The sequence below is a fragment of the Solea solea genome, chromosome 3 (genome assembly GCF_958295425.1).
Source record: "Solea solea chromosome 3, fSolSol10.1, whole genome shotgun sequence".
NCBI lineage: Eukaryota > Metazoa > Chordata > Actinopteri > Pleuronectiformes > Soleidae > Solea > Solea solea.
Window position 1 is genome coordinate 22,640,303 of NC_081136.1, and position 144,179 is coordinate 22,784,481.

Genomic DNA, 144,179 nt, shown 5'->3' on the forward strand with positions numbered 1-144,179 from the left:
TTGTTCTGGGCGCATCCACCTCTGATTGCCATGACACTGGCAGTGGGAGAAACCAGGGCAACAAACAAACAGAAATCCACAGATCTCTGTCACTAACTGGGGGAAAGAGTGAATCCACCCCCCCCCCCCCCCACAAACACACACACACACACACAACCACCTCCACCCTCCTCCCCTTGAAGCAGCATGACCAGATTGGATGTTTGATTTGTGGCTGGATCAGTAAACACACTACAGCTTCAGCTGCTTCTTTTTGATTCAACATAAATCATATCTGAACAAACAAACCCGAGTTCTCGGTGTTTGAGATACGGGTGGTATTGACATCAGCGGTGCCATCTGAAAAGAGCATTAATATTTCTCTTAGCACTACAAGGGCCTGACTTTTACAACTTGGACACTTAAAATAGCGTTGCAGTGCGCGGCCTTTGTTGGTCAGCTGTGGTGTGTGTGTGTGTGTGTGTGGGAGGTGGATTGCAGTAATTTTCCTTGCATGGTTGAGATGCTAGACTGAGGCCTGAAAGGGCATCTGCTAGAGGTTAACCATCAAAAGACAGATTTCTGAGACCCCGGGAAACTGGATGGCTACAGAATACCGACTGCATCGAGTCTTAATGGCAAGCAGATTACTCCGTGGCGATAACTCGCCTAATGCGTTCTCTGAATAGAATATCAGTAGCGACGGGGTCAGATTAGTGCGCGAACATGTGTTTCGAGATACAACTACACGATCAATGGGGAGCTAATGGTTTGTCTCAGAGACACAGTTTGCTATCAGGAATGCCAGCAATCAGCGAGGTGGCTTTTTCTTTAGAAACAGCATGGCACCACGAAGTATGTGATTCTACAAAGCCCAACAATAAAGATGGGCGTGATAAATCCACAACTCTGTGAGATGTAGAGTTGAGAAGCTGAAGTTTATATGTTACATGATACTTTCCTGTAAAGTGGGACAACTTTTTTTTTTTGGAAGTGGCTTGAAAAAGGATTATGGCTCACAGGTTGTTTGGACCACCAGCTTTGTTGTTTTCATATGTGTCATACATAGACAGAGGCAGTGCCCCCAGTGGCTGAAAGATATAACTATATTAAGTCCAAACATAGGTCCAATGAAAACATTTCTTGTTAATGTATAATAAATATTTTAAGTAATGGCGAGACAAAATCTGAATTTTTGAGCAGGCATGTGACATGGTGCATTGTTGTGTCGCACTTTCACTAAATACTGTTGCTGATCGCTTTCCCTTTTGTCCTCTCTACTTTCTTAACAGAATAACCAAAGACCAGTTGTTAAGCTGCTGGTTAGAAAACATGTTTCTATTTGACCGTTTATCTCCTTTATTTAAATGATAAGCATTTCAATGAAAACTGCATTATTTGTGATTAAATAATGGTGGTTCCTATTTTCACATGAGCTCTGCTCCTATGGAACTCAGTCCCATCTTATGTGTAATTAAATTGGTCAGAAACTAATTAAGCCTTTATCGCAAGCTTGGCGCTATTGTCTTCTATTGCTTTATGAGGTCGGCAGTCTCTGTATATCACACCACAGTAGTTGCACTGTGTACAGTCGGTCACACAGTAAATCATTGGCATTTGGATTGGAATGATGTGACAGAAAGTTAGTCTTGAACATTGGCTAACTGTCAATGAGTTCAACTCATATGATGTGCGTGTAATGTTCAAGCATGTCTTCAATAAACAGCAGATATTTGTCGACATGAAATAGTAACACAGGATTTCATGGTGGCCTGAGACTTTTAAACGGTACTGTAGCTGCTTGCCATCATTTTCCCATTGTTGTTGTTGGTAACAGAAAGGGTTTGAAAACATGTGTCTGCAGCAGTGGTGAATTATCACATGATAAGAGGAGAGATGATTGAGTGACAATGATGAACTGTAGAAACATCCATCCATTAATCTTCTACCACTTTATCCTCCACATGAGGGTCGCGGAGGGGGGCTGTGCCAATCTCAGCTGACATAGGGGCACACCTTCGCCGGTCCATCACAGGGCCAACAACCGCCTACTCACACTCTCACACCTATGGTCAATTTAGAGTGTCCAATTTACCTAATCCCCATATTGCATGTTTTTGGACTGTGGGAGGAAGCTGGAGAACCCCGGAGAGACCCCACACACATGGGGAGAACATGCAAACTCCATGCAGGAAGGCCCCTGTACTGACCAGGTTGTGAACCCGGGTCTTCTTAATGCTAAGGCAAGAGTACTAACCACCACACCAACCGTGTGGCCCCTGTAGAAACATTATGTTAAATATCCACGGAAAGAGAGAGAGGGAGGCCGTGACAGAAGCTCAGTGTCCAGGAGAAAGTCATTCTTCAACGTCCTCTCTGCTTCCAGATGACTCTCCTCTGCAGATTCTTGTTGTTTTTCTCCTCCGTCCAAGTCATTGTTCAGAGGGATGGGGAGGCTTTTTAGATAGTAGTGACATTCAGCATTTATGACTAATAATCTGCAGCCTGTGGTGTTCTACCGTCTCTTCTGGCAACTCTGGCAACAGACTGTGTAATTGGGTGGGTGGTCGAACCGACCAAACCAAAACTACTTCCCTCACAGGGAGTAATATGTACAGCAGAGAAATAAAGTTCTAATAGTAAGATAATGAGGGGGGAAAAATAATGGTCTCTGAGATTTAAGTGGTTAAAAAACACAAATATTTATCAGAAATCAAACAAATTATCTGTTTTTGTCTATTTACATGCATATTTTCCAGATATGTTTGCTATTTATGGTTGTTCTGAGCAATATGTTATTCCCAATACTAAGCACTCCTGTCCTTTTCTCCTTTTTTATTTTATTTTAACCTTTATAATCAAATTATGTTAATATTGGCCTTGTTCTTGAAGCTGTGACGCTTATTCAACCTGATAGAATTGGCAAGATTCGGTCTACCACCAGTGGGCAATTTGAACAAATTTGAAAACTCTCAAATTTGCTCTCTGTTTATTATAACCTACTAGATGCACATGTGTGACACAGTGAATTATATTCAGATTGTGCTACTCTCAGAGTTCTGACATGCCTCGCGTCTTTTGCAGAGTTCAACACTGGTGAACTCGGATGTGGATTTGCATCATTCACCAACTGCAGGCTGAGACGTGGAGGAACATATCTCATTAGTGGTGCTGCACCATGAAATTTGACATAGCCTTTAATGCAAATAATATGTAATATTATTATCCAGTTGGCAACGAGGAGCACAATTTGTAAAAGACTACCTTACTTTGCAAGAACAAGTAGGTTTTGGCTGTGCTGGGACATTAACAGCGCTGATAGTGAGACTGTAGAGTACTGCAGGTTATCTCTCTATGCAGATAGTGTTCAGGCATCACTTACCAGAAAAGCTTGCTCCCAGATGGATTGATTTTATTAGGGCGGATTTGCCAGATACTAATAATGAGAAGTTATCTGGACATTGGGCACGAGCAGACCTGTTCAATAACGACCCTTAAAATAACACGTTTTTCTTTTTCTTTTTTTTCTCAGTCAAAATCTTAAAATCACTAGTTTTGTGTTTGTGTCCTCCATGTGTAATGTGCGGCCCAGGAGGTTCAAAGGTTTTGTTCGGTAACACTTTATATTAGGGAACACATACGTATTAACACATTATTCTACGTAACCTTATTCTACCTCTATTACAAAATTAATGAAGATTTTCCCTAAATAAGGTGTTAATATGTGCTTAACATTTACTAATAAAGGGCTAGTATGCCACCTAGTTGATTATTAGTTAAATATGTATTCCATAATACAAAGTATTGCCTTTTGTTCTATTTAAAACATGAACTGCGACATAAGGACACATGGTCTGTATTTATATAGAGCTTTTCTAGTCTCCATGACCACTCAAAGCCGCTTTCCACTACAGTTTTACCATTCACCCATTCACACCCAATCACTCACACTTTCATACGGCGCATCTATGTGCAGCACATTTTCTATCACTCGTCTTTCATACCCATTCCCACGCTGCCAGCACAGCCGTCAGGAGCCACATGCCGTCACCCCCAATGTTAAATATGGTGCCATCTCTTTCTTGTCATTTGACAATTTTGTACATCCTCTCAATGTTAACTGAACCTTTATTAAAACAACAAATAAATAATAAAAAAAATATCTCAACAAACAACAGGGGGTTGAAGGAGAAAGGAGCTGATGGAGATATGATATGAATATATGATTATATGATTATATGATTATATGATTTAATAGGATCTATTTATTGAATCCAGCTTTGGTGTCTCTGACGAGGATGCTAAAGAAGCTATGTTGACTTTGACGGCTGATGGAGTGCGGCTGCTTTGACAGCCATGACTGAGGTGTATCAGCAGCTGCATTACCAATACTGCAAGTATTGCTCATAACATTAAAGAACATTGTTCGGAATTTGTTTTGTGGGCACGGTTTTAATGGCCTACACAGATTACCCGCACAGATGGAACATCTACATAAGTACTGATGAGCTAGCTCTTCAACAATACCTGAGCCACAATCAGTGAGCCATAGCTTTGGCACAAACAATCATTATTCAGACAATAATATATTCATTATTACACAATGTCTTTTCTTAAATGTAATTTGTTTTGTTTGGTCAGTTGGTAACGTTGACCTAAGGTTTGACCCTTCATACTGAGAACTGACTTTCGCAGGGTTCTGCGCAGTTGGGTAGTTCCCTCAAATCAGACCAGAACTACAAAAGTCCATTATCCTTGCAATAAAGAGTTAATGACCCAACAGAGGGAATATATTTGCCAGGGCGCCCATCTCCTTGAAAGGGCCAAAGGATAAGGAGTCATTAAAGCAGTGTTATCTGGTTCAGATAGCATTGGCATGTCTGTGAAGATCATTATTTTTGCCCCTGGAGCCGTTTTGGCAAAGGAGAGCAGGCCTAACTGCACTCCCAACGCTTACTCCAGGGTCAGCTGTGACACAGGGATGAAGACGCTAACGATACACAGCCTGGCAGTTAATGCATTTTCTAAATGCTCTTAATGACTGTGGATTCTAATGTGGGAGCGCTCCGGCTTTGTTTTTCGTTGTGCTTTGTCAGCTCACTGTAGCTGCCAGAGACACAGCCGAGTTGTTGCTTTCTTGTTCGTTCTTTATTTTTCTTTCTACTTTGATGTATTTTTCTCCTCTTCTGTAAGAAGGGAGGAGTACGTGTCTCATGGCCTCTCACGGCTCATGGACCCTCTGAGCTGTGAGGGGTTTATATTGTAATAACAACTGCAGTGTTTTACCTCCCAAGTGCAGTCCCCCCCCCCTTTGTTAAGCGGAGTGTTTACATGAAGCAGTAACCCCATGGGATCATGAAGAAGTTTAGCTCAGACGCTCTTTGTAGGCGATTATATGCCAAATGCAATGTCTCAACACATCTGAAGTTATAGAGCCATCTTTAGGTCAACAACATGCCGCCATTATGTAGACATAGACATGCATATTGGAACAGGGCCGCAATAAAAGTCATAGATGGACAAGAGGCATAACAAACACATTTGGTAGGAAAGACCTCATACAGGGCTTTAAGTTTTCCTTGCAAACTGTGCATTATTGGTGGACGTGCCATCGTAAACTGTGGACAGGAGGAAGGACATGTCAACTGTCATGTTTACTTCGACTTCCGTTGAGCATTAAAGGCGACATAGACCGGAAGCTCCAATTAACGCTGCGTTTGTGTGTGTGCATCATTACCTTGTTTATGAAACCTATAGGTTTACATCTAATGAAGCCATAGCTTGACGCTCTATCATCCCTCTCGTCCTCTTCCGAATTCACAAAAGTCCAGGAGACCACTTGTAATTAATGAACAAGTTAAATTCTTTACTTTACATCAAAAAAGGTGATACAAAACAAAATCTTTTCCACTTTCAAAATAATAAAATCAATATACAGAAAAGGAGAGATAGAGAAAAGAGAGTGAGAGAAAGAGAGAGAGGTAAAAAAACTGTGTGGCTCTACTCTCTCTGCTTGTCCGAATGCCTTAATTACCTCTCGGTAACGCCCCTAAAACTCCCTTTGTGTTGGATCGTTAAAAGGTCTAAACAAGTTCTAATACAGTCCAAACAATTACAAATGAAATTTTACATATTTTAAATCTAAATAATCATATATTTACCCTTTTAATTATTGTAAATATTTTAATTACTTAATAATCAATGAACTGTGTAATTTAACAACTTAAACATCAACAACATGCTTTTAGGCTCCTACAAAACCCTAAAGTTTCAGAGCAAACAGTTCAGCCACTGCTGAGAAAATAGGGTTTTATTGTTTTCCTGGGCTCTGCGAAGCGGATCGGCACTTCCGTAGTTTGATGTCGTCATCAGAAATCCTCACCACTCCTCTCACCACCGTAGCGCCTCCCGGTGCGGGCACTAATCCGGGCACATCCGGTTGCGTACATTCAACCGCAGAAGAAGAAGAACTACTCTCGTTGTAGCTGCTGAGATGCAGAGCATCCACCGTGCCAGAGGGGGAGCTGTGTATCTGAGAGCTGGCCTATCAATTACGTCACTTCCAGGTACCTGGCCAATCACAGGACAGTGGGAAAGCTCTCGTTGGCTGGCCAATCACAACACAGTCCATGTTCTGGGGGTGTGGTTTTGGTCTGAAACAGCGCGGCTGACGAGAGCGTCAGTGAGGAGATATTTTGATCGGCTCGTTTGCAGCGATTAGGAGGTTTTTAACCATGAAAACAAGTTAATATATGTAAGTAGACCTCCATAACTAACATATATGTGTGATACAAGCATTCGATGTCACCTTTAAAGCCCCTCCTGCCCGTCAGTGATGATAAAAGTTTGGTGGAACTTAAGCTTAGTTGTGCTTAAGTGATGTGAACACATGCTGGTTCGTTGAGAGCACCAAGGTTCTGGAACTAAAGCCATACCCATGGTACCCGTGTTGGTGCATGCTGCTGGGAAAGGGCTAATAGTGCATTCCAGATGCTTCACAAGTCAGATATAGCCTTGGGTACAATTTAGCATTATAAGTGGGTTCATTCACTGGTCAGCTAATCTGGACTGATAAACACATTACATGGTATTTCAAACATAAAAACACCATGGCAATATGTCTAAACACTACACTACCGCTGCTAGAAAAAACATACTAGTACATATTTCCTCCAGGGCAGCTGGACAGTACTATGATCTATTAAACTACTAGACACACACACACAAAAACATAACAAAACGAAAAATCTCCAGCTTTGTGCTTTGAATTGCCATCTTGAATTGTAAAGTCTATTTATTACAGGAAAACTGTGACATGCTGAGCATGACCCCAGGAATAATAATAATAAAAAACTATTAAAAAAGAGCAATGTGTTTAAACAGCCCTATGGTGAGAGTAAAATCTAGATTAGAAGCCCAGTGCAAAGTAGGATTTGTATTTATAGTGATAACTTTGGGTTTAGCCCATAATTTTGATCGTATGGGGCTTGTTCACACTTAGTTGGTAACAACAGCCAAATTACTAAACAATCAGATCACTGGAAATCCTTCCAAAAGGAACCTGACAGGGTCAAATGAGTATACAGTAAAGTGACAAATAATAAACAGCAATAAATACTTGTCATGTTTATTTATTGATGATAAACATTGTAGCTTCTGAATCATCATTTTGTAATCACAAATATTTGACTAATTACTTCACGTTCTAATTATTCCAAGGGTAATATGTGAGGCGGTCCAATGAATGTACAGTATGTCTTTGGCTGGGAAAAATTGAGAATCTGTGCTTGGGTGTGATTTCATATATCGTATATTGCCTGTGGATAATTGCTGTGGCTCTTATTTAGGATCACACACCATGTCAGGTTTGACGGAAGAATTAAAGGTACCTGAGCTCATTCCTGCACTTTGCTACAAAAGCACAACCAGGAATCCCAATTCACATACCAGCAATGTTGAAAACCAGCTTCAGTGAGCGGAACACGGTTCAAACTTGCCATCAGCTTCAGCACAGACACTTCAAAGTCTTCCCAGGGCTGTTTATTCTGTGATCGTGCAAGTCAAAGATCAGTGGAAGTGGAAAAAAAACAAAACATGTTTTGTATGTGAGGCAATGGCATGATGCCACATTCTATACAAGTCAGGTGTTTCATGTAGTGTGAGTGGGATAAGGGTGAAGAAACTGAAATTGTGATCATAGCAAGTCGTACCAAAGTGAGCTCTACTGTAATGCAGGTAACTGGAAAATAAATTCGGCAGAAGCTACGGGAAAAAAAAAAGGAGCTGCCTTCCACAGATGTTTCATGCAACAGTGATGATGAACAGTAGCTGTCAGCAGTGATGAGTGCTTCCTACTATTGGAAAAGAGAGTCAGGTGAAGTAGAGCGATTGTCAGAATCTGTTGAAGAGACCACCCAGATATCAAATCGGCTGTGCGAAATCTGGGAACTAGAGTTCTTCTCAATGTTCTCTGTGAGATTCAGCTTGCATCCAGTTGTGTTTATGGCAGACGTCACAAAGACTTCAGATACTGCCTTGAGTTTCCTGTGGTTCACAAGAGACGCCGATGCTGACATCAGCACTTGTGAATTTGATTAGAATAGATTGGAATGATAAACCATGTTTACAGCTGTGACAGCTATACAAATTAGACTTAGTTAGTTTTGCACACACACTAACTACTAACCTTTTACACATCAGGAGTAAACACACACTATTCACACGCAGGAGCATTGGGCAGCACTTATCTGCACCAGGGGAGCAATGGGGATTGGGTGCCTTGCTCAGGGGCACCCCAGGCCCTTGACCCAGCCTGGGATTTGAACTGGCATCCCTCCGTTTACGAGCCCAATTACTTTTCTCTTGGCTGTGGGGCTGCCTTAAAGCTCAGTGGCCCATACGGGGAATAAACCTTGGCCTTATTAGCGCCCAGTCTTTTCAACTGAGCTAACCAGCCGTGGCTATGTAAGTAGCATGACATCACATCAACACAACACTTTACACCTAGCACTAGAATGCCTCTTCTGTGGTCAGATTGTGATTGGATGGCGCTTCACCACATGCATTTACACGTGGTATTAACATGGTGTCCACATCAAGGTCTGATCGCTATCTGATCACGATAATCCCTCTGCTTCATCATCTCCCCCTCTTCCTCTCCAAAGATTTCCAACAGCAGACTATGGCATCACATCTTGTGAGCTGCCATATCATCAACAACAACAACAACAATGTTAGCCGCACGTGAAGTTGCAATATTATATGGACGAACTGAACCAAACTGTACTACTTGAAGAAAATCTGGGTTTTTATGTACGTTGGGCAAGGGCCCTACTTTAAGGAGGTTGTCATCTTGCAGCAGCCTGGACAGACCAGCCAGAAACCAGCCAGATTCAAGCAAAACATTTAAAACACGAGTAAAGAACGTCATCCATACTGATAAGCAAAGGGAGGTGTTAGTGGAGGAGTTCTCCATTTGTTACACTCTGCAATCTTGCCATCACATTTCACTGTTTCTTACACACTGGACCTTAAAAACTGTGGTGTAGACAAAAAAAAACTCAAAACAACAAATAATTGCATAACTTACATAACATGGTGCAAAAAATCCCTTAAAACATGAGGCCATACACAACGCAACAGTCAAATGCTGTGTTGTGACTACAGTATATCGGATGTCCATGCGCTACAATACTAAGTGCAGTGTATGTTATACACTAAGTGTACCAATAAAAGAGTCTAATCCTGTTGTACAGTAAATTAAACGAGGACTTTAGCACAAGAGAGATGTAATCAATGCAGTGGCGGTGCAGTTTATTCAATTAACAATGTGATGTGGTTCAGGAGAAGAATTGAACACCAGTCACAGGTCTGACTTGCACTAGTATCACACTAAGAAGGGGGAAAGGAGAGAGGTGGAGGAAAAACAAAACATCATCTCAGTATTAGCTGCAGTTGCATGGCTAGTGACACTGACAGAGAAAACTACATCATGTCAGAACTGGTACCTGGATCTCCTTCACCAAGATACGACAAGCTTGAAAACCATGTCAGCTCTTCTATGGAGACATTTATACTCACTTGGGAAAGTCCACGGCAGTTATTCTGTTTTCTTCAGGTCATTATTACACTGAAAAAAAAGAAAATGGTTGACAAACTTAAAAAAGGACTTCATTTCAATTAAAGAAATCAAGTTTATTTAAATGAAAGTAAGCAAGTTGTCTTCAAATAACTGAACTGTGTCCACATTTTACTGTTGGTTTTCCCTATAGTTAATAACACTAGCACATAGGAGACAGTTTGTAGCAATATAATTCTTGGAATATGGACATAGAGTATATATATACACCATAGATAACTTTTCTAAGAAAGTTTAAAGAAATAATTCAACACAATTATGGTTATTGTTATCTCACTAAAAATGTGCATATTTCATTGTTGAGCTGCCATCATCAGCACCAGTCCCATTGCGATAAACCAGCAATGATACCGTCATTACACCATCTGTTCTATACTGCTAAATAGTTACAGTGAAGCCCTAGACCGGAGGCATTCATTGTACCAACACCTCCTCCTCATTAATCCGTGTGTGTTGTAATGATGCCATCGCATCGCGTTGCATCATCCCCGTGACCGCAGACAAACATGGCGGTAATGATGTCACGCGCTCACCGGCAGAACTCCGGGACAGCTGAAGCCATAATGACACACGACACACGTCTGCCGTTAGTGGGGATTCGTCTCATGCTTGCCACGCTTTCTTTTAATTTGACGAGGCTGTAATCTCCCATCTACTAAAGGACTTTCAACAGCTTGCGCCTAATCAAAGATTTTCCCTCCGCTTTGTGTGTGCGGATAAGGAAATTCAATTAGCTTAATTGGCCCTGGATATTATGCTCTGTAATGTGGTGTCGACAAACTTCACAGGGCACTTTGGAAGCACCTCGCTAATGAGAGCAATAACTTTAATCCAAATGTTTTACCTCGACATTCCAGATGATTCTAAATTGAAATCCAGGTAATTAGCTGAAATAACCCACAAGGAGATAGATGGGGCTCCTCCTTGAAGCTTGCTAATGGCAAAGTATAAATGAAGGGTTGCGTTTCCTCTCGCTCCATGTGTGACACATGACGAAATGCAAACGAAAATCCACTTTTAACTCTGACAAGATGAAAGCCAATTGTGCTTTTTTTTTATAGCTGAACACAAGGTGGAATTGAAAGAAATTAGCCGCCTCATTCGAATGAGTACTTTTAACCCTGAAAGTGTGGCTCTTCACTGCTGTGTTTTGTGCGCTTCCTATCATTTCACACGACTAACGAAAAGGGCCTTTATAAAGCAGCAGCAGCAGCAGCAGCAGCAGCAGCAGCAGCAGCAGGGAGAGCAGAGGAAATGATTGCACTTGAGATCAATCCTGTATCACAGGCTGCAACATGCTCTGCTGGTTAGGGTAATGAACAGGGAACAGGCTCTTTCCAGCGGGCTGGTTCATATGAAATGATGGATATTTAACCCCAGCTGCTTCAGTAAACATTGCAACTGATCAATTAAAGCTGGGGTAGGTGGGGTAGTTTTGGCCTTATTGAACAATGATTCCATAATAACCTTTCAGCATAATGAATATCAAGTGGCCTGCGTGAGAACTCGACCTCCAGCCTTGAGGAAATCTGGCCTATAACAGGAGAAACTGACCAATCACAGGGGCAGGTCACGGAGGAAAGGGTGTTCCTTTATGCTGTTCCACTAAGAACAACCACTTTTTGGATGTGATACTAATATCACAACAATGAATTCCCACCAATATCAGTAACAGTTCAATCTACAGTCTTTTACATCTTTTTAAAACACTTGCATTTACCACCGAGCATAAAAGTCTCTGCCAAATCAAAGATGCAGATCATCCGCTGTGACCCCTAGAAGCCAAAAGAAAAATAAAGCTGGCGCTAGACATCCCTCTTTACAGCATGTCACCTGTTCTAATGAAGCATTTACACCATTGTTAGAGTTTAAGGATCATATAAATATTTTAGCCAGGGTGAACCCAGACGACTCCAAAAAAGTCAGAGTCGGTTGTCCATTTTAAGCAACCTTGCAAAAATGTTTAATTCCCTTGGCAGAGATAATTAAACCAGTGTCAACATTGGGTCACGTGTTGCATATCAACTGTGTCCATCTGTGGTCATCCAGTGGCTGGGGCGCAAAGAGTCAAGAGTCTGAAAACGGACTCTTTTAAAATCTCGAGATCCTGCCCACTGTAGCAGCAAAGTGCCGTTTGTTTCCAGTTATAAATGTCAGGCGGACAAATGTGGCAATGAGACTGGGGAAAGAACAGACACCACACTCACTGGTAACACAATAAAACTGTATTACATTTGTGCTTAAAATTATTACAATTACAGTATTTACAAGCGTTGTCCTAAAAAATAAACATCTCATGCTGGATGACACATAAAAAGAAATCATTGTACAATAGCAAGCAAAAATGAATATTTCTTTTATGTACACCCATAATTTACAAATTGGAGAAAGGATCTCTTGTTTTCCAGCTGGGAGATGGTGCCGAGTGCTGTTGCACATGCTCTGATGCTGATGTGTCATGTTTAAAAAAATATGAATGGTCGTTGGAGAAGAACGTAGCTCCTCTGCAGCAGGGAGCCATCGCGGCATAGATGGCCGCGCCTTTCATCCTCAACGTGAGCAAGTGATGGAGAAAACGTAACCTGGATTGGAGTACCAGCAGGGGAAACAATGCTAAATCTTGGACAACTGGTGAAGCGTTGAACGTTTATCAAATAAATTAGTGTACAAAAAGTTACCAACCCGCCCACCATCCCGTTACGATCCCGTACACCCCCCTTACAGCCGCTACGACAACCTGCCTCCGTGAGAATTCCCTCATATTTCGGTTTAAAACAGTGTGAAAGCGAAGGTTTATAATAAATAAGAAAGACTCTTTAAAGCAAACAAAAGACATTACACAGCCTTCCAGAGCCTGGTGTTACAGTCCGAACCCAAGTCATACTGCTGAAAGCGGCTCTGATGGAATGCATTTGAGGAAGGAAACTGACTCTCATGACCCCACTAAAGATAGTCTCACACAGTTGGGAAGTTCATCTACAGGCATTTTGTCTGATCCATACCATTAAAAGCTGCTTTCTACACACACATTAAGTGGACACCTGGGGACTCCTTTTTGGGCTCCACCACCTGCAGTAAAAGTGTCTGCCTCTTTTTGGTCACCGTCTTCAGACATGAATGTCTGGACGATTGGGTCCAAACATTCTATGGCGTTGGTTGTTCACATTGGATGAATGCAGCAGGAGATTGTCTGGGTCAGATGTTTTCACAACAGCAGGTGAATGGGCTCAGTAAGAACAGAGGTCTCAAACACACGGCCCACCATTTAAATGTCTTTTGATATTTATAGACTTGTTTTGGATCATAAATAAACACTTCCTGACCTGACTTGAAGTTCATCAGGTCATTTGAGTTTGAGACCCTTGTTCTACAAATTGTCCGGAGCCACTTTTACGGACGTTTACAATTTCCCTGTGGACAATTTACGGAATATGTGAGGACTTTGTGCATGTATGAAAGCAGCTTAAGTGTGAAATGAGCTCGTTGCTGGGCAGATTTGACGAGATACAGGTGTTTTCATTGACATTGAAAACATCCAATGACGTTTACTGGTCAAATCCGGACTGGTTCAAATATAAAAACATGTGATACTAGTCATTAGGGTTGAACAATCAGGTGTTTCATGTGTTTACTGTAAGCTTCTGATATGGACCAGGCCAAGCCTTGTTAGACTGCACTGCAGAGAAGTCCTCAACCGGAAGACACACACACACACAAACACACAATAAACCAGTCATCCAAGGGTTACATTTTTGCCGCTCTTCAGTTTACATTCACTGTGTATTTCATCAGATATCAATACAGTAAAAAGGTCTTCATCGGAAAAATTACATTGATTGATAATACCTCAGTGTGTTCTTCGATTCAAGTAGAAGATGTTGTACTGTGCAGTCAGGTGGGACTCTGTCCTTGTCAGATTAAATGAGACAAGTCTGGTTTTAGGTGGGTTAGTTATTCTTTTTTTTTTTTTTTTTTCTTCCCCCAACTGGGAACACATGGTTGGTGAGAAATTGCTCTGAGACCAGTGTATGTTGGCCAGAGGAACAGAGGCAGCATTGATCAGTCACAAACAAAGAAAATGAGCAAATATTTTTCTTGTAGTTGTAGTTTGTTGTATGCTTCCAGGGCCCGTCTTTGCCATGCCGGCATCTCTATGGCTATTTTGTACAGCAGAATGTGTCCACACTCCCATGCAGGGAGGCTTGCTTGCTCAGTTATGTACATGTGGGGGACAGGAGATGGACAGGAGGCTATAGTGCTTTTTGTTGTGTGATTGCAAGCTCTCCTTCAGTCTCTCTCGTTCTCCCACTCCTCCTCCTCTTCTCTTCTTCCTCCGCGTCAGCCTGCGAGGGTCAGCGGACCTGGGGAGCGTAGCCCTCCTTCATCAGCCCCTCCTCGTAGTCTGTCTGGCACAGGATCATGTTGTTCTTCAGGAAAAACTTGTCTCCCACACAAAACCTGCGCCACACAAAGAGAAAGGAAAAAAAAAAGGGTGGGGGGGGGGAGGGTTTACATAAGCATCAAAGTGAGAATCTGATCATTAGTACTGAGCTGTAGGCTAACAGGCCCAGCTGGCTCTCTGACTATTGTGCTAAACCTCTACCTTAGCTACCAAATACACCCCCCCCCCCCGCATTCAGCTGCAGCGGCGGGCATGTGCAGACGAGGAGTGCTCCTCTAGGACATAGTCAACTCAATTACAAGGGGGGAAATGCAGGGCGTAGAGGGGATGCTTGTCAGTTTGGGTAGAGGGGTGGGGGCCGTGGTGCATATACGAATGGCATTATCTCCGTTTACAGCCAAGGTTCCTCTGCACCTGCAGCTACTACAGAAACATCCCCACCTACCACACCATGGCAATCCTGTCCTGGTTTCTGTAAAGACACAAGGGGGTGGGGTTGGGGGGGGGTTGTGGGCACTGATACGCTTGACCTTTTGGCACAGCACCAAGCGGAGATTATGTCGAACACATAAGAGCGCTAACTCTCACTGTATTGTCCTGAGGGCTGCTTATCTCCCTCTGCGTGCAGGTTGGACAAGGTCGGGAGAGCAGTGGTGCTGGTGTTTACCGGCAGGGAAGAGGTGTAGAGCTGGTGTGTGTATGTGTTTGGGGGGGGGGGGTGCACGCTGCCGTTTGACTTCCCCTGGATGTCGAGACTGCCGCGCATTCGTACGCAGTCCCAGGTACACACCTGACAAGTCCGGGCTTTTTGTAGCATTTATTCAGTGCTGCAGGGCAGATTGAGCATTGTGAATTGTGTGGTCCATTTGGGACCAATTAGCAGGATTCAGGTACACAATAGGTACTGGCATAAAATGCTAAAAAAGTGTGTGAGTGGTATGTGTTTCTTGAAATGAAGCCAAATGTTCCAGGAGGAGGAGGAGGTGACATTTATTTAGACAGAACTATGATTTAAAGCTGCAGGCTCCATGGCGCTAAAGTTTTTTTTTTTCTTTTCTTTTGTTTTCATTCATGAATGGCTAAAATGAGGACAAAGTTGATGATGGTATCTAACTCCAACTGAATTTGTGGGTGTTTATTCTGCCAAACCATCCCATTACTATACAAAATGACTGAAGTGGTTTGTCTTTTTAGAAGTGTTTGTCCCAGGAAGCTAAAGAGCGTCCTATTAGGAAGACCTTTGCATTGTAAAGCATGAATTATCTCCACCATGGGTGACACTAGAATCTGACATGATCACTCCAAAAGAACTAAGAGAGAGAGAACTAAGGAGATGACATTTACAGCCTGAATCCAATTTTAGCCTACAAACCCCATTGGAGCACAACAGATTTATTTTTACCCCAGGCAGATGCTTGAATATATTTTTATTAAAAATGTTATTATTTTTATTTTTTTTTAAATCGTACAATATTAGGAAAAGATCATGTCAAATATTTGTTAAAAACAAGCTAAACGCACAAGAGTTAATGCTCCAATGTCTAACGTTTGGGGGGATTTATTGGCAGAAATCGAATATAGAAATAATAATGTTTGTATAAATGCATATTTTTTTTAATATTTTTTGAGTATAAGCCTTTTTGTATGTACTTATTGTAAGATTTGTTTTAAGGAAGCTAACATCTTTAGCCGCCATGTTTCCCCAGCAGCCTAAACGGATGTAGATTTGCATTTCTCCAGTCTTTTGGGAAACTACGGTGGCCTTCATATACCCAAAAGAATGTGCGTCTTCTTTGTGTATTAAGCATCCACTTCAAAAAGTAAAATGTAAGATGACAACATGTAAAAGGCTTATTCTAAGGCTTCTAAGTTTTATTTTAAGGTGACCCATGTGCATGTTGGTATTACACTAATACCAACGTGGGTAGTTTATTAAATATCAACCATAAAACCCCTCCATAATGTTACACACTGGAACTTTAATGCCAGAATAACTGTTAGTAGCCGACTAAACAGGCAACTCATCCTTCCATTAATCTGGACTGTTTGACACATTTGTCATTCACCCCCTTTAAAACATCAGTCGCCTGCTTTAAATGACATGTGCTCTCCCACAATCTGTCAGTGTCTGTCTTCACTGACATTGGGCCCAAATCCAGTTCATATCACTTTATTTATTTATTCTCCCTCTCGCTCCCCCTCCCCTTTCCCCTTTGTCATCTGCGCTTATTTCACACGGCGAAATTGTTTCTGCTCACTGAAATGTCAGCAGCGTGTGTGACATATGTGCACCAATTATGATGTGGATATTACACTGGGCCCATCACAGGCATATCTAATAAAAGACCTTGTGATGCCCTATCGTAGTCCCAATTTCTTTACAAAAAAAAATTCAGCTGCAGGAAACATCCTTTCCAGAACTCTCCAGCAGATTGTGCTGATATATTAGATTTCTGATTTCAGTAAATAAAAAAAACAGCTATTTTATGTTGCACACTGTTGATATAATATGTTACTGGAGTGTGGTTAGCGCCGTTGCCTTTCCAGCAAAAAGACCTGGGTTGGTGAACCAGGGCCTTTCTGCTCGGAGTATTATACTCCCCGTGTGTGCGTGGGTTTTCCCTGGGTTCTCCTGCTTCCTCCCACAGTCCAGAATGACGCAGAGGTTAATTGGACACTCTAAACTGACCGTAGGTGTGAGTGTGAGAGTGAATGGCTATTTGTCTCTGTGTGGCCCTGCAAAGGACTGGCGACCTGTCCAGGGTGTACCGCGCCCTTCGCCTTATGTCAGTTGGGATTTGCACCGCGTTCCTCATGTAGAGGATAAAGCGGTAGACCATGAATGTATGAATGAAGCCCAATAACAAAACACGCCTACAACACACGCAAACATGACGTTATTTGCCCAATACTAGCCATCTCTGATGTCTCTTATGCCCCTCCACTCGGGTGAAGCTAATGGCTAAGCTAACAGTTGTGTCCGCAGATTTGTTGGACACTTTGCTGTCTACAACTGGTGCACAATTTGAGATATTACTTTCAGCACAAATCTCGAGTTTGCCCACTTCAAATCAATGCATGGGCAAATTATGCAGGGGCCACGGGTGGGGTCACCATGGAAACCATGGACAAACCCACTTCGGACCTATGTTGGCAGCCCAAATATAACCCTTTAATGGGGCCCACATAGACATGCTGGGTGGGGATGTAAGGCAAAAACTGCACTCAGAGCGCCCTCTGCTATACTGTGAAGTAGTTACTTCTGGACTGGTGTGCTTCTAGGCTGTATATGTTTAACTCAAAATGTTTTTCGGGTTCAGATTTGACCTTTAAAGTTATTTAACATATGTGTGTTGCAGCAATGCTATACTTTAAAGGTCTTCCTTCCATCCATAATCACAAACACCACATATTATTGTGTGAGATGATGTGTTTTCTGACTTCAGCTTAGACTAGGCCAGCTTCAGATGATGCCACCCTCCCTCTCCACCTGGGCTGCCATCATTTTCTCCCCTCCATCTTCCTTCCTGTACTTAGAGCTGACTGTGACTAATGAGTCTTTGGAGACCTATTGTTGTAGGAGGAAGAGAAAGAATGGCTTCCACAGGCACACACTTAAAAGATGTATTGCAATGCCAGCCATTTGCCTCCGGGGCTCGTGTTAACTAGAGTATTCATTTTCCACTCAAATGAAGAAACAGGGAGATTGTCAAAGAGAGGAAATGGTCTCGACTGCACCAAATCTAATTACTGTTAGGATGCATACAGGTTCAGAAACACTTGGCCCTATGACACTGATGCTTAATTGTAACTGTGTGTTATAAATCTTCTCTGGCATATCGCTGCCGGGCAACCACGAGGAGCAGAACAAGGACGCGCTGAGGATGAGTTTCTCTTTGGGGAACGTAACTTAGAACATATGATTTTACAGTTGGAAAGGAGGAGATTGTCATTATCTATTTATTTCGTCCCAGTCTTTGGTGGCAAAACTCTGCCTCGGTTGTGTTTTCAGGTTTTTGAAACCATTGTTTTAAAGCCCATGCTATTTTTTTTTATTTCAATACTGCCAATACTGCAACTTTTACATTTTTAGAACAAGACTGATTTATGTCCAATTGAACAGGTACATATAATATAACGTTGTTAATGTGACATTCAAAATATTGGAGTAGTGGTTCCTCACTTTCACTAATAGATTGGCTGCCAACAGGGACAGAAAAAAAATCTATTTTAGCCAATTGACAAAAGGCTCAGCATGCAAAATCTACACTTTTGTATGTCTATGATATCTTTTTCTTGGTGTTAGACCAAAGTCTTCAGACAAAAATGAATGATTTTACATCACAGCACACAGGAGTTATTGATCCACTGCTGCCTCCATTAATGAGTTCAAATGCGACTCTTGCGACTTTGGTGTTTTTAATTCCCTTTGTTCACTTTTACTTCAGTGGCACAAACTTACCAAATGAGAGAGCAGTCGACCAACTTTGATTTTCTCCATGGATTTTGGTGTGGTCATAAATTAAATACAAGTGATGTTGTTAAAATCATGTTTTCCTAATGGTTCGGCTGGCAGCAAAGTTATCAGGTAGGTCCAAGAAGTCAAGTCCTCGTTCAACCATAGTTCCAAAAAACATAGCTGTCCCTTTAATGTGAATCATATTGTGCATTAAAATGGGCCTCCAAATTACTTGCAATATCATGCCCTTTAAGGTCCTTTAGCCTGATCTGGTTTAACTTTGTAATTTGTGTAAAATATAAGGAAATAGAGAAAGGGTGCTTTTAAAAAAACAAGTCTCTAAGTGCCTTTTGAGGCAGCTAGACTGATTAAAAAAGGGGGGGGCGTATCCATTCCGTCAAATGCACGTGAGACTGATGAATTGGTTGGAAACGCCTTCTGTGTGGACACGCCTTGACATATCTTAAGCCAGTGGAGCAAACACAAATGTGAGACCTCAGTATTCACCACGATAATTTGCACTCCATAGTGTCCTTGCATTCATATCCAAAGGCTCTTCCATGAAGAGAAATCTAGCCCCAACCTAATATGGTCACCACTAGGCAATGCATTATGGGTATTATGAACATTTTGGGTGATTTACACTTTTTTTATTTGAAGGATATGTAGAACAATTAAGAACTGTAATATGGTATAAGTATAGCCTTGTGATTTGGATTGTTTGTGACCGCAATTTTAATTTGATAAGTATTAATTGTTCAAACCTAATCCAAATAATTTTAAAAAGTGAAGAAATGGAAGTGTCCACCACTGCTTAACAGTAGGACCTGGATGTGGAAAATATATGAACTCACCCCACGACTGGTGGGAAACTGACATGTATTTTATTTATAACATTTGTCTTTTTTACTTTAAATTGTGATTTTTTTTTTTTACTCCACAGTGTGGTATTGTGGAGTTGGAATTGTGTGTCTCTAGTATGCTGGCTGCACAGCCTCTCCAAGTCCTCACTACCAATCATACACAAAGTGACAACTGTGTCCCTTATTGCCTATTAGGCTGCTGTCTAACAAGGCGAACTCATGACATACAAGGCACCAGTGGTTGAGCTTAGCTGTGCTGAATCCAATTGGTGTCAGTTTCCCATCTCTCTGAAAGCTCCAGTAGGGAGCCTCCTCCCTGTATTCGCACTGACCTTCCCCTGCACTGTCACCCATCCTACTCCCGACTACACTAACCTTCCTTGCAGCCTCCCTAGACTGCGGCCTCCAGCTCATCAGGGGGAAATTGGGCCAGCACTGGCTAGATGATGAGGCTGGACGACAGCCCCATCGATTAGCTGTCCCCCAGGGCTGATCTGTGGCTAACTGCTTGCTGGATGGAGTCTCATATCACTTTCCTTATTCCCAACACCCCCGCCCTCACTAGCACCCTCTCCTCAGAACCAGATACCTCCCTCACCCCCTTTTGGTTCTAAGACCTCACTGGTGTGCTCTCTCTTTCCAGAGCTGCAGGTGTAGGGGAAAATAACAGGTCTGACTAGTGGGAAGGTCACGGCGATGGATTTATGTCCAGTTTAACAGAGTGAGGCCACAGTGGGTGCAGACATGAGCAATCAGAGCCTATGTAGGACCCTATATTTTCACTGATAGACCAGGGACAGGAGCTATTCACTCCCCCTGGCTTGATACAATTTCAAAGTCATGCACAGAGTGGAGAAAGAGGGAAAAAGAGTGGGGTATTGCTCTCTGGCAGACACACAAGTAAGATAAGTGGTCAGGCCCTTCCATTTATCTTCTTCTCAATTCCTCTTTCATGGCAAGGGAGAGATTGGTGGCAACTGTGATGGTGATGATGACAAAGAGCAAGAAAGCAGCTGCAGGTCATGATCGCAGTGACACGTCCACCGTCAGCTACCGAGACAGTCTTTTTCCACCTCTGCCCTGCTGCACTAATTAGTCTGTCATTTAAGCGCTCCGCCGTTTTAATAACTGCAGCAAGTCATTTGGTTAAAGTTAAATCGAGCTACTGTGTCCGAAGGCCACACTGTTGGCCTTTCTGTATGGAGTTTGCATGTTCTCCCTGTGTGTGCATGGGTTTTCTCTGGGTTCTCCAGTTTACGGTCCAAAAACGTGGTTAACTGGACGCCCTAAAATGACTGTGAATGTGACAGTAATTGGTTGTTCACTTCTACAAGGCCCCGTGTGGAGGATAAAGCAGTAGACGATGTGTTTGACTCATTAACTATTTAAAAATGAACATCATTTTCCGGTTACAAAACAAACTTCTGTTTTCGAAGCCTTAAGCGTCACGATTTTCTGAGGCCGCAAGTTCACAGACGTCACCTGCAACCTATTGTCCAATAGGTGCCACTTCAATAATTTAAAAAAATTGGCATTATGTTCTGTTGAAGAAGATCTGAACATTTAAATTGAGACCATTAACACCTCAGGAAAATGTTTACTGATGTTATAAATCAAGTGAGAAGTAGACTTATTATCTCTTTGCAACCGGGGAAGTCACCCCCTGATGGCTAACTGGAACTTCCATCTTACTTCTTGGGCTTGTCTATTTTTATATAATGATCTATAGTCCGATTGTATTATGCTAGCTCGAGATAGGCCACCCCTGCAGCGTGTTCGTGTTAGACGTTTTCCAGTTGACCTATGACGTCATGGACCAAAACAACTTTAGCTGACGGCTAGTTGTTAGCATGTCGAGCACCTCCATCAACTTCAAAATATGCATCTTTTTAAACTGATGGAGCATAAACTCAGTGTCCTGGTCAGTCTAAAACTGTAGCATTGTAGCTTCGCCATGCTTTTCAGAGATTTTAAGTCATTTAAGACTGAGTTTCAGTTGGACTTATTTACATGTATTTATAAGTGGTGATTTTAGTCAGATTAACAGAGAAATAAAAACATTTCTGAGGTCAAATAAAGAATGATGAAATGTTTAAAATCATTTATGCTGGGTTCACTATAGTGAGGTGGTCATACAAGCAAATATATGTGTATATATATATGTATATATAGATATATATATACACACACAGTGGTGGGGGCTGTATGTTCATACTTGATTGCTTGATTGTAGCAATTCCACCTTCAAAAACAACAACACGGGCTGCAGCTGACCCACAGGAGCAGCGGATAATTACGCGGCGCGACCCCCAGTGACCTCGTGATTGCCTGCTCTGTTTATCAGATTTCACATTTTATGACAACGTTCCGCGGAGAAATCTCCAGGCCATTTGTGAGATGGATTAGATTGCTTTATCGAGAGGGCCCTTGGGGGGGCAGCGGCGGGCGGCGACGGCAGTGCCGTGGAGGGGGGGGGGGGCAGAGTCCGGGGTTTTCATGTTTGTACGAGGCTCGGGAAACAAGAGAAAGGGCAGCGCTGGCATCGATGAACAAGGCTGTAGATCGGCGTGCCAGACAAACGGAAGCGGGTTTTTCCAGCAGCAAGGCTGCGACAAGATGTTGAGACACTCGTCTGGGAATCTTAAGTGAGACCACATCTCTTGATACATTATATGCTAAAGCTGAGAGCGTTCGTTTGGAAGTACCCTGAGAAAACTCCTAATCAAGATACAAATGCCCAGTTAACCCACTATTCTTTAGAATTGTATAGTGTCTTAATGCTGTGTCACAGCCTTTTGGAAACTACGGCGACATCCTGGTGGGTTTCATTCCTGCAACATGTCATTATTGGCCAGGATATAAACACTCTGAGGCATTACTGACCCATTAACCAGGAGCCCTTTGTCTCTAAACCTAACCACTGGTTAGTCACTGTGCTTAAATCCTACCTACCGCACCAGAAGCAGCTAATGCTGACCTGCATATGTGTAGACGTGTAGATAAATAATGTCATTTTGGTTAAGAAACATGAGCTCACACACATCTGTAGTTTGCAGAAAATCCAAGCCCTGGTTCCCCCCAACACATGTGGCATCATCTTTTTTTTAATTCTAAGGCTATAACTACAAGAAAACCCTATGTAGTTTATAATTATATGAGGCGGATGGCAGATTGAGTCAACAAAAATCATGTGAGCTTTTAAAGTCATGAAAATAACCCTAAAATAATATAACATATAACCAGCGAAGACACACATCGTGCCAGAAAGTCAGCCTGACATTGGGCTGATTTGGCTGTTGTTTTTATTTCAGCGACTTTACGTGGGCACCATCGTTCCTCTTGGACCTCTCAGCCAAACATGAGTAATCCTCTAAACATATACCCACACAGCTGCGCAGATGTGCAGAAACAAAACAGAAAACTAAAGTCAGAAGCGAGGAACGGCTCCAATTAAAGGCGGTGCCACACCATAAATCTTGGCCAGGTCCTGGTGAAATTGTGATGGGCATCTGAAAGGTGCTCGCAGAGCCAGAACGGCCCTCGTGGAACACTTTAACGTCGATTTTATTCAACAGTTCAGCAGCTGCCCTAATGTAAAAAGAAAGATTTGCTCGCGCCTAAATGGGTTTTAATGTGAGAGAGCAGAGTTGGCCTGCCTGGGCCTGGCTGATGAAGATTAGCTGACTTCTTCCATTAGGAGAGGCTGTCTGGTGCAGCCGCCTGAAGTGGCAAGACAATAACCGAGTGCTAATTGTGCGTAACCAGGTCCTTTGCCTTGAGCATGCACAATGTGTCTGGTTTGTGTGCATGGCTGCTTGTGTCTGCGTGGCGGTAACAAACTCAGGGTTGGAGGGAGAAAAAAAAAAAAAAAAAAAGATGAGAGAAACACAGGAACGGAGCCAACACATAACCTTCCCGATGTGTTCCCCTAAGGTTTTCTGATGGATAGTGTTTCTTGTAACCTTCAAAAAAAAAGAAGAAAACTTTGATAACATTCTGGCTTTGCTCATTAGCTCCAGGACTGTTCCCAGAAAATGTTTGCAGCGATTCAGTCATGCTAATGTGGAACCTGTGAGGGGACTTTCCAGAATGCTATACAGTATAAGATCGTGTTTGATGTACCAATGGAATAGTTTAAGGTTTTTGAAGTGTGGTCACCTCTTGACCGTTCAGTGTATGTCCCCTGCGCCTACAACCCAGCAGGCAAGCCCTCAGTGCCAAGAGTTCTTGGACAGAAACACAGCCTAGATCCAGATTAATGGCACATTCACACTACTAAATCTTAAACACAAAGCATCTGCGATCGCTTTGTCTGCCATCCGCGCTAACAAGGAGGTTTTGAGCACCTGAAATGGAGTGTTAGGTGTTCAGAAGTTCAGAAATGCTGCCGGCTCTGTCTTAGTTTTAAAACTCGGCGGCTGCTTCTTAATGACATTCAGACATTTGGAGTTTGATTGGCTTTTATCAGTCGCAACGCTGAATTAAGCTCAACTGACATTTAATACAAATGTACAAGTGTTGAGATTAACTTTGGTTGTTTGCTCTGTCTTGTCCCACTCGCAGTAGATTGTCTCCAGTAACTTTTTCAACCAACTTTCAGATCTGCAAGATTAAACATGCTTTTGTTTAGGCTATATTTTGTGTTAATGACGCATTATATGTGTGTTTATATCAAAGTATCCTCCTCCTCCTCTACTGAAAACCACTCGTGATTTAACTTTAATGTTGTTTCTGCAAAAATGTCCATATTTTGGCATAGTTACAGACACTTGTGTAGACGAATGATCCTATTTTTAAATAAAAAGTGCTGGTGTACTCTATACCAGCACTCTTGAAATACCTCGTTCAATCAGTTAATGGTTTCTATCTTTTGTTCTACCTAGTAGAAATGAGCTCTTTACGCCAGCGAGAAGCTACAATCTATACATTGGTTGATCAGTGATTCTACTAGTGGAGGCCATTGAGATTGTGAAGTGTCACACCGAGCCACTCCATGACCACTGAGACTGGACAACGTTGGAGGACTTCTCTTTTGGGTTGTTCTCAATTCTTCCAACTATGCATTATAAAGTGAATGTTGTGAAGGTGATACTGGAGTTTCTTTAAAAAAAAGCTTTTTCTCTATCAAAACCTCCAAACTGCTCCCTCTTTGGTGCTGTGGTCAGGAAGCAGCGTCCCAAAATCTCTGACCACATCCTGATGCAGTCACAAGCCCAAGTAATGAAGACTTATGGGAAGCATATGTATGGCCATGAAACTGCACCTGTAGCTCAAGGCTGACACTGCGCTGCAGTAAGTAGAGGCTCATAATCACTGCGTTGGGCCCAGCAGGGGTCCTTAAGCCCTCAGATGTGTCCGCTCGCTCACTGGTTAGTGTGATAAATCTCTGGTGTGGGATATTTCTTTAACTACGAGCAGCACTATGGGCCGCAATCTGGGCTTCCCCGACCGGCCATCTGCCTGCACACGGGTGCGAGAGAGGCACAGGGGTGTGGTCCGATCACTCACCTCTGATTGCAGAGTTGACACGCGAAGCAGTCCAGGTGGTAGACGTTCTCTTTGGCCCTCATGACCATCTCGAAGGCTGGGATTAGCTTGCTGCAGGCTGCACAGTTCCCCGTTACGCCAAACAACCTGAGAGATCATCCACACACACACACACAAACAAACAAAAAAAGGTACAGAATATAAGTCACGGGTGCTATTGTAGTTTCCTACTGCTTTCCGTCTTCACACTCAGACTTAAAGGTGCGTTAAATTTCTCATCTGACATTGGTTAAGAAAGTAATCAACACTAACCCTTGTAAAGTGCGGGCCAGTGATTTTTAATTATCTCACACCACCCAACCTATTACAAAAGAAATCTGCATTAATATGCCTCGTGCCAAGGTCCAATTTACACCATCCCGTAGCTTTATGACACAAGTTGCTATATGTGCTGCGACGAGCAGGAGAGAGCGTGGCAAATGGTCACCAGAAGAAGTCGATGACGACAGCGGCTCAGTCTCGGGCTGGCGTGATGCCCGGCGGCACAAAAACACTCAAAAGTCTCATCTCTTAGTCTGACTTTAAGAAATGTATTTTACTCAATAATTCGAATTGTTTAACCTCATGTAAACATACTAGGGTTCGCCACAGCAAAGATTTTAGTGTAGGTAGACTGGAGTACCCAATTAACAATTAGCAATGGGTACCTTGCTCAGGGGCACCCCAGCCTTTGAGCTGGCCGGTCCAACCCTCCGATTCTCAAGCCCAATTCCCTTCCGCATGGCCACGGGCTGCCCCCAGCCTGTGCCTCTTATTTCATACGCCAAAAAAAAGTACAAAAATAACAGGTGCAGATGCTGCTTCCACCGTTTCGTGGTGACTCTGAGCACCAAGTGACAGCTGTCAAAGAGATCGTGATCGGCGCACTAACACGCGGCGCAGACACGCTCACTGTCTCTGGATCGGTTACAAAAATAGGACGGACAGAGGAGCACAGTACAAGAAAAGAATAAAAGAGAAAAAAAAATAAAAAATGACAGGGCCGCAGCTTGTGCCATTGAAATAAATGGGACATGGCTACAACTACTGCCCAAGGAGGGACCCTATTATTTCTCCGCCTGCTCCCGGGACATTAATGTGAGTATTCATTAGGGATTCAGGGCCGTTACTACGCAGGGACCTGGGCCAGGCTGTAACAAGGGAAGGAAATATCTGATAACGAAATCATATAACAAAATAACCTATTAGGCAGACTTCTTGAGGCACTTTTAGCCGTCGTTGTTAAAATGATAAAACGGCATGCCACTCTCTGAGTCTGTAAGAGATCGCAATCTGATAAATGATCTCGGGGCTCGGGATATGCAGGGTTGTTTATTAACCTTCAGAAAGCATGTTTCCCAGAGGCAAAGGAAGCAGATAGATTGTGCCCTCATAAATACCTACAGAATTAAGGAGCACTGTCAACACACCTTGGGACAATGAAGGATATCTATTGGAACATGTAAGGTTGGGTAAAAAAAACCCACAGAGGGCCAATTGGATTGGATTAGTGCTGGCTTAATTAAAAGAATTATGCTTATTTCCCTCTGAGCTATCTAAATTTAGATACATTTGTGCCGCTGCTTGTCTTTTCTCTTTGCCACACAAATGTGCGCAGCCTTGAGGGCTTCACATAAAATGGATGAACGGATGTTTTCGCTCATTTCAAAGGCGAATAATTGATCTAAAAATACGAGAATAAAGACCAAAAAGGGACGAAATGATACATTTAGTGCGAGCTAATGAGTGTCTGAGGCTGACTGTGCAGGGGGGGGGGGGCAGTGAGCGTCCTTGTCTTCCAGTAACCTGAATCATTCTCAAATAAGCGGCGTACACTCAAGGCTCTGGATTATAAATGATGGAGGGCATTTGTGTAGAAAAACCAAAAAAAAAAGAAAGATATGTTTTAAGCTCAGTGCCTGTCAGCTTGAATCAAAAGGCCGTTCTGTTTCACTGTTCGCGATGTCTGTCCACGCTCCTCTCTCATCTCTTCCAAATTTGAGCCAGCTTGTGCTGCTGAAAAGGACTGTCACACTAGTTGGATCCGAAAAACATTCTGGGTGAAAAGTCCTTGTGTGTGTGTGTGTGTTCAAGCCCCAAAAAATGTTTTGATTTGGACAAATTTAAAAACAAAAAAAAGAAGACACAACTAATCAATGAGAAGACAGAACATTAACAATTTGCATGTGGATCCATCACAGAAAAACATATCTATGCTCAACTTTGAACCTTTTAATTGACTAATTTAATGTTTTTTTTTTATATAATTGTATTGTTTTATTACTACCGTTATTATTATTATCATTATTATGATAATAAAACTTGTGAACATGACACGCTCTATCGCTCCTTTATAATCCAATCTTTAAACTTGATATCGTATCTGTATATGCAGGCTGTGCACTACCCACTGAATCCTCCAACTACTTCTTAAAATTCAAAAAGGTTTTTTTAATGTAATATTTAGATTGTCACATCTGTCCGTTGTCGCGTATAAATTCCCCCCAAATCAAATCAACATATTCTAGATCTAGAGTCTTGTGTTATTCCTGCTCTGCTGACGGAATTGAAAGATTTAATTTTAAACTCCTGTTTCACAACTTTGTGTATATATATATATGTATATATATATATATATATATATATATATATATATAGATATATATACATACATATAACGTGTTACATTAAACCTACAAATGAAAACCATCTGGCAAATTTAAATCAAATTTAAATGTTATTAAATTATACTGCATTACAGGGACAGGTGTTTCCATTATCGTGTCCAATCCATTCATATCAATCAGGCTGAAGGCCAAGTCTTCCATATACACACTAATAATTCTTCCATAATCGTGATGTAGTTGATTAATAGTGTGACACGAGGGCAACACAATCCATGTAGAAATATGTTTGCTGCATACTCGATCGCATGCTTTCCTACACTAGTTTAAATGTTTAAACCTCCCAGCCTGTGGCGGCTTATGGGCATACGTATATCGCCTCCTTTTTAAATCAAACAATTTCTCCGGTGTCTCTGACAAGCTAAGCCTAAATATTAAAAAAAAAAAAAAGGAGTGCTGATAACAGTCTTGCGAGGTTTACCAAAACTTAATCTGTGGCAGCAAAAAGCACGGAGCCGGCTCAGCTTCTGCTGAGCTCTTGTGTGGCAAACACTCGTCAAACCGCCCCAGCTCACAGTGTGTGTGTGTGTGTGTGTGTGGGGGGGGGTGGAGATAGATGGAGCGTACCTGCCACTCGTCTTTCATCGTTCCGCCAGTTTGATGCCACAGACGCTAATGGCTCTCGAGGGAGGAGGTAAAATTAAGCACGGTTGGGTTCTAATGAATTCAAAGGCACCGGCTTAAAGACCCCATATGAAGATGGTGGTTTTTAGAGACCTGGGTGCAGAATCACCCAGAGCCTGTGACTCAAAGCTTTTAGCACTGGATTCTAATTTGTAATAAATGTCAAATGTGTCTCTCTCAGGCTGACAGTGCTGCAGCTGTCTGCCATGTCTTGAAGGCAGCAAACTGTGGGTCTGCTGGATTAAAAAAAAACCCCACACAGAATAACATATGTAGAATAGCAGGCTTGACATCCACTTCATATCCATTGCTGACAAGACGGCATGTATATTTAAAGAGGCTCAAGATACAACACGGAATTAAAATTCATGCTTTGCTCCAATCTGAATTTGAAAGAGAATGGAGGCAGTGGAGGCCGCAGCACCTTGTCTCTCAGTCAGAGAGGCGTTCACTGTGCAGTGCAGCCCAGTACAGCTCAGTGGTACCTACTTGATGAAAAAAAAAAAAAACAGATACCAATTAAATTATTCCACCAGGCTTTAGCCCAGTGGACCCAAAACCCCGTCTGAGAGTCCTCCTCCAATCACCCACCACCAGACACCCAGTCTGCCTTAGGAGAAAGCAGTGGCATTGTGCCAGAGCTTTTTCCCCCCATCTTTGTCAATGTAATTCAAATATACAATATCCCATCCCCTTCCCACAATGGTGATTACTGGGGTGTGGGAAATAAAATGAATTATCGCTGACTTTATACATGAAGCCACGGATGCTGTTCACACGCGCTGGAGTCATTTCACAGCTCTATATACAGCTGTGGAGGATCTCACTGAATGAACTCTTTTATTTGTTTTGTGACTTTTGATTGCTTTTTTTTTTGTCATGTAGTCATAATAATAACGGCCATTAACAGAAGACGGCGCAGCACACACACACACACACACAAACACACGTGTCAACAATATTAGAGGCATGAAAAAGAGCAGAAACGGCAGATTGAATGAATGAAGTCAAATGTCAAACACTCACTGCCTCTAACTTTAAGCAGAGCCTTAAGAAAATTAGCTTCTGCCTCATTAGGACCAGGTTTTTAGTTCTGATTCAAAAATGACATGTTGAGGTGATAAGTGACGATTTCTCTTATGAAACAGGGACCGAAAGAGACGGAGCTTTACCTCTGTACAGCTGTGACTTGGATCAGTCTACAGGAAAGGTCTATTCAGTTAAAACCCACCACAACTGTCTTTATATGGTAACACACGATCTCTGTACATGACTATGTCAACTTTCTACAGGACATATAATAGTTTTGCAGACATTTTTGGGGGCGTCTGAACCTCTGAAGTTTGAAAAGTACATAAAACAAACTGTAGCGTGGGTGAACTGACCCTCAAAAACGAATTGTTTGAATGGTGCCTTTTGAATAAACCTTGGTCAAACTCCAGCGTGTACCCATTCACACCGCTACACCACTCTCGTCGCCTCCTCCTCTCCTTTACCCCCCCCCCTCCCCCCTCCGTCTCTTCAGCCACCTCAATTGCTCCAAACCCTGGCGTGCATTTATCAGCCGCTGGATTAGAATTTGTTTCCTCATAAACCATTGATCATCGGCCTATTACTAGGCAAATGACAGTTAATTACCCACTACATTAACCACAGGGACCTGGGGAGCGACTCCCCGTGCCATCAGTCAACATGATGAATGTGGCAAGTTCAGTAATGCACGGCCGTTCCCTCGTCTGCCTGCCACGCGGAGAACAACACCTGAATCTCACATGCAGGCACCCAGGGAAAATCTATGGCAATCTGCATAATTACAGGCTCGGGGTTAATAACGGACAAATGATTTGCTGCATGTCAACGTTGGCTTTTTTTTTTTTTTTTTTTTTTTTTTTTTCCTCCTGTTTTTTTTTAAATGGGACAGCACTTTGTCCTTATGATGATCCTCCCTGACTGGAGCTGTGTCGCATTGGTGTCTCACTTAGAACTTGTGGCATCAGAGATTAAGGGAACATGTTAAACTGAAATTGTAGTTCGTTTATTCCCAATTTATATTTTAATTTATGGGCTACAAATACAATAGTCTGTATCAACGCACTTTGTTACACTTTGAAAACGGGGTTGCCAGTGAGGTTATTCAAACAGAAATGCCGCTCTGGTATCAAACCTCAAAAGTACGGATGAGCCGATACGATACTCAGTATCGGTATCAGATACTGTCACTGGATCGGATATCGGACAGATACAATCTGATACAATCCAAATCATCCTGTACGGAAATAAAATCAACAGCAGAATTTTAGCTGAGTCATGTTATGAGCTGTTTATTTCTTCTTAACGGGAGAATGGATATTTGTTACACAGTTGGAGAATTTTATCTTTGTTCTAAGGATGAAAATGACTGCATTGGACCGATATCATTTTCCGTAGATACCCGAGTTTGTGAAACCATGAAAAAGCGGTATTGTGCCATAACTACTAAAAAGCCTTGGTGCCACGCTCAAAAACGTCTCGACCAGAGGAAAAGAAAAAGGAGATGAATTCCCTTTGTCGAATAAAATAAGTTTGATGTTTATAAAAAATAAAGCACTTATATTACGTGTTTTTAATTGTCAGCACAACAGCTCTTTTTAATGCTAAAGGTCATTGTTGTACAGGTTTTTTACGCAGTGCACCTTTAGTCACATGAAAAGTGATGATTAAATGTTAAGGTTTTGTCTATGAAAAGGGCCAAAAAAACCAGAAAGAGTTTATTTAATTTGGCCAGTGACGCTTCATTAGATAGAAACAGAAGGATGGACACGAGGGAACACACACTGCAATGTGTGCTAGTCAGAAGTGGGGGTGAGGAGATGGTTAAGGGTGGCAGATGTAATCAGACTCATGCGTTGCTCAATTTGGTCCTCCCCTACATGTGTGATTGTCAGTGATTAAACAACTCTGGGGGCAAAATTATTTCAATTACCGTGGGCATGACCTGGGAATTGTCTCTGGGATAAGATTTTCCTCCTTGAGTGCCCTGACTTGCCTGGCTGCCGGCTCTATCAGTTCTCATCTGCACCTGGACTCTGATATCCTAATGATGAATTATGGCCTGCTTTTTGAGAGACTGCCGACCATACAGAGGAACATTCCTCTTGACTGTCAGCCCCGGGAGCAGCCACGGAGCGCTGCCTAATTAGCTCCTCCAGAAACTCCTTGAAACACATCACACACATCGCTGCCTCTCTGAGGCTGCTGGTGGCAGTGATGTCCTGTGTTGCTGTAATCAAATACCAAAACAAATCATTTCCTTTAAGAGAATATCCTTTATCAAGGTCAAAATGGATAAAAACTTCTTCCTGTCCACAGATAAGAAACAAGTCTTTGGAAAAAACAGTTCTCTTGAAGTGCCGATGTTTGGAATCCACTTTTATTAATATTAGCTTTACCCAGCTTTTAGCTCTTGGTTTAATGCTTTTGTATTACCAAAGTGGGTGCATTGGAAAATCCTTTAAGACATTATCTCTCATATTTAACCTTTAAAGGGGTAGTTTTTTTTGTAAGTGTGGTTGTATGAGTTATTAAACTACTATCAACACTAACTGGGGACAGAAGACACCACATACAGTCTATGTCCGCAATATCCTTAGATAAAATTGACCACTTTTTCTCTTTGTAAACCAATGAAATGTATTGTTCTGATGTACGTACAATTTGTGACCTACAATTTCTAAAATGTTCCTTTGTCCCTGAACCTAAAAATGTTGATTTTCTCAATGGACCTTAGTACAGATAAATCAGCACTTTGTGCTGTGTAACAGTGTGAAAAAGCACCAAATATATTCTTGACCAGGTGAATTTTATTCGTTGAGCTTTTGTTAGTTGGCTAAAAGTTTCCCTTTTGCCAATGCTGAGTGTTTTTAATGTGAAAGAAAGTCCGGATTACAGGCTGTTTCAAAGTCAGACAATCACACTTCAAAACACCCAAACTATCCCTTAAACTCCCTTTCCTGAGCCGCACATGAAGCATAGTGAAAATGTAACCAAATTCTCTTGTCCTCAAATGAGAAACTCTTAAAAAAAAAGTGGACTCCAAACAAAGTAACACAAAAAAAGGCTTTCAGCAGAATATTTGGCAGTGCCTGTGTTTGCGTCCATTTTGGAAAAAGGGCATGATGGAAAATTTTGACCCTTACAGGTCCAGATGTGCAGTTTGGATTGGCACTTCCCCGCGCCAGCCCACCTGCAAACACCGAGCCGGGTGCCAGGGTGTAGCACACTAGCCCCCGCAATTATCTGCACCAAACACACACACGGTCCCACGAGTCATTGCTCTTCACAGTTAATTTAGCAAATCTCGACTGGAGGGGACGGTCCAAAAAAATAATATGTCCAGCTGACTGAGCTGAAGCATTGCAATGAAAGTAGCAGGCAGCAGCAGCAGCGTGTCCCGAGTGGAGACAAAAATGGTAGAAAGGAAAGCAGAGTGCAGAAAATGTTGCTGTCCCCCCCCCCCCCCCCCGATATGTAAATATTTCAAAAGAACAGGAGCATTGGGGCGATGTAGTTTTTGTTCTACATACAGTAGTGAAATGAGACAAAAACATCACAACCAAGCAAGTCTTAGTGTAATTCAGTGATTCCTGAAGTTTGTGCTGCAACACCCTGCGGCTGGGCTGTGAGGGTTGTTTAAAACACAAACAAACTTTTCACTAATTAAGTTTCAAGTACATTTGTTTTCCAAATTCATTTCAATTTGCTGCTTTCTGTGGACGGCATGGACATTTTTGTTTGTACCCCAGAGATGCAAAAGGACGGTTCTTGAAATAAATAATACATATGGTAATACTTATGTCACTGTATGTGAGTTGCATGTATCTTTTATTTGAACAAACAATTCTAAAGAACCTCATCCTAAGATGAAATGGGATCATAGATCAACCTCCCACATAAACCAGAGTGCATTTACTCTCAGAGCTTTCATTTTATGTAAATAGCTCGGGTTGCCGAGTCAACGTTGACCTAATTTGAGTGACATTATTCCGAGGCAGCTGCATTTGACAGAGCAGCTTTACAAGAGCGTCACAGTCGCGTTTCCATCGTGTTTCCATCGTCGCTCAACTTCTCATTGATTCAGCAGATGTTTCCAATCATGTTTCTAGCTAAGACAGCGGGGTGTGCCGTTCTATGGATCCCACTGATCTCCCACTACATGCCCGTGCTGTTACAGATTTATAATGTATGACAACAGAGGTCAAAACCTGTTGCTCAGATGGACCCATTTTAACTTTTAAAGCAAGGTTCTACACATTGAAATCCTCTTCAACCATCAATAAATGACGTCAGGGATAAAAAGCGCTCTCATTTCCTTCAGCCCACACGGAGTGATTGGGTAGTGCACTTATCAAAAATCACACTTGACCAGATCTTACAATCCTAACTGGAAAAAAACTGCAACACATGGGCGACTCATTTCAGCAAACTATGGTGGCCTTCACATACCAGAAAGGATGTAAAACCCCTCCCAAATGTGACATACTGGACCTTTAAAATTGTCAATTTCGGGATTTTATGACTCAGTATCAAATCATCAAACTGGAGATAGATTTTAATCAGAAAATTAACATTTTGAACCCCAGCCTAACAAATTTGAAGAGCTTTTTTTTTTTTTTTTTTTTTTAAATTAGCTGGCCACGTTCATTACCTTGAGAGGGTTCTTATTCATCCATTAATCGCACAGCTGCTTTACTCGGATATTGAAAATGACAAAGGGCTACTGAGCTTTTGTTAAGAGCTTTCTCCTTAAATCATAAAGGCGACACTTCAAATGCAGGCTAAATGATATTTATACTGTGGGCCTATAATTTCCTTCCATTAATTCGCATTCCTCCTGTGCTCATGAGACACAAAACAAAGGCTCCCCACTCTTAACCTCTCCTTATTAAGGAAACGTGACCCCCTTCCTCTCGTCGGGACAATTAAGTGCTGAGGAAAACAGTCTCCTCCAGTCGGCGCGACCCTCCTTCAGACTCAATCACTCGTGATTACTGACCCCTTAGCATTTTCAGATCACATGTGAAAAGCCCAATTTAATTACAGATCTTCAGAACACACGCATTCACAAGGCCGGGCATTATTGGTGAGGTAATTGCTGGATGAGTGAAGAGAATGGTGGTGTTGGGAGGTTAATGGCAGCCAAGCTTTCCCGAGCACAACATAACAATTATAGTGTGCTTTCAGAGCTTTTAACATCTATGTGCCATCTCATTAAACTGCAAACTGAGATGGAAGCTGCGCGCGCACACACACACACACGCACACACACACACACGCACACACACGCACACGCGCTCCTTTGTGTTCTATTTTCTGCCATTAAAACCTTTAAGAGAGACATCACAATTGACAGCAAATTTAGAGACGAGTGATACAAAAAAGGCAACTTCCTGTTTCTGTTTTGTAATTCGATGAACAAAATATCTTTAAAGGAAAAGTCCAGGTTTTTTTTAAAGTAGGGGTGTAGGGTGGGTTAGTGTGACTGAAATTGTACTAGATCGAATTTCTAAAATTCGGACTGACACACCCAAATAATGCAGTTAGGCGTTGAATCCTTATTGCATGTTGCAAAGCTGCTACACAGAAGACAACAGCGAGAAATACTTGGTGAAATCCAGACCTGTGTATTTTTGGGCTGATGAGAAGACTTCTATTGTGAATTGATTAATCGTTTGGTCCATAAAATATCAGAAAACCTTAAAAAATGTTCATTGGTGTTCGTCAAACCTGGAAATGATGATGTTCTCAAATGTCTTGTTTTGTCCACAAACCAAAATTATTGACTATTGACTATCCAGAGCAAAGAAACGGAGAAAATATTCACATTTAAGAAGCTTAAACAATCAGAAATCTTGTTTTAATCATGAAAAAAGCTTCAAACCGATTAATCGATTATCAAAAATAGTTGTCGATTAATTTAGTAATCGATTAATAATCGATTAATCGTTTCAGCTCTAGTATGAATGGTGCTTGATATGCTAACACCTAGCTGCAAGCTAAAGCTGTTTTGGTCTGTAACATCATAGGTCATAATACTGACGAGCAGAAAGGGGCATATTGCTACCTAGCCGCCAAAAACGACCAAAAAGTGACATGCAAAGTTTTGTAACTGGGAGGCTACGTCCATTTTTACATACAGTCTATGAGTTTTGGGTCTGCGCCGTAAAAAGTAAACTGAAATTCAGCATTATCGCCACCTAGCGTATAGAAATTCCAAGCTAGCACTTGTATACTGGATGGTGAATGATATTATGGGCTGGTAGTCCAATTAAATGGTGTAGTCAAGCTACAACTAGCCTATTTTTCCATTTTTGTTTGCATATATAAACCTCCTCCTTCAAAAAAAAAAAAAGCCTAAATTATCCCTTTAAGAGAAAAAGGAATGTATCGCCGCTGACAATCACTGGTAAACACCCAAAGCTGAACCTTGTTATTACGGCTCCAAATCAGCATCCAGAAGATGCCGACATGACACATGAGCCCATCAGGTGAAATAAAGTTGACTGACATGTTGTTGAAACACTGACATGGATGAGAATATTATAAATATTCCCATCGCTGCTTCCACAAGCTGTCAGCGGCAACAGCTTTTCATATTCATACCGTTCTCTTGTTACGCTACCTGACAATGAGAAACCCTTCTTTTATTCATCCAATGATTTATTAGTGACCCCTCGCTTAGGCCTGTCATGATAATTACTATATTGAGATATCGTAAGATATATATGAACTCGATAGGTTTACCGGCTTTGTTTGCATAAGTCATTCAAGGTGCATCAAAGGCGTGCCCTCCATCTCCATTAATGGTGAGAGACCAAGACGATTTGAATATGTCAAACTTAAACAGTTAAGTCAATGACAGTGAATAAATAATCACATGAAAATAAGATGCTCACGTGAAAAACTGCTCTTAAGATTAAAAAAAAAAGGTAATAAAAGTAAATTGAGTGCCATAATGACACAACAATATTACAAAAGGATCTTGTTGAAGTGTAAGAAAATGGACAGCCATCTTATAAAATTGCAAGTGGCAACCAGAGCTGAGAGGGTACGTTCATTTCAGGTGCAGTTTCTGACAAGAATCAGACAAAAAAAAAAAAAAGTAGTGAATATTAACACTGCTAACTATCAAGTATTGTACATACAGGTACATGGCGGAGTCATTATGGTCAGGAACACCTACATTCCCTGTGGCGTAAATGGCTCTTTATTGTCTGCGAAAACGGGCGAAAAACGGGAGCCAGGCGGAGGAGATTGTGATAATGAATGGACTGAGTGCAGCCAATTACATTAATGAGAGCCCACAAAGCAGCGCAGCCAAACCCCCCAAAAATTGGAAGACCATTAAAGTCTACGCAGCTTTGTGTGGCAGCTGTTATGAAGGCAACGTGCAACTGTTTTGTACATGGAGGAGAAAGAGGAGAGCTGCGACACCATGAGCGATTAAAAAGCACGAGTGTGTGAGTGAAGCCTCTTTGAAACTGGACAATGTGAACGAAAAAGTTACCGTCCTTTGATTGACTGTTTCATTGTCTCAACTGGGGAAACGAACCAGCAACCTTCTTGCTGCGAGGCAACAGTGCTAGCCACGTGTCCCACTGTGGCCCTTAAATATTTCCGAAATTATAATTAGCTGAAGAAAACCTGTACAAGCCAGATGTTTATGAGTTGTTGAGTAATATGGGTAATTCAACAGGCTTGCTGATGGGTGCATATTGTTTGATCCGTCATCTGCCTTCAATCTGCCATCAGAATTCATGTCATGTAGGACATTTTTCATCCCTATTACTCAAAATGCTATTACACACCATTTCCAGTCAAACCATGTGGTTTGAGGGGGTTGTCTCAAACCTGCAGGGTGAGTTTTGTACCCAACTTCTGAACAAACAAGGCGGATGCAGATAATTGTAGTCATATCTTCCTCCGAGTAGTCGATGTAGTTGTTTTCCGAATCAAAACGCAAAATGGTATTAGGTGTTACAGATATAGCCGCAAATGAGTCATGTTGTACTCTTTTATTACTCATGTATCCCTCGTTGTACTCATTTATTGTGTTTTGGGTCATCTTTAAAAAGTGGCTCCCCAGAGGGTTTGGTCAACTAAGGTTTAGACGAGCCCACTTGAAAACTCCGCCGACATATTCACGAGCTGCTCTGTCGGGGGGAAGGAAGCGGTTTGAAGCTTTCAGCTGAAGGTGACTCTCAGGATTCACTTCCAAAGAGAGCCCAGTCCGGACACGGAGAGAGGGAACACCGGGCTTAACGTCTGGTCCGGCCCTTTTCGTCATGGAGAGCAATAACACCAACAAAGTGTCGACACTTTTGTCTTCATTGACACAAACTTGTTTGTGGATTCTAAAGTCTGACCTCATTACCGAAGCATGCACAGATCCTGAGATAATGGAACGAGGCAGAGCTGTGATCCCCACAGCCCGCCACCTCCGTCCGTGTGCGCCGCCTCCCCCCCTCGTACCCACCCGCTGATCGGCCTTTCTAAATGCGATGCAGGTGGCTGAGGAATCACCTGGACACTGCTTTGACAACCTCCCGCTCTGATTGCCTCTTTAGCATTTCCCAGATTAAAAGCGGACGGGAGGGAAAAGTGGTTGGAAGGGGGCGCAATCAATGCCGCAGCAGAAAGCAACAGTTGCCCCTTGGCCGCCACCATCGCCACCGTGCGCTCTCAGGTACGCGTCAGATAAACGAGACACAGACGTGACCTCGGCAACACATTGATTCTTCTGTGGACCCCCCCCACCACCCCACCCAAAACCAATTATAGATTGTATGTCTTCTCGATGATGAGTATGGATTTACCCACAACAATTCCTCGCAGCGCCTTGGCTCGGACAAACATTGTGACGCGACGCTTTTAAAAACAGTCATTTACTAACGTTGTTCTTCCATATAAAGAATGAGAGATTAGTCTCCTTGCTCCATTCCGTGACCGAATAGTCTTGCATCAGCCACGCAGGCTTAGATGCTGTCCGGTAACTTAATGAAGCTGTTAATTCCTCTGCTGAGTGACTTGTTTGTCGATGTGTTCTGGCCAAGGGCAAAGCATTGTGTGTAAAGAATTAGCATTCTCCTCTTTCTTTTCTTTTTTTTTTTTTGCCTCCCCCCCCCATGAATAAATCAGGCTTTTAAAATTGCCGCATTTACATCTCATTTTACGCGAGCGAACCAGCGGGCGCGTCCGGTTTTGCTCGCGCCGCGGTGGCGCGCGTGTTATCGCCGAGCTTCAGGTTTGACCTGTCACAAAGCATCAAAACGGCCTCGGTTTTTATCACGGGGGACGAGAAGAACATCAAAACCTGCGTCTGCAGATGCTTCAGTGCAGTAAAAACAACACTGCCTTTCAGCGACTTCAATTTCCCAATGCTTACACCAGATTGCTGGAGATATCTGGTTGCCGTGCAGCCTGTGAGGCAGCAGTGGCGGCTGGATCACGGCCGGGTGGGGGGGGGTGCACAATGGTGTCTGGCAGTTCCGCTAGGCCGCCCACTAATTGAGAAGTCGCTCAGGGGTTCAGCGAAGGCCTCACCGCTCTGCCCGTGTCGTCCAAATAAGGCCTGTAAGTGGGGCTGACACCAACCAATCAGCTTTCTGAGATCCCCTTTACCACAGTGCTGCGCCGGCTCCTCCCCTCACTGTTCTATAACAGCTGCAGCCCAGCTCCAGTTCCCCCATATCCCTGCGCTCCTGCACCCTCCCATCTTCATCTCCATAAAGGCCTCATTAACCATGGGTGGCACAGAAGTACTGGCTGAAGCCCCTGCACACACTCGCACGCTCACACCTGTCAGCTCAACTGACTGACTGCCGCTCACATTCAGTGAACAACAACAAACGCGAGGCGCGCCGCGTTCATTTCTCTCCCGTCATGAAGTTTGACTCCTTCACTACAAGGTGCTCTTCTAAGGCCCCCGTCCACACGTGGGCGGGCATTTCTAAAAGCGGATATTTTCCGCTGTCATTTGTCAAAAAAAAAAAAACTTCATCCACACGGGTTCATTTTTAGCCACGCGAGCCAATCAGAGGCCCGCGGAGGAACGCTGCGGAAGAGGTGTCTTCTGTCAATAAAAGTGTCTGCTTGTGGAAGTCTTGTGTGGACTGACAATAAAAGAGGGAAATGCCGCCTCATACATAAGTGCATCGATCCAGCCCTGACAGCCAATTGTTGATGCGCCGGCATTTCACTGTACACTTTTGGAATGAAGAAGCATTAGTGATGCGAAGGTGAGGGGCAGGAAATAATCTGTTGCACTTTTCAAGACTTCGGATAACTTGAGTAGTCATTCATACACAGTATATGCAGCCACCTCAGAATGCATGCTCTGGGTGGTTCGTTTCGGTCGCTGTAGAAACATGGTGGTACAAAAGTACCACCATGGTACTTTTGCAATTATATTAAAACACGTATGAGGTCTGTGAGGTCATCTGATGATCTCTTTACATGGTAACAAGGTTTGATCAACCTTTCTGTTGCGCACTTGCAGATTTCTCCACAGTGCTGCAGGCACGGGTCTGACTCATTGTTGCAGACTCACTTCTCCGCTAGGAACTTGTTCAGGGTTCAAACTAATCCAGGACCGACTGAAGCCTCAGCCCACAGCTCTCACTGAGAACATGTTGTGTGGACTGCGTGGCGGCTGAGCTCTAGACAGAGAGGATGGAGGGATGGAGAGAGAGTTCTCAGCAGCCTCAGCTGATCCCAGACCAGAGCCCCTGTCCCCCCCCCCCCCCCGGTCTCATAGCTGCTCTTGGCTACTTGTGTCTGAATTGTGCGCAAAAACACATGCAGAGGTTGAAGGTCACACACAAAGGGTGTGTGACCTTCACCAGGTGCTCTTTCTCCTCTTCATCTTCCTCATCGTGTCTCTTGAATGAGGTCATTGGCCGGCACAGAGCCAGACCATACATACATCCCTCCCTCCATCTTTGCTGCCCAGTGCCCACCTGTCTGCTGGAAACACACCTGCATGTGTCCTTTACAACAATTTAGTGAAAGAGAAAAAGAGAAAGCCAAAAATAGGTGAGGTGTGGAACAGGTTCCGCCTTCACTGTGTTCAACTCTCTAGAGAATATTTGATTAATAAAGAAGTGACACCATTTACGGTAGTTCTTGAATGCATCCTACAGGGTCTGACACCAAAACTGAATACTAGAAATATCGTATCAGTACCAGTTGTATGAGACTGCGATTATACAGTACATACAAGTTGAACCTCCCCCCAGAATGCAACAGAACCAATCTGTGCCAAAGCTAGTTACAGCCTGGTAGAAGGGGGAGTTGTGTGTGTGTGTGTGTGTGTGTGTGTGTGTGTGTGTGTGTGTGTGCTGTGTCAAACAACTCAGGTCTTATCATGCACTCACATGCCTGCAGAGGAGGGTGGCAGCCAAATATGTGGTGGCGCTGCAGCCAGCAGTGTGTTCCAGGACCAGGCACCGGGCCCGCGCTGCAGAGGCAGTGCACTTTACCCACATTTGCACATGCACACAATGACAAAATCGCAGCACACTGCAGGGCCTGCTGCTGCGTTCAGAAGTCAGCAGTGCTCCAACTTTTTTTTTTTTTTTTTTTTTAAATAAAAAAAAAACACCTTTTTTGTCATCGTAAACTGACGTTCAGGTGTCCAAGATTACATCCACACTACTCTGTTTTCTTTTAAACAGACATACATTTCGATGGGCCGGTGTTTTCCAGCCCACTCCTTGCTCTGTTTTCTTTTTTTTTTTTTTTGGTACGAAAATATGCTTCCCTGATTCTTACTAATGCTAATGTACCGACGCGGCTAATTCCAGCAGGTCATCAACCAAAAATATAAAACCTAATGTTTGCATGAAATGACTTATAGGTCCAGCTGCTTTGTAGTGCTCTCCATCACGGAAATGGCAGGTTATAATAGTCCTGGTCTTATATCTCTCCTTGTCTGAAGCCTTATTTAACCAAAGAAAGATCTTCGGAGGTTAATCCGAAGCTGGAATTACTCTTTTACTGTTTACTACTACTCAACTGCTTGCCATGCATAGCTCTTAAATAGAACTTGGGATAGGGGGGGAGCGTTCAAAAGCACAACCTCATTTAAATGCAGCATATTTATATATAAAGTGTCTTGCATTTGTGACAGTTCTCTAATGTGACTGTCAAACTGGCTGCCAAAGACAAATGCTCAATAACGACACACAGAACATGACACTTTGCTCGACATTAGCGGTGTTCTCTGACATGGTGTGGGGCAGAATATTGCATATCGCACCTTTAATCGTGTGCTTTTAATGTGCATTACTACTTCCTTTTGTTAAAACACAAACGCCCGCCAGAAACGTGACACGGAATTGTGTAGGCAAGCGTAGCTTTAACATTTGTCAAAAGGTACGGATAAGTTAAGGGAATAAATCGTGGTTCAGGGCGTTAACCATGTGTCCAATAAAAAAAAAATAAATCACAACCGCTCGAAATACACCTCCCCTCAATCATTTTTTTTTTTTTTGCCTTTTCTCTATCAAAGAACTTCCCACGTAACAGATTAAAAACAGGGTAATACTCGAGACCCAAACCTCTCCTTAATCTGTAAAGCCTAAAGGATCATTGGCTGAGAGGGAGAGGAGTCATTAATATATGCATGGAAATGACCTACAATGCCCCCCGTCAAGAGGGGGCACCACAGGTCAAATAGCCTCCAAACTGCACTGGAGTTTAATTAAAAAGACAAAGACGGGCATAATTTAGAAGTGGACAGCCACGATTACTGTTAGGTGAGGAAAGGGGGGGGGGGGGGGGGGGGGGGGAAGCTGAAGCTTGGGCTCCGTGTTTTTCCCATAAGGCACTGCAGCGGTGCCATCTTCCCATCCCTTTGATGTCAATACGGAGCATTTATTAGGGGCATGAAGGTTAATCTGGAAGGAGAGAGGATATCAAATAGTGGAGATGAGGAGCGAAATCCACACTGTGGAGGGAAGTTAAATTTAGCGCCGGAGTCCAGTCAGCAGGTAATGCAGGTCCCAACATCAGACTCTGTACTTTTTCTTTTTTTTCTGCAAAAATTAAACGGAAACCTTGAGAGAGATTTAACGCTGACACTCGGGTTCCCGTGACCAGGGTGGGGACACGCGGACATTTAAAAAAAAAAAAGGCTTGATTTGCTTGAATGAATTCAACGCAATACGAGTCAATATTCATTATACGGAGGTGTGCCTGGTTGTTGGGGAGGGAGGGAGGGGGGGAGGGGGTGGTGGTTGTGATTCGCACCCAGCGCGGGGGCATGTGATTTACAATATTGCAAAGTATCGGGGGGGGATGATGGATGTGTTCAATTGCACAAAGTAACTGACACAATGAATTTTTCATTACCCTGGTGGATATGTTTGGGACGAGCCGCTGCGTGAGATAAGGCCACTGATGAAACACAGAGCCGAGGATGTATATCAGCTGCTCCTCAGGGCCGTATCAAGCCCAGTCCACATGTTGGGCGGGTATTTTTGAAAACTTGAAAGGTGTTTGAAGGTTGCTCGCTGTGTTTTTTGGCCTTTTATACACATGCAAACTCTGGATTATGTATCTGGAAATTCTATTTTTTTGCCTTAAAATATGGAAAACATGTATATGGATCAAAAAGAATCTATTGGAAAAAAGAGGGGCCCTCGTACTTAAAATACATTTGGACAAAAAAATAGTTCAACTGCTTACACTAGCAGCGTAGTCTTCTTTATATACTAATGCACTGATTACCAAAGACTGGGTCGAGACCCACAGATGAGTCGCAGGAGATTATTTTTGGGTCCCGAAAAACACATTTGCACACTTTGTCCAGCCTTCGCACGGAGATTGACGTGTATTTTTTAAATAACATGTGACAAATGAGCATCTCTGGGAAATTATGCATTTTCAAATGCCCTAAATAGCTCCCAGAAAAAGACTGATCACACATCACCACGTATCTGAATGACACATACACTGACACTGTGGCCTTCAGTATGTAGCCCAAGGACTGAAGGAGGAGGAGCTCCACGTCTTCACACCAACAGTTTTTTTTTTTTTTTGAGAAAAAACACCATATACTGGAGGTGAAAGTGAGAGTGAGCACACCTGAAGTGTCACCACTGATTTGTCATGTCACAGGGAGAATGTACACACACTGTACTCTACTGTAAGTACAACAGGTCAAGGTTAAAGCAGGGAGTGGTTGTGTAAACTGGGCTGCAGATGACAAGGACAAAGGTTGTTCTTCACTATAACTCCCTGTACTCATAATTTTAAGATGAAATAGACAACTTCTTGTCATTATGATTTTAAAGCTGATTCCACACAGTCTAATGGCAATATCTAGCACAGCCAACTGACTACCACCTCCTCACTCGGCATGAAAAAGCAAACCTTTATTTTTATTCGTAGAGCAGCTTCAAATTGAGATAACAAAGCAAAGTCAAACGATGACCACGTTTAAGAGCAAATGAGAGGAAACTGAAGGTCAAGTTAAGTAAGAAAAGGATCAGAGGGACCATTTCAATTCAAATTCAAGTACAATTGGGGGCGGAAATCAATTCAGAAATATAATTTCAGGAAAAATAGAAAGGATTATTAACACATCAAAATCAAAGTCATCATATAAGGTGGGTCAGATCCAAAAAAATGGAAATTTAAGATCAAAAGTGGGTGGGTTGTGAGAGAGTGAGATAATGCACAATTAATAATGACAACATTAATCAGTGCTTAAATTATATAAAAAGAGAAGAGGAGTAAAATGTCAGCGCTGTAGTCTAAATGCACGTTTCCTCCGTCTGAAAACTGCCTTCATTTCCACTATCATAGACTTCCAGAGATGTATATTAAAGCTAAATCACATATACAGTAATAGAATAAAACAACGCGTCGCTTGTACTCAGGACGGCTCCATTTATCAGCTGCAGCACATGGTTACATCACCGCTCTGGTTACGTGCCGAGCTGTTTTACCAGCAGCGGAAGATACAAGTCCAAATACGTATCTGACAGAGGATCAGCTTTCTTTCACTGGCATCTCTGGAGGTAAGAGAATCTTAATAAAGAAAGACACCATCCTCTCACTGGCTGTGTGTGTGTGGGAGAAATCATTCGAGCAGAGCATCAAATTCCCATCAAATCCTCCCAAAAGCAAACAGCGAACGAAAGTGCAGATGAATTTTGTCAGGCCTTTTCATTGAGGCATGAAAATAACAGAGGTATAGGTGTGATAACTGCACAGGGAGGATCCTCCTCCCCGTCCGGTTTCTCAACTGTGCAGTTGTAGGTTAAAGGTCCAATATGTGACACTCAGGCTGACTTATGTACATTTAAAGTAGAGCGTTATTTTTGGTTTGAAAAAGCCCAGGAAGTAGCCACCAGGGGGCGGCTCTGCTGGTTGCAAGAAGAATGGAATTGAGTTTGAATGGAATATGAGCCAATATCTCCACTTCGAAGCAGCACACCGACGTGCAGCCCGTTTTCTACCGTACATTTTCACACACATGTCATCCGGAGCAACGCGTGTGCTGCCTCAGGACAGATCAGCGCGTAGACGAGCGGAGACGGGAATCAAAAGATGACTCGCTCTCAAACCGCTGTCCACACCATGTCAGTGAACATCCTCCTGAGGCGTTAATGGTCTCAATCACTAGTGTTAGTATAGTATATGAGGATTTACTTTCAATTTTATTTGTTTTATTTTTTTGTATTATGTATTTAATTATATTTTTTTATTTTTAATTTATAAACATTTTTTGAAATATTTTCACTTTATTTCTTGGGCAGATTCAAAGCATTTACAATGACTATAGGAACGAAACATTCACACAATGAGCTCGCACTTGGCAACAGTGGAGAGAATAATAGGAAGTGGGTGAAAAGAAGAATGGAGATCAGGAGCATTTAAAAAATCTCAATAACATTATATTAATGTTATTGAGATTTTTTAAATGACATTCACATTCACAGTAGGACAAAGTATGTCGAATTACATTTGTTTTGTCCAGCGTTCTTTTTCATTTGTGTGTTCCTGTGGCAAAGTTGACTTGGAGCTGCTGTTTCTCACTCACTCACTCACTCACTCACTCACTCACTCCCTCCCTCAGAAACATGTTGGATTCAGCGCCAGAATTTCAATCTTCCGCGGTACCTTCAGGTCCGTATTGCTAAGTGTGCAGCCAGCTGCACTTATCTCCACTTCCTACCTGCACAGCCAAAAAGGTTCTATAAAACCTCACCGACTCATAGAGATGTCCCATAATTTGACTGGCGATTAGCATACACACACACACACACACACACACACACACACATGCACCCACCGGCTCTGGACTCACCAGCCATTTGAATTTAATGCTGCCATCACATGTTTAACGACAACGCAGGGGTGCAGAGAAAGAGTGGGGGGTGGGGGGGGGTGAAAATCATAGCCCTGACCTGCTCATAATCTAAGTTAGGTGGTAAAGGTGTGCTCAAAAGCACCAGGTGGTGACATCTTAATTTTTCACCTCCTTAGTATGTCTCTCTCTCTCTGTCTCTCTCTTTCCTCCCATACATTATTCTTGCTTTAAGCAGCAGCATGTCTGCTCAAAGGGAAAAGAAGAAGGGAAAAAAAAGAAGGCGGGGCTGAGGGGCTGAGGGGTGGTATTGTTTTACAACTCAGACCGTCGCAGCCTACTTGCCTTGCCCGGGGTTCTTTTCAAGGAGCAGTCTTAGGTGACCCCTCTCTCTGGCAGTTATTAATAATAACATGTGCCGGGGAATAGTTCACCTTGTAGCGCTGAGGCCGCCTCGCCGCTCTGTGCACCTGTACATCTGGCCTCATACAGAGGAGTCTCCGGGGGGATAGAGAAGAGGAGTGAGCTGGGTAAAGACGAAGGATATGTGTGTGTGTGTGTGTGTGTGTGTTTTAACTAGGTTGTGAGATTATCACACCTTGCAATGGCTTTTTGTATATTTAGGGTCACCAAAATAAATGTTCAGTATATTTTAAACGTCTTTTTCCGAATAACTGCGAGTGCTATGATAGCAGTTTTTTTGGATGCTGACGTTTTTTGCACTAATTAAGAGAGACGGCTGAAAAGCGTCCATGAAAAGTTTTTAAAAGTGAATTTTACTGCACAGAAATAATATAGATTTAAATATAAACACAACTGTCGAAAGAGAAGTATGTGTATAATTAGATTTGTTACCTCTTTAGCACCTTTTCTGGCATAAACAGTGAAACACTAGTCCTCATGAAGACCAAAACCTGGTCCTAATGAGGCAAAACCTAATTTCTGAGGAAGTGGTTAAGATTAGTTTTAGTTAGTTTAAGGTTAGGGGTGGCCATTAACTGGTTATGGTTACATTTTGGGATCAGGCTTTGTTTCGGCTGTTTTGAACTCAATGCACAGACCTAAGTAATTGCGTGTGTGTGTGTGTGTCACGGTGAAAGCTATAGACACACAAAAGACATCAAAGTTTCCCCTCCTATGAGCTGTGTGTAATTAGCATGAGGTAATCACCTATGTGCTTTCTAAAGTGAAGGAGAGTCTGATTAGCGGCCTCATAGAAGGCCAATAGGGCTTGAGAGGGAGATGGAGAGGCACTGTGTGTGTGTGTGTGTGTGTGTGTCAAGATGAAGGCATAAGAAGGTAAAGTGGCAAGGCTGACAAACTGAGTGCCGCATTCTCCACCTCGAGGTCCCATTAAAAGCGCGCGCAGGAGAGGGCCCTTTGTGAATGCTGAGTGCTCCATTGTAATAACAAACAGCGGAGACAGGATTCAATCTGGTGCCTGAATGAACCAATGCGATCCAGGCAAATTCCAACCCCCCGCCCCCCCCCCTGAAACCTCCACCTTCCACCCTCCTCGAGTGCTCCGGGGATTCAAATAAATTAATGGCTGCTTCTTGTCGAGGCCTCGGAAAACATTTTGTCCTCAGAGGAGTCTTTTGAGCTGAGGATGAGGATACACACTCGATACATCACGCACACATCACACAACTTAACCTCCAGCGGCAGATGTGCCACGCCGCATAATTAACGGCGCTGATATTAACAAACGGGGAACGCACTCGTTGTGAGGAATCGCACAAGTGGATTAGTTGAGGCACTTCTTCTTTCTTTTTTCTTTTTTTTCTCTCAGCATGTGAGAGACTTTTCTTTTTTTTGTTGTTTTTTTTTGTTAGATTTATCCAGCGCACTTCTGTGCCCAAACAAAGAACAAAACTGTGGCACGGCACAAGGACAGAGTAAGTAATGATGGTGGCATTCACTGGCACAGTTGGCACTGTAACCTTTTTGGAGAGCCGCATCCTTCAACACAAAATACTCCTCCTCCTCCTCCTCCCTCAGAGAGAGAAAAAGACACAATTAGAGCCAGGTGCAGTCGGAGGAGACGCGGAGAGAGAAACCTTTCTTTGACGCCATGCGCTCGCTGGAGTCGACCTAGTATCCGTTAAACAGGCAAGTGAAGAGCTAAACAGGTCCTTCAGCCAACTAAATTAAAGGTGTCCTTGATTCACACAGCAGCTTTCATGACACTGCTGCTGCTGCTGCTGCTGCTGCTGCTGGTCCATTCTTCTTTTCCCCCGGCGATACTTTATGTTTTTTGATTGTTAATATTACTGGTCTTTGTGAAGAGAAATGATGGAATAGACAATGAATGAATGTAAAGATTTAAAAGTGACAAACGACAAATTTGAAGTAAAGATAAGAACTGGAATAGACACATTTTTTTGGCCTTCACCGAACAATCCCGTGTGAGCTGAGCTTTCGCTGCTTTTCTTTTTTGTCTGTGACACCGATTTTCAACTTGATTTATGTCACAAAGGAAGACATTTTTCGATCGTCGAAATACTGAAGACAGCAGCATTCCAGCCGAGGGCTATCGCTCAAGTTTTTCACGCTGCGGTGTTCATTAGCATCTCTGAGGTACAGCACCTGTGTCCATGCCGGCTTCTTGCTACTGCCACGCCAAATATGGACACAGACGTTGTATGTTGCCCTTTTAAAACAAAACCCGTGTTGAGTTTTGGGATAACCGTGAAGAAGGCCCTGGAGTCTGGGATGAGTTACGCTGAAAGAATTTATTTGAAAAATACGTGGCCAAGGAAAACAGAGGCAACATCGCCTGACATCACCATCCAAAGTTTTCAAGATGACACATAATCATCTGTCTTATGACCTTTCACATATTTACTTTGAATCGGAAAGACGCAAACTCTCTCTGGAATAATCCGCTCTTGTCTCCCTGGCATTATCGGTGTTTTGGTTTGCACGAGGCTCTGACTGGATCTTTACTTGGCAAAAAAAGGAAACACAATCGCTTCCTCTCGGAGCAACCTTGGAGCTGGGTCAGTCTGTACAATAACATGTTCTGCTCACTGCTAGATGTTCAACTCGCAGTGGTTCAGTGGAGGAAGTCAGGCTACAAAGTCAGCCTCAGAAAGAGCTAATAGTGACAGGGTTGGTTAAAGCTTGACCCTTGTACATACAGTAATAAAATACTCATTTTAAGGCTACACGGACCAGCTTCATTTTACTTAAATCAATCATACACTTGCACAAATATACGGATGGCGAGTATATTCTCCTACACTGCAATTATAACGTAGTCAAGCAGAAGTGAAGTAAACTCTGGTGCCACTGACCAGTGTTTTGGCTGACGATGTCCTCACACCCTTCAGTGTTAGTTGGGAAGAGAACAGAACATCTGCGTATAGTCATTAGCGAGAGAGAGAGAGAGAGGCTGCCCTGAATCTTTCAGCCTGCAGAGAATCTGGGAGGAGGAAGAGCTATGACAAACTACACCCAGCTTCCCTCAAGTCTCCCTGGAGCTCAGCTACCATCAAGTGGGTGGAATCTTTGCAGTGGAGCTATGTTATTATCACAATTGGCGCGTTGCCTCAATATCAACGTAATGTGAGACTTTGATGGCGTGATATCCTTAATAACAAGTGTAAGAGCAGAACATGAATGTATTATTATTTGATGGTGTTGGGTCTCACCGGTAATTAGCAGTCATTTATAGATGGGTAGGAAACTGTCTTGTCTGGTCAGGTGTTTCTCCCAGAGGTGGAAAACCATTTTTGACTCGAATTATAGAGGCTAACTCTGCGCTTTGAGCCGATGAGGTGTTACGCATTAATAATTAACGTGTCTGATGAATCAAAATCTCAGACTCAGACTTGCACTTTAACAATATGCATCCGTTTATTTCATTCACAAAGCTTCGTCGTGTCCTGTAACCACCTGACCAGCCCACTTACCTACCTATATAAAAAGTATGCTGAGCAACTACAGTAAAAAAATGAAAAGGTTTGATGGATTCACTTAACGGACTAACTGAATTTAGCCTGGCTAACACAAGATCATCTCAATCTCATTTGAATCTGGAGAGGGTTTAGTCACCTCCCAGGTGCCCTTTGGTGGCCGCCAGGTTGGATGGATACAAAATCTGCTAGACGTTGTTTCTCTGAGGTCATCGGAGGTTAAGCCCAAGGGCAACAACACACTTGTGATTGGAGATTCTGCAGTTGGCCAAATCCAAGTGTCCTTGCCAGACGTGGCAGATTCGGCTCGGTGCACCCAAGTTACTATGAATTAACATGGATGTTCATGGATGGACAGATGGATGAATAGATAGGTACGAAGGTAGATAGTTAGACAACATGGAGAACCATGGCTGCCCATTGTAGATAGTAATTGGGCTTTTAACCAGAGGATTGCTCCTTCGACTGCCTGCCAGAACCCAAGGGCTGGGTACCCCTCAGCAAGGTACCCAATCCCCAGTGCTCATTGTTAATTGGACACTTAGCCAGTGGGGGCCACATCCGATGTACTTTTAGTGCCGGTCCCAAGCCCACATAAACGAAAGGGTTGTGTCAGGAAGGGCATCTGGCATAAGATTTCTGCCCGATCAAAATATGCAGATCATCCCGAGAGAAGGTGAAGCCGAGAGGGAAATAAAAGACTACTAACCACAAGAAAATCACAGTGATCCACATCTTTATGTAGCGCAACAACTGATTCTCCATCAAGTCTGTGTCTGTATTGGACTACCGTGCGAGTAAACCCATTCTGAACAGTTTACTCGCCCTTTCTCTCGCAAAAGGCGATGACACGTGTTCATGAGGGCGAGAATGTATCGAAAGAGATTTCAGGAAAGGACCGATGAGCGGCGGACGGCCCCCGATGCCTGTTCCCTTCACTCACTGCTGGTCCTCACAGATAAAGCTTGACTTGATGTCACGTCCGTGCCTGACGCCGACAACACAAATTGACAATGCTTCACAAGCCCGGCGCGAGATGAAGAAGAAGATACTTTTTTTTTTCCACTCACATTTACATATATGGTTATACAACGCGGCTGTGGACCGCAAGGTTGATTCTGGAGGAGAGAAAATGTGAGTTATTACACCGAACCATGCTCAACATGTTGGTTATCTCTCACTGATAGCACAGCTTTCCGTTAATACATGCAGCCATGTTGACAGCTTTGCCAGTTTGCTTGCATTTACAATCTTACTAAAACCACTGTAGAGGAAAATTGAAGTTGGATTAAAGAAAAATGAATGAATAGATAGATAAATAAATAAGTGTTCTCCTAGTGCTTTCTTTAAAATGGATGTGTGGAATTTACAGTTTTTCATTAACTGATGCCCAAAAGCTTTTTTTTAAAACCATGGCCTTGGAGCTAGCACTGTGTATGTGTGTGTGTGTGTGGCACTCAAGCAGGCCCCTGTACACCACAGTCCTCATTTTCTTTTTTTCTTTTTTTTTCTTTTTTACTTAAATGTGTCTGTCTGTCTGCTCTCCTGCCTCCTCTGGGCTTTCAAACATTATCACTGCGTGCTGTGAAAATCACACATCAGCATAAGCAGCAGCAGCGTGGCATCATTACTGCCGTCGTCAATGGGAGTTTTGCTTTCAAGGGGCTCATTTGTTGATTAAAAACGTCCTCGCTGAATTTGTCCACTTTCAGACGGAGCAGCAATTCACTCGAGTGCACCTTACCTGTAATTATGTTTGTGGCTGCGTGTTTACAAGAGGTATGGCTTTCGTCAAACTGTGTGTCTCCTACAACCTCGTGTTCCCATGCAAATGACGTGGCATTCTTGGTTATAAGGAACCGAACATTTTACACAAAAAAAAACATCTAATACTGGGTTATAATGGGTTTTTCCCCAGTGGTAATGTGTTTGATGTATGCAGATGATTATCTGCTTCATCTCCACTTGCATCAGTGTGAATCTATAAGACCAGGGTGAACACAATAGTTTCTTCTTGGCCTCCTCTATTATTGCCAGAGATGGCTACTATGTACATTCATCTTCTGGCCTTTAGCCTAGAATCTAGATCATAGCAGTGATGTTTATCAGAATATCTAAAGCAGGGGTGTCAAACTCATTTTTGTTCAGGGGCCACATACAGCACAATATGATCTCAAGGGGTCCGGACCAATAAAAATAGTAAAATAATAGCATAATAACCTATGAACAACAAGAACTCCTTTGTTTTTTCTCCTTTGTTTTACATTTAATGAAGGATAATTTTACAAAACATGAAATTTCTTGAGAAATATAAGTGCAATTTCAACAATATCATGCCTAAATTTACTATTTACACAGCACACTGGATCTATAAAGGCACAAACATTTAGTCACGGGCATCTGGAGCATTTGACATTACGTTTAGATTAGTGTGAAATTTTAACAAATTCATCCTGTGGGCCGGATTGGACCCTCTGGCGGGCCTGGTTCTGGCCCCCGGGCCGTATGTTTGACACCGCTGATCTAAAGGCCTGGTTTAAGGAGAGACTGAAGTAAACAAATGCATGGTGTCATGGTGCCATCAATTGGGACTCATAAAGTTGCACATATGATATAGTATGTTTTGAACACTCCCTGAAGAATTAGAGCACTTCATGGTTCACATGCTAAGAAATTGTGTGTGAGAGGCACAGATACCCATAGATTGTGCACTTTTAAAGGAGTCTCATAATGTTGTCCTTGCTGTGGATTAAATTAATCAGCTGTTCTTGGGGGCCCCAGGCAATTGCTAGCTGCATGACAGACTCCATAAAAACACATGTACGTGTCCAGCGTGGCAGACGTTTCCATCGCGATTTGTAGTATGTCAAAAACAGATGTAATCTAGGGGAAAATGTGATACTTTCCAACTGTAATTGAGAATGCTGTTTTGAGAAAATAGGATTCAACACACACACACACACACAGCATAAGTATAAATGCTTCTCTTTCCTTCCTCTTTGATGACAAAAGGACTGTCTTTCCTTTCCTGTATCTAGTTCACCTTTTTCTCCGTGTGCCTGGAGGATTATTATTATTTCTCTGCTGGCAGATCACGTCCCTCATGGTTGTAGACCCCTGAAGAATTCTGTTACTCCTGATTATGCCAGGTCTAATAACACGCCACCATTCTAAGCAGAGTAGGATTGACTCAGGGTAGAGGGTGGGAGGAGGGGAGGGTGCATAATGAAGGTCCAAATAATTTCCTTTTAAGCCAATGGAATGTAAAAATGGGCTAAATGTGAAGTCATCTTTTTTTTTTTTTTCCCCTCCTCCCCCTCTTGTCACTAACCTGGGCTGACAGACTCAGATAAACATAAGTAGGAATAATATGTTCCATGTCGCCTTTTTAGTGACTGTGTGTGTGTGCACAGTGTGATGTTGCTGCAATCGACTGGCCCGAGTGACAGACAGAGCCAGGCTGTTCTTTGTTGCTCTGCAGATCGGTTGAGGATGGCCGCCGTTTGCTACACTTGCCATTCATTAGCCGGCAGTGAGAAGATGTCAGAGTATCGTTCACGGGTGGGGCCCACGCGTGTGCGAGATATTGCAAAAGTCAAGTCGATTCCATCTCCTTGTACTTTGGAGATGAAAGGATGAACATTACCGAGGATCCGCTTGCACAGGGCCAGAAAAGACTTTGTGTTTCACTGGATGGACAAACACATCCTGCATCGACATTACAATGAGACGTTGAAGCATGATATAGTGTCCAGAGCAGCAAATTTATTAATAAATGCAAAAGCCTGGCTTTACGCATAAATATTGTGGGGGTGATACTCCAACAGATAGTCCCGCTATTTGCAAAAAATAAAAAAATAAAAAATAAATCTATTATTAGATTAAATCGCTTCAGTTTTTGTATGTTCTTGTTGCCAACAACATAAAAAGCTCCAGAAATACACGTTCCATCATTTCTCAATGATTAATACAGTATTTGTTTGAGACTATTGTCCCTGGTGGATTAATACACATTTATCGATTTATGATATGCTATATCATATGGTTAGGGAACAAAAAAATCATATTGATCATATTATTTTTCAAAGTTGATATTTCAACATGATCAAACTATTATTTTTATGAAGAATTAATCGCATACTATCTTGATAATCAATAAACATAAAATAAAATAAAAAAACACTATTTTGTGTGAATGCCATGTAATGTATATATATATAAATATATATATATATATATATATATATATATATATATATATATATATATATATATATATATATACACAGTATATAAACAAAATCCAATGACTTCCATGTTTGTCCTCCATAAACTACACAATCACTCAGCAGATGTCTCACAACCAACTACAACATCAGCCCTCAGGAGAAAAATGGTCTCATACTCACAATCTGTAATAAAGCTACATTTTCCCACTCATGTGAAAAAAAACAAAAACACTTTTGTTAACATAATCTGTCAACACAGAGACACGATTCCCTTGATAACTTCTGGGAAACACATGTCAGTAAAATCTGATAAGACAGGTTGATTCATTCAGGGAATAATCTCACCTGCTGTTCACAGACAGTGTTTTAATGGCTCTATCCGTCACTTTGACCATAGAAACACAATGCATAGTCATAACAGTAAGAGTTTATTATTGGTGTAAATAAAATGAAACAACACGAAAGAGAAGTTTAATTCGGTGTAGTACATTATATATGAAGAGACACGCATTTGTTAAATAAAGGAGTGATGTTCATTTTAAACTTAGCCTTAATGCAATTAGTCATCGAGAGTATAATTTTTTTTATTAAATTAACTAGTTATTTAAAATTAACTGTGATCATTTACAATACAGTTAATAAAGTTATGGTGGCTAAGTAGTAGAGCTAAGTTGCTCCTGTGAATGGGTAAAAAGCTTTACGTCGGTCATCAGGACTAAAAAAGCCCAATATAAATACAGACCTTTTAGCATATTTGCTTTTAATTAGTATAGGCATGGCTATTATATGACATTTTTACTAGGTTAAGTGTTTAAATATTGAATTTATTTAGCTAAATGACTGGCATGTTGTTTTCATCATTACTGTGTTTTGAAGCTAGCTGCTTAGCATTAGCGGTTTACCACCAGCTAAGTTTGTGTGCACTTGTGTTTTTGAACATGCTAATAAAGGCGCCAGTAAGTTCTATGAGACATGAGCTCCTCTTGTTTTAGCCTCATTTTGATACATTTAGCCTTAATGTGTTTTTTCTTAGCATTAAAGTGCAATTGCTTTCATCTCTTTACAACCAAATTGACTACGCTACTGTTTAGCCTGGTCGCTAAATATAAGCTAGCTCCTTAACTTCCAGTTGGTTGTTGGTAAGGGGAAACTTGAACTTTAGCAATTAAAAATGTACACTATCAATTGTAAAAGTTTTTTTTCTTTTGTTTTAGTAGTTAGACAGAGAGGAATTCAACATGGCCTGAAATGAAAAAGTTAGCTTGAATTTCAGAGATGTAAGGGGCTATAATTTGTTAAATACTTTTGGTAACTTCTGCAAACACAGACTGTATCGTTGGCTGACAGCTTACCAAAATAACAAAACAAGAAGTGACTGCAGTAAATGTTGTGGCCATAACCAGGTGCCAAAACCTAACACAGATGTTCTATCATTATATCATCATCTCTCTATCTCATACATATGGAATATGTAACAGTGGAGAGTGGAGAAATGTTCTATTCACTCAGGGAACCAAGGTTAAAATTTGACTCAACATTACTCAGAGTGCCTAAATGGAATCACATCACAAAACACATAAAACACTATCGCGTTGATACAGACATCTTTGTGATGGGTCATTGTGCACCATTTTAGTTCAGATGTATCCGTGGTTTGCAGAAATGTACGATTGATTGTGGGTTTCTTTTGCTCTGTTTTAATGTGCATTTTGGATTCTTAAATGGAAACATCACTAAAAGGTTTCCACACTTGAGGTGGGTGAAAAAAGTTGGTGCTTTGAGTCAAGGTAAAAGCAAATAAGCGCAATGGAAACAGATTCAGTGAATGAAGAATGACATTGAATAATCATGGCAGGAATCAAATATCAATATTATAATAATAGATGAAAACGGCAATAAACGTCTATCAACAGATACTCCTAATTCAAGTTGCTTATTCTTATTCTAACCTGTTGCTCATCATGTTTATCTGACTTTACCAAATATTTGAAAATAGAGTTCACTCTGAAAGCGTATCTCATGCATTTCAAATTTAAGTTGTCTAATTTGTAAAAAGAAAGTTGAGATTTACTATATATATATATATATATATATACATTCTTCTGGTGTTGCTGATTTCCTAGACTGCATTGCAATGGCAATTATATTTACCTATTGTTGACAAAAAGAAAAAAAGCAATAGGAAGATTCTGTTTAAATCCTCGATCGCAGATAATGAGAATGACAAACTGTACTTCAAGATGACAAAGCTCTGCACTCCCACCAAAAAAAAAGGATATTTACTTGTATTTACACAACAACAACAACAACAACTCACTATTAAAAGAAAAAAGAAAACCGTTTTGCATTAAATGAATTCCACTCAGTGTTGGCAGAGATGCAAATGAAAGCGCTGACTTTCCTCCTACAAGCAGCAACAGTAAAGGCCACAATCACTTCCTTTAAACACTGAAAGAACCAGATCCATTTCTCACAGTAGAGTCAGAACATAAAGTACTTTGTCGACGTGTGATATCACTTCTGACACGTCTGAACCTGTACTGTATTGATATTTATATCAACATTTAAATGGCGCACAAAAAAAAGGAACGAAACGAAAATATACCGAGGTGATTTAATGAGTCAGAGTAAAATGCCGGCGTTGCCACCCACTGTCGGTAAAAAGACGTCAGTTCCACTGAAGAAGAAAAAAAACCCACACACTTCACTGATGAGCTGGATTTCTCTCCTGTAACCAGCTGTCATATTATTATTATTTTTTTTTTTTAAATGTTCCTACATGTATATTTTACACTCCATTAAAATCTTGTTGTCTATTATATAAACCAAACCTGCCTTTATTTCCAAAAATCGTAGTGAGAAAAAAAAAACCCAGGTGCTGCAACCAGGTGAGAAACTAATTAGTGACTTCATGTAAACAGAAGATGATACAAAACATGTTATTTATGGAAATGGGGTCACACGACACCAGACTCCAGGGAGAGTGATACTGATCTGATGTGAGCTAATAGTGGAAGATAATATGTTTCAAAGAAGTGAACTAATTAAAAAGAAGTCACGTAGAGTCAACAAACGCCCCATGTGATCATGCACGTGTCGAAGTGTAATTGCTGGATTATGGGCAATTCAAACACTCGGAATAATCAGTGCATTCGAACAGCGCGTCACACAGTGCAAGAGCGGTGGTGGCGGTGGCAACGGCGTCTCTTACCGTAGGTAGTCTCTCCGGCACAGGATGAGGTTGGCTTTGGTGTAGAGCGTGGAGCCCACCTCGCCGAGCCTGCAGTCGCAGCAGGCGCACTTCAGGCAGTCCTCGTGCCAGTACTTATCGAGGGCCTTCAGCAGGTAGCGGTCCTTGATCTTCCGGTTGCAGCCGGCACAGCCTTTTGGCTTGGTGTCCGGCTGGACGGAGAGCATTTGTATACCTGGGAGAAGACACACACACAAGCAGAGAGAGAGCGACGGTTTAAGTCGTCAGCCAACACCGGCCCTGACCCTGAGGCTGAGGACAGACAACTTCCTGTTAAAAGTGAAGCTGAAAAAGCAGAAGAGCACTGTTATTGACTAATATTGTTTCAAACATCTCCTTTAAGGGTTAGAAATTCCGTTTAAAAGAAACACATGATTTAAAATAATATGAATTGTTACAGGGGGAAAAAAAGAAAGCCAAATATTATATTTTGCATCTAAAAAAGGGGGAAATCACAATAAGTCATTTTGTGTTGACTCATTCCCTTTGTGAATGATATGAAAATGAAACTTTCTTGCTGTTTTCTATTCTTATTTTGTGTTAATCACTTGTTGACTGTTGACAAGTCTTATCTAATCTTATCTTGTCTTCCTATCCTTTCCTTTTGTTGTCGTGGTGACAGATTTTAATCCACAACACAATTAAAAATAGTATAAAATAGTTTAGTGTACTAAAACTCATTTGCTACAAACAAAGTCTATCTTTTCTTAGTGGTATACATATTTCAATACACGAAGAAATGGCCTATCGTACAAGAAGACTTTTTTCACTGAGTTTTCACAAACTATTTTCCCACAATGCATTTCACAAAAGTTATTTCCTTCTTTTTTGTTCCTGCTGCTCATGTTTATTTCTGTTTGAATACAAAAACAAAAACTAAAACAGCATCACTTTAGCATAAAAATAAATCCGCTGATTTTTTTTTTGTCCGACTGTATATGTGCGGCGTGTATTTCCCCACAATGCAGTGCGCAAAGAGACCATCAGAGAAGGCTCACAGCTGCATAAAGTCTAAACATAACTAAAAAGCATTTATATATATACATACATACATCTATATTATTGATGAAGTGTGAGCTGTATGTGAAGTATAGCTATTATTGTGGAAGAATATGTGGGACATATTTCTGCGTTTGACGCCTCACACCTGCTTCGATCCAAATCCGTAAAACTTTTTTTTAGAGCTTTGATTGTTGAATATTTGGAGGGAATTTGTGAAAAAATCACCAAATAATTCACATTAAGCAACGGTGACATGAGTAAAAACCAAAAGAGAGCAAAAAGTCAGTTTGAGGTGGTGTGAGTAAACGCCTCTCACTAGTTTCTGTGAGACGAAAATGTGCTGGGTGTGACCACGAAAGAAGAGGAAGAGAGGAAGTGGGGGGGGGGGGGGAGGAGAAGTGCTACACTAACAGCACAAGTGTCCACGTGTTCGCGGCACCACGCGGACACAAAAGCCACAGTTTCCCTGTTTGTCCTTCTTCTGCTTCTCTCTCTCTCGCTTTCTCTTTCTCTTTCTTTTTACGTGTTGACCTTCTGTGTTCTGGAGGGGGCGTGGCCACAGGCGAGGAGCTTTGCAGCGGGGCCGTATTGTTTGGCCCGAGCTGACCGTGGAGAGCCTTTGTGGGCCGGTGGGCAGGAGGAGGAGGAGGAGGAGGCTCGAACCCAGTGTGGCTTTGCACCAGGCTGGAATTAGTATTCTCCTACTATTCCCCCGAGGACACACACACACACACACACACATACACACACCCCCCACTCCCCTTTGTCCTCCTTTCACACACACACACACACAAAGTACTTCTTACAGTATAGTTTCAGTTATTTTCGAAACACTGAAACTTTCCCTTTACCGCTTTGCGATGAGTCTACGCTCAGCCCTTTAGCAACAGTTGTCAGTCTGAATGGTTCTTCCTCCTTTAACTTGGTTTATACCACACTTTAATGATTATGCATTTTAAAGTTGTTGGGGGGGGGGGTTTATTGTATGGTTTTCAGGTTGAACTGCATCCACAAGGTGAAAACCCATCCAAACAGTTAAGAAAAAAGGACCGAAAGAAATTAGGTTTGACAATTCAGCCGCATTTGGCACAAACTGCAACTAAGATCCTTTTTATAATCGATAAATCTGAATCGAGGTACTTGTGTGGGCCGTAAAATATCAGAAACTGTTCAAAAATGTTGATCAGTGGTTTCCAAACTTGGAATTGATGCTGTTCTTTTTGTGGAGGAAAGAAACTAAGAAAAATATTCACATTTAAGAAGCTGAAAAATCAGAGAGCCTGTTTAATTCATGGAGAGAGAAAAAAAAAATAGTTGATTCATTTAGTAATCGATTAATAACCGAATAGTCGTTGCATCATTTCAGTTGTTATAATAACATGACAGCTGACAGTGGATGTTTTTACTACTTAATACATGAAAACAAGAGGCGCCGATGATCTCCACTGTATATGATTGACAATGTTTACAAAATGACTTCTCAGTGAATGTAAAAAAACACACTCACGGTTAGTGTTAAGTTGAACTCGATGAGTGGTGTTCTAACAATGAAACAATGCCCTTTTTTTTTAGAGTTAGACGTAACACTTATCCAGAGTGTATGTGGTAACTTGACCCTCTCTGTGTTACGGTGACACTGTTTTCACTGTTTTCACACGTGCGGGAACACCAACAATGTATTCATTTTAATGACATTCATCCAAACCAAAGCTGTTTCTTATTGAAGCATGTTTTAAAGTTTGTCTTTTGAAAACCACTTCCCTCACTTGCTGCAGTTTCTATTTGAACGCGTGTGTTTGCTCAGTCAGTATCCCACAGTGCAGCCAGTGCATGGAGCAGCTCTGGGCTGTTGATCTGTTAATTGGCTGGATTTGAGACAACGCCGCGCGCGCCGCACACGCGGCAGCCGCGCTCTGCCGCCGCGCCTGTTAGAGCGGCACTGATGCGGTCCCGTCGCGTTACCGCCACCAAGTCCCTGCTAACTCATTCTTTTCTTTCCTTTTTTTTTTGTACTGTGCTATCAACTCGGCGGAGAAGGAGACAAGCATGGCAAGGAATTCGGCCGCTTCTCCTCTCTCTTCTCTCTCTTTGCCATGCAGCAGGAGGAGGAGGAGGAGGAGGAGTCCGGAACAAAAGCTTCATTTCCCATGAAGGAAAAGGAAATCACAGCTGCTCATTGCCTTAATGGCTCCGATTCCATTTGCTCCCCTTTCATTCCGCCGCCGCCGCTGCTGCCGCGTCTGCTGCCGCGCGTCCTCCGCCACATGTATCACCACCATCCTCCAGATGATGATGCTCATCATCTTGAAGATGATGATGGAGGAGCAGGAGTGTGTGGGGGGGGGGGACAACCACCCTGCTTCTCTCAGCCCCAGCTGTTTGGCATGAGAGCGGAGATGCTGACATTTTCACCCTATCAGTTTAATTACTGTTGCCATGGCAGCGGCGCGCTCGTAAAGGCCAGTAACGGATTTAACAGAGAGAGGGATAGAGAGAGAGAGAGAGAGGGAGACTCAATTTGCCGTGCAGCTCTTTCAGTTGCTTTCTCTCGCGTGCGCACACATCAGCTGGACGACCACATTGCAGTCACAACACAACAAACCGGCGCGGCGCGGCGCATCCATGTTTTGGCGAGAGGTTATCGGGAGGTGGAGAGAGAGAGAGCCAGAGAGAGAGAGAGAGAGCGCGGAGAGATCGTGGAACGTGGGTCAGAAGCAGAGGGATGCTGTAACTTGGTCGTCTCCCACACACACACACACACGCACACACACACACACACACAACGTGGCGTTCACGCGCAAGCCTAGAAAACAGAAGGCGTCTTACCGAAACTTTTCTCCCTTTTCTGCATTTGTTGAGCCGCTGAAGCAGCCGAAGCACCACCATGCAACCCCCGAAGCCGCCTGGGAAAACGTCCGGAGAGCAGCAGCTTATGCAGCTATTGCGTGTGTATATTTACAGATATATATGCTACACATATAGATGTCTATAGACCTAGATCTGCAGACAGACAGGCAGGCAGGCAGGCAGACAGACTGGGGATCGGGGCTTTTGTTGAGCGAGAGAGAGGAGAGAGGGGAACAATCCAGCACGGCGATCAGAGGCGAATGAAAAGGAGTCGGGGAGGAGGAGGAGGAGGAGGAGGAGGGTGGTGGAGGGGTGGGGAGAGAGAGAGAGAGAGGCACCGGCCAACAAAACGCAGGCGGTGTGTGCGTGAGAGCGACCAACACTCCCCCTCCTCTCTCTCTCTCCCTCTCTCTCTCTCTCCCTCTGTGTGTGTATGTGTGTGTGTGTGTGTGTGTGTGTGTGTGTGTGTGTTATTTCTCGCCGTCGGGCGTCACAGAGTCCGGAGTTCCGCGCGCGCTTGGTGCGGAGAGACGCGCGGCGGCAGCGGAGGATGCATATAGTAAAAAATAAATAAATAAATGAATAAATAAACAAAAATAACGGTAGCTCGTTGTATTCCATTCTAATCGCCCGTAAAACGATCACAGTGGTTTTCCCGCCGTGCGACAAAAAATAAATAAAACGCTCCATCTTCTTTGACGCGCCGCCGGTCACCGCGCGTAAAGGGAACGCGGTTCTGTCAATGCCTGCTACACACGTACACACACATACATCTCCCATTCATGAAATCCGAAACCGTGGCAGCTCATAAACCCCATTTAACGCAGTGGGGTTTTACATTTCCGAGGCGCAAATGTGTCAAAGGACACGAATACGCGTCTCCCGTCCTCACCTGCTCGCTCACCTTTCTTGCCAACTTTTAAAGCGGAGGTTCCCAGAAGATCCCAGCTCTCCTGCGAGGATGTAAAAGTTTACCCCACACTGGCACAGGCGCGTCGCGGCGCACACGCAGAGCGCATGCAGCGGGGAAAAAAAACTGTACCACGGATCAGAGCGACCTGAGACTATACTCAGCTACAGGTGTGCGACCACCCGGTGTGGAGCATGCAGGGGGGGAAAGTGTGCGAGGGGCTCAGGCTGGGCGTCCTCCATCCTTCAGCGAGATGACACACAGGGGGAGGGGCGTTGTAGTATTTCAAAAATTACATATTTATATCTTTTTAAAAACTCACTTGTGAGTCATTACCGTAATGTCAACGGAGCGCATTCATCGCGCGCGCACTCCGTTCGAGTCTACGGGGAAGCGTGGCAGACGCACCGTGCAGTGCGCGTCAGTAGTCCCAAGTTTAAGGTGGACTTTTTTTTTTCCACGCTGCTGTCCTCAGTTATTACAACACGACACCAGAGTTTCACAACAACAAACCAAAACAACACGCTAAAAGTGCGCCGTTACCATGGCAACTGATGACCCCCCCCCCCCCCCACACACACACACACACACCTCATGGCGTGACTTGTGAAACCATGAAGGCTGTCACCCATGCAGTCAGACGGTTGATGGTTTAATTGGTTTAATCGACGAGCCACTCGAGCACAAATCTGCCCGACAACACAACAGCAGAGTGTGAGTCACAGTCGCGGCTCATTCAGGGAAAATAAATGATATTAGAAGTAAATATGCAGCAGAAAACACGCAGTTTCCTTAGCAATTATGTATGTCATAAAAAAAGAAGTCTGTATTTGGGTCTGGATCTTTCCCGAAATCTAACCAGCTAAACATACTCCACCTGACATTTTCATTTAAATCTGTCCTTTACTTTTACTTTATTCTTCTCATAACCAGACTGACAAAAAAAAAAAACTGACATCACAACACAAGGGGAAATAGTTTATCCTCTCAGGACACTGGCTTATTGTATAAATGACATTCTTTCCTCCCCACATGCACGTACACACACACACACACACACGCGCGCGCGTCACGTGAGGTCCCGGGTTCCACGCCACCCGTACCAGTGATTATCTCCTCTCCACACAGTCTTTATTCAAATCATCTCTTTAATTAAAGGACACAATTATTCCTCTCCCCATTGTTGCGCCACGTCTGCACCGGTGCAGCCGCACTGTTGTGAGAGGATGACACACACACACACACAGACACACACCACAGCCTGACAAGTTAATAGTTGGCATGCGGCTCCAGCCTAAAATGCAGCGATAATGAGATGGGTCATAAAATGCTCTCCGCGCCATTATGAGTGATGAGATGCATTAAAGTTGACAGGGTATTACCTGCCAGTAATTAGGTTTTGTCATGGATTGAATTATTTCAAGGCGGCCTATCTTGGTAATCATGCAATTTGCTGCGGTGTGTGTGTGTATGTGTGTGTGTGTGTGTGTGTGTGGCTGCCACCTCTCTCCCGGTGCCCTTCCACTCTCCTTTCACTCACTGCGTTCCGCGCATTATCCAGCCTCACTCAGCCAGTGTGAATGGAGGCTGCAGACACGCAGGAGTAAAGGATGGAGGCTCTGCGTCCTTACAAGTGCGCAAACGAGGATTCAAAGAGGAGAAGCCTTGCTTTGTTTTTATTATTATTATTATTATTATTATTATTATTATTATTATTATTGTTCTGTTTGTATGACCATAACACTCTAATAATGAAGACATTCCGACGAGTCTCTGATGAAGAACACGCTGTTTTTGTATCGCACAACTTAAGAGGACCGGGTGCATGCGCACGTACCTTGAAGTAGAGCCAGGGATGATGAAAAGAAAAAAAGTAGCACCCAAAAGTGTGTCCACACAAGCCAACTTTCTTCTCGAAGTTCGCCAAAAGTCCTGGTTCTCTGCAGAAAAAAATGTGGAGTTTTTGTCTTTCTTTCTTTTTGTTTTCGTTTTAAGGCAAAGTTGCGTCTCTTGTTGAAGTTGTTAGGATGTCGGGGATCCTGGAGTTAAAGTTGCATCCTTCCTTCCCTCTCTCTCTCACTCTCCCCCTCTCCACACTCTCGCCTCCTCTGTCTCGCCCTGGCTGCGTGGTGCGCGCGTGTCTGTGCGTCTCTCTCTCTGGCAGTGAGAGAAGAAGTAGAAGAAGAGGAAGAAGAAGAGCGTCGGAGAGCCGAGCCTCCTCTCCTATTTAAGCCCCTCCACCAGGTCCCCAGTCAGCAGCGCACTCCAGCTCATCCAAGAAGCTGACAAGCACCGTTAGGGAAGGCAGCGCATGTTGCTCTAATGGACCTCATTAAGCTCTACTTACAGATGTTCTCTTAACATAATTGATCTGCAGCGAGTTGAGAGGACGGCAAAACCTATTCCCCAGCCCCCAATTATGGCCCGGTAATTAGATCCCCAACCTCCAGCTCTCCACACTCACCCTTCTAACATTCCGAAATATCAAAGTATCTTTCTCTCAAAGCGACCGCCCTCCCCCTCCCTCCCACTACCTCACCTCCATGTCTCCTCCTCCTCCTCCCTCCTCCTCCTCCTCCCCCACCCACAAGACACTATTGACAGTCAGATCTGCTAACCTTTGTAGTGTAGCCAGACTTAGCAGTGCACTGACTCCAACTGACAGAGCTCACTCACTCACTCACTTACTCACTCACTCACTCACCTCTCTCCTTCTCTGCCCCCATTGGGAGAAAGAGCAAGAGAGAGAGGTTGAGTGAGTGAGTGAGTGAGTGAGTGGCACAGATGGAGGAAAAGAGAGAACGAGAAAATGAAGAGGAAGAGAGAAGGGGAAAAATAAGTTGGCACTTTCCATAACGGTTGTAATGATAATATCTGTCAGGGGAAAATCCTTTTTTCCCATACTGTCTTTTATCTTAAATAATTCCTGTGATGGCAACTTTGAATGAGTCCGGGTAGGAGGAGTGGAGTGTGTGTGTGAGTGTGTGTGTGTGTGTGTGTGTGTTGGGGACAGGGAACAAGGCAGGGCTCATGCCACTCTTTACCGATATCAGTACGATATGCAGTCTTGTCACAATTTACACTCGTCTGTTCTACTTTCATCTTAAAATAAGTCATACGTCATAAGACATGTGCATTCCTCATCCATGTTCTGGTCACATGGTGCACACGTGGAGCATGTATGTGATACTTAGTGTTTTTGGGGATAGTGTTGGATTTCAGGCTTTTCTTTTCCTGATTTTGACCAATATCAGACTGATATTGGTCAGTAATGAACATCATATCAGCTTATACTAGGAAACAGTGAATTATCACAGTGATATGAGTGCTTGTCAGTTAATAGAAAACTGTTTATTTTATTTTATTTTATTTTATTTATGACGGAATCAAAATGTTCCTTTGTGTTGTGTGTTTACACAGCGACGCACACTGTAGCATTAAAGTGATAGTCCTCTGCACTGAGAGCCCATGAGAGACAGACGGGTACCTGCGCAGGGAAGTTGGGACACAAGGAAGGAAGAGATTGTTTTGCACTTATGGCCCACGCGGTTGGTGTAGTGGTTAGCACTCTTGCCTTTGCAGCAAGATGACCCGGGTTTGAGCCCTGGTTTGCACAAGGGCTTTTCTGCATGGAGTTTGCATGTTCTCCCCGTGTGTGTGTGGGTTTTCTCCGGGTTCTCCGTCTTCCTCCCACAGTCCAAAAACATGGATAAGGTAAATTGGACACTCTGAGAGTTTGAGAAAGTTCTGAGAAAACTAACCCAAGCACCAAATATGAATAAATCCACCTGTGAAAATAGACAGCAACTATTAATTCTGCTCATATACGGTTGGCCCACCTGGAGTTTTAAAGGGCCAGGGTGTGGGAGACGGAATGATTATTCAGTATTATGTCTTCTGTAGTGTTCAACCCTTGCATTTACAGCTGGCGCACCATGTTGTGCTGCCATGTTTGGCGCAGGACCTGATGGTTGACATCGTCAGACAGTCGGTACCTGCTGCTCCCCTACCTGTCCCCCCCCTGTCCCCGGGTGACCGTTATTGTGCGTCTGTCGGTGATGTGAAGACATGCAAACGCTGGTGTAGAGAAAATGATGCAAAACTACCAAAAAAGCTACAGATGTGCATTTTTTAATGCCGGCTACCAGACTCTCGCACCTGTTTGACAGCATGCAGCTCATTGCAGTGCTGAGTACTGTGCAGTAGATGTGTGGTTGTAATAGCATACAGGTATAGGGTTGTTAATTATGTATAGCACGGGATCTGAATGGATCTGAAGGTTTTGATCCTTGAATCGTCTTAATTCAAAAAGGCACTTGTCCCTGAGGCAGTGTCTGGCCCGCGAGAAGAGCGGAGAGAATTAGATATATCATCAGATGCTTATAGTGTATGGATGTTTACATCTCCAGGGAGGGGAAAAAAGACAATAGTAGTTTTTGAAATATTCCTCATTAAAATTAACATCTGGCCTCGCCAGATGGGGCCTGGCTTGTGTTCAAAGGTAATAGCACTGTTCTTCTTCCAGCTTCCTAACAAGTAACAGGAAGGCAGCACTTACTGTTTGAATAGAAACTGACTGACTTCTTCTTTCAGCTTCTCCCTTCAGGGGTCACCACAGCGGACCTTCTCATCTGCCTCCATCTTGTCCTCCCCCTTTGTGTCCTCCCTCTGTTACAGCGACTGTTCTCATGTCCTCCTTCGCAACATCCACGAACCTTCTCTGTGGTCTTCCTCTTTTCCTCCTGCCCAGCAGCTCCATCTTCAACATCCTGTGACCGAATCATCTCAACCTCGACTCTCTTACTTTATTTCTAGACCGTTTAACGAATATCCCTCGAATACGCTCATTTGTCCATTCTGGGGCCACACGGTGGTCTAGTGGTTAGCACTCTCGCCTTGCAGCGAGAAGACCCGGGTTGGAACAAGGACCTTTCTGCATGGAGTTTGCATGTTCTCCCCGTGTGTGCGTGGGTTCTCTCCGGGTTCTCCGGCTTCCTCCCACAGTCCAAAAACATGCAATGTGGGGATAAGTAAATTGGACACTCTAAATTGACCATAGGGGTAAGTGTGAGAGTGAATGGTCGTTTGTCTCTATCTGTGTGTGGCCCTGCGAAGGACTGGCAAACTGTCTAGGGTGTACCCCGCCTATCGTCCAATGTAGCTGAGATTGGCACGGCACCCCCCCGCGACCCTCTGGTGGAGGATAAAGCGGTAGATGATGACTGACTGACTGTCCATTCTGGTCACGCTCAACAAAAATCTCAGCCTCTTCAGCTCTCAGGTCTCACTAGCGTCTTGTAGGCCTTCCCTTTGGTTGAAACCACCACCACTAGAACCACCACCTCTCCATTTTCTGGAAATCTGGTAGTCCTATATCTTTCCAGAAGACTTCTTGCTTGATAATACACTCGAGTTTGGTTTCTCAAGTAACTTCCGTAATGATATCAGACTGACGGCTGCAAGAATTGTCAGGCGTCCAGGGCTCCCACACAACATCCTACCGCCATCTGCAAAGGGGTTAATGGACCGATCATGTCAAGCGTGCTAATGATGAAAATTAACAAATTAAAATAAACCAAATTAAACATTCATGTCTGCTGTGTTGTTTGTGCTATTTGACAGCAGTACCACTAATTAACTTTTTTTTTTTGCAAATATCAGTGGAGTGCGCGCTGATCTTTGACATTGGTTTTCTCAGCATTGCAGCCCAGTTTTCAGGCCAGAGCATGAGCAGAGCAGTGAGTGAGGGGAAATGTAGTATAACTACTAACTATTAGGTTTAAGATTGGATTTGTTTATCGATTTCAAGGTCACAATTCATTTTGATGCTTGATTTTTTTTGTCTTTTAGAGCAGATGGGTCAGTCATTTTTAGACATGGCTAGTTTAGGCTAGGATCATTGGACTTATGATAACTCATTTAATTTTTAATTCCCATTTCAATTGTCCACATGGTGTGTCATGAGTGATATAATGTCCATCACTGGTTTCCAATGTACCACACTAAGGCCTTATTCCATCCGTCCATGTTCTACTGCTTTATCCTCCACAGGCTCCAGCACACCTGATTCAAATGGTCATCACGCTCTGCAGAAGCCTGATAACGATAACTGTTAACATCTGAGTCAGGTGTGTTGGAGCAGGGCAGCATCTAAAACACGCAGGGCCGTGTTCCCTGAGGACCAGGGTTGGGAAACACTGCTCCAAATGAGCGTATTGGTCTCAGTAATGATACGTACTCGGAAGTGATGTCACTCCAAGTTTCAATGTAAATGGAACGCGGCACAATATCGGTATCCGTATCGGAAATTAAACCATAAAAAAATAGAAAATAGAAAACTGTGACTGCAGCTGTTGTGACGGGGTTTGTCTCAATCGTACCATTTCAGATCCATGTTTTTGGTTTGTTTTTTTTGTTTTTTTCCCCAAAGTGAATCTCTTCACTGAGGGCTTTGACATTTCCCAGAGGACACTCCAGACCCTCACTGCTATCATTGTCCTTCTACAGAGGAGTCATCTCAGGCAATCCAGGAACTTAAGGACCTCACTGTGGTCCTCGACACACACACACACACATGCCGCACCCAAGAGGATGCCACTACTCTTACAAGCAGAGCTTCTTTTTAAAGGCGCACTCAGTAATTGCTGCCAGTATATAACCTTCAAGTGGGGTCAAGGGATACGTAATTTTAATGACAACTTTTTGTACCGGGTCCTTTTTTTTTTTTTTTTGTCTTTTGGCAAAGTGGAAGTGTCTGAACTAAGTTCCCGAGCCATCCCTCTGCAGAGAGTCTGAATCACCTTTGGTAATAAGTCAGAAGGGAGCCTTTCAAGTCTCAAGAATAGCCGGGCCAAAGAGTATTGACCCCGATTATGACTCCGCTGAGAGTTAATGGAGATTACTTAATTCTGCAGCGACTATTCATTTAGTCAGAATACAAAATGAGAACGGCAGCAGTCAAAGAGGTGGGAGTGCGGTGCAGAGACTCTCTCGCTCTCACCTCTCGCTGTGGCTCTGAACGGAAAATAATGGACGGTGGAAGGCGACAAGTGGAAGATGAAGACGCTTTACTTTTTTCAATACATTTGATGTTGCCATGTGGTTTCATTGAAACGTGTAAAGATCTCACCTACTGTATATATTGTGTATCATGAATACATGGACTGGCGAACTGTTGCCCTATGTCAGCTGAGATTGGCCCATCTATCATCAGTAGTTGATAGATGGATGAATGGATGAATGAATTTCTGCACACTAAGAGATTTTTACTTGATGTGTGTGTCTATGGTAATGGACATCTTAGACCAGGAGTGTCAAACTCAAATGACCCAGGGGCCAATGATCGTCTAGTCTTGATCACAATTTGATGGGGACTTAAGGTACAGTTATTGATCAATAATACAGTAATATAAACCTTTTAACATAATCTACTCTGATCTCTGAGCTTTGGATCATTCTGGAATGATCATTCTGGATTGTCACAGGAAACTTTGCCCAATCAGGGGGTTCAGAGGGAGGCTGTTCTTCAACAACTATGCATTCAGCTTCTTTTAGTCAAAACTTAGGTAGGTAACAGCGTTATTTTTTCAGTAACGGGGTAATCTAAGTAATTACTTCTCCCGTCGTTACAACGCCGTTAACGTTACTGGACGTAAAATGCGGTGCGTTACTATGCATACTATGCAAAGCACCCCTGGGTCACAGCTAGGGAGGAGGCGGGTAAATAACGAGGTAAGCGATTATGATTGACCGAGGCAGAGTCACGTTTCACAGCTAACAGCTAAACAGAGAATCGATGAAGCAGCAGAGATGGCGAGTCAGGACTCGGATGTAAAGGTGGCATTTTCAAAGTGGCGATAAAATCACTTCTTCAAGTTCGTTGTGATCAAAGGCAAGAACATACATGTAATGTGTACATTATGTCCCGGAGCAGCAATTCTAATTTAATGAAGCATCTCACAGCGCACACGCATCTACAAAGTTAGTTGCCAAAAACACCGATTATTGAGAGTTTGATTTATTTAATTAAGAATAAGACTACAGAGCTAAACAACACTTTTTTGTTGTTTAAAAGTTTACTTTTGTTGTCTCAGGTTTAGAGAGTTTGATTTCATTTGCTAGAGTTAAATGCACTTTATATGGTGTAACTGTTTACTTCTCTTACAAAGATAGTACTTGAAGTGCAGGATAAACATCTTGCTGTCTGTCGACGTGCCATAAATATAGAAAGTTATGTACAAACATCTGTCTGTTCTACTCATTTCAACTGACTTGTGAAAACTACACAAACAAATCAAAATTCTTTGACATATAGCAACTTTTTAACAGTAACACAAATAGTTACTTTCCCTGGTAACGAGTTACTTTTATTATAGAGTCATTCAGTTACTAACTCAGTTACTTTTTGGAACAAGTAGTGAGTAACTATAACTAATTACTTTTTTAAAGTAACGTTCCCAACACTGTTCAATTGTAGTATTGTCATTGTTTTGTATATTTTTTATTGCTTATTTTATATCAGTGTAGTACTAGTCTTCGTCCAACCCTGCTGTTGTAACTGGTGAATTTAATCTAATCTAATCTAATCTAATCTAATCTAATCTATCAACTGCTTTTGCTGCAAAAAAAAGAGGGTGGAAAATCTAAAAGGAAGTCAAACAATAAACACATTTCACATCAGTTCATTTAAGAGATGGAAAGACTACCTCAGGTCATCTGTCGAATATGACATTAGTGAGACTGTTCATGCTCATCTGAATAAAAATGTTAGTATTTTAATAATTAGTAATTTTTTTTTTAATCTTTAGCAATCCTGCCTAGTTCAGGTAAAGGATGATGCTCATTTAATGTTTTCATGCACTACTTTTCTGCAAATATCAGGCTTTAGTGCACCAAGATAAGCGGTATCTTGGTTTACTCTGCACTTGTGATCATTTTTTATCATTTGGTTAATGCTCGAACAGACGCTAGTAACACCCACTCAGGTAAATGTCACGGAGAGATTATATGACTTCTGATGAAGGCCTGTTTCATTAAAAATCCTTTTTTGCCAAGGAACAGTAAAGCTGTGGTCAGTCATGACGCGTTTGAGCAACACAGTTTTGTTTTCATCTGCGTTTGTGAGACGCACAACTCAAAATGTAAAAGATGGATTTGGATGAAATGTTCTAGCCGTGCAGGTTAAGAGCCGAGGATGAAATTAAGCCACTGAAATGATCAAGTCATGGGATCCACTGATAGTGTTTTGTGGTGGAACGTTGATGAGGGGGGCCAAAAGGGGGTGGGTTATATTAGTTGCATTGTTTTCAACTGCTATTGTTCGCTTTTCCACCCGAGACTGTACTTTGACGCATCCTTCAGGTTTGATAAGTGAAGCCTTGGACGTGTGACTCCACTGGTTATAAAAAGAACTAACTTTGAGTGGAAAAAAAATGATGTGAACATTTGCTTCCACTTCTCACTTTATTTAAAACGTCAGTAGCCATTTTCCTGGGGAGTTAATGGACTCAAACACTCGTTTTCAGGTCATCTTTGGAAAGAACATTATATCAATTTTCTAAATGATGTTCCCATTTAGGGGGAAATCGATGATAAAGTATGAGTGGACAGCAGTGTGACTGACAGCTGGTAACATTTACTAGGTGACTGGTTGCAGGTGACTGTCTGTTAACGTCCTGTTTCAGAATCTGAATGCTGTGTTCACACCGAACGCGACAAATCGTGTGTACCGCGCCGTGCGATCACTTTGTACATTCCTTGCTTAACATACATCGTACCACGAGACGTGCCTTTGAATAGCATTTCTCGGAGCCTTTAATGATAACCTTGAACAATGCATCGCTGGTAATTGCTACATTATATCAATCAGTTCCATCCGGTGTGATTTCCTTGAGTAGCTCGGGCTGAGATGACTTGTATGTTCAGAACTGAGCATTTCAAACAGACGTCTGTATGCCCCAGCAGCAATCAATCATCCTTAATCCAAAACCAATTTACTCCGCCTGAAGAGGAAAATATCTTTTAATCTCTTGCCGACAATCCCTGATTGCAGCACCGGGCTTCAGCTGACAGTCAAACTGTGCCGGTTATATTGGATTTGCAGTTGTCATCTTTTACATACACATGAGTGAATAGTAGGTACAGTGATAGAATACAGTCTTTTGCCCCCTCATTGCTTTACCCAACATTATGATTTATTTTTCTTTTAAAATCATGTTGTCAAGGTCATCGCTTAGGACTTAGGGAAAAAGATATGAGGGAAACACTGGTCCAGTGTGTACTACCCACAATCATGGGTATATATTAGGGAATTGTGTTATTATAGCTGGGAATGTGTGTACTTACCTCACTAAAGTCAAGGCATTGCAATTATATATATAGATTTATAGAGATTAAAAAATATTTAGGAGGATCTCATCAAACATATCAGATAACAAGAGTGCATGCTCCCCAAGAGTCTTTTGGCCGAAAATGGCCAAAATAGGCATTTTCCGAAAGACTCTTAACACTCTTAAATGTTTCAGTGGCCACATTTTCGGTGCATCTCTAGGATATCTATATATATTTTTTTAAGATTAAAGTTTATGATTGCTTCACAATAAAAATAATTTCGCTTTATAGCCTTAGAATAAGTGTTTCTTATACTTAAAGCAAGGGTCTTGCTTTAAGTACATAAAAAAGGACAATCATCCTCCGCTTATGGAGAAGGATTAGGGCCACATTTTTGGGAGAAATAATAAAAAATAATAAAAAAAATTCTCAGATTAAAGTCAAAATTTTGAGGGGGAAAGAAATATGAATTATAAGATTTAAATCAGAAAGAAACTCAGAAATCTTCTGATTTATATGATAATAAAAAAAAAGAATTCACAGATTAAACTACTACTTCTGACTTTGTACATCAATGAAAGGGCATAATCTTTGCATTTTGTGCAAAGTTTTCTGTCAAAACTTCTCAATGACAACATCAAAAATCATGACAGTGGAGAGTTTTTAAGTCAATCACCTTAGTTTTAGCTATATTTATTATTTTTTTTAAGCTTTATTCATAAAATCAATATATAACCTGACGTTACTAGATTGGAAAAGATACACAAAACAGGTTACTTATTCTTAGAGTCACACTATACTGTAAATAAGCACGAGGAATTGTATCACTGTGCGCTGTTTTGGCTAAAACAATGAACAAACTATCGTTGTTGGGATTGGAGGAAGCGGCCGGAGTCTAAACAGAAGCAGGGTCGGGAGTTGAGTTTAAAGGGTTTCATGTTCATGTGGCAGCCTTAGAGCAGGGCTGGATATGGAGAATATTGATTTCAGCTTGGTTGCAAAAAAAAAGAAAAAAAAAAAAAGAAATAAAAAATCACCTACATGCACATGTCACACAGTGCTTCCTGTGGAGCTGTAAATTGACCTGCTGCAAGCGATGCTGTCGCTAATCTGTCATCATCACCTCGGGGTTCATGTGGGGTCGGAGGAAATCGGAACGCTGAACAGTGTTTGCTTCCATCGCTTTGTTTTAAAGGTAAATGCAACGTTTCCTTCCACTTTATATAAGAAAATATCTTTTTATTAATTGATATATTAATAAAAAAAAAAATAAAAAAAAATATATATATATACATATCTCTATATATATATATATATAAATGGATGAGACTGAGGATTAGGGAACCATGTGTGGCACACCAGATTGTTATGATTGAAACCAGAGGTGGGGGACGCATGGTGGGGTAGTGGCTAGCACTGTTGCCTCACAGTGAGAAGGTTGCCAGTTCAAATGTGCATGGATACTCCGGTCCAAAAACATGCAGATTAGGTGAATTGGACACTCTAAACTGACCATAGGTGTGAGTTTGAGACTGAATGGTCGTTGATCTCTAAGTGTTGGCCCTGTGAATAGCTGGGATTGGCTCCAGACCCTTGCGACACTCATGTGGAGGATAAAACGGTACTGACAATGGATGAAGATGACCACAGGCACAAAATACACAACTCTCTACGGGCATTGGGGGAAAAAAGAATGTGAGAACTTAAAGGGTTTTTCACAAAATTGTCATTGCTGCATTTAAGTAATCGGCCACAAAGGGGCCCCCCTCTCAGTTTGGGGCCCCCAGGCAACTGCATGCTTTGCCTCCCCTGTTTCAAACCCCCGCTGTGTTCTGTATTTGGCGGCGGGTTCTCATCCACATCACATCTTAGGTCCCCCCCCCCTCATGAGGAAGAGTTCGAAAGAAAGCTGACATCATCCTCGTATGAGCTCTGTCTCTCTGTCCACAGGAACACGTTGGATGGTTTATTTGTTTTTTTGGCTGTTGTGTGTGAAAGTCCCCGGTGATCACAAGTTTCAGAATCACTTACAAAAACAATCATGTCCTGTTCATATCAATTTATTCCACTCTGTGAAGGTGAACTGAAGCTTCTAGCCAGTTTCTTACTGGCTGATTCCATGGATAGTGGCATAATTAAACAGCTCAACAAGTGTTCCTAGTAAATTGCTCAATATATATAATGTAAATGGCAGCATTTTAGGCATTTAGTTGTGATGTGTTAGGGTAGCCTTTCTCAAACTGTGGGGCCCGTCCCCCTGGGTGGGCATGGAGACTTTCCAGGAGCAAGTTCTGCCGCAGTTTTTCCAAGCGTAAACTTTATGTATAGCGAAAGTACGAAAGTGGTTTACAACAAACTGCCGGAGTAAACGACAAAGCAAAAACGATTGACATTGTTAAAGTATTCTTTGTTATCGAAATGTATTGTTAAAAAAAATTGACGTTGTTGTAGTTATAATTGCACACTTCATATTTTTATTTGAAAACTGCTTTATCAGGAAGCAACACTGAGGTTATTTGTATCACTACAGCAAATTATTGAAAGGAAAGTGAAAAAAAAGTAGTAATTTGTGGTAATATGCTACTTTTTTATTTCTTTGTATTTGGCATATGCCAATATGCCTTACAATAAAGACATGGTGGCACCAGTTGTTGTACTTTATGGTACAGAAATGGACCTACAGTTTACTGTGCATGTGTAAATCATCTGTAAACAGAAGGGAAAAAACATCCGACATCAACCAAACAAAATCAAAAAACAAACAGAAAATCAAAATCCACCCCCATGCTGATGCAGGCTATGGTCTGGTCCATTTATCAGGCCTCTCTACTTAACTAGGCCCCGCCCACCACCTTAACTTTTGGCTGAACCAGGAAGTGAACAACAGCAGTGGATTGATGCACCAGACACGGTAACTGAAAAACATATAGATTTAAAATCAATTTAAATCTGAAGTCTGTGCACCTCATTTAGTACATGTTTAGGATATCTTAAAGCTGTAGTATGTAAGTTTTTTGTTACATTCAAATCATTGTCAACACTGATTAACCCTATCAGCTCCACCTGAGCCTCTCTGTGTTTCTCAGTGTAACGGTGATTTGTTTTTGGGTTAGTGGAGACATTGCATCTTATGTCATGACTGAGCAGGTGAGGCGGATGACACAAGAAATCAACTTTTTCATCCCAGTCCTGGTGTTAGTTTGTCATGAACGTGGCTCTCCCTTAAATAACGACATGGTTGAACTTAGTAATGAAGGCAGCAGTGAATCAGCAACTCCAGTGGATTTAAAATCATGGATTTTCTCTGAATGTTTTGTAAAAGTGGATTTTAAAAGGTGAACCCTTTTGTTAAGTGGCTAAAATCAGCCTTCTCTTTTTTTTTTTTGCTTAGCCAGTGTCTGGTTCACAGAAACTGCAGTACTTTCAGCAAAGTTGGTGTTTACTATGTGTCATTACATGGAGCCGACGGTTGTCTTTCAAATGGAAGGATGAAATGCTATTAGATTAGATTAGATTAAATAAATCGGTAATATTAGATTATTTCTTCCTTTAGGGGTCGCCACAGTGGATCATATGCCTCCATCTTGTGTCCTCTTTTTTTTTTTTACAATATTAGTATTAGAATATTCGAATATTAGATTATTTTTTTCATTATAAAAAGTCGATAAATTAATGCAACCCTGTAATTAAATCAAAAAGACGCAAAACTTTTTTTTTTTTTTTCAGCAATAGAGATTGCACATTTCAACTGTAACGTTGTGGGTTTGATTCCCGGTTCCATTACTCTTCTGTGTCAGTCGCGTGTGAATGGGTATGAAAAATGCAGATACTTGTGCTGCATGAATGGGTGAATGACAGAACTGTAGTGTAAAGCAACGATGAGTGGTCATCAAGACTTAGAAACGTGCTTTATAAATACAAACCATTTACTGCTGTAACGCTATGATATGTCGTCAGTCACTTTGTTGTCATTGTCAAATTCTTTTGAAATTTCGTGAACAAAGAAGACACTCTATGGTTCCTGCCAAGGGTCAACAGATTTATATTAGCTTGTAGCTAAGAGGCATACGTTTATGTTTATTTATTTATTTACTCTATTACATTTTAGGGGGCGATTGAGTTTGACCAAGAAAACAGTTCATGAATTTTTAAAGATGTGGTCACTGAGTGAGTTCAGTGTCAAAGCAATGAAAACTGATCCACACTGCAGTCCGCGCTCTACGCCGTCGGTGCGAAGAGGACTTTTGAAAAAAGCCAAGTCAGCATTGAGAAATGTGGGTAACGTTGGTTTAAAAAAAAAAAAAAAAGAGTGTCATTTGTGTTTTTAACCAACTGCAGTTTGTTTCACAAGCCCGGGTCGAGTATTAGTTCCAGCAGATTGTCATCACGCAGCTCTTTTCTGTGTTTTCTCAGCACTAATGAGAGAACAATAACAACAGTCACAGTCTCCTCTGGCTATGAGGAATAACATGTCAGTCATTTGCTGGGGTACATTTTCCGGCGCAGTCTCTCCGAGCCCCACAGTCACCAAACTAATTGACGGCCATATGTAAGCAAGTAGTTCTTGCTTTAGAGGAGCGCAGGGAGGGAGTCTAACAAACGAGCCGCCCCGGAGGTAAGCACAGCGGAGCCACGGTCAAGCAGAACATCAGTGTGCAGAGCAAGAAGGAGCAAGTCAGGGACGCTTAAGTCACTGGTTTCACTGGTCGACGCTGAGCCGTGTGTTTCGGCATGAGGATGACAATTGGGGCGGTTTCAGGTTTGTGAGGGCAAGGTGCATTCTGCAGCATGGAGAGTAATGTCTAAGCAATTTGTCTTTCCCAGTTAAAGGAAAAAAATATGGCTCACACTGATGCCCACAACACAAATCCCATGTTTCCATCGAGTGGAACGGTTTGGTTTGGTACAGAAATATATTTTTGCAATAGTACCAAAATAACCAGTGCCTACTGTTGAGTTTTTTTGGCACCCTTGACTTTTGTAAAATGGTATAGTATGGTCAACAACACAAAACACATCAATCCCTTGCGACCGGTGTAAATATACCATGGAAGTCAAGGCAATTTTAAATAGCCCGTTACCACTAAGAAGAAAAAAAGAAGACGTCAGCAAACTGCAGCCAGTCATTGTTGTCTGTTACCTTTTGTTGTCGTCGCAGCATTACGATGTCACGCTACTCGGCTATCGGGCACAGACCACACCTCACTGACCAAATGAAGGTACAGGTAAAGGCCTAAACCCAGCGATTTACCTTTCCAAACTGTAGCATGATGGAAACGCAGCTAAAGCATGAAAAGCTACAGTATTCTGGAATGAACAGAGCAAAGATTGCTCCAAAAACTGTGTGTCAATACACCCACGTTTAACAAGTATAATGCTCCAGTTGGTTATGGAACACAACCTACAGGCAAACTGATGAAAAAGATTATGATTAACTATATGTAATTTGGAAATATGTCAAAGTTCCCTCGGATCGCTTTTATGAACAAAAATAAAAGGAAGGTGGTCTATTTTGGGACTTCTTCACAATTGTCGCTACTCCTGTTGTTTTTATGTATGAATAAATAAATATTAATTTATAAATAAACCATTACTTTGACTCAACAACACGTAAGGAGAGAAAAAATGCATTGTTTAAAGGCTGAAGATGTGACCTATAAAGACACACCCCTGAATGTCCATATAAGGAGTCGTGATCTGTGCCGCAAGCACCAAGGGTTAAGCAAAAAAAAAGTTACGTTTGGGCAGAGATGGGCATGAATATTCGAATATTTGTTTGATTATAAAAAGAAAAATCCGTCAGGTAATGTAACTATTCCTGATTAAAAGATGCAAAACTCAAAAGGTTATATCCCAGATTTCTTGAAAGCATTTTCAAGTTGCTCCTCTAAGCTCAACATCCTGGAAATCCCACAGAAGACATGAAATGTACCAGTGTCTTTGAATGCATCTCATTAGCTGCTCCTTCTAGCTCAACATGCTGTGAAACCTGCATTACTTTAACGAGCACTCATATGCGCTGGAGTTTATATTTAATATTTATAGTTTATATTTTATATTTATAATATTCCATTATAGGCCAAATAATTACTTTATGTATTAAATCTAATGCCAATCTCACTTCTGCTATGCTAGAGGACTTTATGCTAAATCGTTAGCATTTAAGCTAATGGACTCTCTCCAGAGTTTATACACAAACGGGTGGATTATTTAGCGGCTGAAAGAGAGTGGCAGCACATGAGAATAACTGGACACCTTGAGGCGAACACACACTAGTTACTTCCGAGATGACGACATGACACCAGCGATGAAAAGAAAGCATCCCAAACCTCTTATTGACCTTCTATCTTCTTATGGGGTGAGTTGTCATTAATATCGTTAATCTACATTACGTTAGTATTCATTCAAAGTCACATACAGGGATTAAAAAACGTTTTTTTTTTATGCTAGACGTCGTCTTTTAATAGTCCACTGTGCATTTCAGAATGCTATGTGGCTACATTGTTATTAGCTATAGCTCAGTATTGTTGTTTTGAAATGCAAATGTTACACACATCGGAAACTTGTGTTCGATCAGATGCTCGTATCATAAGCTGTAACGGGAGCATGTGACCAGCTGCTATTAATATGAATAACAAACCAACCTGATGTGCTTGAATAATGTGTGAATGACACAGCTTTATTGACTGTGATCAACACAGAGCCACTTAAATGTGTTTTATTTCATATTAGAAATATGTATGTATATTTGATCCTTCTCTATATTTGAAAACCTCTCGTTTTTCATTTTTATGAAATTTATATTCATATTTCATTTGACTTTTCTCTGGGACCTCTTTGTGGAACCCTTGGGGTCCCTAGACCTGTTGTTGGTAAACGTTGTTCAACCTACTGCAATAGTTAATCAGGGCTCTCAAGTTTTGAAGTCAGTTCAGAGTGAGATTCTGTCGGGAAGGGTGAGGGGTGTCGGTGTAGGTGGGGTTATTATTGTGTGTTGTAGGCGTTGGTGGCAGATTTGGATTCTGCCACCTGTCTCTTGGCTCCCAGAAGGTGTAAATCTTTGAGCCTAAAGCAGTTTTAGGAGTGCCTACATTCAAATGGCCACAATTTCTTCAAATATTTTCAGATTTCCATGTGTTAGACATTGATGGAAAGCGTAGAAATCACACTTTCAGAATCTGTAAATAACTCAAAATGTTCCTCCATGTCTGGTCACTTATATAAAGATACTTATGGGTAGTACATTTAATAATAAACCCTTCTAAATGTCCCACACGGAGCCTTTAATATATACTGGTTTATAAAAAAACAACATAAAGTTGTTGGTTTTTGATGATGAAAGATTTTCCTCCAGACAGTTTAATGTTACACCAGATGATTTCAACCATCTGCATTCTGTGTCTGCACTGCAGTGCATTTGTATATATTATATACAATTAAAAGTTCCTTCTAGATTTGCTCTCAGAGCAAGAGAGTGAGAGAACAAACACTCACTCACACACAGATTTGAACTGAAAATTATACATTTTTTAATAACTTTTTGTTAGTACCTTTTGCACAAACTATACAAGCAAACAAAAACATCAACAGGGTATACTGTATGTGTACATACACATTTTTATTTGTCAAAAAGAAAACCTTTCACAGTCACTAGGAAAATGTCCAAAAAGGGTTGCCATATTTTATAAAAGACACTACTGTTGTCCCTTAAAGTAGTACAAAGATGTTCCATAGGAAAAAAAAACCTTAAATGTTTCTTTGTACCATTGTGTAACCAAGGGAGGGTTCTCCTGAATCCATTGGAAAAGGATACATTGCCTCACTTAAAGCAAAAGTTTACACATTAAAGTCATCTGTCCAGTGAACAAAGGGAGCTGACCTTTGAAGAAACAATACTGGTCTAATGTATTTGTTTTGTGGAAAATTGCACTAAGCTCCTTGGCGTCGCCACACACAATAGTAGTAGGTTCTACTGACAACTTTAATGTTCCCGAATATTTTCTTCTACTGATTCATAGAGGAGGTCAAAGGTGTCGAGTTCAACACCGGTTGGTATAAGAAGCAGCCACATAGACTGGCTGAATATTGAGGAAAAGCGGCTGCCAATAGACGGGGCATACAATGTCCCCTCTCCTAAAACCGCGTGTCCACCTTTCACTTTCTCCCTGTTTCTCAGCTTCCAAGCAGAGGGATGGTTGATTAAGAGGAGGCTTGTGGGTGGCTGTTGTTTTACTCTCCTATTGATCCCCAGAGCACAACTTTCCATCATGCAGAGAAGGCCAGGGCCAAAGACGACAGCTAATTAAGATGGCTAATCACTTCATTTCACAACGGCTGCAGGCTCTGTCACTCTTCTTCCTCGCATTTGTTGTTGGGTATCAGTGACATGCTGAAAAACAAGCTGGAAATTTCTAGTATTACTGATCTGTTTTCATAGTAAAGACAAACAAAAAGGATTCGCCCCAGCCCGGCTTTTGACGCATCTTAACGTGAAGGTCGTACTAAGCTATAGTTGGCCAAAGTTTAATGTGCTCACTGACCTTAACCCAAGTTGCGTGTTCTGGATATAAGAATTACCATACACATAACAACATTCACTACTTAACATGGTTGGTCACGCCAAGGGCCGTATCAAATAATAATTATGTGTCATGTTCCTGCAACAAATATACAGTAGTTAACAGTCCATCATGTTTGCAAAATGATTTGCTTCATACAAATACTCATTATCCCTAAATTTAGATATTTATCAGCAGGATGTGAAGCCCATCTGTCTGTCCATCTGTCAGTTTGTGGATGCAGTCGCTCAATAATTGAATGGATTGTCACAGACAATGACTTATTTTCTCACGACGAGTTTAAATCGATTTTTTTTTTTCTACAGTTAATGACCAAATACCTGCAAAACAAACTAAAATGAACATTAGCCCAGCCTCCATCTTGCGATTGGTCCCTCTAAAAAAATATTAGGAAATATTAGCATAGTAACACAAATTTAGCTTACGTTGCTATAAAGATCCACAACACGATTTCTCGTATAAGTGATGCCAACACATTTGGAACACGTTAGCAAACAAAAACAAAGTATTTAAGAAAAAAAAAAAAAGGTGTTCCTTCATTTTAAGCGTGTTATTGAAAACATATACACATAATATTAAATAAAAGGTTGGGGGATCCAAAAACAATCTCCTGCAACCCCATCTGTGGATCCTGACCCAGTGTTTGGGAACCAGTGTTGTACACAGTACCCTAAACTGGTAGATTATAAGCAGGGCAGGCCAACTCACACCCACATGACCATGGTTTCTACACCCACTCATGCTGACTATTAAGTAGCATTTTGCCATTGCACTGATGGATACATTAGATTAACTGAATAATAATGAAATAAGTGACAATGCCTACATTAACAATCAGATATCCTGTTAACGCTGTTCATGTGTATAGCTTTTAAATAACACATGCATAAAATTGGGGTTGGGATTCATTTATCAAACGTGTACCTCGTGGAAATTCCTGGCTTATCGAGTCCAAACAAATGTTTAAAAACACTCACAGATTTGCACAAGCAACAGATTGAAAGAATCTGACAGGAAATATTTGGAAAAATGACCCCAGTTAATACTAATCCCGTGCAAATAGACCAGCAGTAAATATGTGTGTAAATATTCCGTCTTCTCCTGATGTGTGTCTACACTTGTGATATCAAAAAGCAGCATAGTACGCACATGACGACAGGAGATGACGCGTCACTCAAGCGTCACTCTGTGTCCAAGAAGTGGGAGTGGAGTTGCTTGCACCCCCTTGCCCTCCCACTGGGGTACTGTGTCTGGGGGGGGGGTCACCACCCGCCATGGGAGAGCACGGAACTGATCGTAGCGGTGTCTCCACGACTGTAAAGGGCTCCTGGGACAGACCTCCCAATTGTGATCATTTTACTGACATTTCTAATCCCGTGCAAATTGGCCATTTATATTCCATATGTCCTGTGGTAAAATTACATTACTCCACCTCCCCATGTGAAACTAATCCCATCCGAATAGGGCTTAAGACAAGCTCAATTTTAGTCACACTAACATGTTTACATGACATTAAGAAAACCAATATTATTGTCTTAGTCCGACTAAAATCTGACTTTTAACATACACACTCTGGTAAAGGACACACAAAGACCCAGAGATGTAATCACATGTTGACACTTGCACAGAAGGACATGTCGACAAACAGGCCACACACACAGAGTGTCATGGTGAGGGTGCGCTTGTCATTTTGTGACCTCTTATGCTGCATTCAAAGTGTCATCAAGCTGCAAATTAGCCATGTAGTTAATGCTGCTCCTGGGGTTGAAAGCCCCTCAGAACGCAGGGGGTTTTCACTCGAACACAGTGCACTGCCGAGGATGACATGGTTGATGTACAAGAAAACTCAAAGTCCTTACATCTTCCCCCTTGTCATCCTTTTTTTTTTTTTTTTCACCAGTTCTCCCCCTTCATGTTTTAATTGACTGCTCTCTCCGAGCGCCGTGGGACCCTGCACCACAGTCTGTTTAATCCCCCTGTGATCACGCCAGCCCGTGCAGCCTCAGAGGGACTATTCCATTATGTCTGTATGTCAGTTGTGACGCCATCTCGCGCGGCAGCAGTTTCCTCATTGTACTCTGCGAGATGAGATGTTCTGCGGGAGGAGGGAGAGGCAGTCACCTTGGTCCATTTCAGAATCACTCTCCCTGAGGTATTGGATTCTGCTTTTTTGGGTCAAGTGGACTTTTTTTTGCTGATTTTTGGAGACATCAAACATCACTCACACGGTGAAGCGGGTGGAGTGTACTCATACGGTGGACGCCGGCCGAGTCGCCAGGATCATATGTTTGCCATCGTAGTTTTCTGCAAACCACAGATGCATGTGAGCTCATGTTTCTGAACCACAATAACATTACTTATTTACATGTCTACAGACGTGGATATCAATGTGATGGCGTTTATATGATAGTTTATACGATACGATTGTGGTACTTTTGGTCGAAATTAAGAAATTGGGGGAATGATGACCACTTCCTGGTAATGATTTCAGTTCAGTTTAGACAAGGTACGTAATCTGTAGTTACAGTTTAGCACAAATTGCGGAGGGAGTATTGGCATAAATTGAAGATACTAGTCTACAACTGCTTTATAATAAAAGTTGTTTGTTTTTTGTAGCCTTTGAATAAGCCTTTTTAGGTGTGCTTAAGGCTTGGGCCCTGCTTTACGGAGCCTTTACGGAGCACCCCTTGTGGTGCCATGTTTCTATGTCTTAAAGTCGACTCTTACCACACAGGCACAAAAAAAACAAAACAACAAAATGCTTTTTGGTACGCAAAGGCCACTGTAGTTTCTGGATGCACTCGGAAAAAAAAAGATGTGAGCAGAGGAGTCATCCACAAAATATATTGTCACTGGATGAGAGTTAAAGCACACAGGGATGTACCAATAACACAATAACACAATAACACAGTATACACACCTGTTGGCTGTAGCTCAGTGGGTAGAGTGGGTCATTTTCTAAGTGTAAATGTGAATGGTAAAATGCAGTATCAAGCACTTGGAATCATATTTAAAAGATTTATACATATACATATATGTATATACATATAGGAGACAGTTTTCCAAAACATCAAGTTCAAACCTTTTATTCTGTACAAACTGTACAAATGTGATGATTCTCATGGTTTGCCTACCAGGAATTTTCCTGAGACAGGATCACCAATTGCTGCATTTCCCCCCTTACCAAAACAATATTACAATATTAGTGACGAGGACCTTCATCTGAAAACGCAACCCCCGGCTTCAGTCTAACTCCCATCATTTATTTGCTCTTTTGACCACTCTTTTGTGTGCTTTCGGATAAACACCGTGGAGCTAAGCCCCAGTCAGCGCTTATGAAAGTAAACTGTTAGGGAATGATTTCCCATCTGGATTCAGCCTAGATAAGCAGTTTGAAAGTGCAGCTGCTCGTATACTGTTGACTGCATTAGGGAGCGTGTGTGTGTGTGTGTGTGTGTATCTCTTTGAGTGTATGTGGACACAACATTGCTTCCTCTTTCACCGTCTGACACTGCAGTGCCACCACACCATGGCTTGACTGGGGAGAAGTAACAGCCGTGTTGTGTTGGAGGTGTCTTTGCATTCACTTTGAATGGAGTGCCGCCAAACGTTGCTGAACTGTATTATGGGTCGGTTGCTTTTCCAGTAGGGATGATACTGCTAGCGGGTATCGTATTGGTCCGTTACTGGTCAAAATCACTGGATCGGATATTGGAGTGAGAAAAATGTTAGAGTAGGGTGGAGTCAAGTAGAGCCGAGTAGTGCTGTATCGTGGAAAAGCGCGAAAAGTTATCCATTATGCAAATATTCCTACTCTGGCATTAGCCAATCAAATCTTCAAGTCTGTCATCTCCATTGCCGATGTTTTTGTGTCGCACAGAATGCACCCAGTATGACGCCATACATCATGTCACCATCACTTCAGTGACCTTCGCAAACCTTTGCTACATAGTTAGCTACGACAGACACTGCTCTGCTAACCTCTGATAGCTACCTCCAGCACCACGCTTCAGGCTTACCCACTGCTAACCATTAGCGCAATGCGTATATTTGAATTGGCTTCACAACAGGTGTGTCCACTGAGGAGCTAATATAGAGTGAAGAGGAACAGGAAGTGCTGGGTGAGTGACATGCCAGGAAAAAAATGTTTGTAAATTGGTATGTAATAAGTGAATAAACATTGATATATTTTACTACTATTTGGTTATTTATTTCAGGAACCACGTTGTACAGAAAATCTAAGTCTGTAACCTGTCTCAAAGTTCAGGGTTTCAAGTTTCAGGGGGAGCTTATGTCCTATTCAGGGGAAACTTGGTTCCCCTTCCCTCCCCCGTAATTCTAACCATGCCTTTTGTACGCAGTGAGCCTGTCTGTCGCCCTTTTTGACATTCTCCCGTGTTTTGTGTTCCTTTCCTCGTGGCTGAGGGGCTGTTTTTCAAATGCACTCCACTCATCAGTCACTGCGAGGATGAGCAAGGAAACATGGGAGGGTTTGGAGAAAAAAAGAAAAAGAAATCTAAACTCCTCACGTGTCAGGTGTCAGTTGTCGGCACACTGTAAGCTCTTTGAATGAGTTTATTTTAGGAACACAGTGGGTGACACACCTAATAGGCATTTAGCCATCATTGTTACTAATAATGCGCTGCTGCTGAAGTTTACGTCAAAATTATCCGAACTGGATGACACTGTAGCTGAAAAAGGCTGAGATAGAGAGAGAGGGAGATAATTGGACTCCTATAGATGGCGAAAACTGCAAGTTGTGGCAAATCTGAGCGACGAGCTGCACGTCAGGATGTATTAAATAGAGCTAGGTCATCTGTAATTATGCCCCTGTTGCAAGGAGGAAGACATATGATCATCGTGTCAGAGTTTTGGTTGCTTTTCAATCTCCATTTTGATGTGAAGGCTCAGGACACCAAAAGGAAGCCTGCTGCTGCTGCTGCTGCTGACTCAGGAGTGCTTCTCTTTCATTTCTGAGATTGTTTTCTCCGCATTGAGACCTGATTGGCTGATCCCCTCCCCCTTCGTATATACACACTATGGGCAGATGGCTTTCCCCCAGAGTCTTACCCTTTCTTTTCTTTATTAGTAGTGCAAAGAAATGGGATGTGTTCAGGATGCCCTTCAGTCATTCTCTATAAAGGAAGGAGCAAATAATCTCTGCTTAGGGGAAACTTTGCAGAAACAGTCGACTTGGAATAATTGCTTCAAACAAATGAGCTCTTGAAGGTCCATTAGGCAAGTATTGTTCCCTCGAACAGTGTGTGAGACTGAGGGTTGCTCACAGGGCCTGTGTGAAACAGATGGGGCCACACTGTCCACATTTCAAATGGGAATTTTCACACACTACCCAAGGCTTATATGAATACTACTACACATTACAGATGTCATACTTTGACGATGTGATCTGCAGGTTAAAGGAATAGTTGTATAAGGTAGGTATACTTATTAAATGCAAGTCAGCTTTACTTGTATATTACATTTTTACACAGGTTATCTGAATTTGCAGTAGGCCTTTTAACTGAAATCTTGTTATTGAGCTTGAGGGAGATGGTGTATTGGTGGGGCTTGAACCCTGTTTAAGTTCAAAATATATTGCCTAGAAGTGCAGCAGATCATTTTTAGTAAGTATCATGTTTTCCAGCAGAGGGCACGTTGAGTGGAGCTTGGGCTCAGATCCACTTTTAATGCCCTCTTGGCCCATCAGAAAAATAAGACCATGTTTTTATGTTGTTTTTATATCTGAAAAGTTACTTGTGGAAGTATTTGAGCTGAAGGTGACGGCCCTAATATGCAGTAGTTCAGTAGATCATGACATGGATCAAATTAATGATGAGGAACGGGAAAAAACATCGTAACCATCACTTACAACCTAAATAACAGCCTAAACGCAGAAGTAAAATAAAATGTACATTCATGTAAATTACACATATAGAGTTGCAACCAATGTCAGATAATCAGGCAGCTGGACCATCAGGACTTAATGCACCTTCACCTAGTTTTGATTCTGGCTACATTAAAGCTGCGAGATGGATGTTGAGATATATCGAGCTTTGGTTCTGTACGTTTCGTACCTGCTGTATATGTTAATTGTCAGGCATGTTAAATGCAGGGGTAATCAGACTATGAATCGTATTATCCAGGTATGTTAGTCCGACTAAGACAAGCTCGATTTTAGTTTGACTAACGTGTTTACATGACGTTAAGAAAAACGTATTATTGTCTTTGTCCGACTAAAATCGAACTTTCAACATGCATGTAAACGCACAAGTCGAGTAGGGTCTCTCCAAAATGGAACCTCCTACGGACTGTTCTACTAAGAAACATGCACACAGCCCTTCAGATAAATGGTTTATATTCCAGTGTTGGTAACATCTGCCTATGCTGCAAAGAAACCTAAAAAAGCAAAGAGCTGTGTGCACATGTTTTTAAGTAGAACAGCCAATATATGAGCCCTGTATTTGTAAGTCTCCCATCACTGGCCAGAGACAGAGACTGGAGAAGGTGCAGGAGTCTAGATCACTCTCCGGTTATTTGATTTACATCATGCTGAAAATATATTATGAGATTATGATAATAAAATAATGCCAAAGAAAATGTTGTCTACCCCAGCTTTAAGGAGGCATGTTTGATGATCTGTGGGAGGAGTTAGACTACTGTCTGTGAGCAACTCAGATATGTATGTGGAAGGCTGGAAGCCAAACCAATTAGGTTGTGTTGTCCCCAAAATAAACAACATGAATCACAAATACAAACAACAACTTAAAATTGGACAATGAAAACCGGAGAGCTCAGAGTTCAATTACAGACAATTAAATTCAGTTTAACAATTTCATGATTCAACTATTTAACAGTCTAATTGCACTTGACATTTTTGTGGACTGTGGGAGTGTAAAATGCCTTCATGGTGGGAGTAGTTCAATTTGTGGAGCAAGAGTGACTCATCATGCCAAAAGCTTTCTTTTTGATGCTCAGCATGCAATTGTTAATTCGCTGCATCTGTGGTTTGCTTATGATTTTGCTTTATACTTGTCATTCCAGTGTCCCTACCATGCTACCATATTAAAAGATACAGTGCGCTCGACCAGATTCTTGCACACCATCTCAAGAACTTTCTAGCTGACCCCAAAGTCATTTCATAATCTATCTGAGTATCTGTCAAATTATGTACCTCAATGTTTAAAATATATAAACGTTTGATGTAAATTTGCTAGAGCTCTGTAAAAATGTAAGTTCAGTGAGTTCAAATAATACTTTAAAGTTAAAATACGTTAAAGTTAATTTTATATTACACTGACAACCAGCACAGTGTAATGTAATGTAATTGTATAACACTGTAATATAGGAATATTTATATGTATTTATATATATACTGTGTATATATATGTATGTTTGTGTGTATATGTATATATGTATGTGTATATATATATATATATATATATATATATATATATATATATATATATATATATATATATGTATATACTGTATATGTGTGTGCTGTGTATGTAAAGTTGAAAATCTTGGATGAATATGAAACCCAACAAATGAATTGGAGAGTGGAGCCCATAATTATTGAGTTAAACGATGGTTCTAAGACAGTAGTCAGTGGGTGTTATACAGTATGTTTGCTAAGAAGCAGTTCAGTCAATGTTTGAATAACCTGCATTTACTTTATAGAGACTATAACAGACTGTTATGTTATCCATTCTCTTAATTTCCCAGTGTTTGTGTTTCACATTTAGAAGCTCAGCAAAATTGAATCCGTGCACAGCTGGTGTGTGTGTGTGTGTGTGTGTGTGCGTGTGTTTGCATTGTGTTACAGTCCAAGAAAGCCACAACAACCAGCTGAATGAGTGAGAGGAATGCCAAAATGGTTTTCAAATTCATTTTTGAACAGGTGGGATGTGAGACAGCAAGTCAGGAAATGATTACAGGAAATTACAAAAGAAGAAGAAAAAACTTAAGAGATAACTTATTGGTTCCTGTTTGGGCAAAATGGAGGCTGCTAAATTCAATCATAAGATGATGTCCTTTTTTTTGTGTGCTGTATTTCACTTATCACTACAAATGCGATATGCACAACACATGCACGATTGTGTTGCACAATTTTATGCAGTCTATGAATAACAATTATAGGTGAAACGTGACACTGATACCACTCAGCCTAAGCAGTGCCTGCAAATTGCTTATTTGTAAAGTTTTTGACCCATTCTGAGCAGCTCACAGGTCTGTTTTTCCCTAAGAAATTGGTAGTGTAGATGGCGGCAGCAACAACTGAAACTTGGTGGGTACTGTTTTGGGTAATTCCATTATTTTTACTATGTACAGTGGCAACCTTCCGTCCAACAGATGGATAAAGACTATACCTGAGAACGTTCCCAATAGACGTTCATGCCTAACAAAAAAGAGAACTTTTTGTTAGGCAGAATAAAATGTCATTTGTTCATGTGTTCAGTCATGTGTTCCATTGGCAGATAAATAATTTAGACCTGCATCTAGACAGCTATTACATTTTCGTAAATACCAAGATCATAAATATAGACCTAGGAGAGACACAGATACAGATACTGTATTCAGTTTGAGCAAGTGATTTTTGAGCAGGGACCAGTAAAAGACAGGGTTAAAAAAACAAAAACTACCCCATGACCTGGTTAGTGATGTGCATACTCTAACCATCCGTGCTAATGATTGAGAGAATTTCCCAGAGAGTTGTTAGGCAGAGGCCGGCAGCCCTGGCAGACTCCTCAGCTTCGATTATGTATCCTTGTTTATTCAATCAACACATTGCTCTATTGCTGACATTTGATCAATACTGCAATCTTCTGGTGATCAGAATATGCCAGACAGTCCACTCTACAGAATTCCATTAGTTTTGCTTTCAGACTGATGCACTAAAACAAGATATTGAGTGAGAAACAACAGTTTGTTGATTGTCTCCCAGTTTAATTCTTATCTGAAGGATTTTTTTTTTTCAAAAGTCAGGGTCAACAGTTTGTAGATTTCTTAATGTCTGCCATAGATATTCACAAGAACTGATTATATTACATAAACAAGTCCATATGACTTAAGCTGCTGGACCTCCTGAAGATGATTAAAAAAAGATGGATCAAGAACCAACATTCATTGCAAAGTAAAACATGCAAAACCATTGGGATTACCTGTATTTTTTCCATTAATTGCTCATAAAATGTGATCTGACCTTTATCATCGCCAGAGCCACAATGTGCCAGAGATGACTCACAATTATATTTATTGAACACACCCACGTTCACGGCTGTGTTGGAAAGAGTAAGTCAATCCTTAGGTTTAAAAACGGATCAAATGTCCTTCAGCAGCAACAGCCTCACAGAAACGAGTCTTGTGTAGTTAATCTATTTCAATTACCATGGTCACTGTCCTGCTGCATTACCCTACTGTGACTGAACTCCAGCCATCCTGAAATGTTCTAAAAAGATTCCCATACAGCAGCAACTACAGACTTTACCTAGTGGAATAGGTTGAAAAACAAATTGTGTGGTCTTACTCGTCACTAACATACTTTTCCATTATACAGTTCTAGCAGGGACAGTACCTGGTACCTGGTGCTTTCATTGCTATCTGCTCTGGTGAGGTTCCAAGCGAGTCAAACTGTATATCAGTTAAAAATCCTAAAAACATGTGTTAATGGCCAACATTTAGCGAGGACATTTCCAAAATCTCAATATTTAACAGAGTACTGAACGATTCAGTGAACAAGCCTTCTTAATTAACTGATTCTAATGATTCAGTACACCGAAAAGAACTGTTTGTCAAACTGCTGTCACTAGTTTGTGTGTTTGTGTCACGTATAAAACAACATGGCTGCTTTAAGCTGCTGTACTATGATGACCCCGCCCACGCTGAGAAGTAACTATAGTAATGGCAAATGACATGTCTGATATCAAACGGAGTAGAGTAGAGTCGGGTAGAGCCGAGTAGTGCTAGAACTGTATAATGGAAAAACACCAATAGTTGGACAATTCTTAACTAATAGTTTAAGAACATACATCAACTCCTTTTGAACCAGTGAGCTAGCAATTTACCTTAAAACTGTGGTGCATCACCTTTTAAATATTAATAAATGTCTATGTTACATTCCAACTATTGTCAAGTAAGTTCACACAAATCTAATTATGTCACAAATGGCTTTTTTTCCCCTGGCTAGAAATGGGTTTAACACAATGACGACAGATAAGTGATGTCTCACAGCTTTTGTTTATACAGTATATCCAACATGGTGGCCACCGAAAAAAAAGTTGTCGTTAGATTCGGCTGTTGCTGTCTTTTTATGCTGTCTTTTTAAGCGACTTGTCAAAAAATTGGTTAAATGGCCATAGACAACCTTGCAAAACTGTCAAAAGTCGTCATTTCTATAGATAGCCATCCCTCCTACAAAACTTCAACAAGCGCATTTGTGGCCATATTGTCCGTTGTTCTTCATAAATCATCTGGATCATTGGTGGGACTGCTTGTAGCACTTACCAATTGCATACAGAGGCATTTTAATCTATGTTTGTTGGTCACTTCCTCTTGGAAGTGGGAGGTGACTGCAACCTTTCCAGACTCATACTCAATTTCAAATGAGATTGCGATGCAGTCTGGCATTAGCCAGGCTATAATTACAGCCTAACAAGGCAAAATGCCACAAGCTCGCTCTGGTTCAATGTTGGACCTCCAGGACCCCTCCCCCTTTTGTCTGGAGCCCTTGACCTTCTGCATAGGTTGACTTTGTTGCTCCATAAATCCACCATCTCACTCCGTTTTCCTCATCCCATCTTGATTACTTAAGTCATCGGTTAAAAATAATGTAGATGTTGTTTCATCATTATTGACACACACTGCGGAAGCTTGTGGGATAAAGGCTTCAATCTTCTGCTCTTTCACAGTGAAACTGAACATGCTACGAGGCAGTGATGTTCTTCTGTGGACGGCTGCCATGGCAGATTTTTTTGGCTTGTTTAATAATTAACTTTTCTTTGGCTGTCCATATCATCACCCATTGCTCTGGAGACGGGAGGCACGCCTCGATGGATTGCCACACTGTGAATATTTAAAGAAACCAGCTGAATAAATTAATGACCAACAGTGCACTTATCAACAGCCAGGGCTTGTGACAGACAACAAGATCAAACCTCAGTTTCTAGTTCAGATATTGTAGATCATACTGGAGATTTGAATACTCAAAGGAACCCACCAAGCTGTTTAATTTGTATCCAATCAAATTTTATTTCCTGTACATGCACAGACAAATCTCACACTGTGCCAGCAATTTTTCAACAAAACTATTTTTATTTACAAATGACTCTCACACACACACACACACACACACACAAACAAACATAATCCAAATTACACAATAGCTATCAGCCAATCGGCAGCAGGGGGGTAATAGAAAGTATAGGGAATATAGGAAGCACAATTAGCACTATTAACCGCTAATGAACAAGTTTTGTGCAATGACATGTGTGTTGCCAGCTCAAATTTGCCATGATTCCACCAACTGGGAAGCCAACCAATCTCACGATCGGCAACAAACCATGATCCACCAAATCCCTTCATCTGTTTGGCTGGCACAGCTCATAGAAGCCACCAAAAACTGTACTTAAAATGACATGGATGTTGTTTGGTGAAAGCTGGAAGACACACATAGAAACCTTTTTTTTTTGGCCACTGAAGTATGAAACTGTCAACTTTATTATGGCATATGATGACTCTGGACACACTGTTGTAAGAATAACAACACAGCTCGTCCAATCTGAGTGACAAACAGGTTAGGTTTGGTTAACACTTCTGCTGTGAGGAACTACCAAGAAGCATGAGAGGGGGAAGAAACACAGCAAAGCACCATAGGTGGAATCAAACCAGGTTGCTGCAGGAGGGCCCTTGCCCCATGGTGTACCAGATGGCTCAGTTGGTAGAACTGGTGCCTTATGGGGCAAGGGCCCCCTGTCAGGGACTTGTGCTAACTTCCTGTCTGTTGCTGATGTTAACATTTCCCTACCTCCTTCCTTTGTCAGGTTTGGTGGTGCTGGGGCATGTTCTACATTATGTGTTCTGTTGATGCATAAATGTCATGAGTTCCTTTCAGGATTAAAATGACAGTTCGCCTTCACAGAAGGGAGGCCACTGCTTCGAATGCCATTTTGACCGAGGGTCATTCTACATGGAATTTGCATGTGGGTTACTTGGACACTTTAAATTGACCACAGGTTTTAAATGTGAGAGTGAATGGTTATTTGTCACTGTATGTTGGCCCTCCGATGGACTGGCGACCTGCCTAAAGTGTAGCCCACCTTTCGCCCTTTGCCACCTGGGATTGGCTCCACTCCCCCATGACCCATGTAGAGTATAAAGTGGTAGACAAACAATGAGTGAGAGACTCCACGTAGGTCTGGGATACCACACATGCACCAAATTCCACGTTTTATTCCAAAATATTGTCCTCCCTGTACGTGTATGGTCAACACAGGCACACATTTTTAAGTTGCACACAAAAGACTGCAGTGGTTCACAAGCACTGCCAACGACATGTGTGGAAGACAATATTTACATCACATGGACTTACAGATATGTGAATTATAAATTGACATCCAGTAAAAAAAATGCTTGGTAATATTTAAACCTCATCAATCATTTTTTCCTAGAGTATAGCAAACCATTATGGACATGAAAGAATCTCCAAAAGACTCTGAACAACTTAGAATTTCACTCTTCTGTACTAAAAATGCCAATTGCCATCGACATCCTTTAACTTATTATAGCACCTTTTAATAACCACACAACTTTGTTATCTTTATAATGAATAACCTCTTCTCAAAATGGCTATAGTTAGAGCAAACTGAATGTAAGGAACTATCAACCCAAAAGATTATGTTTTTCAGTTCCACCATTAGATACCACTCTAACCCATGTAAATGTGCACCCCATCCCTGAAAAACATAAAGTTATAGATGTACTCTCTATACAAATGCCCATTATTTCAGTGTTTTAAGTAATTACATAGGTGAATATGACAAAGATAAAAAAAAAAAAAAAAAAAAACCTTCATTCTCTGATTATTGTTTGAGTATTTAAAATGGTTAAATGGTCATTGCTCTCAGCTTAGTCTGACCACCAGTCCAGGAATCCTGACATTTGAGAAGCTCTGACCAGGGAAAGGTTGTCATTTTTCTGTTGGCCAGCTAATCAATACTTCCACTAATCACCGGAACTCTAATAATGACACAATGCACTGATCTACGATGATTGTTAGTGCCGCTTCCATTATTAACCTACTCCCAACCCACACTGTGACAACACACCATGCTGCTGCAAGTATTGCTAAGAAGTAGGTGAGGTTTATAATGGGAGCATGGTAATAAAGACCCAGCGTTTTACTGCTCCATTGGGGTCAATCCAAGTGTCAGTCTTCAGTGATGTCACCCATTGGTTTTTAAATGGCCATTTGAAGCCTCAAGTTTAGTATTCTTCCCATGTTGGCTTTTTGAAATCAGTGTTTGAAAGAGTGGGGATGGAGCCTGACTTAGAGTTTGTCTACTGCACGTTCATCTACACCTGGAACCATGTGCATTATGGTGTATTTGATCTATCTGGGACATCATATATTGAGGAAGACCGGTAACTAGTGTTTGTGACCATAAACTGATCAAGAAAATGTTAAGCGACATTATAAATCAAATAACTTCTCATCTGGAACGTGATAAACTCAGGCGTGATCTCACTCCCAGCTCCTAGTTCTGGAACCAGTGAAATTTTTATTTTAAGGAAACACAGATCTTCAGCAATAGCTTCACTTTTTTATTACATAAATAATAATTTGGAAATTGCATATAATAGTAATGGGATCCAACCTGAAACCAAGACATTTAAATTCTTCCAGGAATAGCTTTTAGGGTCCATTGTGTTCCGTCTAACTCTCTCCACTCTTTGACCCTGTCACTCTCTCTCTCTGCTGTTTACTCCTTCACCTTTATTGGATTACACATTAGGCGACAGTGGGGTGAGTGGTGAAATGAGTGGTCTTTCAACTGGAAGGTTGTGGAAAGTTCTGGTTTCAATTCCCAGCTCTGCTAGTCCAAATGCCAATGTGTCCTTAACCCCATGCTCCTGTCGGCAGAGTGTGAATGAGTATGATAGATACCCATGTGTGATGGGTAGAAAATAGATGCATTGTATGAATGTGTGAGTGAATGGGTGTGAATGGGTGAAAGGCAAAACTGTAGTGTCAATCGGCTTTGAGTGGTCATCAACAACAACAAGATGGTGGCCTTACCTAAAGTACATATGAAAGGCTTATTCTAAGGCTATAAAAAACAAACCATTTTTATTATACACTTATACAAACACACTAATAGGTAGTATTTTCAATGTTTGCCAATAAACCCTCCTAAAAGTTACACACTGGACCTTTAAGATTAGTAAACAGCAGTTTATTATGGTAATTTAGTCAATGTGTCCAAATGAATAAATAATTCATGATAAATCTACCATGATATCTTTAATCTCACTGCTTCTCAGCAAGACGAGCAAAGAAAAAGCTCCACACAAACAACCAAATGCAATCTAGGTCACATATAAACCAGTTAGTAAAGTAAAAAGAAAAAATCCAAACACATATGTGAGTCTGTGTCGTCTATGCCGATCTAATAATGAAGGAACCTTAGACTCCAGCGGTATTGCCTCTCTCGTAGTCCCACAGTATCAATTGAGTCAATCAGAGCTTATTCCAAAGGCTGCAGTTGGACTCCAGGAACTTATTTCCAGATCGAGGCCTGGCATTATCATTCATATTAACCAATAACCCAATGGCACTTATTTTTAGAGAACAATATCAGCGGTTAATCAATAATGCATCCAGGGTTCAATTTGAAATTGATATTCTGCTTGCAGTTAATATCGCATGGCCACTCAGCTACAGCTCTGTGTCCATGAAGAAATTACCTGGCTAAATAATCAAAATGCCATAGTGCGAGTGGCTGCTACACAGCAGATATTTATCTTCTGGGAGGACGGCTTAATATCGCAAGGAAATATTAATATAAGAAGGGGACAAGCAAAATGCTTGTGGAGATAAGATGACTGCTATCAAGCAGCTAAACGATTTTCGACTACCACATGTCAATAATAGGGGAGCTTTTGCATTTATAAAAGTTCTGCTTTATTGCCGATTTACATAGAAATTGCCTTATTTTAGACTAAGTAAAGACTTCTTTCACTCACTTATCCAAGGTGTGGGATAGGATATGGTATTGATTGAGAGCATTTCTATGCTAGTGCACTGCACTGATGGAGCAATTTTCAGCAGTTAAGAATGGCCGTGCCTCTCTATTGTTAGTTATGAGAAGGGGCAAGTAATACAAGCAGGCCACAGTTACTGGAGACAAGACCTCAGTGCAGTTTTCAAGTTTCTGTTGTTGCTTTTATTGTTTTGTGACACTATTGGACCTTTCTTTATACATTCATATCGACCACTGTTGTTAAGCCAGCTGAAGATTTAACATACAAATCAACATCTGCACCTGCACTTGTGCTCAGTCTGTAGTCAATGTTGTGTTTATTTTTGGATGGGTGTTCATTCATTCATTCATTCATTGTCTACCACTTTATCCTCCACATGAGGCTCGCCGGAGCCAATCCCAGCTGACATAGGGTGAAAGGCGGGGTACACCCCTGGATGGACCGCCAGTCCATCACAGTGCTAACACACACAGAAACTAACAACCATTGACTCTCACATTCACATCTTCGGTCAATTGCTATGACCAATTGACCTCTGCATGTCTTTGGACTGTGGGAGGAAATCCGAGAACCTGGAGAAGACCCACACAAACAAGGGGAGAACATGCAAACTCCATTCCAAAAAGCAGACCAGGTTGCAAACTTTTGTCTTTTTGCTGCAAGGAAACAATGCTAGCCACTACACCTATGTGGTGGATTGGTCTTGTAACAAATGAATATTGTGGAATGGCCTTTTAAAGGCGACATAGACCGGAAGCTCCAATTAACGCTGCGTTTGTGTGTGTGCGTCATTACCTCGTTTATCAAACCCTAAAGTTTCGGAACAAACAGTTCAGCCACTGCTGAGAAAATAGTGTTGTATTGTTTTCCTGGGCTCTGCGAAGCGGATCGGCACTTCCGTATGTTGATGTTGTCATCAGTAAACCATTCCTCTCACCACCATAGTGCCTCCTGGTGCGGGCACTAGTCTGGGCACATCCGGTTGCGTACATTCAACCGCAGAAGAAGAAGAACTACTCTCGTTGTAGCTGCTGAGATGCAGAGCATCCACCGTGCCAGAGGGGGAGCTGTGTATCTGAGAGCTGGCCTACCAATTACGTCACTTCCAGGTACCTGGCCAATCACAGGGACAGTGGGAAAGCTCTCGTTGGCTGGCCAATCACAACACAGTCCACGTTCTGGGGGTGTGGTTTTGGTCTGAAACGGCGCGGCTGATGAGAGCGTCAGTGAGGAGATATTTTGATCGGCTCGTTTGCAGCGATTAGGAGGATTTTAACTATGAAAACAAGTTAATATATGTAAGTAGACCTCCATAACTAACATATATGTGTGATACAAGCATTCTATGTCGCCTTTAAGACTTTTGTTAGCGTCATCATCAAGCACTGCCATGCTCTTGAATGTATGTATTCCTGACAGGACTCACGACTTGTTTAGAACCTTCAGGTCACGTGTGGCATCTATATTTTTTTATCATGTATGATAAAGCAACAGCTGTACGAAACGGGCTTTATAAATTTGTTAAAGAGTATCACTTATGTCGAATTAATGAGGTCAGACACTGATGTTGAACGAGCCTGGCTCACAATCTCTGCTTCGTTTCATCTCAAAGGTGCCTGATGGGGTTGAGGTCAGGGCTCTGTGCAGGACGGTCAAGGTCTTCCACAACACACTTGTCACACCACTCTTTATAGTCATTGCTTTGGAATAGAAAATGACCTTCCTCAAACTGTTGCCACAAAGTTGGAAGCATAGCATTATCCAAAATGTCTTGGTATGCTGAAGATTGTCCGTCATTGGAGATAAGTGGCCTTGCCCAAAGCCTGATTGAAACGCCTGAATAACAATATAACAATTCACTTAACATGTGTGGCCTAATACTTTTGTCCATATAGTGTAAGTTGTCTTAAGGTTTGTCTTAAGGTTGAGGTTATTAAGTGTTTTACAGAATAATCATAGAATAATATAATGAAAAAAGTCAAAAAAGATGTACATCAAGGTGTATTTAAATGAGTGATCTTTTAGTACGACAATGATGATTATATTGTCACATATTATTGTAGCCTTAATACACACTAGGTCGAGGTCATCTGTCTTTCACACACAATTGTTTCCGTGGTAACTTAATTGCTGACAGTGTGTTATTGTGCCCTAGTCAAATTCAATCTTAAACTCTATGTCAGCTATGTGCTAACATTTTTAAATTATAGATAAACTGACAGACACACATATCAGACTTTGGTCCAGACTATGGAGCTTGACTTATTCCCCAGTCTGTGTCTGAGGAGGGCCATAGCTGGATCAAAGAGCCCACAATAATTTGGTAATTACTCAGAAGGAGACCACCGTGTTTTGGTAAATACTCAGAAGTCTGTAGGTGGAGACAGAGGGGAGGAGCTTTAAATCACAAGTTTGAAGTTCAGAAAGATGCAGAAAATGGAAGCATTGGGAAAAAAAACAATGTAAAAGACACTGTATGAACTATTGAATGTATCTTTGCATGATCCAGGTTTTCATCATAATTAGTTTATGATGAAAACAGCTTTGCCGTTACACTTTTTTAGGCAACACAATCTGAGGCAGACAAAAAATATGCCAAAAAATACATCTATCACACGACCCTTCAGGTACACTTGGCATGAGTGAATGGGAGGCTAATTTTTAATTGTTTGGTTTCACTAAACGTCCACTAAAGAAACAACAATAGCAAAAAAACAAGAGCAGGGATCTTTGTTACGAGACTGACGACAAGGTCAAAGTGAAAGTGAAAGTAAGCTTTTTATTCACAGCTGATAGTCGAATGTTTGATCTAGTAACAAACATAGATCAAAATCTGCATGCAATTGAATAGACCTACAACCAGACCAATGATCCGGATGACATATGCCGAACGATGGACTTGTCCACAACCTTGGAAATATGTCAGACTGTGACTGTGTCGGACGGAGTCTGTGCTCCAGTCATGCAGGAAGTACTGACTCTAATGATTCAGTACATCGAAAACAATTGCTTTACAAGTCACTAGTCACTAGTTTGTGTAAAACTAAGTCACGGCAGACCCCACCCACATTGAGGAGGTACTCTATTGTAATGGAAAACCAACCAAACCCTGCAGAATCGAGGCGAGGCGAGGCAGGACCATGTAATGGAAAAAAGGCATAGGCTACGTGTGTTTAAACAAAATAAAGTAGTGTGGATTCAGCTAAGATGTCGGTCTGAACAAAAATAAGACGCAGGGGTTGGATTGATCCTCACTCATCATCTATTTATCAGCTCTTCTCCTCCTGCCATTGGTAATGATGGTTTGAAGCAATTAGCGATGTACTGTTCTCATACAGCATTTGTTTGCCCAGACTGTAAAAAAACGTGCTCTATGACTACACAATAGCCGCCAGTATTGTAATGTAGTCCATTATGGGCCCATGTGGTAAATGAGTGGAATGCTGTGTGGCAGGAGATGTGTTATCCATGTAAACAGTGAGCCCGGCGACATGCATGAAATACAGCTGCCTCCACAGGCCCCCACAAATGATTATTGATGAAAACATAATGGTGGATTGTGCTCTCCCTCTGTGGCTCAGCATCTCCACACAAAGACCATAAGAATAATTATTATTTCAACAGAACAAATATTACCCCTTGGGCTCCAATTATTTTCATGCTTTGGCTCCTTCAGAGTTTGACTAGGTTCTTTTTTTTTTTTTTTTTTTAATGTTCAAAAAAAAAAAAGTGTTGTGCTTCCACCCTGCGTGTAAAAAACGAAGCTGCTATGTGATGCATAATGAGGCTAGGTCATGGAGATGTGGGTATGATGTATGCAGTGTGTGTCACTTCTACACAAGCAAGCGCATGAAGCAGGACAGGAAGTGAGGGGAACGAGTGGCTGGTTCGGAGGATGCTGCAGGTGCCAATTTGTGACTGCATAAAGCGGAGGTCTCAAACCCGCGGCTTGCGGGCCACATGCGGCCCCTCAATCGATTTCATGCGGTCCGCCACTTATGTTTGTAGGACTTTTTTTTTCCACTTGACTGGCCCCCTCCTGACCCGACCTGAAGCCCAAGTGGCCCCCAGGTCATTTGCCATAAAAACACACGTTAAAATTTGATTTGTTGGTTCACGCAAGATACCATTGGTTTCTGAACTTCCATTTTGAAGCCTCGATATTGGTGATTTGGCTGAGAGTGAAGGGTTGTTTGTCTCTGTGTCATGACCCTGCGATCGACCCTCATGTGGAAGATAGTAAAAAATGAAGGAATGAGAAACACAGGTGGATGTTTATATATCAAGTGAGAAGTAGGCTCATTCTCCCGCACACTTCCATTCAAATGTAGTCCCTCCATACATGCTTATATCCTGGTTGGCTTCCAAATTGTTTCAAAATGGAAATGTACAAGAGGTTTTGAGCATAATTTAACATCATATCACTTCTTTGCCTCCATCTGTCTTCATGTAAAGCGAATAACCCGCGTGCAGTGCGCGAGTGTCGCCTGGCAACAGGTGATCACAACACAGTTATCCCCGAGAAACAGAGAGAGGGTCACGTCGAGCTGATGGACACAATCAGCATTGTGTGAACTAATTTAATGTGAATGTAATTGACATTTGTTTCTATTAAATCACACATACAACTTTAATATTCAACATCAGAAGTGATGATTGATACATACTGTATTGAAATTTGATTAAATTCACACTTTGATTATTATTATTATTGAATTAATTATTGTGTTGGGTGTTTTGTCTTTATATCTCCCCCATACATATTAGGGTCTATTATTTGTGCTGCACAAACTAAATCACCGATTTTCCTATAACACAGATGCTGCATGAAAACACAGTAAAGTTTATTCTAACTAATTGGCAGTAACATAAAAGGGAGACTGAGCCGAATCAGAAGACAACAAAAAAATACAAATCTTTCTTCCTCTTTCTTCTTTTCTTTTTTTTTTTTTTTTTTTGGTAAATTTGTCTTGTTTGCTTTCATACGGCAAAAAAAAACAAAGCATTTGCTCGTTAATGATGAAAGCGCTCCATAACTCCCATGTTGATTGACGATCACTGAGATGTATGACACCTCTCAACTTGTCATCGAGGAGTTATTTGTACTCTGCTGCGATCCGTTCTGTGAGGAAAGACCAGATGTCCCATCTTAATTAGGCCAGCAGTGATGTTTTTAATGACTTCTAGCCCATTACAGGCGACAGAAGAGTGTTCAGATCTTCCTCCTGTCACTCCTGCGGGCCCGCTGCTCTTTGTCTCCGGCTGGAATGTGAGTTTTGACACATATAAATCCTCCAAAGACAGCCAGCAAGAGAGGCGGCATACACACATAAATGAGAGTTGGAGACAAAGAGTTATCAGTTGTCGAACAATATGAGAGCAACTTTCCCTAATGTCGTCTATGTTCGGCATTTCGTTTATAGGAATGTGGGCTTGTATTGTAAAATATATTTAATTCATGGTATATAAAGCTGCAAAAGTAGGCCATGGTAGCTGATGCAGGATGTGCTGTGTGTGCCTTAAATAATAGTGCAAAGGAAGGGGAAAAAAAACCCCACCACCCTCTAAGGAATCTGTGTAGTTGTCTCTCTAAGGTTTTGAGTCAGACAACACCTTCTTTTGCCTTTCTTCCCTTCCCTTTTACTTCTGCTGCCTTTATTCTGTTTGGTTACTCGCTTCCCCGACTCCCCCCTTCCCCTCCGACTCCCTCTCCTTCTTTCTTTTTTTGGCTGTCAAGACACCATAATGTTGTCTTATGTCTTCTCGCGTTCATTTTAACTGGATCATGGCTTTAAAAAGTGCTCACAGTGAAAGAACATGAGAAGAGGCGGCTCGTCTTTAGAGCCGCGGATCAAATATGAATGTCGTCTATTTGCAGCCGTGATGTGATGTGTCATTATTGAGTAACATCTGCATAGCACTGTGGGAAGAAGAGGCTGTGGGTGACCAAGACGCACCACCTTCCTGTCCTTCTTTTTTTTTTCTTTTTTTTTGTAGCTCATGAACTACCTTAAGGTAAAGTTTCTGAACAAATGTTATTGCTTGCTCTAATGAGGGTATAAAATGTAATTAATATTTTAGAATAAGTCCTATTTTTCATTTCTGAAACCCACTGTGGGGCTTCTTTTTCAAAGGGTTTCAGTCAAGACCCAATGGGAGATTCAATTGACTTTAATCTTGCATTCGTTTGAAAATTTGAGCCCATTAGTTAACTTTGCCTTCTCACTGCAGTTTTCATTGCATTTCAATGAAGCCGCTTTCCTGTGGTGTTAAAACACTAATAGATGCTTCAAATAGCAAATGAGAGAGAGGGAATCTGAGCATGAGAGAGAATATGAGAGGAAGGAAAAGAGAGATGGAGAGAGGAGGAGATAGTTAAAACAGCCGAGAAAAACATTACTGTGAAACATCCATATTTTCAATTTGGACATCACACACACACACATGCAGAGAGAGCACATACGCGCACATGAGAAAGGCAATACATTTAGTAAGGTATGTGATCATATTGTTACATGGGGCAAATATGTCATGGCTGTGCACTGTGGGAACATCCAATGCGACATTTCTCAAAATTGGACTAATAAAGGATCATCGTAATCCTGATTTATCTTAAGAAAAGTTAATTAGCTCAAAAAAGTCTTAATTTAAAGAATAAACATGAACAATTTTCTCTTTTATAACTAATCTACAAAGGTTGTCTGACATGTAAGTCCTTTTTAAAACCACCTTAATCTAATCTAATCTGATCAAATCTTTTTTTTAAATGATGTTGTCGCTGCGTGTGCAACAAACCACAAATGTATTTTCCCTTGACCAGTTTTCCTTTTACGGAAGAGCAGCCGCCAATGTCGTGTGTCGATGACCTTGAAGATGAACTAGGCACAAGAGAAAACATCTTAACAGGAAGTGGCAACGTTTAAATGTTTGTTTCTATGCAGACGATACACTCCACTTCTCAATCAACCCAATCAAGTCTCGACTGAATCATTCTTTTCAAAATGCAATATACACTGATTGGCCAGTTACACTTGCATGTAGTTTAGTCATGTAGACATTGACGACACAAGCTGCTTCAAACTGAGCATCAGAATGGAGAAGAAAAGTGATATAAGCGACTTTGAACGTGGCAAGCATGTTGGTCTGAGTATTTCAGGAACTGGTGATCCACTGGGATTTTCATTCACAACCATCTCTAGTGTTTACAGGCAGAAAAAGGAGAAAATATCCAGTGAGCAGCAGTTTTCGGAGAGAAAATGTGTTGTCTGCCAGGTTAGGTGTCTTGTGTGCCTAATAAAGTGACTAGTAATTGTATAGCGCAACTATGTCGCACGATGACATAATATTGAAATGGAAGCTTTTTCCCTGACTAATTAAATCAAGAATAAAGGGTGGGATCTGCTCTTCTTGGACAGTGTTCAACGTTTTTCTTTCACTTCCCTGAGCCACATTCTGGCCATCCAACGTTCGCTCATTTCCGCTCAGTATGATGGATGTGAATGCTTCTCAATACAATATATCCCCTTTAGACTTTAAGTTATGACTATCTCAGAAATTGGCTTTCTGTGGATTCATGATGCCAGGGCATTGAAAACCTCCCAGCAGTGCTTTCACCAAACATTTTTCAAAAGGTGTTTGTTGTCACTAAGCTCCTCTAGCTCTCCTCATGGCCAGTCCCTCCAAACCAGTCTCACCCAGTCACAATAGGCAAAGACACACATAGGGGTCAGTGGATGGGCCTGCACTGCCTTCAAACCAAACCTCATTATGCTTTTAATCGAAGGATAAACAACTCTCTTTTTCACCAAGAAGCCCCATTAATGAAAAAGTAGGTCAAGTGCAAATGCCAAAATCTCCCATCCTGCACTACTCCAACCACAAGCCTGACCCCATGGAAAAAAAAAACGTGCGGAGAAGCAACTCTCTCCAGCGATTTGACATGCTTCTCAGCAAGCTCTGGCTCACGTTAAATGTATGTACACATCAAAGGCAATGATGAGAATAGCTATTTCACGAGTGCTCTCTGCATTGTTGGCTCGCTTAAACGTCTCTCCTGCTGGTGAGCATGGCTGCGTCAAAGGGAAATGAGTCAACACATGTGCAGAAATGTAAGTATCCCATGGATTTTATCGAATCCGTCTTGGTGGGGTATCTGGGGGTCCCTACTTCCCTCGGCGTAGTCCCTCCTCAAATAAAAGCTCCTGTTGTTGTTTCTGCTGCCTCTGTTTAATCAACCAGCTCCTCCCCCCTCCACTCCCCAGCATCTTCACAAGCCACTGACACAATGCCTGACTAATCCCACCCCCAGCTTTGGGATATGGCACCCACACAGTCAAATGAGCAAACAAAGAAGCCTAAGTCCTCTATACTGAATAAAGGAGGTATAGGAATAATGGTGGGCCATAAATACCCAGCAAGTAAGGGTATAGCTGCAGTTGGCTAACCCCAGTCATACCAAGCCAAGACTGTCTAATCCCTGCCAAGCCGAGCCCATCTGTTATGACCCCAGACCTGCACAGACCTTAAATGCATTGCTTTTATTGTCCATCATCAATTTATGACCAGAGTGATACGATTTTATGAAAGGAACTCCCCTGTGTGGATGAGCAAGGTGCATCTCGAGCTCGCTGCTAACAAGGCTGTCGCCAGTCTCTATGAGCTTCAACCACATGATTGATGTGGAAAACAGACCAATCAAATAGCTATACAGTGTTTCCCATTGGAGATATTGTATACCCATGTGCACCATTCACGCATCATTGGGTATTGAGGCAAATAACAGGACAATTATCCCATGGTGGTTATACACATACACTGTTTATTTAAAATGAATACATGGAGTCTTCCGATGTTCATCCTGAAGCCAACCAGGAAATAAAAATATACTGAGTAGCCACCAGGGGGCGACTTTGCCGGTTGCAAAACAAACAAAAAAAATTTGCTTCTACAAAAAATGAGCTACCCACTTGATTTATAACATCAGTAACAACATTTTCCTGTATAGTTAATGATCTCATCCACAAGTTTAACCCTTGTGTAATGTTCATATTGTTGTTACTCAGCCAGCATTTGTAGGTCTGATGGACCCGTTGCATTTTGTGGCTTTTAAGGTCTTCCTCTGGATCACATTATGTCGATTTTGTAAATGATTTTCCCATTTAGAAGAAAATAGATTATAAAATGTGACACGTATGACTTGACAATAGTGTGATTGACAGCTGCTACCGTCCAATCGGATCCCGGTTGTAGGTGATGCCTCTGAACTTCCGTTTAAAACGTCAACACATCACAATTCTGAAGGCTTCAGCACGGGGGGTTGGATTCTTATGGTTACACATGATAGACAACAAGTGATGTTCAATGTCTACCATTGACTGGTGAAAAATACTCTGCTCATGCTCTTATCTAATCCAGCTCATCTAATCTCATGGAAACCAAATCAGATGGCAGTCATGAAGTACCTTAAAACAGATACTTGAGTAACAGAGTAACAGAAAATGACTTTAGTAGAAGTTGAAGTTACCTTTTACAATATTACTTGAGTAAAAGTCTTGACATTTACTGTACTTAAGGATCAAAATTTTCTGATATAAAAAGTAGTTTTAGAAGTAAAAGTATTACAAAAAATAAAGGTTAACAGTAGCTCAGTGGTAGGGCAAATTGTCTCTCAACTGGAAGGCTGTGGGTTTGATTCCCTGTTCTGCTAGTCAACCTGCCGATGTGTCCTTGGGCAAAACTCCACGTTGCTGTGTGACAGCTGTGTTGGCAGCGTGTAAATACGTATGGAAGACGAGTGATAGAAATTGTGCTGCACATAAATGTGTTGTATGACATTTGAATGTGGGTGAATGGCAAAGTGGTCATCAAGACTACTACTACTATATAATACAGACTATTTACCAACTTTCTGATTTTATTTGGCAGTAACGAGTACCAAAGATAGTTAGGGGAAATGTACTGGAGTAAAAGTCCATAATATTTATTTAGGAAATGCAGTGGGGTTAAAGTAAAAGTTGCCGGAAACATAAATAACAAAGTACAGATAAGTACAGTTACATTACAACACTGACAGATGGTAATATCAGCCTTCATGTGAGGTTGAAAATTCTGCTCCAACTACTATTCAACATGCACGTAATGTTACATACAAAATCCTGGCAGAAACAGCAGGATGGATGATGAACAGACAGTGGGTTAATTAAAGATAGTAACAAAAATGTGGCCTATCAGGTAGATCATGGAGCAGGTGGGATTTAATGCTTTTCTGGACTGTTCAAAGCAGGTGTGCATATTCCTTAAAGCATATGTGCTGGAGTGTGTGTGTTCCGCTTCATGATGTTGTGGCTGTGTGTGTGTTTTGTTTGTATTTGTGCAGGGAGGTGTGTGTGTGTGTATCCGTGTGTCAGTCAGTCAATGAGTGTTAAAAGGCTCAGTCATTGGACCCGAGGGAAAAGGAAAATGAAGGGAAAAGCACAGGGCAAAGTTGCAACGCGGGGGTCTGTATCGAACTCGGGCCATCTACCCACGATCCCCGCTGCATCCAATTTCAGCACCGACGCCTCCTGTTAAACCCCATCAAACAGACACACGGCGGCACAAAGGAAAACCTCATCTCCACGGGAAACTAATCCGCCGGTGTGCGCTGTAAGCCTGTCAGGTTTTTTTTTTTTTTTTTTTTATTTAAAGAAGTCATCACTCATTTCGCAAAAAAAAAAAAAAAAAAAAAAAGATTAAAAGTATGGCTAAATTGAGAAAATCCGCTTAGGAATTCTGAATTTAAATAGCGAGTTGGAGGGGCAGCTGGGAGAGTTGCCAAGGCTTGTGGGGAGCACAGACAGGTATGGGAGGTGAGATAAATTGAAAATATACATATTTGTTTTGTAGTTGGATTTCCCATAACCATCAGACTTCTTTTTTTTTAAGCAGGAGGCCACCCCGTCCACACTTGACAGTCATAGAAAATGAGAGCTTGGGCTTACAAGCTGACTCCTGATTGGAGATTTCTGCTGCACAGACATGCACGCGGAATGACTTCCTGTGACTTTAATTGCCTTGCTGTTGGTAACAAGGTGTTTCAGCGGGGGGAATGCCAACCGCTTATCGGCGCGGCTGTGGAGGGCGGGTCAATATACGCGTCTGTGATGTGCAGCACAACACGAGGTTGGCTTCACTGTGTTTACTTGGGGTGAAGACAGTAAAGGCACCACTGAACTGCTGAGGAATCTATATCAGACCGAGACCACATCCAAGTGTAACATGTTTTGGGTTGGTGTTTTTTTTTGTCTTTATCACGGTCCTCTTCTGGCCGTGTGAATTCTGACTTTTTTTTCATTGTTGATGAGCTACAATACATCATAGGAAGAAGTCTTCATGGTTGGATGAGTAAATGGAGCATTGGACCTTTACACAGGAGACCTCAGTTGGTGTCCCCATCTTTCCCTCACCTTGAATCAAAGTGGTTCTTTTAGCCATGACGACAAAGATCCCCTAACTTTTCAAGCTACACTTTGAATTTTGTGGTTTTCAGATAAAAATGTTTAAAGAGTAGACAATCGCGAAGACCGCAATTTAATAATTTGTGCTTTGTCCCTATTCTCCACCATTTAAAAAAAGATGTAAAAATGTTAAACTTAAAACTGGAGTGTGTAGAAATCAAAAAAAGACGTTACATTCAAACCAATGTTTATTTTTTTGCATTTTTGACGCGGAAACTTACTTTGGATCAAAGTTACGTTCCCTTTTCCTCAACATTGCTGTTTCTCCGTGCTTCTTCAAAAGAGTTTGACTCAACAACTCAAGACGTGATGTCTTGAGTTGTTGAGTTGTTGGACTTGGTATTGTTGTGTATGACCAGTGACGTGCAACTGTGTTCCACAACCTCCCCTTTGTTTCTGTTTCAGTCAATGGCCGTGTTAAAATCTACATATTGAATGATTGTCATAAGCTCCTTTTTGGTATAACTGGTAAATCATACATCTGACTTTATTCCTACACATTCTCTAAATAGTGCTGCTGAGGACTGATGCTCGTTTGAAGGCAAATGGTGGTCACACCCAATATTGATTTAGCATTTTCTCAGCTTTTTAGCTGAGTAAACAGGCAATCTGACTATACACAAGCTAGCCGTTGGCTATCCTGGTTCAGCCAGTTGAATTCTGACCGGCTACAGTCAAACTTGGAGACATCGTTGCCTGAAAAAATTGATTTACTGCCCTTAGATACGGAGAAAATCACGCCACATACTGTGTAGATATGGCACATTTCTAGGTCTAAACTTGAGAGCAAATTCCAGTTTTCCCAATAAAAACATGATTCTGAAGGCTTTTTTGTTAACTTTGATCTTCTATACAGTTCATTTCACCTTTTGCTGTCAATACTTCAGGCCATACATACCCAGACAGTGCGTCCAATTACTCAAATATGTATTTATTTTTTAACTTGTATTATTTAATTGAGAGTTTGCTTGATATTAAACTACTAAATACATTCTGGAAGCTCTTATGACCTGAAATACTCTTCTTATTTTCATTTGAGTGAATCAGAACCTATAAAAATCTGATTGATGGAGAGCGTATTTGATTAAAATCCTTGACTGTCACACATGTTTCTGACCTGTTCTGTTCCAAACAGACTGAAATAACTCTGTCTACGAGATGTTTCATGCACTGGCCAGAGAGCCTGTCTTAGCTGATAATTATATCAGCTCCCAGACCAAATGATGTATTATTTATTTTGCAGTAACTCGCTGTCTCCCCCCCCCCCCCCTAACTGCTGGCTGAGATGTGTGCCCCTCGAGTGGTCATTAATCTGATATCTGGCCGGCCTGGGCACAGCCCCTATGATCCTGACCCAATCTCAGATCCTAATCCAAGGAGGAAGAGGGCTGCAGGCCAGGATTTGGAGGCCCCAGCTATCTCTCTCTCTATAATTGATAGGTTTTAGGCGATTATACGCTTCACGTGATTATGATCTATAACGATGTATTGATTGGACTGTACTGGGATCCAACGGGGTTGTTTTTCACGGCAGAGACACCTACACCTCCCCTCCATCATCCAGTATTTGGCTGCTGTACATTTTGGTTTGGAGCTATTTTGGACTTTGAAATAAGGAAGACAGACACGGATACTGTGTGTGAAATATAATACACACACTGACAAGAATTTATTTCAGAACATTATATGAAGCCGATATTAGCCTTTTATTCTCCAGGGAATCTGGCTGGTTAGGTAACTTCCAGCTCTGATAATAATGGAGGCTTCTTCCTGAAACGGGCTTGAAAAGTAGACGTGACATTTCACAATGGACGAGACATTTATACTTCAATGACTGGATATCATTCTTAATTATTTCTTCATCTGAAGAAGCAAACAAACCTTTGAAGACGTTTTATTATGTGTATGCTTCATGATGCAATTATTCACAAGCGTCTTGAAACAAAACACATGTTCAAATGTTCCAAATTTGGCATAATGTGGGGTCAGTACGTCCAAATGTTATTTTTCAATGTTTGTGCTTGAAAGCCTTTGTAACACAAACTGAGTAGAGGCAGAAGTAGACCAGCAACTCATGTCTAACTACGTGATATCTAACTACGCCCGTGGTAGATGATGAAAAGAAATAGCCTCTCTTTCTGTCTTCGGGCAAAAATATGTGGGCTTCCAGAAATTGTGTAAATCACGTGACGGACCGAAAGTGCTCATACATTTTCCACATGATAGATGCAATGCAATTTGTGGTTCAGTGTGAACGCAACAATAATGATACGATAATGATGAGAGGCAATTACAGTACATCTTCTTGTGAGGGCCATACGGTGGAGTAGTGGCTAGCACTGTGCGTGGGTTTCCTCCTACAGTCCAAATACATGCAGAGGGTTAACTGGACACTCTAAATTGCCCGTTGGTGTGAATGTGTTTTTTTTTTCCTCTCTCTGTATATGTGTGTGCAGTCCTGCAATTCACCCTATGTCAGCTGGGATTGGCTCCTGCAGCCTCATGACCCTCATGTGGAGGATAAAGAGGTAGACAATGAATGAATGAATCTTCTTAGGATAGCACGCACTTAAGTCGACATAGGTTGAGATGGGCCTTTTGTTAAGTTGCAACAATTTGCCTGCTGTCCCCAAAATTGAAGCCACTTTTTCATGGAACTCAAATGTGTCCACTCTCAGCCACTTATCTGTACAGGCAGTGCAGAAATCACCGTATCCTGGACTATAGATGCAACACCATTTAACACATAAAGTCATTTACATTCAGGGGTTTACTAAGTAGCTTATTCAGGGGATTCTAGTCATAACCAGTGGTAAAATAGTGTGGAAATATGTCATATCCATACAAACATATCTAAATGTCTCTCTTTTTGTTGCAGTCTGAACACAATGAAAACAGAACCTTCTCAAAATGGTCCCCCAACGTGTATAAATCTGAACACTGTTACGTTTTATTTCACTTTATTTTTCGTAAGGGGAACAACCGAGCTTGATTTTATAATGTGGTTTTCAGGAGGTGCTCGATTAGAAGCTGTGTGGCAGTGAAGTATGACAGACTATTGTCATGTTTTTAAAATAAGGTTTTTATCACAGCAGCAGCTTGAATGGTTTTTGGTTAAGACATAGTGTTGTGAAACAGAAATATATATATATATATATATATATATATAAAATGAGATCAACTAAATTGCCAATTTAGCTGTAGGTCCTATATGTGTGATACTGATTAAAGCAGTGTAAGTGATGATAGAGAGGTTTCACAGTCTGGCAGCTCAGCAAAGTAGAAAGCTACAGCCCAGTCATTGTCTGCCACGGGCTGTACAGCAGAGAAGATAAGAAGACAGGCTTTTGTCATCTCTAACATTGTGATCATACAGTAATGATTTGGTCAGCCATATAATACTTTTGGCTTTTCATCAGGGGTGGGGAAAGTCCGGCCTTCAGGCTGTGTACAGCCCTCGAGGCAATTCATAAATACGCAAACAGCAACTCAGAAATGGGGAAAGAAAGCTCATCACAGCAATTCTCTGCAACAACAAAAAGTAACATGAAAAGTGGACCTAGGTGTTTGTCAAGGTTGTACCCTCCGGTTTTATGTTCGCAGGCTACAGTCAGGTTGAAGGAAACAGTATGGCTACGGTCAAGAGACGAAAAATGGGCGTGGAATGTCCCACTTTCCAAGAGAAATGAAGAAACCATATGTTGGGATAAAAGTCAAACCAGACTATGATCTCACTGATGAAAAACACTAATGTCAGGATGCAGCTGTAGATGCAACATTATGGATGCCAACTGCTGTAAAACACCAAAGAAAAGGTATTAGAACTTCAGATATGGAGGAATTAAATCCCGATATAGACCGCAGCATACTGCAAGGGTGCACAAAGGAAGAAGATGGATTTGAATTTGAATTTATTAGAAGGATAGCCCCTTGAGATGTAGCATCTCATTTTCAAGGGGGTCCAAAGGGATTAAATAATCAACCCAGAATGGGTGAAAAGGAAAGAGAAGGCACTGTAAAACAGGAAAGAAGGAGAACTTTAGGGATGAGGTAATCAGGTAATCCAACATAACAGATACCAACTGCCATAAAAATAAAGAAGAACTACTTCAGGGACATCATACTCTGACCCAGACTGGTTAGCTAAGGTGTGAAAAGGAAAGAGAAGGAAGGAAAAGGCAGTGATGCACCATATGGATACTATTTAAGAAGAATCCAACTAATCTGGTTGAGTTATTAAGACATATTTTGAAGTGAAATCTTGTGCTAAAAAGCTGAAAAATCATTAAGAAGGAGAATCTGTCAAGAACCTTTTCCTTGATTTGTATACATACTTCTCTATTGCTTCCATTTGTTTTGCTTTTGCAGTTAATAACACAAAACTATTTAAAACGTTGTTCTTATCTTCATACTGGTATTTTTGAATGGATTTAATATATATATATATATATATATATATCAAAGACCTGTATCTGCAGTATGCCAGCACCCTCATTCAATCGAAGATAGTTGATCACGTGGACTGGGTGTTATAGCCATGCTCTCTAATCTTTGTCATCCGGTCTGCAGCCCCGGGCACTGAAACATGAAGGACGGTTGACAAAGACGGGAAGGATCTGCTCACCAAAGACGGAAAGGATCTGCTCACCAAAGACTGCAAAGTGACACGGGGATCTTCTGTGGCAAGGACGTCCGGCGCTGGCACGCCAGCTGAGAGAGACGGTGTGCTGTCTCACGTGATGGCGATACGTTTGCACAAACTACAGACGCGGTAAGATGGAATAGACTAGTGATGTCTTGTTGTGTGGTCACTGTCATGAAAAAGCAGGAAAACATATAGGCCTACTTTTCCCCAGAGCCGTTCCTCTGGGAATAACATAGGGGAAGCTACATTGGACAAATATGAACTCAGATGGTGTTGTTTCTTCTATGTCATGGTACTATTATAATAATACAATGGTTTTTTTTGTAATAGCGATATGAATAGGAATATAACTTTTTATTGATTTATTATTATTTACTGTTTTGTACATTTAAATCATCAACATTACCCACTGTTCTCTAATGCAAGGATGAAAACTTTGGCATAACACATAGAACTATTGACGACTCGCATCAGTGTACTCAACTTTTTCTGAAGTGCAACGCAACGTCACACAGAGTAGCAACAGGATCATGGACAACACCCAGGGTCTCACCTTGCTAACTATATGTCACAATAAGCACACAGCTGCACTGCAAACAATGCAGCTGTTGTATTTATTATGACATAAAAGCGGCTAACTCACAAAGTTATTAGCTCCACTTTGGAGATATTAAAAGAGAATGGAGAAGTTTATACGCTGCAGCAGGACACCGAAGATTTCACGATATTGGAAAAAAACTATTGTCGTGTCGCGATGTGCATCGCATAGTAATGACGTAATAATGTAGCTGCTTTGTGGAAACAGTGAACCTGAGTGAAGTCAAATTGAAGGTTTAAGTTGAAAATCCTTTCTTCACGCCCATGGGGTAAATTCTGATGTTACGGAATAAAAACCCATGAACAACAGGATAAATAAATCAATAAACATGTAGAATATTTAGACGGTATGCAAATGACTATGACATGTACACTGTAAATAGCTAGTAGAGCTATAATAGCTAATAGTAGACACATCAAGAATAACAAGAATCTAACAATAATAATATAATGTAACACTAACAATACTACAATAGAATACAGAAAACCCCGAGCCCCAAGAATGTGCCCTAATCTTCACTCGCATTGTGCAAAATTTTATTTTTTGTTATGTTGATGGCTAATTCAGCTTTTCAGCAGACTCAACTTTTTCTGAAAATGCAATGCAACGTCATTGGGCAAAACACACACACACACACACACACACACACACAGAGGGGGAGAGCGAGAGACTCACAGTCTCTGACTTCCTCTCCCAGAATCCGTCTCTCTCAGCAGTAGGCCATGCAAGGAGAAAGAGGGGGGAAATTAAAGGAAAAAGCAGACAGAAGCACTTCAAACTCATTCCAGCATTATGGCACATTTCCATTTTTGCCTCGGTCTTAATCTCCATTGAGCGACTGTCATCACCCTCCGGCAGTAATTAGGCATGGACTCTGGACAACAACAGACGAGCCGGTCTAGCTCGTCTTGAGAAGCAAATTACCTTTAGCTTATGGTAAGCAATATTCCGTGCCAGGCAACTTTTACTGCTGATTAGCAATTAGCCCAAACTAGCGGCAGCCGAAGCGCTAATGTTTAATTTGCTCCTCTAATGATATACGGGTGTTATGGGGCAGGCGGGCGGGGATGGAAGGAGGGTTGGAAACGTATGGATTTCTACTTAATTCGTTTTCATTTACGACCTGACAGGCCCGCAGGTAGGAATAGGAGGAAATTTCTTTGCAATTAGTAATGGCTGCTCCTCAAAAGGCAAGGCAGCAGGCGAATGCTAAGAAGGCGCACACACACACACACACACTTACTGTCTCAGTGTGTTGGGCCCTTCCCAGCTCAATTATTCACAGTGAAGTTTGAATAATAACAGCATTTTCTCTGAGAAAACACAGTGATTACCGCGTGCGCGCGTCTCCTCCTCCTTCTGTTCCGAGAAGCGGTCGTGAATAGGATCATACCTGGAGAGCTCCTGCGCAGATCGACCCCCCCCCCCTCTCCCTGAAATGGATTGTGGCGCTCTGTCATTATGATAATGTTGTCACATAGCCACGGCGCCCGCGGCGTCCAGAAAGATCGTGAGGAATTAAGGGGGGGGGGGGGGCGGATGTAACATTAACGGCTATCTGTGAAACATCTTAATGAAATGATGAGGTGATCCGCTGCTGCTGAATGTGTGTTTATTAAAATGTAAGGCGGAAATAATGAATAAACAAGCGAGCGGTGATTTGTAATTTGCGCTATCAGTCATTAGGAGGTGACATTTTGTGCGATAACGCGCTCGGAATTTGGGCCAACTTCCAATTTCAAACACATGTTGTTGTTGTTGTGTTTGTGTTGTAAAGGCGCAGCAGTGACACCTTAAACGAGGTTTTTGCTGATTTGTGTCAAAGGTAATTCAGTGTGTGTGTGTGTGTGTGTGTGTGAGGCAGCGGCTCTTTAGCTCCTAATACCTTGTTTACCGCGGAGGCTCTTGCTTGTTTGCAAACAGGAGCAGGCAGGGTGTCAGAGGAGGCTGCCGCGGCTCCCACAGGATCCCCATAATCTGGGGCGCATTCCTGTTTAAACTATAACGTGCGAGTGGGCTGGACGCGGCAAATCAGGTGGACTGGACTATTCTCTGGTGGGCTGTGTGTGGAACAGGGGCTTGTTAAAAAGTGCAATGGGCGCTGTGGGAATAGCCCCTCTCCCCTCGGGGTTAGGGACTCCTCCTCTCTAATGAAGCTGGAGGATGAGGCTCGTTATGTGCTGCCGCCTGTTATTCTCCAGGCCAACACTCTCTCTCTCACTAGTCTTTTTCGTTTCTACTGGCTGGAGTGCAGTGACTGCAGTGTGGAACCAATCAGGCAAACCATTTTGGGTCCTCTTGTTTTCTTCCTTTCTCTCTTTTCTTGCTTTTAAACTGCCCCAGCATTATGGATGCTTCTGAGGGGAGTGATTTAGAGAAGATGTGGCCCTGCAGAGGCTGAGACAAATGGAGGCAGTCAGTGCTGCTGGTGAACATCCACACTTTGGACAGCTGTAGTGCTTAGATGGTGACGATAACAATAATACTAGTCTAGTGGGTCATTAGAGCTCTAACTGTGACAATCACTCACACACTGGCCTCACACTTGTTAGCGGATTCCTTGCAGCACTGGACCTCACACATGGCAACACAACACAGCAGTTTTTACAATTACAGTGTAAAGTTGACTCTATATGTTTATGTGAGATTTTTTTTTATATATATATATATATATATATTTAATGACTTTGCAACAACATCAATAATCGTTCTTCTTTCGGCTTCTCCCTCTAGGGGTCGCCACAGCAGATCATCTGCCTCTTGCCCTTGTGTCCTCTACTGTTACATCAACTGTCTTCATGACAATAAAATAATGATGTAAATTTTCAAAATCCACATAACAAGGTGCTACACTACAAAACAGTTTAGTCAAAGGATTGTTAAGACAAAATCTCTTGCCTCTTGAATGGCCACCAAGGGGCGTCGCCACTGTTCGATCGGCAGCATCAGTAAACATTTTCCTTTGTAAACTTGAAGTTTATGGTCTTATTTTAAATCCACGGACAAAACTTTTAAATGTAAATGAATGCCCGTTAAATTAGTACCGTTACCAAATACGTTTACACAGTGGATGTAAAACATGAAGCCGGTAAACACGATGCTTGCTGGCATGACTGTCATTGGTTCAGAGGAATTAAAATGTGTTTTTTTAGTTGACACCTGATTAAGCAAGACTACTGTCAGGCAGGCAGAAGAGAGGAGGATGGATTCACAGCCGTTTCCTCTGCACAGAGTAATGACATTGACCTGGCTGACTTTACATCATTTGAATATCTTGCTCTCGAGCTCAAAGCGGAATTATCAGCGCTCATCATTACGTTTATGTATCAGCCTCCAAGATGTTCATCTTTATTTATACAAGCAATCCTGTGCCACTCTCACTTAGCATCAGTAGATATGACAGCTTAAACCTGAATAGAGACCCGACTGTTGATGACAAGTATCACACTTCCTGTGAATTTAATGGACAGCTTAGAAATTAATAGTTTTAAATGTCACCTGTTTTAAATATTGCATCCATAAAAGTATGTAGTGTGGGCCACTCCCCCCCAGGTAAGACAGTTTAAATTACATGATTATTTCATTTGATCTTTTCATCTGTGGCCCTTGTATATGAGGTGTTACCAGATTTTTGGACCCGCCAATTTCACCTGTGTTTATATCTCTTGTAATTGGTGGGGGGGTTATAGTTGTTGCAACATTTCATAATGTGCTGGGTCCACCGTCTCTTAAGTTTGCGAACGATTGTTCTATACTTTTAAAAAGTTCGTAATACAATTGAGCAAGGCTTTGTTTTTCTAAATGTATTCGCTGACAAAGGTAACCAGCTGACAGAGGACACAAGGTTGGAGACCTGCCCTGGACAGGTCACGAGTCATCGAGGGCCATCTAGACAAACAACCCTTCACTCTCACAGTGGCACCTACAGTCAATTTAGAGTTTCCAATTCACCTAACCATTGGTCGACCCAGGATCTGGACCTGTGAGGCAACAATACTATCCAAAGTGATCACTGATGATCTTCAGGGCCAAGATCAGACTACAGGCTACTTGATGTGTTGGCTGGAGGCTGGCAAGCCACAGGCTATGACTGACTGGGAGGCATGAAGTGTGACTGGACAGGTGTTTAATGTGACAGACTTAGAGAAGATAACCCAAGTAAACATAAAATGCAGTTTAAGTGATGATTTAAAAAAAAAAAAAAACTATCCAAATCTACATGGTCCTATGTGAAATAGTAATTACCCCCTAAACCTAATAACTGGTTGCAACTCAGTTAGCAGCAACAACTGCAATTAAGCATTTGCAACAACTGGCAATGGGTCTTTCACATCACTGTGGAGGAATGTTGGCCCACTCTTTTTTGCAGATTTTTTTTTATTCAGCCATATTGGAGGGTTTCCGAGCGTGAACCACCTTTTTAAGTCTGGACTTTGACTAGGCCACTCCAAAACCTTCATTTTGTTTTTTGTTTTTTAAGCCATTCAAAGGTGGACTTGCTGGTGTGTTTTGGATCATTGTCCTGCTGCAGAACCCAAGAGCGCTTCAAGCTTGAGGTCTCAAACTGATGGCTGCATTCTCCTTCAGGACTTTTTGATAGAGAGCAGAGTTCATGGTTCCAACAATCACAGCAAAGTAGCCCCAGACCATCACACTACCACCGTGTTTGTCTGTTGGCTCAATGTTCTTCTTCTGAAATGCTGAAATGGCTTTTACGCCAGATGTAATGGGACATCCAAAATAATAACATTATTTGTTTTCGTCACAGAATATTGTCCCAAAAGAGTTCAGCGATCATCAAGATGTTTTTTGGCAAAAGTGAGACGAGCCTTTACGTTCTTTTTGGTCAGCAGTGATTTTCGCCCTGGAACTCTGCCATGCATTCCATTTTAGCCCAGTCTATTTCTTATGGTTACGTCATAAACACTGACCCTAATTGAGGCAAGCGATGTAGATGTTGTTCTGGGTTCTTCTGTGACCTCTTGGATGAGTCGTCGCTGCAATTCTTTTGGGCTGGCCACTCCTGGAAGGGTTTCCCACTGTTCCATGTTTTCACCTTATGTGAATAAAGGCCCTCACCGTGGTTTGCTGGAGTCCCAAAGCTTTAGAAATGGCTTTGTAACCTTTTCCAGATAGATTGACTTTGTTTCTCATCTGTTCCTGAATTTCTTTGGATCGCGGCATGATTTTATTGGGATCTTTTGGCCTACTTTGCTTTGTCTGACAGGTTCTATTTAAGTGATCTCTTGATTCAACAGGTCTGGCAGTAATCAGCCGTTTGTGTTGCTGGTTCCTTAACTGGTTTAGGTTTGTCTTGCTGAAATTTGCTGCACATGTCCGCTAGTTTTTTTTGGTTTTAAGTGTTTTGCATGTGTATTGTGTTTTTTTTTAGGTTTAACTGGACAGATTTTCCAGATTGTCAAAGTTTAAGGTGCATCTGTCTTCTCTAAATCTAATCACCTCCATGTGATTGAGGTTGAGCTGGATTATTGTTACAAATGTTTTCCTCATTTTTTTTAACCTGCGGCAGATGCTGTGTCACCACCATTTGTGATCCCACTCACATCCAAATCACTTTCACCAATCTTAATGTGGAGCTAAGCTATGAGCAATTCTAACAAAACAAAGAGGGATTTTCTTTCAGACTCACCATATTTCATCCGTTGGATGTGCACAAGCTCAAGGAAGACAACGTTTTATGTGTTAATTGAGACAGTAAAGGAAGGAAAAACGAAATTAAAAACTGTAAATGTGTTTACTACATATACGTCTTTTTTTTTCTGTATTATTTATGACCATCACAATACCCCTGGCTCGGGATTAGGGTCTGCTATATACAGTTGCATGGTCTGATAACTCAGTATTTCCTCTACACATAATAGCTTTCTGATAACTGTGATTTGACCACAGACCACACAGATACACAGTTTCAGCATTGGAACAAGCCAATTGTATTAAATGTCTCACCATTGGGAGCTGTTAGACTAGAACTTGTGGCTTCAGCCATTTCCAGAAAGATGCATTGATATATTTAGATGTAAGAGGACACGGTCAACATTTCTGCTAGGTTAGCATGTCATAAATGCTTTGGACATTCATAGTTAGCATGAGCATGTGAACTGTTGTAGATCCAGAAGTATTAGTACCAATACCTCCTCCCACCACTAACAGGAAGTGTGTTAGCCCATTTCAATGGGCAGCACAGTGGGGTCGGCATATGACATTTTTTGAGCACCTTCAGCTTTCAGCACCGGACACAAGTTAACAGATTCACACAGCACATATGAGTCTAATTTTCTTTTGTGTGGTTCCCAGCAAAAATAGACGGAGAAAAGATCTGTTCATAATGCCAGTCAAAACTCTTCCAGCAATATCACATAAAACTGACACCTTTCACAATCGTTTGTGTCCAGACTGAATATAAACGCATGATAAAAAAAAAAAAACTATTGTTATATAAATGTACTATTTTAGCAGCTGTGATAATTATCTCAAGTGAGGGGCTGATTCGTTCTCTCTCTGTCAGTGTGAGTGATCGAAAATGATGTGACAGAAGACAAATCACAAACTTAAGTCATAAATATTGGGGGTGTGGCCGAGACTCTGCAGGAGCAGTGACGAACACAGCACAACATCCAGTATGAACCAGGCCTTAGCCTTACACATGCTATTTGTAGGTCCATCTCGTCTCTGCAAGGTGATTCACGGCTGCTAATGAGGCTCACCACACAATGCAGTTGTTAGTAAGCCACATGAACACGAGTGAGCACACAAACCTCAAGAGTAAACAGCATCTTTGTGAAAGGGCGAGACTAAATTGTTTTAATGGTGGCTCGACCAAGCCTGCAGCTAATTGCATACCACATCTACCAACCATAATATGTAGATGCTGGTATACAAGTCCAATCTCAGTTAATCCATGATGGAGGCGTTCCCTTTCAGAATTATGCTGTGTTTCAATCATGGTACGGTTCAGTTTGGAATGGGAAAGCCCAATCTCTCTCACCCAATCAGCTAACTGCCATGGGTGGAGCCGGCCTGTACCATACCATCTTAGGTGCCAAGGGTGCCAAAAAATGGAGCGATTGCGGCCTGTCATTTTGGTACTATTCCGAATGGAAACGCTTACTGTACCAAACCAAACCGTTCCACTTGGTGGAATCACGGCTTTTGATACCAGGACCTCAGTGATCAGGAAATACCAGTGCAGTAGCCTTTCAATACCTGCCTGTTTTTTTGCACATTTTAGCATTTGAATGGTCACTGACGGGCAGAGACATTCCTTGCGTTTATAATCTACACAACGTGTGCCCTAAGTAAGTCACCTGCCACCTTTTTCAACCTAGGTCTGTGAGAGAGGGGGCAGAATCGGCTCTTTTTTAGAGATATATGTGTTGCCTTCCTTATCCAAGCACTGCAAAAGTCAGTGCTGCACACACTGCTGCCCTTAGCAAGTCGCCTGGAAACCTGTCAAGTGACAGGTTGGACAGTTCTATGATTAAAAGACAGATAGACAGATGTTCCTTGCATTTATAGATAAATCTGTGGTGAACACACTCACAGCACGTCTCCTTAGCTCGTATCTTCATCTTGCTAGCTTGCTTTCCCATACTCAGTCAAATATGCAACCTGGATTGCAACTGCTTTCAAGAGGCACAGGCTTTTCACAGTGAAAGAGACATGTGCTTTACCCATAGTGTTTTAGTCTTTTTTGTTCAAACCATGTCATGGTTTTCGGGAACATGTTTGGACAAGGTGATGTGTAAAATGGGTGCTAACTTGTTATAACATCTGCCCTTTCAGTTTCAGACGGAGGTACATGACATTTTATGCTTCTCATTCCGGTGCCGTGGAATGACCGTGTTGAAGGCTGTGCTACAGTCAGGCAATAGTATCCTAATCCTAAGTATTCCGTCTCTCCAGGCCCCGGGTCCGGAATCATTCTTGTAGCACACGTTCTCCTGAGATTCTAGGATGATGGGAGCTGCTTTAAACATGTGGGAATGACTGATTTGGCCCTGAAGGTCATTGTTTTAGTAACTAGGACACCGTCAACATACCCACACATGTAGGCGGTCACAGTTCCTGCATATACCGCTAGATCAATAAGAAGCTGCCTCTTTGAACATGCTCCAATCAGTGCTTCTGAAGCAATCTTCTGAAGCAGTCCTACAGGAATGATTCACCCCCCCCCCCCCCTAGCCGGACTTTATTCTGTCTCCAGAAGGGTCTGGAAAGGTTTAGGAATCTGTATTCTGGGATTAGCATGTTATCTAAATGACCGAGGTGGGATTGGCATATTTATTTGAATCAAATCTACTTCGTTGACAAACTTCACATACCTTAAACCCTACTTAATGCACTTCATTCTTGTTGACTTGTACACACACTCTACAAAGTTGTTTCTGATGACCAATGCCAAGAAAGTTGCTGTGTAGCTTTGTTTCAGTAAAAGTCAGAACACAGCAGTTCATTTTAACTCCATCGCCTGTTAAAAAACACTTCCCTATCCTAGTGAGCATACATTAGCCATCAAGAAAGGCTTCGACTACACTGGATGTGTGAGCAGTGTTTCTGCATCGCAGTACGTCTTGCTTTTCATTTCACCACCCATGCTATCAGATTAGAGCAGCTTCAGTGTTCACCCCCCCGAGACACGTGGCTCCTCTAGAGTTGTGCGGTTTGGGCGTCAATCTAATAAGAACAGCGAGATGAAAGGAGACCGCTGCTGGATCTGTAGTCAACGTGTCATATATCCAACTTAAAAGTAACTCACTGCAGTCTTGCATGTGGAGCTTCCATGCAGAGGGCTGAGCAGAGTAACCATCGGGCCCAAATTGGAGTGTGGGTCCACCAATGCAAGTCCTGAGATGTCCTATCAGTGTCGAATAATTGCAATTCATCATTTGACCTCTTGAGCCACACATAGTTACCTGTATATGTTATGTTCATAATGGTCAGAAAAATCCCTTGAATGGCGAGCGCTGACGTTATATTCAAGACTTAAACTGTGCTGCTGTTACACATGAAGGGGGCGACATTAGTCATTAAACAGCAAGAATATAAGAAAAAAATACAGCAACTTTGCAAACAATCCAATGAAACACCGTCTGATGTATCATCACTTCAAACATCACCCTCCCCGACAACACAATTGTTTTTCCTGTTCAGCTGCCTCTAAGTTTACCAAGCAACCACACACACACACACAGACACACACACACAAACCAATATTTCTCCACATCCTGTAACACCCCTCCTCCCACACACACACACACACACACACACACTGTGTTATTCCTGATTAACCGTAAACGAGCAAATATTTTCCCAGTGTTCGCCAGGTTAGATCCCCATTTAATTAAACTGGCTCATTATGTCGCTCTCTGATTAGTGGAGGAGAATCAATTATTCAATTCACAAACATGGGCCGCAGGAGCTGGAGGTGCACAACGAGCAGCTCATTTAATTCCAAGGACACTAATTAGCTACAAAGCAAGCAGTGACTTTCCTTCTGTGTGTTTTTTTTTTTTTTTTTTTTTTTATTTCCCCTCCCCTGCATCTTTTCCAATTATCGCACATGCAGGACACTTAAAGTTAGCAAGCAGGGGGAAGAATCACAGGCCCGGGCTGTGGGTGGTGTTTTAAGGATGTGTTTTGGGATACAGGGATGGGAGAGGGGCGTGGTGGGTCAATCTTTACCTTATTTAGCTGGATTCTCATCTAGTTAGTGAGGTCAAGAAGGAGAAGCACGCGGGGGGTGGGGGGGAAGCGTATTTGCTGATATGTAGATCACAGAGCTTGAGCATTCAGGAAACGACCCCAGGGATTTGCAGATGTGTTGAGCCGGGGCCGCTTACTTTTGTTCTCTGCAGTCAAACAGCGGGCAATTATCTGAATTATTGACAGCAGATTTCTCATTTCAACTGCAAATTAAGGCTATCAATAAAGCTTTCTGATGCAAAAGTGACTAATTAACCAACAGAGTGGAGCTCTGAAGCCTTGATATAAAAAAAAAACCTCCAGTCGGCTGCATGTTGTGGAAACACAAGGGAGCTAATTAGTTTAATTATCAAAACAGCTAATTAAAATTACACAGTTGCCTAATTAGTTCTGTGCCTCTTGCTGTCTTCTCTCCCTCTCCTTTTTTCTTAGCTGCCCTCTCACTCTTTAATTGACAGGTTGAAGTTAAATATAAAATAGGAGGAAAGGGAGCAGCATGTGTGTGAAGTGTGTGTGAAACGTGTGCACATGTCTTTCCATGGTTGTGTGGACGTTCGGATTTGAAATCGTCCTTTGTGAGGACATTGTGGCAACATCGATACTAGTCCTACATTTTGAGATACAAAACATCCACACAATAGCCTTGGGCAATATCCAAAATGTAATATCACGATATCGGGCCGCCCCAAATTTTGCAATTGACGATATTATTGCGAAATTATTGGAGCGTGCGTGGGGGATGAGGGTGGTTGGAGGATGATCTGACGGTCTTCTTCTTCGCCAAACTTTGAAGAACTCCATTGACCAAATGTCCCATGTCCTCTCTTACTTTATTGAACTGGGACCCAGCGTTTCAATGGCACCCAAGCTTTGACAAGGTAGCAAGGTAGTGGAGCATTCGTTCCACCTTGCGCTGTTTGGTTTATATTTAGTGGATTTAGCGAATGCTCCTATAATTGTCAGGTGGTGATCACTGATGGCTCTGCTGATGTCAGTTTCCACTCAAGTTGAGCAAACTGTTCTGGGTGATAGACTCTGAGGTGAGACTGCTTGTTGCGTAAAAGGCAACATAGGGCCTTATTTAGATATTTTGGCTCACCAGATTCTCCATCTTTGAAGCCAAACTACTGCGAAATTGGCCATAACCCTTCCTACAAACTAAGTCTGCCATGTGTCTGTGTGAGTTGAAAATATGTAGCAGATTTTTGATATAATAGTAGAAAATAGTGCAATTCAATGTCCATACTAACAAAACAATGGTGAAAAGTAAGAACAAAAAGATTTCTTCAGCTACACCAACGACGAGGTGAATCTGAAAGTTAAGTCTTAACCATAGACTAGTATGTAAAATATGTTATGTAGTCTTCCAGTTTCCTCGCTGAAGCCAACCTGGAAGTGACAGTATACTGAGTAGCCACCAGAGGGAGACTCTGCTGGTTGCAAAAAATGACCTCTGTGAATAGATGTCTTTGGGAAAATTAGCCTACTTCCCCACTTGATATATATAAACATTATCCTTGTCAATTTTGAAAATGATCATATTATACTATATTGTCAATTATTTTCCTATTACAGAAAACCAGATGATAAAGAGAGGCACTTATGAGTGGACACCAGTGTGACTGACAGCTTGTATCTTCTAATAGGCGCCTAGTTTGCAGGTGATGTCAGTGAACTTCATTTGAAAAAATCATCATCATTTCATTCACAGCTGATCGTCAAGTCATGACCATAGACTTTATATAAACATAAACAGTTTTACTGTCACACTTTCAATTTCTGTCACCTCCAACCAGGCTCCAGCCGTCAGTCCACTTATATGTGCCATGCTTTATCATCTGTCAGTCAGTCAGTCATCATCTACCGCTTTATCCTCCACCAGAGGGTCGCGGGGGATGCTGTGCCAATCTCAGCTACATCGGGCGATAGGCGGGGTACACCCTGGACAGTTCGCCAGTCCATCGCAGGGCCACATACAGAGACAGACAAACAACCATTCACTCTCACACTCACTCCTATGGTCAATTTAGAGTGTTCAATTTACCTATCCCCACATTGCATGTTTTTGGACTGTGGGAGGAAGCCGGAGTACCCGGAGAGAACCCACGCACACACGGGGAGAACATGCAAACTCCATGCAGAAAGGCCCTTGTTCGAGCCAACCGGGGCTCGAACCCGGGAACATCTATTCATTTTCCTCCACATGAAGGTCACGGGGAGGCTGTAACCAATCCCAGCTGACATAGGGCGAAAGGCAGGGTAAACCCTGGACAGGGTCGTCAGTCCATCGCAGGGGAAACCACCATTCACACTCACACCTATGCTACAAACCTAATCCCCAATCTGCATGTTTTGGGGCTGTGGGAAGAGGCCGGAGAGTATGCAGACAGAACCCATGTGCACATCGGGAGAACATGCAAACTCCATACATAAAGGCCCTCAGTCGAACTGGGATCCAAACCTTCTTCCTGTGAGGTAACAATGCCACTGTGCAACCATGTAAACCTAAACAGGAAGTTGAGTAAAAAAAAAAAACATGTCAGGTTCTAGTGAAGCAGAACTGAAACTAGCAATTAAAACCATCAGGAAAATGGTTATAATGATGTTATAAATCAAGTTAGAAGTAGAAGCTCAGTTTCCCACAATCTTCCCTTCAGACAGAGATCTTTTTGCAACCAGCAGAGTTGCCCCCTGGTGGCTAACTGTGACTTCTGTCTTACTCCTGTGGCTCAGGTTCTTGAAAGGGCTGTTTGATGGTTAAGACTCGGTTTCGGGGTAAAGGTTAGAGTGAGATATAAGCTAAAAGATTGGGGTTAAGCATGCTGCTATGATGGTTAAGGTTAGGCTAAGGTCTTGGGAATACACTGTGTCAATGTGTGTCCTCACAGCCGACGGAAGATGAGGGAGTGTGTATGTGTGTGTGAAAAAAGGAAGGAGGAGAGAGAGAGAGAGAGAGAGCACAAACACCTCCTGCTGAATATCTCCTTCTGTGGCAGAATACTAACAGCAGAATAGATGACAGTTGTCCCTTTGGTGAGATAGTCCAAATTTCCCCTTCATTAATCAGTCCCTACGATCGTAGGCTGGTGGGGCGGGTGTGAAGTGGGAAGATGGTGGGGTTGACAAATGAGGGGTCAAAGCTAACAGTTGGCCTCCTGTCTCTGTGAAGTCTGTTTAAAGCATTTATGATTCTTTCTAACTGCATATAAAACATGGCCTGGCTGAGAGAACTGAACGCACAATAAATGGCTGATGTTGGACTGATCTGTCACTGTGTTTGAAGTCTGATGCTGCACTGTAGTTTATATTGCCATTTAATCCAACAATAAACAGATGCAGCAAATAAATACTGTGCATGTACTGTATATATCTAAAAACCTGATCTCTTATTCCTCCGTGCTTCTGGGTATTGATCAATAAAGCAGCGATGCAGAATAATATTTATGTAGCCTTATAACAGGGAAGAGCAATTATTTATCTTTAAGCTGCAATTAAGCCAAGTTCATACTAAATTACTTTCAGAGTTGTATCCCACATAGTATGTTGTGATATCCTGTGATCGGGAGTCACTGTGATTTCACACAATACAGTACATGATCTATTGTCAGAAGAATCCAGCTGACATCTCAATGTCAAAATACAGCAGTGCGTGAAACCAGACATACGGTAATTTAGCTCACATTCATGTGTACAGGTCGACTTCTGAACTTTCAGCCACATTTCTCCTTCGCTCTCGCCATCTTATCTCTGCCAAACTGCTGATTCGACCGTTTCATTCATTCATTCATTCTCCACTGTTTTATCCTGAACGTGAGGGTCATGGGGCCGTTGGATTCAATCCCAGCTACCGTAGGGAGAAAGATGGGATAAACCCTGGACAGGACGCCAGTCCATCACAGGGCCAACACATATAGGGACAACCACTTATTCTCACATTCAAGCCTACGGTCAATTTAGAGTGTCCACTTAAGCTCTGCATGTTTTTGACTGGGGGACACGGCGGTGTAGTGGTTAGCACCCTGGTCTTTGCAGCAAAAAGACCTAGGTCTGCGGCCTGGTGGGAACAAGGGCCTTTCTGCATGGAGTTTACATGTTCTCCCCGTGTGCGCATGGGTTTCCTCCCACAAGTCCAAAAACATGTAGATTTAGGCAAATTAGACCCTTTTCACACCTAATAGTTAGCCAGACTCGGTTCCATTGGGTGTTGCAACGTTCAGCCAGTCACACTGCGCTTTTGAATAACATATTATGGGCAGCGCTGCATCGAGAATACAAGACAAACAATGAACAAGAAAACTCACAACCCTTGATTCTGCCACATGAGAGCAAAACATTGAGCTGCATCAATTTTGTTTTATGCAAACATGCGACACATATACGCTGTAACAATGGGCTCGGCCATTTTTCCCAGCTATCTTTCTACACAAGCTTATGTTTTGGTTGTGTCAGCTGGGATTGGCACCAATACCCCCCCCGCGACCCTCATGTTGCATGAAGGTGTATGGATGTGTTTGGACTGTGGGAGTCCGATACTGGTTAAAATAACTGGATCGGATATCGGTCAGATAAACATGTAAAATCTGATGCAATCCAAAAATCCTATATGCATCACATGCTTCAGTATGCAGACAGTAAAAATGCAAATAAAATGTTACGGGCACTGTCAGTGCCGAGTGTGGTTAATTTTTCCTTGATTTTCCATTCGCAACACATATATACATACATATATATATATATATATATATATATATATATATATATATATATATATATGTGTGTGTGTGTATATATTAAAATAACTTTTCTTTTCTTCTGTGTGATCACACCTCATACCCTTCAAAGCAGTGTGTACCGTACGCACGTACGCAGCGAGAACTGGGAGAGTATGTTGTTTAAGTCCGGCACTGCTAAAACATTTACGGCAGCACATGCCCAAGGCTAAACACTGGAGCAGTGTCAGAACCATTTATAAGCTGACAATATTTCACTGGAACAAAACCAAACCCTCCAACTCGAATTCATGATGACTGTAGCATGCCATGCAGGGAAATACCATAAATTATGTGTAATACAAAAAGCACAGACTAGGACAAATATATGTGGGGGGGTTTCACTATGAATAATACTGCTATTTGCAGTTTTCACATTATACCGGCAGCATGCACTGCTTACCCAGCCTGTGGCCTAAGATTATGCATTTAAACAAGTTCATAATATACTATAAAGAATAACAAATAATCATTTTACGTTAATGCAGAAGAAATTGATTAATCGCGTGCTCATTTGCGCTATTATAAATGTGCCATCCAGGCACAGGTAACCTACAAAAAAAAAATCATTTGTAATAGAGAAAAATTTATTTTTATTTCATGAGTAAGACGATGTATAAGCAGCATTACTTTTTATTTTCATGAATTAGTCTTCATATAATTAATACCTGCAACAACACAACCTGTCACCCCTCAATTCATTATCATTCCAGAGCTGAGAATGCAGCAGATTGTCCACAATGGAGAGTTACAGCATCCAAGTGACAGCATGGTGAAGCTTGCATTCAAAGGTGTGGTCTGTAATGGCACTTTTCCACTATATAGGTCTAAAACTACTCGGCACGGCTCAACCGGAAAAATCATACCGGAAAATGCCAAACTGTAGATCGGTTAAAAAGACATACAAATCCTGAAAAAACGCGTTTGTCTCAATAATTTAGCAAGGACTTTTCTAAAATCTCAATATTTAACAGAAGAGTCTAGTGTATTTAGCGACAGAACTGCCAAACGCTAGCGATCATGAGCCGAATCACAACCCCTTAAGTGACTGTGTTAGACATAGACTGAGCTCCAGTCATGTCTAGTCAACACGGTTGGTGTAGTGGTTAGCGCTCTTGCCTTTGCACCCAGGTTCGAGGTTCGATACTAGAGTAATGGAAAATGATGTGCCTGATACCAAGCTGATTAGTGCTAGTACTCAAGTACGCAGTATGTACTTGCATACTTGAGAAGTATGACTGGAGTAAATGCTCGCCAAGTACGGGAGTACACAAGTATGATCTCTTCGATTGGAACAGCAGCGTACTTCCTTGTTCTACTGTTTGAATGGCGGGTGGCGCCAAGTGCTTGAGCCTCATTACCGCCACCTACAGTGTTGATAAATGAACATATGAAATACTTTTAATAAATGCATATATATATATATTATTTTCACATTTTAAATATATATATATATATATATATATATATACATACATATATGTATATACAGATACAATGACCGTGTAACTTTAATATAAATCTAAAATTCAAAGTTAAAATAAATAAAACGTTAATAATAATATAAGTTTCAAACTGTCAGGACAAAACATTGACATTAAAAACAAAATAACACTTCAACAACAGATCTATCGATCACACCAAGCGTCTAAGTTTACAGAAACATCTCCGAGTCTTTGGTACTTTTGCGTTTCTCAGACATGATATGTTGTTGTACAGATGCGGACACCAGGAGCAGGATCAGGTATAAATGACCCGATGAGACTTGCTAACACAGTAATGATCACAGAAGTTCCGAGGTCACAGAGGTGTTCGTAATAAATAGCTTAATAAATTTGAAGGTAGACCAAACCCTGGGTTTTAATTTGGGTGATACCGAGTTCTGATTATCCAATAGAGTGTGTGATTGTGGATTTTCTAAATTCAATATGCACAAATGTAATTTTACTAACCTCGCACCCCCAATGTGACCTCTTGGACCCCAGGTTGAGAATCATAGGGCTAGTATATGTTGGTCAGACCAAACAACCCCTAAAACAATGAATCTCTAAGCATAAAACTGCAATCTGTACAGGTAGCATAGATTATGCAGTTGCAAAACATAATGATGATTTTTATTTTATTTTTTTACTCAGAATCAATCACATAACTGTTTTTGTTTATTCATATTTAATGATGAACTGCCAGAGTGGTGGTTGTTGAGTCTCAGGCGAAATGTAATGGGGTTATATTGTGATTGGTCCCTGCATGACTGAATCCAACCTCCAGCTATGAGCTTTCTCTGCCCTTGTATATATTAGCAGGTTAAACCTGCACAATTCTCCAAATGCTCTGAGGCTACTGTATGTCCCGGAACACGTCAGCATTTGTTTGTGTTGTAAATACCAAATAACCTAAAAACTGGACTGGACTTTTTTTATATATATTATTTAGGATGTGCTACCTCTTAATTTCTTTTGAACATATTTATTGGCTTTTTGGTTCAGCACTCCAGTAAGTATTTCACTTTTTAATTATAGCTCAATAACATCTCACTTATCAAGTCTCTGATGCATATGTGCAAAATTAGCAAATTAGCAACCACATGCCAATATGAAATGAAATAAACTAAATATTAAATACACTGTTGGAAAAAAGCTCTGACAAGCTACACCCAAAAACTACCTGTCTCGCACCAAACAGCAGACAGACAGTGAGAAAAGCAGAGCTATTAGCACCTTAGGAGACCTTCAATTGCCTCAGGAGATGTGAAGACCAAAACATGAGCTAAAATTAGGGTAATTATTGGACTTACGTTCATTTAGTGAATACAGCGCAAGCAAAATCCCCCAAAGTATCTCCATCTCTAAAACTCTGCTGATATTAATAAGCATTTGATTGTTCTTATTATATTGTCCAACTCTCTTTTACACTTTTTCCTTTTCGGGTTTCTTTGCAGCTTTTTCTCAGTCATTTCCAGTGCTGCAGAATAGCTGTCTTTTCACTGAAGTTGCCATAGACTGGCCAATTGGAGCATTTGTGACCGGGCCACTTTAAAACGACCACAGTGGACCAAAGTGCTGTACAGAAAGATAACTAAAAGAGAAATAAAATAAAGTATACATCTTATAGTGAAGAAAAGACGTTTCCAAAGAGATGTTTCCATCATGGTACGGTTCAGTTTGCTACAGTCCCGGGTCAGGCTTGGGTTTTGACTGAGAACCGTACCTTTTACAGCGTAGCGTGACGTCATACTGGTGTAACGAGACAACATTGTGAACACAACACAATAGACAATAAGCAGCTCTTTTGTATAAAGTTTGTATAACACAATACAAACGCAAAAAAGTACTGTACTGGTTGTTGTTGCAGATTGTGATCGATCAATAGCACCCAAAAAATCCTGCCTACAGAGCATTTATTACAATGCCACCTCTAGCGACAGAATGTTAATAGATCCCTTGTTCACTGTAAACAGAAAGTGTCTTTGTTTATTACTTAGTTTCAAGGAAATGCTTACTAAATCACTACGACTAACTGTTCTAATTTATTTTTTTCTTTAAAAAAAAAAAAAAAAAACATCCAAAGAGAAAGAAGGCTTAGGCTTAGAGGAACAGAAACAAACAAAAAAAGACGACACTGTAGCAGTCATTCACTGTGCGATGGTCCATCATAAAGCACCTTTATATTCCACCTTGAGTGCTGCAATTAGTGCACAGAAGCCCGTACAAAGCCATCAGGAAGCACGGCCATGGTGATTATCACTGTAATGAGCTGGCTGATCTCAGCTTGACAAACACCATTTCACCTTTTTTATTGTTTCTGCCTGAGCTCGTAGTTATCGTCACTTGCAAGACTCTGCCGTTTCTTTTATCTGCATGCTGCAGGTAATTGCACATGTGTTTGTGTGTGTGTGTGTGTGTGTGTGGGCGCACAATGTGTGTGTTTAATGATTGATTCATGGACAACAGCACCACGGCACAGTTATGTTGGAGTTCATTTTGAGTTTAGGTCTTCTTCCACGCGACACAACGTGTGCCGTATATTTTCATCCGCTTTCCGTCCATACTCACATTCCAGGTGTACATCAGTCTAATAATAGCTCTCCTCCTGCACATGTTGGCAATTAGTCTTCTAAAAAAAAAATGACAGGTGTAATTGCACACCAGCTGCGAGCAACGAAAACAACTTCACTAATGCCTATAATGAAGTTGTTGTCCACGACGTTACATTTCACCACTTTGTTTGCCTTCTGCGTGACAAGTTGCGGAGGCGTATTTTTCGTGAACCAATCAGAGAGCAAAATGTGGATTTTTCCTGCATCATCATTTCCAAAAATTCATCTCTGTTTTCAGGGTTCAAAGACTGGATCCAGACACAAAGTGGTGCATTTGAAAAATAAAACATTGCATGCATGCAGGATGCAAGGATTACAGATTTTAGCCGCTCACCTATTCAGATCAACATGAGCATATATCTACAATATCTTAAAATATCTATATGTGTGATCCTTCCTCTGCCATAGACAGACTTTTCTGACTAGACAACTCCACACTCCACACACCAAACTCCATTGGGAAAATTACCGATTTTAAATCTTGACACCCATACTGTAGGAGTTGTTAATCCACTGCTGGTTCAAATGTGTAATTCGTGACTTGGGTGGAAAATATTCTCAGACTTAAGCAAGTGTGTCTTTTGTTGAGAGGTGAAAATGTGTTTTTCTTTGTGTCCCTAGAGCAAGTGAGCGTCCAGGACCCAATTTCTTGGCAATGGCAGCATGAAGTCATCGTGGACAATGTGTTAATACCTTGAATTTGTACATTTTTATTAAATATATTCTGATGGTATTATGATATCAGGCAGTGAGGGTATACCACTTCTTGTAGCCATGCGGGGATATCGTCTGATTTTAATTGGATCACTCGTGGATTCCGGGCTCAGTCACTGTAAATGCCAACAAACTTTAGGGCATCTCGAGGCCATGCAGGTTGCTGGACCTCCTGGATGTTGATGTTGTGGCTGTCCAGCGAGGTCTGCGAGTGAGGTCTGAGGGTGTTTGCTTGCCGCGCGATCAGCCAACTGCAGATTATCTGTCAGGTGTGATGTGTACATCCCCTCCAGCTAGAGGTGCTCAACAGCAGCCTCCCAGCATGTAAATGGTCCGTGACCAAGCAGGGCTGACCTGAATCCTTTTTGGTGAGGGGTATATTTTTAGCCAGACTAATCAGGGAGCTTATTATTTCTCGGGTTCACAGGAACTTTGAACTGCAGACTCTCCTGGCCTAAAAGATTCATGAAGGAGAGACTATCTGGGGACCTCCTCGAGGCTCAAGAGGTCAGAGATTGGTGTTATCCCTACGGCAAGCGCAGAAAAACAAATTGCATGTGTTAGGGGTGTGCTGCTCGTACATTTATTGTTTATGTTAAAAGTCGTGTGGTGTGGGTGTAACTGATTTATAACTCTGAGGAGGCATATTGACACGTACAGGCACGTGGGTTGCATGGGATTCCTTATCTGCTTGTGTAAAAAAAAAAAGCAGTATGCAGTAACCAGGGTAGAGACTTTTACTGTCGCACAGGAAGAAACATTGCTCCCAGTGTTATTGGTCTCGTTAATAAGCAGCCAAAAGTGATATTTTGTATATTAACAGGATAGTTCTGCTGCAGATTTCTTTGTTAAAGGGGGCTTTGTGCAGAATATGTAAAACTGTGGCCAATAGCCAAATAGATAGAAACAAGGGGCTACACTTGTAACACCTAGTGTTACACTGTGTTCTTCCACATACTCACACATACCTGTCCAATTATCTGTTTACCGGGGATTGAAATCTAAAAAGAATATATTTATGTGCAGAAGAAAAGCACAAACAGTGCAATAAAGTGTCTAGAAGTATGTCATAAAAAATCATATTTCTGTAAACAACTTGATGATTGTTCATGGTTTATCTCTGTAACCCACTTGCTAAATTCAAATACTCTAGGTTTGGAAGGAGCTTCGGGACATAGACCATAGTCACCATAAATGAATTTCCACAGATGAAAATGAAAATAAAAAATGGGCCCTTTATTAATGACTTTATTAAGAAGTTTTGTGATCACTGTCAGTATTTGTCTGTGGTTCCTTCATTTAATGATGATCATTTTTCTTGCGATGTGCGATTCCTCGTGGATGTGTGGTCCTGTTGACGGGCACCACCCTACCACCAGGTGGCGACCTCGACGAGTCGATTCTGTGGTTAATACAAAATAATCTTCTAAAGGTGGTCTTCACTCTCTCCCTAAGACCTGACTGAGAAGAACAGCAGGGAGAAGTTCCCGGTTGCTTCTTCTTTTGTTATCCTCCACACACTGAATCATGTAGGTGCATCATGAGCTGTCCATCACTTCAGTTAGAGGAGGGACTTAAACTGCTCTCTAATTGGCTGATTTTTCTCTATTTGCTCATATAAAGACAAAACCTATATACATTATAATGAAAATACAGTTTTTTTAACCTTCATTTGTCACTGGGTTACATCTCATTTTCATTTTATGAAAGGTTGGCAAGGTGTTAGCCTTTCCTCTCAGTGTGACTAAAGGTTTCAAACAAGGTTAAATGGGCTGGTGGGTTTTTTGTTTTCCAATTTGAACAGAATCACTCAGTGTCACAAAAATCATCACGCTATAATGTATATAATCAACTTGAATGTGAGTTTGGGGCCTTTTGGTCCAATGATCAGCAATAATTTGGACAGTTCCAAACCATGTGTGCTAATAAGTCAGGTGTCTGTCCACAATAGTCTGTTTTTATGGGTGTAATCTGTGTTGTTTTATTTCAATCAGGTTATTTTAACCTGTATGTAGTTCATTTCAACAACAGGAGGAGATTTAAATAGAAAGTGTGTCTGCTCCAAGCAGCAGCGCAGGAAGTATCACTTTCGGCAAGGATATATTATGAGGATTTATAGAAATGCTCCACTTTCTTTCATTGGCATTTTCTTCTTTTAAAGCATTTTTAACCAATAGCTGCAGCTCGCTGTTAGCCTGGCTCATGCCAGACTGCATCTCAATCTCATCTGAGATTAGAGTCAGGAAAGGATGTAGTCACCTCCCACTTTCAAGAGACCTACAACGAATCAGACCAATCAATGATCCAGATGACATATGCAGAGTGACTAAATGAGTCAACAAACATGCTTGTTTTTCTAGAAACAATAGTAATGGCATCTAGCGACTTCTACCCGGGGGAGCTCTGTGGAGCAAGTCGCTTAATATGGAATAAGCAACAATATGCATCAGCCAAACCAAAACCCTAACCTTAACCCAAGAAGGCACTTGCTTCAAATATAATTTTTTTTACATTTCTACCACACATACAGTATGACCCGGTTTTAATAGACATTCATCTTTCCAACAGTGAAATATGCCTTTAATACAATACATAGCCTTACATAGTCACACTTTTTTCTTACCACTGAGAAACCTACTTTGGAAATGTAGTGAAATTGCTGTCAAACTCAGAACTCCATTTGCCTTTACAGTTGTTTTCTGAAAGCTTTCACCATTCTCCCTGCGCATTCTTACAGATGCACTTGTAAATCTCCGGACCTTATTAGATTGTGAGTGAATATGACGGCCTTTTGTATATAAAATGCAATCTAGCTGGAGCCAGCTGCTGAGGAGAAGCATGTAGATTGCAGGGTGAATTGCCTGCAAACGGCTCTTCGATTTGAATCGTCAATGTGGCTCCTCCATTTAACTCATACAGAGACCATTCTGGTTCAGATGGCGCAAAGACAGATTCCATCAGGTCCTTATCTGTTACAAGCTGCATTGCTTGCAACTGAATTCAGTAGATACTGATAAAGGTGTTATTTTTTTAAACATTAGGATACCTGTTTTTTCTGCACTGGTCAGCAGTGGGGTATATGAGTATGAGAAAGGCATATAAAACAGAGCCAGCTTCCTTCCTCTCCCCTGCTGTCCGACACCATGAATGGTGTATTATTCCTATCATTTTTCTGACTTTCTGCAGAAAAAAGTAATTTTATCTTGTAAAGGGATGTATTTTTTTTTTTTTTTCTTGCCCTCCTGTCCCCCGAGTGGTGTATATTGTTCTGGGATAAAGAAGTTGTCTTGCTGCATTGATACATCATCGCAGCCAGCCACAATCACTGTCTGCCCGACTGTCAGCGGAGACCAATTTGGGCCACATACACTCTGACCATGACATTTAAGAAAAATTAATCCCACTCTAAGCCGAAGAGAATTAACTCCGCTGCAAAAGACCCATCATCAAACCTCCACAGAGGGCCAGCAGTGCGTGGGGTCTTACGATTCTCCAGTTCTCTTGTGTTGATCAATAGGACACATAGTGTTTGACAGCTTTAGTGTGAGTCGCCTGATTGTTTTGTCATGCAATGAGATGACGCCAGCAGAAGCACCCCTCCCTCTCTCTCTCTATCTCTCTCTCTCTCTCCCCCCCCCAACCAATACAGCTATGCAAAATATGACTCAGATGACGGCGTTGCGGGTGATGGAGAAGTTCTGAGGAACCAATGAGGAGAGCCGTCAATCACGCGGCTGCTCTCTCCATGTGGTGACGGAGTGGGATCGAGACGACAAGTCTACAAACGGAGTTCCACGCGCTGTTTTTCGAACAAGCACTGCAATGGAGCGGCAAAATCTCATCCCTCAACACAATTCATGTGGAGCCGGGGCACTTGGGTGACTGAGCGGATGACTCTTGTTCTGCTCATAAAGGGAACAGCAACACTGACAATATACACCGGTACAGGTTATTAGTGGGGTGTAAGAAAACAGTAAATGATCCCCAGAATCCATAGACGTAAATCTAATTACGGTAAAACACAGTATACATTTGACGACATTTTAGAGAAAGCTGAGCCTCCTGCTGGCAGGACATCACAACTACAGCAGTAAAGGCGGGGATTACGCATACATGGAAAGCCAGACGGAAATCACAAACATTGAAATGTGAACTTTGAACTATGGCGGGAAAGCATGACATGTCTCAGTGTACAGAACTACCCGGAATGATCATGATTAGAAGAAGAAAGCCAGACTCATGTAGACCCTTATTTTGATATGACTGGAACCATGGCGAGGGCCATGCAGAGTAGGGGCTAGCACTGTTGCCTCACAGCACAGAAGGTCATGGGTTTGACTCAGGACCTTTCTTTTAAAGGCATGTTCTCCTCATGTGGGTTTTCTCGAGGTTCTCTGGTTTCCTCCCACTGTCCAAAAACGTGCAGCGGTCAATTAGACACTCTAACTTAACCACGTGAGTGGAAGCGCAACCATTTAGGTGCAGGTGAGAACGTGTAGCCACTCTCAGCAAACCTGGAAGTAGGGAGGGACATAGTCAGCATATTAATAATTGTGTAATAAAAGTGTCTGACACCTGTATTCTATTGAATGGCCAGCAGGGACAATTCTACTTATTGCAAAAGAAGTCAGAAGAATAGGTTTGAATAGGATAGAGTTTTTTGTACCAGTGAGAAAAGTGACAGCGTAAATACAGACACTAAAAAAATGACACAATAAAACAACAGTGACTGAGGTGTTGATGAACTTCCATCGTCATCATAGCTAATGTAAGCTTGATTCTTACTCAATCGCACAACCCTTTAAATTAGTGAAGTGACAGAAATCGACAGGAAAGTGTGGTGCTCCACATTCTCCTCTCATGTCGAGCGCCTGTGGAATCTTCTCACGTTGCAAACACAGTCGTGTTTTGTCACGCGATGTAATTGACTGTCCCTGCTCCTCCAAATGTGGCTGACAAATGTTTCCTCCTATCCTTAAGCGACGAAAGATCCTTTCCTTCAAAGTAGGTTCAAAAGTAGGCAGCCGTTGAATTGAGCTGTAGCGTGTGTGACTGACTGTGAGTACCGTCCAATAGCACGGTTGTAGGTGAGAGTGTACATGAGTTGGACAATCTCTCAGTCAGGCTCCACCCCCAATTTTCCAAAATATGGTTTCTTCTGGTTTAAAAAAAAACATGGCACAAAACGACGAGACACAACAAGGGGAAACATACGACGTTGTGTCACATCCTGAATCTAGGTGTTTCAATCAGGAAGAGACCCAGCATCACTGCCATGAACTCAGCCTCAGTCTATTTTTACCTTCCATTGCAACAATTGCAAAAACAGCCGCCATCAGGTTGAGCAGCATTTGCATCTACTGAAACCTGCTCTATGTCAACTTCCTTTGATTCCATGAGACGACTTGAATGCTCCGTTTTGCAGCGGAACAGACTCCGCCTTGTAGACGCCATCTGATTTACATCTTCTTTTTTCTTCTTCCTCCCTTTCGAAACTCGTTCGCGAGAGCGAGAGAGAGAGAGAGAGAGACGACAGAAGTAAAGAGAGAGCGCGCTTCGACGCCGAGATGCGCGGGGCTCATTTAAAGCTGTAAATGTTCAGACAGGGAGGGAAGGTGATAATGAGAGGAGAACTGCTTTCCAAGACCTGCCACGTTGTTGTAATTGCTCAGACCGGAGAACGGATGGAGAAAGAAATTTGTGTCTCAGGAAAAAATAGAAAAGAAAAAAAAAAAAAAACTGGCTCTTTCCCTACATTGTGATGGAGCAATTATACACAAACCCTGTAATTATGCATATCTTTTGGAAACGTGGAAACGCGACCAGGTTGCTTAAATAGCATGTACACTGCCCCCCCCCCCCCCCCCCCCCCCATGGCTTCACATTGTTTGATATTTCAAGGAGTTTTGCAAAAAGAGATCTGCCCTTTAAAACACATTTCTAATGCTTGTGTTTGCATCCCACATTTGTGTTGCGTCTTTAGAACCAAAACCTAGTGCTAATGAGGCCAAACTTAATTTCTCATTTCTGGGAACTATAGGTGGCCTTCACATTCCAAAAAGGATGTTAAAAAAAAACTCTTTCAAAACGATCCTCTCACTCTGTTGTTTGGTCATTCTTAGGTCCATTAGAGGGTCCAATTTACCTAATATATTGCATATTGCATGTTGCGTGTTTTTGGACTGTGGGAGGAAGCCAGAGAACCCGGAACGAAAACCCACGCACACACGGGAAGAACATGCAACCTCCATCCGGTCCTTGCAAAGGCAAGAGTGCTAACCACTACACCAAACGTGCGACCCCTTAGAAGACCAAAAAAAATATATTTTAAAGGTTTGATGTGAAATAGTGGCATCTAAAAATTCCCCCTCCCTTTCACATGCAGTACAATGCATGCACTACGGTAGCCTTAGCCTTCCAGAAAGCATGTCAGTCTTCTCTGTTTGCATCGTAATCCCACACACGTTAAAGCGCATGCTATCTATTCAGGCTGCTGCAAAAACATGGCAATGCAAGGTGGCGGCCTCCATAAAGCCCTTGCCTAAAGTGCCTATAAAAGGCTAATTCTTAAGCTATGAAGATGGCATAATTTTAAAGTAAAGCAATTATACACATATGTCCAAATGAATAGACGTCAATGCAGAGTCCTAACAAGAATAGCTGTGTGCAGGTGGTGGACAGACATAAAGCACAAACACCACCTTTCCTCACTGTATCAGTGTACCCTCCTTACCTCCTCCCCCCTCCACACACCCAGTCCTCTCTGCCTCCTCTCCTCACTCCACTCTGCATGTGCTTGGTCCCACCCTTAATTAAGTCTGCTGGGGTTTAAAGTGTTGAATCTTGTTTAAAGCCCTTCTCAGCACATTTAAAAAGGACCGTATGAGCGCGTGCATGGTAATCAGGACATCCAGAGCCGTTTGGAGTGGAGTGTCTCGGCCACTGAGAGCATGATTTCAGACTTGATTTCCTCACAGCTGCTTTTTTTTATTTTTCTGCATATACTCTGCGCGGCGAGTGGCGAGGGAGAGGGAGGGGGTGTGATTATTCTCGCCAGAGTGTGTGTGTGTGTCTTTTGTACAAACCCAAGGCTCCTACTGCTCACAATTACCGCAAGTTAATCTTATCACAGCAAAAATTCAATTACTCTTATCGAGGCTCTTTCATAGGCTACAGATGCAGCTCTGGCATAGGCCTAATTCTGCTCCGCCATTGTTGCGTCGCCGCGTGCCATTTCCGTGGCCAATAATTCGACTCTCTCTTTGCTTTTACCCCGCAAAAATATATATCGTGTCGCAGGCGCCAACGATGGCGCGTGTTAACAGCTCTGTATGAGGAAGTAATAATGGGCGCATCACTGCGGTTCACCTCACGCCAGACACCTGTTACCGTGTCTCCATTCTGGGCTCAGACTGACATTTGAAAATGGACATTTTCTGCGTTGATAACAGGTCAGTGGTGCGGCTGCAGGCCAGGAGTGTGATGAAGGCTATTTAAATGCTCGCAAAGTGCTGAGATTAAAATCGAATAAGTGCAGCTTCTCCCCCCCCCCCCCCCCTTCCTCCACACTCTCTTTTTCTGCCCGACTTATCTGGATTTGTTCCCCTGTAACCTCACTGCAGTGGATTGTGGGTAACCCCAACCCCCACCCCCATCCTGAATTTTATTTTTTTTTCTATCCCTTTTTGAATGAAGCAGGATAATTGTGTAATTAACTGGGTGAAATGGGAAGTCTAATGTGTTCAAGTGGGATTTTATTTTATTTTATTTTAAGCCGCGGTAAGGTGGTGTAAAGTGGAGACAGCAGGGCAGGATGGTGTCGTGAGTGAGGCTGCACCACCTGCCAGCAGTATACACAAATAAACAGGCATGGGCTGTTACATCCTGTTTTGTTTTGTTTTGGCGTTTCCTGTTTGAGGCTCCAGCTTGATCAGCTGATTGACAAGCACCTGTGCCGGCTTGTCGGCCGAGTCCATGTGGGCACTTTTTTCGCTCTCCACGCTGCTGCTGCAACAGCACCGAAATGTTTTTTCATTCATTTATTCATCTTTTTTCCAATGTGCTTTCATTCAGGAAACTTTTTTTTTTATATATATATATTCAGTGTTTGAGCAAGCTGCAATATAATAACAGCTGGGCTTGGCTGGGATCTGAAGCTAATCTTTTAAACTGAGATTAGTGAGCTCATTTATGTGTTGCTGTTGGTTGTTTAGTTGGTTTTTTTTTCCCCTTAGCTTTCACTCTTAAGTGATGTTGTGATTTCTTTCCTCAACCACTGTATTTGTCTATTAGTAGAGGTAAGGGATGTATAGAATAAAATATTCTGATGATGTATGGCTCAAGGAATTCAGATTAAGGACAACTCAGTGGGTTTGTGCTCTCCTAGTGCTTTCTCTAGTCATTGTTTTTTCCAAGGTACAGTTACAGGCCACTCCATGAGAAATCGTATGCATTCTATAGTCTCTATGTCCACATTTCCGTTCATACTAAACTAAGCGTTGCACTGGTCCCATTCTTCGCAAGCATATCTGATCCCGCAGTCTTTTCCACAACAGGACATCGTCAAGTGTGGAGCATTTGCAGTCAGAAAAGTGTTCCAAGTGACTAGACACAAAAAATATGAATTTTCCGCAACCCTTGACTCCGGTGTGTTTGTGCACACGGCTGAGGATCAACATGTAGCGTGAGATATGATGCAGTGTTTTAATCCATTCTGCTTTTAGAGGAATGTTATGGGTCATTCTCCTTTTGGTGAGAACCCATGCCGTGTCGTCTTTTTCCCGTCATATTTATTCTATCCTATTCATTTATTTCTGTGTGATTCACTATTGCGAATATTACAGGAAAAAAATGCTTTAATGTAGATTTTTTTAGATAATTCAAGGTCAAAAAGTTATGATATCGAGGGAACAGAGTAACTAATGTTACAAAAAAAATTACTGATGTTGCAATAAAATTGTGTCTTATATTTGCCCACATACACCAATCAGTGATAGTGTTATGGCCGCTGCTGGCTGCCATTAAGTGTATATTCATTGTATTGTTTACATGAGTGATTCTACCAGGCATGCAAATCCAGCTGTGTGATTCCCTGTTGAGGATTGGTCCTTCTGGAGCAGAGGCTGTCTACTTCCTGCTTCCTGTTCACTGGCTGTCTGTGATTGGTGTGGCTGTGATTCGACCAAGTCTACCAATCAAGACTCTTCAATCAACCCCAGCTGCAGTATAAATAGCTTGTGTGCCCTCAGTTCCTGCTAGTATTTAGAAAGTGTATTCCTTTTGTATTGCCTGTCTAAGTGGCTCCATTCAGTGTTTAGTAGTGATGGTTAGAGGAAGCCTCATGAGGCATTGAACCACTTGAGCCAATTGGTTCGAGAAAGGGTTAATTTCTCGAAGCTTCACGTGCACACGAAACCACCTACTGGTCAAGTTTATAATCACAGGCAGCTGTATCTGAACCACATAATGTGTGAGGCATTGAATGTGTGTGTCTGTTATGTCTGTTAGAAATGACTATGAATTACAAAAGATGTATGACCAAATAATTTCTGTACATATGTGTTTAATACATTTTTTTAATGTATTCTGTGTTTTTCTGAAAATGGCATGGGCATAATCAGGCAGAGGACAGTGAAAGGGCTTGTGGAACTGGGAAAAGGGCACAGATTATGCTTGTGTAACTTGGACAAGGATGAGCCTGGCTGGCTCCATCCTATATCACCTATTCTACTCTCCTCACTCTCCTAAATCTCTCTCTCTCCCTAAACTCTCCAAACTATCTCCAAACTATATAAACGCAATTCAAACTCTAGTATCCAAACTCTCCAAACCATCCAAACTCTCAACTGACCGCAACTCTCCTTCAAAAACCCATATTTTGAATGGAGCCTGAGGTGTCTATATAGCTGTAAAACCTTGCGGCAAAATCTGAACCACTTCCCGAAGCAATCACGTGGTACAGCCGGGCAGCGAGGCTTCGGACGTCATCATTTTTGGCTCCTCCCCTAAATGAAGCACGCCTCGATACGCGCATCGCGGAAACGCACCCTCCCCTACTCGGCACACGCTTCAAAGCCTCGATACGGAATGTCACATCACTAGTGTTTAGAATCTTTGTACCTACCCTTTGGAGCTGCAGCTCTGACACTGTTTTTTAATATGGTCACTTTGTCACTCTGTTCAAGGAGCCGGATGGTTTCTGTAAACGCTCTTTTTATCTGTTCATTTTCGGCATTTCCATGGCTCTGGGATTCCAGCTGTCTCTCCAGGTCTTACACTCTCAATTCCAACGTGGCCTGAGCTTCGGTTTGTTGTACAACCCCTGGCGAAAATTATGGAATCACCAGTCTTGGAGGATGTTCATTCAGTTGTTTAATTTTGTAGAAAAAACGTAGATCACAGACATGACACACAACTAAAGTCATTTCAAATGGCAACTTTCTGGCTTTAAGAAACACTAAAAGAAATCAAGAAAAACAATTGTGGTAGTCAGTAACAGTTACTTTTTTAGACCAAGCAGGGGGAAAAAATTATGGAATCACTCAATTCTGAGGAAAGAATTATGGAATCATGAAAAACAAACAAACAAAAGAACACTTCAGCACACAACTAGAGGTGTTGCACCACCTCTGGCTTGCAGTCTCTGAGGCATGGACTTAATGATTGACAAACCATACTCTTCATCAATCTGGCTCCAACTTTCTCTGATTGCTGTTGCCAGATCAGCTTTGCAGGTTGGAACCTTGTCATGGACCATTTTCTTAAACTTCCAGCACAGATTTTCAATGGATTGAGGTCATGGAGAGTTTTTTTATTCTGGTGGTTCCCGTTAGGCTTAAGGACACTTTCTCCTTTGGGATTGTGTCGGGTTTTTTTTTTTTGTAGTGTTGTGGGGAGCGGCTAGTGTTGGTTGCCTGTGTGGTCCCGCAGGTTTTGTGCTTAATCAGCCCGCTGCAGAACCGCATGAAGACTAGGGTAAGTTTAGTCAGATCTGGGTTAGGCAGTTAGGGGAATTCACCGGGGGGCTTTTGTGTGCTCAGTTGTGTGTCTATCAGTGATGATCTGACTATGAGGTGGAATACGTCCAGCGTTACCTTTGCCAGGTGTGTCTCAATGATTCTGTGGAATGACGTTTGCGGCGGCCGAGTCTGGCCTAGTGGTCCTAGTGGTTGTGTCCAAACCGTTAGAGGTGGAATCTGACAGTTCAACACTGCAAGTTTTTCCCGTTTGTGCCGTGAGCCGTGCCCAGAGTAGCCGTGAGTCTGTGTCCTCTGCTGTAGAGATGAAGGTATCTGGAGAACTGGCGCAGTTTGATCTGCCCTCACTTGTGTCTAAGGATGAGTGGGTTAAGGCACAAAGATCTGATACTTCGCTGTCCACGTTGTGAGGTAGCTCAAGCCTATTTTGTTCAGCATGGTCTCTTAGTCTGTAAATGGCTGCCTTGTGATGGAGACGTTGTGGGTGAGCCTGTGTTTCAGGTTGTGGTGCCTCAGGATTTTCGGTCGCTAGTTTTAAAAACAGCACATGATGAAAGTGGTCACTTTGGGGGGCGTAAAACTTACTCGTACGTCCTTGTGCCAAGAAGGATGTGGCTGCGTATGTGAAGACGTGTCATGTGTGTCAGCTGACCGGCAAACCCTGTTGCAGCCTATTCCTGTGGTAAGTGAGCTCTTTGAGCATCTCATTATCGACTGTGTTGGTCCACTGCCTAGTGCTAAGTCAGGTTGCAAGTATTTGTTAACTGTAATGTGTCAAAGCACTCGTTACCCTGCTGCTTATCCACTTCGA

At 41.8% G+C, this 144,179-nt stretch overlaps 1 protein-coding gene across 2 annotated transcripts; it reads right to left on the minus strand.

Moving 5' to 3' along the window:
• Positions 1-14,068: 14,068 nt before the first annotated feature.
• Positions 14,069-64,638, minus strand: lmo3 (LIM domain only 3). Of its 2 annotated transcripts, none has more exons than XM_058625691.1 (4): positions 64,024-64,638; positions 57,389-57,602; positions 25,350-25,475; positions 14,069-14,575 (listed from the first exon to the last, which is right to left on the minus strand). In XM_058625691.1, exons 2-4 carry the CDS (start codon positions 57,592-57,594, stop codon positions 14,470-14,472), a joined length of 438 nt encoding a protein of 145 aa, XP_058481674.1. In that variant the 5' UTR covers positions 57,595-57,602; positions 64,024-64,638; the 3' UTR covers positions 14,069-14,469. The 2 variants fall into 2 exon arrangements, with proteins under 2 accessions (XP_058481674.1, XP_058481673.1); XM_058625690.1 differs by lacking the exon at positions 64,024-64,638 and adding an exon at positions 61,256-61,550.
• Between the last annotated feature and the right edge of the window lie 79,541 nt (positions 64,639-144,179).

What these genes read in the sequence shown, in the direction of transcription:
- lmo3 (XM_058625690.1), bottom strand. Translation starts at nt 61,280, where the DNA reads ATGCAGAAAAGGGAGAAAAGTTTCG. An exon ending in GAAAAGGGAGAAAAGTTTCG is followed by an intron (nt 57,603 to 61,255) that starts GTAAGACGCCTT and finishes GTCTTCTCCCAG; the next exon opens with GTATACAAATGCTCTCCGTC. An exon ending in TGCCGGAGAGACTACCTACG is followed by an intron (nt 25,476 to 57,388) that starts GTAAGAGACGCC and finishes ATGATCTCTCAG; the next exon opens with GTTGTTTGGCGTAACGGGGA.